The 112,513-nt window shown below is 40.4% G+C and overlaps 3 protein-coding genes across 6 annotated transcripts; 2 read left to right on the top strand and 1 right to left on the bottom strand.

The window, feature by feature from the left end:
* Positions 1–8,070: 8,070 nt before the first annotated feature.
* Positions 8,071–89,199, bottom strand: LOC117496977 (protein FAM219B-like). 4 transcript variants are annotated; one of them, XR_004557334.1, is made up of 8 exons: positions 89,013–89,199; positions 87,751–87,859; positions 86,541–86,634; positions 84,769–84,846; positions 82,170–82,221; positions 79,523–79,639; positions 78,148–78,269; positions 72,545–72,683 (listed from the first exon to the last, which is right to left on the bottom strand). XR_004557334.1 is itself a non-coding variant. In XM_034148860.1 (7 exons), the coding sequence occupies exons 1-6, from the start codon at positions 89,073–89,075 to the stop codon at positions 79,568–79,570; spliced, it is 468 nt and encodes a 155-aa protein (XP_034004751.1). In that variant the 5' UTR covers positions 89,076–89,199; the 3' UTR covers positions 8,071–8,146; positions 79,523–79,567. The 4 variants fall into 4 exon arrangements, 2 of the variants coding, with proteins under 2 accessions (XP_034004751.1, XP_034004750.1); XR_004557335.1 differs by lacking the exon at positions 72,545–72,683 and adding an exon at positions 76,672–76,769; XM_034148860.1 differs by lacking the exons at positions 72,545–72,683; positions 78,148–78,269 and adding an exon at positions 8,071–8,146.
* Positions 26,759–71,236, top strand: LOC117496971 (protein NLRC3-like). Its single transcript, XM_034148843.1, has 18 exons — positions 26,759–26,909; positions 27,367–27,471; positions 40,927–40,994; positions 41,142–42,608; positions 42,663–42,987; positions 43,771–43,944; positions 46,337–46,510; positions 48,641–48,814; positions 63,974–64,147; positions 64,559–64,732; positions 65,235–65,275; positions 65,405–65,445; positions 65,524–65,570; positions 65,965–66,182; positions 66,994–67,253; positions 68,720–68,836; positions 68,956–69,097; positions 69,594–71,236. The coding sequence occupies exons 1-18, from the start codon at positions 26,785–26,787 to the stop codon at positions 70,067–70,069; spliced, it is 4,302 nt and encodes a 1,433-aa protein (XP_034004734.1). The 5' UTR covers positions 26,759–26,784; the 3' UTR covers positions 70,070–71,236.
* Positions 89,200–107,652: 18,453 nt separating the features above from the next.
* LOC117497006 (NLR family CARD domain-containing protein 3-like) lies at positions 107,653–111,866 on the top strand. Its single transcript, XM_034148890.1, has 5 exons — positions 107,653–107,895; positions 108,004–108,326; positions 109,093–109,266; positions 111,471–111,562; positions 111,847–111,866. Exons 1-5 carry the CDS (start codon positions 107,797–107,799, stop codon positions 111,864–111,866), a joined length of 708 nt encoding a protein of 235 aa, XP_034004781.1. The 5' UTR covers positions 107,653–107,796.
* Positions 111,867–112,513: the final 647 nt, after the last annotated feature.

Raw genomic sequence — 112,513 nt, 5'->3', positions numbered from 1 at the left:
CATTTCAAGAAAACACACAGCATTTCAGAAAACACAACAGCATTTCAGAAAACACCACAGCATTTCAGAAAACACAACAGCATTTCAGAAAACACCACAGCATTTCAGAAAACACCACAGCATTTCAGAAAACCCAACAGCATTTCAGAAAACACCACAGCATTTCAGAAAACACAACAGCATTTCAGAAAACACAACAGCATTTCACAAAACACCACAGCATTTCAGAAAACACAACAGCATTTCACAAAACACCACAGCATTTCAGAAAACACAACAGCATTTCAGAAAACACAACAGCATTTCAGAAAACACAACAGCATTTCACAAAACACCACAGCATTTCAGAAAACACCACAGCATTTCAGAAAACACAACAGCATTTCACAAAACACCACAGCATTTCAGAAAACACAACAGCATTTCACATTGGACGGAAAGGGTTATTCCTTTAGGAGAACACTTCTTGTTTGTGATTGGACAGAGCCAGCCAGAGAAGCACTGCTGTGATTGGTTGTTTTTGCTGCCAGTCAATAAATGACGCTTCGTGATTGGTCAGCACCCGACAGCGCAACATGTCCCAACACATCAACCGTTAGCTGTTAGCACACACTCAGAGCTCACAGCTCCTCATATCTGTTCAGAAAACTGGACAAAAGTTAAACAAGTACAAACCACAGACTGTCTATGTCATGGCGAATACAGTCGCTGCTTTATTTATGTCTGTATGACGCTGTTGTGAGTGTGGATGGAGCAGCTACAGGTTAGGTTTAGCCTGATGGATCCGCCCCCCTCTCCAGCACGTCTTGTTTGAATGACAGGAGTAAACACTGACAGCTGCGGTGAAACTCGAGCGATTTAGAGCGATGCGAAAAAACCATGAATTAATGCTTTATTAATTCATGGTTTTTAAGGGGCTTATCTCCATGTAAATACTATGGTAGACCACCCAATATTCGCATCGCTCTAATCGCTCGAGTTTCACCGCGGCTGTCAGCTGTGTTTACTCCTGTCATTCAAACAAGACGCACTGGAGAGGGGGCGGGGCGTATCTCCATGTAAATCCTATGGGAGATACCAACGAACATATTGGCCGTGATTTAATTGCAATACACGTTTCAAAGTGATGCCGAAGTAACTACATACTGATACCGGTTAGTAAAAACCATGAATTAATGCTTTGACAAGTCTGCAGACAAGACGGCAGGCGAAAAGCTTTTAAAATGCGTGTTTTCTGAATGGAATCGGATCCATCAGGCTAAACTAACCTGTAGCTGCTCCGTCCACACTCACAACAGCGTCATACAGACATAAATAAAGCAGCGACTGTATTTGCCATGACATAGACAGTCTGTGGTTTGTACTTGTTTAACTTTTGTCCAGTTTCTAAACAGATATGAGGAACTGTGAGCTCTGAGTGTGTGCTAACAGCTATATGTCCCAACACATCAGCCGTTAGCACAAAAGTTAAACAAGTACAAACCACAGACTGTCTATGTCATGGCGAATACAGTCGCTGCTTTATTTATGTCTGTATGACGCTGTTGTGAGTGTGAACAGAGCAGCTACAGGTTAGTTTAGCCTGATGGATCCGATTTCATTCAGAAAACACGCATTTTAAAAGCTTTTCGCCTGCCGTCTTGTCTGCAGACTTGTCAAAGCATTAATTCATGGTTTTTACTAACCGGTATCAGTATGTAGTTACTTCGGCATCACTTTGAAACGTGTATTACAATTAAATCACGGCCAATATGTTCGTTGGTATCTCCCATAGGATTTACATGGAGATACGCCCCGCCCCCTCTCCAGTGCGTCTTGTTTGAATGACAGGAGTAACACAGCTGACAGCCGCGGTGAAACTCGAGCGATTAGAGCGATGCGAATATTGGGTAGTCTACCATAGTATTTACATGGAGATAAGCCCCTTAAAAACCATGAATTAATAAAGCATTAATTCATGGTTTTTTCGCATCGCTCTAATCGCTCGAGTTTCACCGCAGCTGTCAGTGTTTACTCCTGTCATTCAAACAAGACGTGCTGGAGAGGGGGCGGATCGATCAGGCTAAACTAACCTGTAGCTGCTCCGTCCACACTCACAACAGCGTCATACAGACATAAATAAAGCAGCGACTGTATTCGCCATGACATAGACAGTCTGTGGTTTGTACTTGTTTAACTTTTGTCCAGTTTCTAAACAGATATGAGGAGCTGTGAGCTCTGAGTGTGTGCTAACAGCTAACGGTTGATGTGTTGGGACATGTTGCGCTGTCGGGTGCTGACCAATCACAAAGCGTCATTTCTTGACTGGCAGCAAAAACAACCAATCACAGCAGTGCTTCTCTGGCTGGCTCTGTCCAATCACAAACAAGAAGTGTTCTCCCTAAAGGAATACCCTTTCCGTATAAGTTTAAATGATGTGGTGTTTTGTGAAATGCTGTGGTGTTTTCTGAAATGCTGTTGTGTTTTCTGAAATGCTGTTGTATTTTGTGAAATGCTGTTGTGTTTTCTGAAATGCTGTGGTGTTTTCTGAAATGCTGTTGTGTTTTCTGAAATGCTGTAGTGTTTTCTGAAATGCTGTAGTGTTTTCTGAAATGCTGTTGTGTTTTCTGAAATGCTGTTGTGTTTTCTGAAATGCTGTGGTGTTTTCTGAAATGCTGTAGTGTTTTCTGAAATGCTGTGGTGTTTTCTGAAATGCTGTAGTGTTTTCTGAAATGCTGTGGTGTTTTCTGAAATGCTGTAGTGTTTTCTGAAATGCTGTAGTGTTTTGTGAAATGCTGTAGTGTTTTCTGAAATGCTGTAGTGTTTTCTGAAATGCTGTGGTGTTTTCTGAAATGCTGTAGTGTTTTCTGAAATGCTGTTGTGTTTTCTGAAATGCTGTTGTGTTTTCTGAAATGCTGTTGTGTTTTGTGAAATGCTGTGGTGTCTTGCACTTCCGGGCCACCGTAGGTGTAGGAGTTTTTATACATTTTAATGAGGAAATGTTACATATTATAACTTTAAGTGAACAGAAATCCCCCTCTGGGAATGTCGAGTAATTTTTAAGAGATCTGTTTAATTGGATTGTTGGTTAACAAAAGTATTTCCCTGTTTATCTTCCAGTTCCAAGGCAGGATTTGTTCCGGAGAAATGTCCCAGAGAGCAGAGTCCGAGCAGAGAGCAGAGTCCGAGCAGAGAGCAGAGTCCCAGCAGAGAGCAGAGTCCCAGCAGAGAGCAGAGTCCCAGCAGAGAGCAGAGTCCCAGCAGAGAGCAGAATCCCAGCAGAGAGCAGAGTCCCAGCAGACCAGAGGCTGCTCACAGTTCGGACAGAGTTCATTCGAAGAGTGACTCCAACTGTCCTGAACGACCTTCTGGATAAACTCTTTGACTCTGAAGTGATCAGTGAATCTGAAATGACGTCGGCCAGAGCAAAACCCCAAAATGACGGAGCACGAGAGATGGTGGACGCGGTGCGAAGAAAAGGAGCTGCAGCCAGCAGGGTTCTGATCAATGCTCTCCGTGAGCTGGACCCGTATCTTTGCGAAGAGCTCAACTTGAGCTGAGGAAAAACCTTGTGGAGTGTGTGTGACAGTTGAAGTCCTAGTCCTCTGTTTTGTTTCCTGCACATTTTTCCACTTGTCCTTGAAGGTAACACAGATTCTGAGCGAAGGCCACTTTCCTTCTCTCTTTTCTCCTGGACTCCCTCCTGAGAGCATCTACCCGTATCGGCCTTCCTTTGGTGTTATCTTGAGTTTTTTTCAAGTACATGTTTACTTTATTACATACAATACTTTAATTTACCACCATCCATTTCGTCCTTTCACATTTTTGTCAGGCATAGGAGCCGGGTTATGACAAAAATAAGGGCTTGTTCTTATTTTACCAATTGGTACTGACTGCTGGGTAAGATTTGGGATTTTGGGGCATTTGGTACCTAGGCATGCGATTTGGAGTTTTATTTGTTTTGTATTATCAAACTGTAAAAACCTGTACCTGTTTGTGCTGGTGAATGTAAATATAATATACTTAGGTAGTGAATTAAACCCAGTGGTGTTCAGTAACTAAGTACATTTACTCAAATACTGTACTTAAGTACAATTCTGAAGTACTTATACTTTACTTGAGTATCTCAATATTTTTGCTACTTTGTACTTCTACCCAGTGGCGGCTGGCCCATAGGGGGCGATAGGGCGCCGCCCTCCCTAAACCCAAGCCCCCAGGAAGTGCTCCGGACTCTGTGCCCAAAATGTGTTGTGTCCAAACGGCGGTACTGCACCTTCCGTATCAGTCCGTGACGTCACCCGGCCCGAAAATACCTTTTTCCCATTGACTAACATTGGGAAAAAGACGTCTGTAAATCGGTGGATATTTTTTTTTTAACTCAATAAACTACCCAGTATGAACTATTTTATAGCCCTTATTAGAATCATTCGGTCCTTAAAGTTGTAAAATGCACTAAAAGCTGAATCTAGATTTATATTCTCTCCATTCATTCTAGTGAGCCGAGAGTGGACGCTCGGGGGGCGGGGCTTAAGGGGCGCATGCTCTGTGAGCGCACATACGGGTTCTTCTGCTCTGACAGCCAGGCATGATGGGTAATCTGTGACGTTTCGCTCTCTCAAAAGTTGGGCCATTTTGCCTTCATGCGCCAATGAGCAGTTCTCATAGGAAAGAATGAGACCCGGCCTCCCACGCTGTTTCCAGTTCCTATTATACATCCATGCCTAAACCACACACACAAGGAAATGCTTTTCTATTTTAAAGTTTTTTTAATTGCTTTTCCTATACTGTGGCTGCTTCTCAATGTCAAGGAAGGATCCTTCAGAGCCTCCAAATAAATAATTAAAATGAACCTTGTTTGGACATTGCCTCTTTTCTTGATATTTGTGGTTTATGCTACAATGTGCACCAAGATGTGTAAAAGAGGTTTGCAGACATCAAGTATGATATATGAATACACATTGTATTATTGATTGGTGATGGTGATTTTATGATTTTCTTATGGCTGCTTATCCTCCAGGACTTTTTCAAGGCTGCAGACAGAAGGAGAACGTGTTATGTTAGTTTAGTGGTTCTCTCCTGGAGAGATGATCCTTTTACAAAATACAGTTACTCAAGTACATCTTCGATCTTCACAAATCAGTTATGAGTCTTCAAACAAATCGCGCTCAATTTAAGGCGGGGCCTCTCATATGACGCACACCTGCACACTTGCTAGCCTGTTCCATTCTTCGTTCTCCGAATGCTGGGAAGGATTCTTGCCTAGCCTCTGAAGGACCTGACTCGGAAGGACATGTCCTACCAAGGAAGCGTCCTCGACTTTGAGAAACAGCCCCTGTATGAGTATGACTGAAGCAAAGCCCTATAAAGAGACCACCACGAGACGATCAAGCATTTTGGACTTCCGCTGTCGCAACTCTTTCAGTTATAGGGCTTTGGTACAACTTACTGCTTATGAGAAAGAAACAGATATCCAGGCTCCTGTCGCCATCTGGTGGTGAAGAGAAGAGCAAAGAGGGGCAAACACCTGTCTGCAAGGTTTCTATTTCATATTCAGAAGCAAATCATTGTGTTGTTTTATTGCAGTGTATAAAAGGTTAAACAATAACAAAGCACTTATATGTAAATACTGATTAGAACAACGACTGGACTTTATACTTGGTTTGTGTATATGTGAATCTGCAACAATAATTCAAATGTGTACTTTAGTCGTGTTAACAAATACAACACAACTCAAATATGCACTCACTGCAGTTCTTATAGAATACATATGGATTTAAAGTCTTGTTTCTTATGTATATTGTTTCCAAAGAACAGGGGTATATCATAACTATGCAATATGTCACGAGTAATTATGGATAAGGAAATACTTTTTTAATTACAGTGTATATTTAGTCAAATATATTTAGCCACCAATGCGTTTTTTGCTCATTGCAGAGAGCAGAATTAAAATCCTTCAGCGTAGAAATGTACCCAAGTACAGAAATAAAAACAAAGCAAGTCCTGGTGACCTGAAGCTCATCAAACCAAAAGGTACAAACTGGTTCATCAACACTTTGACCAAGATAGAGAAAACTATGTTTTAATCTTGTATTCATGAGTTTATTTGATCAACTTGGAAAAACATGATGCATTTATATACAAAACTAAAAGAACAACACACGTTCTTAAATGATTGGTTTCTTTATTATTAGGTCCACCATTTTGTACACAACAGGAAAGCATGGATTTGATCAACAATATATAGACATATTTAAAGTGGGGAATCAGAAGAGCTCATCGTCATCTCGTTATACATCCAAGGACCTGAGGAGAGAGGAGAAGGAGACATGTTCAGATGAGAGGAAGTCAATATCCTTCATGAGCTGCTGCACATTTTAACACGCATTAACTTCCTAAATTCAGAATCAAGTTTATCACCAGGTACACACAGAGGGATTAGCTCTGGTGTATTGTGGTGCAAACATAAACAACTTCAGACCATAAGTTGCAAAAAGAGGTCAAAAATATACATTTAAATACAAAAGAACCCAAAAAACATAAAAACTAAAAGACTTGGAACACTGAATATATGTCAGACTACTGTGTGGTATATTTTAAGATAAGATCAGATAAGAAGAACTTTATTGATCCCAATGTGGGAAATGTTTGCGTTGCAGCAGCATGAAAAGACAAGGCATTGAACATTAGAGAAATTAAAAGACTAGATATATACTTTAATTTAGCCAGGACTGGATTATTAAATATGAGATTGAATATAAATGTGAAATGTACAGTGTGAGTTTGAGTCCAGTTATCAAGAGAAGGCTGTGCAGACGTTCAAACTCTAAGGTTTTATTGTCATATGCACAAAGCTACAGTGTAGACATGGCAATGAAATTCTTCTGACCTGAGCTCCTCCAACAATGCAACATATATAATGAAGTAGTGGCTGTTTCCTTAACGATGAATCAAGTATTCAGATAATTGTCTGTATTTTGACTTGACTTCTCCCAACACACATTGCGTTCAGATATCTGTCCTGTGGTGCTGTGTACCTATTATTACCGTATACCGGTCCTTCTCTTCTGTTGTGAGACTGTAGAAAAAAAAGCTCCTTTACCTGTCTTTGAAGACACGCTTGACCTAGAAGTCTCTCAGTGGGCACCTTGCTTCCCTTGTTGCCTCCTTAAGGAAACACTGGACCATCCTTTACGAAAGATAAGTGTTTATGTATATATATATTCCATAGAGTATTATTTATTCAAAGCCGTTATATACAATGATACTAAATGGCTTTCATGCAACCAATTAGCTTCACACATTTATGAAACCCTCAAGAAACAACATGCTATGCACGGACTCAAGTATCTAGATGTGCTTTTAGTGGCTTTGTAGTTTCCCCACAACAGAGGCACATCCAAAACACCCTCCGTCTCATCATAACGTCTCCCAGTGTCCTGATGAATTCTCCTTCACTACTTCCTTTAATCCCAGATCATTATGTTATTATACCAGAACAGTTTCATCCCACAGGCCATCAGACTGTTGAACACCTGAGCTTTGGAAAGAACATCCAGAACATTCATCTGTTTGCATCTTATAGACTATTCTTGCACTAGTTCTATTATATTCTATTGTATTTGTATTTACTTGCACTCTTTACTACTTTTGAATCCAGGCTGAAGACTTTTCTTTTTGCCGCTGCTTTTAATTGAACTATTCACATCTTAACTTTTATTCATGTACCTGTGTTATTCAAGTTTTAATATCTTTTTAATGTTCTAATGTGTTTAATGCTCTTAATGTCTTTCATGTTTGTAAAGCACTTTGTATTCCCTTGTGTTGAATGGTGCTATATAAATAAACTTGCCTTGCACTATTTGATCTGTTTTACTGTGTTTCGCTGTTGGAGGAGCCTCAGATTTCCATTGACATATCTAAACTGTAGCTATGTACACATGACAATAAAAGCCTTGAATCTTGAACATTCTCATGGACATTAAGTAAGAGTGGTTAGGAAGAGACATAGGGCCTCATTTCTTCCACAATTCGATAAGTGATCTCACCTTAACGGCCTCCAGGATACGGATGGCGCTGGCCATGTCGTTCAGTCTCCGGCACGCTCTGAGCGCCGAGTCCACGATCTTAGCCTCGGGCACCAGGTCGTACCCGATCAGGGTGTTCATGCCTTCAGGGTTACATTCATTACAAAAACAAATGTATTACTTCAAAGAATTAGCAATCATTAGCAAGAGTCGTCTGAATTTAAGGTTCATGAAAAATACTTGAGGAGAAGATATTCGTCAGCTTTATTGTAGAGACTCAAGATCAATTTTCAAAAGATATACACTTCAATATAAATTAAAAAAGGCAGTTATACCAATGTTTCCACAGAGGTGACTGGTATCGTACTGAGACGAGGATTTGACAGCAGCACAATGACACATTCATAATATTGCCACAAGCCATTACAAAACATGAAATGGGACAATAAATATAATATGCATATCGTATGTGTGTGTCTTTGGTTCTTGAGTGCATTGGACCGTCAACCTAGTTATTTAAAAATGTTGAAGGGATCCTTTTTCAGAGTGTGGTGCGTTCAGGGACCCTCAGTAACTTTGACTATATCTGTGTGTAGTTCAGAGTGTGGTGCGTTCAGGGACACTCAGTAACTTTGACTATATGTGTGTGTAGTTCAGAGTGTGGTGCGTTCAGGTACCCTCAGTAACTTTGCTTATATCTGTGTGTAGTTCAGAGTGTGGTGTGTTCAGGGACCCTCAGTAACACAGTTGTGTGTGTGTGTGTGTAGTTCAGAGTGTGGTGCGTTCAGGGACCCTCAGTAACTTTGAGTATATGTGTGTGTAGTTCAGAGTGTGGTGCATTCAGGGACCCTCAGTCACTTTGATTATATCTGTGTGTAGTTCAGAGTGTGGCGCGTTCAGACCATGGATGTATCATAAGAACTGGATACAGCGTGGGAGGCGGGGCCTCATTCATTCCTATGAGAGTTGCTCATTCGCGGATGATGATAAAATGGCCCAACTTTTGAGAGAGCGAAACGTCACAGATTACCCGGCATGCCTGAGAAGTACCCGTATGTGCGCCCATAGCGCATGCGCAACTTTAACCATGCCCCCCAAAATGCTCGTTCACATCAAGCACGTCAATTTGCATACACGTAACAGCACCGCACGTTCATGACAGCATGGTAATGGTTTGTTATTATGATAGATTTGATATTAACGAGGCGGCAGTTAGCAGCTAGCGGTTAGCTAGTAATTATGCTAATTTACACATCAATCGTTATGTACTTTTATATTACGCTGTAACAGGATCTAGTGATATCCAAGCAACAGAGCTTCATTTAGCATGAAATAATTATTGCACTGTATATATATATATATATATATATATATATATATGTATGTATATATATATACAGTGCAATAAGCTTCTTAGTGCAATAAGAAGCTACAGGGACGTTAATGTACGTCGGTAATATTAACTTTATTTAATACAACATTTACGGTACAAGATTTAATCATACAGCCCATGTAGTATAATATTTTACAAATGATGAATTACAGCAAACATGTGCAATATATCCATTATTACAGCTCCGTGGGCTGGCAGTAAGGCGATATGGGTCCGTTCTTATTGTGCATCCATGGGTAAAGATAAACGCATGTAGTGCTGAACACGTCACATGAACGTGCCGGGCGGCGCGGTCCCGTGGGTTAGATGCGCGTTCATAATGCAGAGGGAAATAACTCTCAGAATAACGTTATTAGCACATTTTTACAACTTGAGGAACGAATGTTTTTAATCAGGGCTATACAAGTGTTCATACTGGGTAGTTTATTTAGTTTAAAAAAAATATCCAACGATTTACAGACCACTCTTTCCCCATGTAAGTCAATGGGAAAAAGTGTTTCCGGGCCTGGCAACCAAAAGGAAGTGTAGTACCGCCGTTTGGCCAGCACGAATATTTTCATCTGAGTCCGGCGCACTTGCTGGGGGCTTGGTGTGTGTGTGTAGTTCAGAGTGTGGTGTGTTCAGAGAGCCTCAGTAACTTGGACTATATCTGTGTGTAGTTCAGAGTGTGGTGCGTTCAGGGACCCTCAGTAACTTGGACTATATCTGTGTGTAGTTCAGAGTGTGGTGCGTTAGGGATCCTTTTAGTTTTGTTTTGGGTTATTTATTTAATATTATTCATATATTTTATTTAGCTTGACCTGGTGTTCTCATCTAAATGTCCTGCTGTGTCCTTTATTTGCATCTCTTGCCTGTACTATATTTAGAATAAGCAATAATAAGAAGAGCAACCATTATATTGCACCATTTTATCCAAACAATACACACAGTTTTGTTAAAAGTGGGAATAAAACCCAACTCCTAGAAACATTGGGGCTTATAACAACCAGAACACTTTTCCAGATTGACTGAAAATAGGTCTAACTTTTGACAGAATGTATTCTTTTGTCCACACTTTTCAATGAAACCCCAACTATAACCATAACATGAACCACACTATTAACAACAGAACAGAACTCCTCGTCCGTCTCCACCCGGCCGTGGGACTAACATCTGGAGGCCAATGGAGCTGAAAACATGACATACAGAGGTTCATATACAATGTTTTAAAATAATACAAGAGACACAAATATTAGAGTCATTGCGTGCCTATTGATTTGAACACCACCACAGAAGGACAGAAGAGTACTCTAAAGAAACACAGTAAAGAGAGAAGAGTACTCTAAAGAAACACAGTATAGAGAGAAGAGTACTCTAAAGAAACACAGTATAGAGAGAAGAGTACTCTAAAGAAACACAGTATAGACAGAAGAGTACTCTAAAGAAACACAGTAAAGAGAGAAGAGTACTCTAAAGAAACACAGTATAGACAGAAGAGTACTCTAAAGAAACACAGTAAAGAGAGAAGAGTACTCTAAAGAAACACAGTATAGACAGAAGAGTACTCTAAAGAAACACAGTATAGACTGAAGAGTACTCTAAAGAAACACAGTAAAGACTGAAGAGTACTCTAAAGAAACACAGTATAGAGAAAAGAGTACTCTAAAGAAACACAGTAAAGACAGAAGAGTACTCTAAAGAAACACAGTATAGAGAAAAGAGTACTCTAAAGAAACACAGTAAAGACAGAAGAGTACTCTAAAGAAACACAGTATAGAGAAAAGAGTACTCTAAAGAAACACAGTATAGAGAAAAGAGTACTCTAAAGAAACACAGTATAGACTGAAGAGTACTCTAAAGAAACACAGTATAGACTGAAGAGTACTCTAAAGAAACACAGTATAGAGAAAAGAGTACTCTAAAGAAACACAGTATAGAGAGAAGAGTACTCTAAAGAAACACAGTATAGAGAAAAGAGTACTCTAAAGAAACACAGTATAGAGAAAAGAGTACTCTAAAGAAACACAGTATAGACTGAAGAGTACTCTAAAGAAACACAGTATAGAGAAAAGAGTACTCTAAAGAAACACAGTATAGACTGAAGAGTACTCTAAAGAAACACAGTATAGACTGAAGAGTACTCTAAAGAAACACAGTAAAGACTGAAGAGTACTCTAAAGAAACACAGTAAAGACTGAAGAGTACTCTAAAGAAACACAGTATAGAGAGAAGAGTACTCTAAAGAAACACAGTATAGACAGAAGAGTACTCTAAAGAAACACAGTAAAGACTGAAGAGTACTCTAAAGAAACACAGTATAGACAGAAGAGTACTCTAAAGAAACACAGTATAGAGAAAAGAGTACTCTAAAGAAACACAGTAAAGACTGAAGAGTACTCTAAAGAAACACAGTATAGACAGAAGAGTACTCTAAAGAAACACAGTATAGAGAAAAGAGTACTCTAAAGAAACACAGTAAAGACTGAAGAGTACTCTAAAGAAACACAGTATAGACAGAAGAGTACTCTAAAGAAACACAGTAAAGACTGAAGAGTACTCTAAAGAAACACAGTATAGACAGAAGAGTACTCTAAAGAAACACAGTATAGAGAAAAGAGTACTCTAAAGAAACACAGTAAAGACTGAAGAGTACTCTAAAGAAACACAGTAAAGACTGAAGAGTACTCTAAAGAAACACAGTAAAGTTACACTTTCTCACACACACATAAATACAGCAGTAACCCTTTGTTTACATTTGAGATGTTCCCGCATGACTGTGGTGCTCCCGTGCCATTCAAGTTCGACTTTACACAGTTTGCAGGTAACACACTTTTTACTGTTGTGAAAGTGAAGTGCTCCCACGCTGTTGGAGATTTTAGTCTGACCGTGCTTCTCTACGCCTCCGCCATTTTTCAAATATTTTTTTTTGTGCCTGTTTTATCTTGTTTCAAGTTTCAAGTCTTTATTGTCATTGCACATTAGCTACATTGTAGCTATGGCAATGACAAACTGAAGTCACAGGCTCCTCCAACAGTGCAACATTTATACAGGACATAAAACAAATAAAACAGATAAAACAGTGCAAGAGAATGTTTTGAGATGTGCAAGTAAATACAAATAAAATAGAATAGAATAGAAATAGTGTAAGATGTTATGCAGCATGTTGATTATTCTCTCAGAGCTAAATACATGGTACTGGGGGAGAGATCTTCAGAGTTGGTCGGCAACCTCTGTGTCACCTCGTGTCTGCAGCACATGTTTTTGTCAATTCTCCGACCGTAACTTCATAATAAACCTTCAGTGTTTGCCATCAAGCTCCAGCTCTCCCATGTTTCACTCATGGATGTTTAATAAGAACTGGATACAGCGTTGGAGCCTCGTTCATTGTTATGAGAGCTGTTCATTGGCGCATGAGGTCAAAATGGCCTGACATTATCAAGAGCAAAACGTTACAAATTACCCATCATGCCTTTCTGTCGAGAGCATAGAGCATGCGCGGTTGAGTTTTCCCTTAAGCCCCGCCTCCAAACTCCCTCACTCGGCTCAGTAGAATGAATGGAGAGAGAAAATAAACCTGGATTCAGGTTTTAGCACATTTTACAACTTTAATACCTAATGATTCAAACAAGGGCTATACAAGTTTTATTAGTGAGTAGTTTATTTAGTTAAAATATTTACAGACATCTCATTCCCAATGTAGAACGTTGCTGTATTTACTTTGGTTAAAACGTTACTGTATTACTGCATCAAATATATTACAAATATGAAACACAAACAGTTATATTAGTAAAATAAGTATTTTGTTAACTGAAGGTTTGTATTAAGCAAGTTTTTATTGTGTTAACTGTATATGTTATCATGATTTTCAGATTTACTTTCTCTCTTTCTCTGTCCGTCTGTTTTAGAAACCGAAAGGAAGAGAGAGACGTCACAGCTGTCAGCAATGTGACAAATCCTTTACAAAACCTGGAAATGCACAGCTCCACCTGCGTATTCATACTGGAGAAAAACCGTACAACTGTGAAGAGTGTGGGAAAACATTCACTACGTCAGCTCATCTCAAAAGACATCACCATATTCACACTGGAGAGAAACCGTATAGCTGTGAAGAGTAAGGGAAAACTTTCACTCAATCAGGTGCTCTCAAAACACATCAACATATTCATACTGGAGAGAAACTGCACAGCTGTGAAGAGTGTGAGAAAACGTTCAATACAGCAGGTGAACTCAAAAGACATCATCGTATTCACACTGGAGAAAAACCGTACAGCTGTGAAGAATGTGGGAAAACTTTCACTCAATCAGGTGCTCTCAAAACACATCAACATATTCATACTGGAGAGAAACTGCACAGCTGTGAAGAGGGTGGGAAAACGTTCACTCAATCAGGTAATATCAAATCACATCAACTTATTCACACAGGAGAGAAACGGTACAGCTGTGAAGAGTTTGGGAGAACGTTCACTACATCAAGTGCTCTCAAAACACATCAACGTATTCATACTGGAGAAAAAACATATTGGTGTGAAGAGTGTGGGAAAACATTTACTCAATCAGGTGCTCTCAAATCACATTACCGTATTCACACTGGAGAGAAACCATAGTGGTGTGAAGAGTGTGGGAAAACGTTTTCTCAAAGTATTCACCTTAAACTCACCCCATAGTTTTGAACAACCATGAGAGCCAAGCTACCTGTTTTCTCCTCCTGATGTCCTGAGAGCTGTATTGTTATATTTTAAGAGTCTCTCTGAATTGAAGTCTGACTAACAGGACATTTGTAAACGCCTTCTAAAGACACATCTTTTTAGATTAGCTTTTTATTAGCAACCCCCGACTTTAAATGGTCTTTTAGTCTTTAATATTTACCTACACAGCAAATACCAAAGTGTTAAAATCCCAGAGTACTGATGACCAGAGTAGAAATGTTTACACTTTGGAGTAGAATGGACATAAAGTACACTTCTCAGAGTGCTCCAGAACCTCTCTTTGGTGTTGTTTCTTTGTGTGGTGTTGGTGTTGACTTGTGTAGTGTTTATTCTGGGATGATGGACTCCCTCAGAGTATATCTTTGCATTGAGTCTGTCTGGTCCGCATCGATCTTAGGTTTCGATTCGTCATCAGATAGGCCAAGCCTTCTCATTGGTTTAATGCAGCCTTGTGACCCTCGGCTTTTTGAAAATATTGTCCAGGAAAAGCGCGACCGTGACTGTTTCAGATTGATGCAAGAGTTATACATCCATGGATCGAACCCGGCAACATTTCTCCGCAGGACTGTAACGTTAGGTAAGTAGACACCAAGTGAATAATTCTGAATATTCATATTTGTCTTCTTGTTTTAATTTGTATAACTAAACAACTAAACACGATAACGTTAGCAAGTAGAATATTTGTGACGTTATTGTAGTGGTAATGTTAGCCGTAGTCAATCAGATTAATGTTATTCCGACAACGAAAGATGTATTTCTTTGCTATTTTAGCTGCCGCTCCCGTGTTAATTGTTAGGCTTCATTCACACTGACTCAGGGGGAAAACCGCTCCTCTTTCCAATCATTCGACAGGGGGTAACGTTACGGAAGTGCCGCAGCGGCCTTGAATAAATGTTTTTTGAATCCATAATCAACTCTAGTCTGCAGGCACCGTTTGAAATAATGAGACCGTTAACGTTAGCAGCTGTTAGCTTAGCTACCGCCAATTTACGTTACTCATGTAGAATGAATGATTTCGAAGCTCTCTAACTTCGCACTACATTTGGTATTGTACATGTGCAATAGACCAATTCCAGTTGTGGAGGAAGTTTCATATGATTTAAGTTAAGTAAAAGTACAAATACCACCCTGTGAATATACTATAAGTAAAAGGCCTGCACTTAAAACCTGACTTAAGTAAAAGTTTGCGAGTATAATCAGCTAAATGTACTTTAAGTATAAGTAAAAGCACTCATTGTGCAGTGAAATTGTCCCTGTCAGTGTTTTACTATTTTTGGGATGCTTTTAGGTTTTATATTACTGCTGCATTAATGTGTATGTTGCATTTGACTTCTGTTCATGGTAAATGGCCGAACTGATTTGATTTGCTATCAAAGGTTTTTGTCAGTGTCTGACCCATCCATCAAAATTCAGTCAGTTTTGATGACCTTTTTAAAGCACATTATGTGTTTGGGATCTCCTATGACCAGGCCTTAAACGGCATGTACACATTTTGCAGACCACCATCTACAACATTGATGTAAACTGGTTGCCATGTACATTTTTAGATGTTGATCATCCTGCTCGGTGATTGTTAGTCTTTCAAAACACTATTTTTGTCAGTTTACTTTGCACATTAGCACTAGTGTATGGTATTCCACGTTGTCCATTTGTTGTAACAGGATTTTGGAATGATGATCTCTAAAGTGTTTCCCTAGGCTAAAGAGGTCTAATGAGCAAATGTACACATATTTCCACCTGACCAATGTATTTTGTGGGTTGTTTGATGTTGCTACTGATTAGATGTTATATTTAAAACACATCAAAATCAAATTTTTGAAAATAAAGGTATTTTTTTTTTTAAAGAATCTGATGTGTACTTTATTTCCTGAAATGTTAATGATTCACCCCAAAATTGTTTGTTTGGTGTACATCAGCTAAAGACCACTGAAACAGTGTGAAAAATGACCATGGAGTACATGTTCTCTCTCAAAGTGTTGAATAATCAGCTCTGCACAGTGACACTAAAAGACTGACTAAGAGTACATTTTTAACTCTCTGAGGGTTCTAGGTATACACTGCACGTGTTGGAAAAAAACAGTGTCAAAAAAGTACCAGTTATAGTGTATATTTTGACTCCCAAAGTGTTCAAATCTAACTCTTTATTTGGAGTTTATATTTTACTCTTTTGACAGTGTTCAGAGAACACCAAACTCTTGGACCTATATACACCCCGAGACATGGTGTTAAATGTACTCTTATAGAGTACAATGTACATTGTGGTTTTTGCTGTGTACTTTTATATTGTTTCATTTATGTTATAGGTTTTAAAGGATTTTATCTTATATTAGTCATTTAACAGTTTCAATAGCAACATTTCTTTGTACGTTTTAAAAAATATTTTAATCGTTTAACCTTTATTAGAATTATGATGTTTTTATTGCTATTCATTTTAATTTGTATTTCTGTTGTACCTATATGTTCACTTTATTTTATAGGGTTTTATATTGTTGCATCTATTCATTGAGTCTTGTGTCTTTTCTTTTCGACAGAAATCATTTATTGTTTTTAGTGTATTTCATTTGTTATTATCATACCTTTTACCTCCTTGTTTATCTTAACCTGTTACAATGTTATATTTGTTATAAAATGTTAGTCTTTTCTTTAGATCTTTGATGCAAGAATGGTGAAAAGGAAAAATTGATTTGCCTGAGTATTTCACTTTATCCTTTGTGTGTGTCTCTATGGGTGGAGATAAAGGGTGTTTGCTTTTCAAATGGCCCCTGTTAAAGTAATTTGTCAAGTTGGGTTTATTCCAAATAGCTTGCATGATGCCATGTAGGCTAACATTTTATTTCAGGGCTGCTAGAAATGATATGCCTCATGGCCACATCTTTGTTTGCGGTCGCTCAGCAGGCTGGAGCCAGCTGACATGCTGCCCAGTTCTGCGGCAGTTTTCATGGACTCCACCATGACGTGGAACTGGGGTCCGAACAGCCCTGATTGGAGCATCCAGCAGCACTTTCCTCTATCTCCTCCGAAGCCTCTGAGGGCATGGAGGGCTGCTCTGATAGTCTCACTATGGAGTGAGCAGTGGCGAGACGTGAGCTTTATACCTAGGCCCTCTGACCCCCACCAATTCCCTCGAAAAAAAGGAAAAAAAATAGTTATTACGTCACAGCGTATACTTCAGCGGAATACCAAAACAACGGCCCAGGGTGCAAAACGCATCAATGACAGCGACCCTCTACCACACAAAACAACACCTGTCAACCCAATTTGTGTTCTTTGACATTGAAAATGATATTGCATTGTGTTTGTTACTTTCGTTGCAGTTGTATGTCTTAAGTGTAATTTGGCATGCTTTTATTTTGAAGGCGAGTTCACGCTGTTGACAGGAAGTTGTTGTTGCTATGGAAACAAGAAAAGTTTCACAGCGGGCGGAACTTGTCATAAAGTCCGCGATAATAAAACCCACCCATTTAGAGGGAAGATATGATTGGTCAATTGTACTGTCATTTGACATTACTCTCTCGTTCAGTTACTACTCTGTGAATCGCAGAGAGGGCCAGACGAGCTTCTTTCATGTAACCCTTCACATTCAACAGAGACTGAACAGGCAGATTCGAAGGATTTATTTCTTTGGAAATGTTATTTTAAATACAATTAAATCAAGTTTTTTTTCGGTAAAACTAATGAAAAATATAACAAAAATAATATTAAAAAAATATATATATTTTTTAAATGTTTTTAAATATTATTTCTTAGAATATCTTAGGCCCTCACAGAGGGCCTAGAGGGCCCTGACGGCTCGCCACTGGGAGTGAGACTATCAAAAAGCAAGGGACGCCGTGCGGCGACCGTGCTGGCCTGCTTCACCCCAAACAATGCCGTCAGGTTCGGCTCCAGGGGAGGCGCGGTCGGAAAACCAACATCCGTCAACTATGGAGCCAAAATTGGGTCAATATTACATATTAGATAAATAATTTCTAAATTGCAGCCAGATTAATGTTGTGGATGTTGTTTCAAAAGTTCCGGTGTTTAACAGTCTTATTGCCTGTGGGATGAAACTGTCCCTGAGTCTGGTGGCTTTAGTCCGGATGCTGCGGTACCGCCTGCCAGACGGCACCAGACAGAACAGTTTGTGGCTGGGTGATGGGGGTCTTTTGTAATACTGAGTGCTTTCTTCCTGAGCCACTGGGAGTAAAGATCCTCCATGGATGGCAGCTCCGTCCTGGTGATGTGTTGTGCAGTTATCACCACTCTCTGTAAAGCCTTACGATTGAGGGCGGTGCAGCTGCCGTACCAGGCCGTGATGCTGCCAGTCAGGATACTCTCTATGATGCACCTGAGGACATGCAAATATGTTTGTTGTCTACTACAAAGATCACCAATGATCTTAAAACTAAATATATATATATATATTTAGTTTTACATTGTGATGCAAAACACCCTGTTTGTGTATTAATTCATTGCTTTACAGTTTTTCTCGATTGCTAATGTTACGGGTCCCCGATATGAGGACCACAGTAACAGTTATGATACCTGTAATGAGCAGGTGAGACAGGAGCAATGAGGACACGGGTTATTTGGTTTCCTTCCAGATTGCTTCTACTGGTAGTTTTATTACACAAACATATTTAAACATCTTAATTCTCTTATGCATTTCAGTGTATTTACTTAATCATTCACTTTTCTGACAGCTCCATCAACACACATCCACTGTCAATAACCCCTTCTGTGACAAACACACATTTAAGCTGAACTTTACATTCACTAATCTTTTGTACCTTTCATACATCTTGTTTTACAGTATTAAACCTGTATTAAATATCCCTTGAAACTGTAATTTCGACTATTACCCTTCTGCCATTCATTGCAGGTCACTAAAATGCATTTAAACTAGAGAATCATAATGCTACAAACACTACAGCATACTTGTGTAACAAACATTCAGTATAACACTACCTAAACTATACCTTTCATAAGGTGCATATTTATTCATAACTTCATTCATAACTACACATGTATGGAAATATTTAGTGGGCGGGAGCCTTCAGACACACTGGGTGTTTCTCAATCGCGAGTAAAGCTGCTGCAGAGCCACTATTTCAAGCATACTTCGTCATCGAGTGCCGCCGAAGTACTGTTCCAATCTCCAGTATACTAGGAAATCTACCGAGCCCGGCGTACTTCGTTAGGAGAAATTTCGAGGCTGCCCATGTGTAGACTCCGTGGTCTTAAAATCCCCACAATGCTTTGCGCACGGACCAATTTCCCCAAATCTGTGGCGGAAAATGTAAGGCGGGGCCTCTAATATGACGCACACCTGCACACTTGCTGTTCCACTCTTTGTTTTCCGAATGCCAGGAAGTATTCTTGCCTCGCTTCTGAAGCAAGATGCTCGGCAGACATGTGCTACCAAGCAAGTGTACTCGCGATTGAGAAACACCCAGAATCTCACTCGCACCATCTCCGTGTCAGACCACGTTATCCCCAACATGGCGCCGCACGGGGAAAGCTAAGCTAATACGCACACACATTCATACTCTTTTAAACATGTAAACAGCGCTACAAATACTCCACACTCCAATTGATCTCATTCTAACTAATGTTCCCTATAAATACCCATCTGTGGGAGTATTTGCAAATGATGTGAGTGACCACTGTGTTGTAGCCACAATTAGGGACACTAAGGTCCAAAAGGTTAAACCTCGTATTATTATTATGAGACACATAACACATTTTGTGGATCAGGGTTTTGTTCATGATCTGTTTGGGTTTGATTGGGGACAAATCGATCTGTGTGCTGATGTAGAAACTGCATGGTCTTATTTTTATCTTGGTTTTATGGAAATTATAGATAGACATGCACCCCTACGTACATTTAGAGTAAAGGGACGAGACAATCCTTGGTTTTCTGCTGAACTGTCCAGTCTCCTGCATGAGAGAAACAAGGCCTGGGCAAAGGCTAGGAAATCAGGCTCAGAGGTAGAATGGCTGCGTTTTAGGCAGCTAAGAAATAGCTTCACTTCACAGGTCAAAAGTGCTAAGTCAAAGTACTATTTGTCAGTTACTACAGAAAACCTAAATAATCCCAGGAAATTTTGGAAAGCCATAAAATCGATATCCACCGGTGAGATCCGAAATGAGCTACCTCCGTGCATTACCACAGCATCTGGCTCTATATCGGACAGGGCTACTATGTTAAATTGTTTTAATGAGCATTTTGTGTCCTGCGGTTCTATGTTTGATTCTGTGACTAACTCTGCTTCTGTGAACACCACAGTCTGTGACTCTGAACAATGTGGTCTGGAAAACCCTTTCAGTTTTACTCCTTTTACTGTAAATGTTGTTCATGAAGCATTATCTAAGTTAGATCCTAAGAAACCAGCTGGCCCGGACAACGTAGAACCTTTCTTTTTAAAGATAGCTGCAGATTTTATTGCTCCACCTCTTACTTCTCTTTTTAACCTCTCCCTCAGCACAAACACAATTCCTAAAGTATGGAAGTCAGCGTATGTCCTGCCACTACTAAAAGGAGGGGAGGCAACTGTTTTAAATAATTATAGGCCAATCTCTAAATTGTCAGTTCTGGCTAAGGTTCTTGAACGCCTAGTGAGTGAACAGGTAAAGGAGTTTTTATGTAAAAATAATATCCTGTCTAAACATAAGTCAGGCTTCAGAAAGCAACATAGCACCATCACTGCGACAATGAAAGTGGTGAATGACATTACAAGTATTTTAGATAAAAAGCAGAGTTGTGCAGCTCTATTTATTGACCTTTCCAAAGCGTTTGACACCGTCGATCATCGCATCTTAAAGCAGAGGCTACTCAGTATTGGCTTATCCAGCCATGCAATGGGGTGGTTTGTGAACTACCTCTCTGAAAGGTCCCAATGTGTTCACTTTGATGGGAGGTCTTCTGAGGGGTTGAACATTGCTAATGGTGTTCCTCAGGGTTCTGTTTTAGGTCCACTTTTATTCTCCATCTACATCAATAGTTTAGGTGAAAATGTGGATGAAGCTACTTTACATTTTTATGCGGATGATACCGTGATGTACTGTGCAGGTCCCTCCATTAAGGAGGCGGTTGTTAAATTACAGGCTGTTTTTAACATTATTCAGACTCAGCTCTCTGAACTAAAGCTTATTTTAAATGTTGAGAAAACCAAGGTAATGCTCTTTTCTAAAGCTAAAAAGACTCCAGAGACTGCTTTGGATATTGTTACTATGCAAGGACAAGTACTCCAAGTGGTTAGCTGTTATAAATATCTTGGTATCTGGCTTGATGATTGTCTTACTTTAAAACTTCAGGTCACTAATCTGCTTAAAAAGCTGAGGGTCAGACTAGGTTTCTTTTTCAGAAACAAGTCCTGTTTCTCTTTTGAAGCCAGAAAAAGGCTAGTCACTGTGACCTTTTTACCTGTGCTAGACTATGGTGATTTGATCTATATGAATGCACCTGCCAATTGCCTGGAAAGGTTAGATGCCGCCTATCACAGTGCTCTGAGATTTGTTACTAACTGTAAAGCACTTACTCATCACTGTACCCTGTATGCCAAGGCAGGTCTGCCTTCACTTACTGTTCGGAGGCTCAGTCATTGGTACATATTCATATATAAAGCCATGCTGGGTAAACTACCGACTTATATCTGCTCTTTGATCTCACGGAGAGTGGCAAGTAGCTATTGCCTGAGATCCCAGGATGTGTTCTTATTACATGTGCCAAGTGCTAGGACTGTTCTAGGTACTAAAGCTTTTATGTGCGCTGCTCCTCTAGCTTGGAACACTATGCAAAAAACATTGAAACTGAGCATTTTGATTCCCTTGCATCGTTTTAAAGCACGGCTGGATGAAATGTTATTGAATACCTGTCACTGTAAATAGGTTGCTAATGTATACCCCTGTAATTATGTTGTGATGTCCTTTTGTTTTCTGTTGTTTTTATGTGTAACTAATGTACCGCAGGTCTCCCTTGAAAAAGAGATCGTTGATCTCAATGGGATTTTTTAACCTGGTTAAATAAAGGCTACAAACAAACAAACTTTAGTGGGCCGTCACACCATATACGCGAACATTATGGGGGGGTTCATATGATTTTTGCACCTTTTACCAACCTGTAATGAGCAGGTGAGACAGGAGCAATGAGGACACGGGTTATTTGGGCCCAATCCCAAACCACCCCCTACACCCTACCCCTACACACTACCCTTCCATTTGCGCGTTCGCGCGGAGGGTCCGCCACATTAAGTGCTGTTCCAAACCAACGAGTGTGGAGCGGTGTGGAGAGGGAGTGGGCTATCAAGCCCTCAAACAGCGAGTCTGCAGCGGTGCTGACTTGAGATCGGTCTCTACCTGACCGGAGTCACGCTGTGTGTGTCCATCAGGAAACACGCTGTTAAAAAGTAGTTCCAGCAAACATCCACTGATAAACTGCGATGTTAACAACCTCATGATAACCTCATATTTTTTTAACTTAGGATCGTACATGTGGTTAGTCTAGAAAAAGGTAAATGTGTGCATTTTATTATAAAGTTGTGTAAATATACAGACTGTTGCAAAAACTAAGAAGCTTATAAACATCAGGTTTAAAACTAAAAGAGCTTTACAAAAAAGTAACACAATTAAAGATGTTTGGAGTTTTATTTGAGTTATTAATTTACATTTTTTGTCTAAGAGATGCTGATTTGAAACCGTTATTACATACAGTTACGGCATTTCCTGTTTCTGCCGGAGAAAGGGGAGGCCGTCCCAAAGCTTGCCGCTGTATTTACTCCCTCCATCCGACAGGAGGGAGCCTCGTTGAGCTGCGAGTGTGGCTACAGACGGAGTTCACTCCGTCACGGAGGGGTAGGGTCGAGGGAGTGGTTTGGGATTGGGCCGTGGTTTCCTTCCAGATTGCTTCTGAGGAAACACCGGAAGTCCGTCCCTCTAACCAGTCCCCGGAACACAAACGTTCCGCCATACTACTAAATGCATTGCTCAACCCCGTTAATTAAATGAAAATAGACAGATGTACAAAGTAAAGGCATATTCTAACTCTAAATAATAATAATAATTATATTAATGTGGTCACACATCCCAGGGGTGCCACACTAACACACTCAAATTATACATAAAGCACAATTATTTTAAGTGACACTCAAAGAGCAAAACATCAGCTCAAATCTCCAAAACTCTAAACACGTTTTCAGCTTTTCACACAATTTGCAAATCAACATGGCACTTTTTGCAAACCACTGCACACATTTCTCCACGTAAGACACAGGAATCTGACATAAAGTCACGTGTTAGCTGGTTTCAAACACTGATATTCAAAATGCCTCACACATGGACCAATGATCAAGAAACACGTTCCACCTGACCAAACACCTGATAGCATAATTGTTGGCTCATCAATCAGGATGTTAGCACTATAAAAAGACCACAGGTGAGAACTTTCTTACAGCAACAATGGAAGCCAACATGGAAGCAAGAGCAAGAGGAAGAGGAATAGCTGGGCTGAGAGTGAGAGGAGGAGGAAGAGGTGGGTGAGAGTGAGAGGAGGAAGAATGAGAGGTAGAGGTAGAGCTGGAGGGAGAGGACGTGGACAAAGAAGAATACTCCTAATGAAATGAAATGTTGTCAACCATGGTTTGACGATGAGAGAGGCTGGACAGAGGTTTCAGCCTAATCTAAGCCGATGTACTGTTGCCTCTGTAATCTGGACACTTAGACTTGAACACAGGTTAGTTACCAGTAGCTCTGCATAATTCATGATATATCAGTGCTTATATCTGTTTTGTGAAACGTATTTATTTCATTACTGTAATTGAATTGTTGGCATGTTGCATACTATAACTGTACAAAAATCCTGCACAATTTACTGTGGTAAACTTACTTTTATGGAACACACACACTGACCAACCACGATGTCTTTGTTGTTTATCTGAAGGACTGAGAAAAAAAGAGGTGCAGGAGGAACGCTAAGGATTTTCAGAGAGGCACAGGAAGCAGCAGTTACAAACTGGGTTTTGGCAAACAATGCCATCACACTTAGAGAGATCCGAAGCATAGTAAATATGTGCTGAGATGCATGTTGCACAATGTTATTTTTGAATAAAATATGATTTTTTTCAACAACTCATTTGTATTTCTTCATTTTCTGTGTTTCTGTATACTCAAGCAATCTTTCTCTGCAGAAACCTCTATGTACAGAGCATAGCCCATACAAGATGAAAGTGCTTTAGATTACGCTCAGCAGTGTGTAGTTCGGTGTTCAAACAATCTAGTATTATGAATGAAGTGTGTTATATTTGGTGAAAAAGTTTGCATTTGGTAAGTGTTTATGTAGTTTTGAGTGCAGTTCTTCATTTAGCAGGAGAAATTAGGTGTTTTGCACTTTTCTTTTAACAACTTTTTTTTCTCAGTTTTTCACAAATACAGTATGTCCAACATTTCTGACAAAAAGTTGCAAACCCCCCAAATCCCACCCCCGTCCTCCTCCAGGTGGTTTTCCCCAGTGAATAAACAAACATACGACAAAAATAAATGAATGGTCATAGAAATAAAATATAAAAAATATATAAATACAAGTAAAATAAATGAAAAAAATAGAAATAGACCAAAATAAACACATACAACAAAAATAATGACGATAATAGACAGTATACGAGTAAATAATCAGATATAATAAAACATTGCACACATAACCCAAACAAACATTTTAGTTTATGCTATTCTTATTGCCAGCCTTCTAAACCCTTAGTGTGACAAGGTACGTAACAACTTCAAGCCCACAATTAAGGACCCCAGAGTGCCCAGGTCGGGTGTTTTGCACTTTTGGTGTGTGGATTTGTGAATTGTGTTTAGTGTTCTGAGAAACTGAGCAATTACAAAAGAAATGTGTGTTAGCAATTGAGAAAAACTGTAAACTTTTTTTTCTTTCTTTCATTTAAATTCGGCACCCGATTCAGAGAATCACCCAACTAATGTTTGCTAGCTAAATAGCTGACTCAACAGCACACTGACAGGGTAATCATAAAACGGCCTCTAGGTTAACTTGTTTTCTACATGTTAACACTGTGGACATTCATTTTCTTCAGCAGACAGTAGCTAGCAGTTTTCGACAGATACAGCCCACTCAAAAATATATTGTTTCATATCAAATTAATTGATATATATATATTGATTGTACACTTTACTAATATAATAGTTTTTTATGGACAACTTTATCATTAAATCTCGTCCAACTAATCTTGCTGCTGTCACTCCTCGGCTCTTGGTAGTTCAGGTAATGATCAAACCTGGCAACTCCGGGCTTCCTGGCAGCTGTCAATCAAAGTCCAGTGGCTCCGCCCCAAAGTGTCAGAAGCTTTTCACGCGCGCGCAGACAGACTCCGCAGGCTGAGGAGGTTCAATATGGACTCCAGGATACTCTGCAACTTCTACAGGTGCACCATAGAGAGTATCCTGACTGGCTGCATCACGGCCTGGTACGGCAGCTGCACCGCCCTCAATCGTAAGGCTTTACAGAGGGTGGTGAAAACTGCAGAAAACATCACCAGGACGGAGCTGCCATCCATGGAGGACCTTTACTCCCAGCGGCTCAGGAAGAAAGCCCAGGCCATAAGACTATTAAACACCTGAACTTGAAACAACATCATAACATAATATAATCATTCCAATCACTTGCACTATTTCACTATTTCACTTTTTAACTATTTTTCCTTTTGTATTTACTATTTACTTGCACTATTTTTTTCTGTTTATCTGTTTTATTGTGTTGCACTGTTGGAGGAGCCTGTGACCTAAGATTTTCATCGTCATAACTACACTGTAGCTATGCACGTATGACCAATAAAAGCCTTGAACCTTGAACCTTGAGTACTTCTCCCAGTGCTGCTGATGAACAGAGGGAGGGGCTGCAGACAGGGAGGGACAGGTGATAGTGATGAAGCCAGACTCCATTTTACAATTCGACAGAGCAGGAGCAACAGGGTGAGTGTTGGTCACTCTATTATTACTCTGTTATACTGTAGGCCTATGTAAAAAAAAAACAGTTTTTACAGACTTGATAAAAAATCAGCAACTTAGAGTCAAGTGTGACTTTTTCAATATGCCTGCACTTCACCTCCAAGGTGCGCAATAAATTATTGCGCAATCTATGCCTGTGAGCGTGCTGTGCGAGCCGAGATGATGTGTTATTATGTGGTGTGCGTAGTTGAACCGTTTCATATTTAAGTTTGTAGCAAGTAGAGGGCTGCTGCTGTGTGTGTGGTGTGTGTGTGTGTGTGTGTGCGTGCGTGCGTGCGTGCGTGTGTGTGTGTGTGTGTGTGTGTGTGTGTGTGTGTGTGTGTGTGTGTGTGTGTGTGTGTGTGTGTGTGCTTGCACGCATATGCTCGTGCATTAGTTTTTAAGACCCCCATAAAGCTCAGATTATAACTCGAACCTTGGACTGCAGTAATCAGAAGTTCAGCGCACTCCCTCACTGAGCCACGGCCTCCTATGATAGTTACATGAGCAACCTGTGAGAAGTCTGACTTATGTGTTGTATTGAAACCAAGGTTTGTCATTATGATGTTTTTTATTCAATTGTAATGCAAAATTGTGTGTGTGTGTGTGTGTGTGTGTGTGTGTGTGTGTGTGTGTGTGTGTGTGTGTGTGTGTGTGTGTGTGTGTGTGTGTGTGTGTGTGTGTGTGTGTCTGCAGTGTTACTGGTGCATCTGTCAGACTGGAGAAGATGAGTGATTCAAAAGATGAGGAGGAGGACACATCTTCCGTCTCCAGCTCTCTGTCTCTGAAGAGTGACGGGTCTATTGACTTACCTCCAGCATTCAGTAATCAACCACAGCCCTCAGACCAGAAGTAAGAGTCTGTTTCTCCTTCAAACTGACCTGAACTCTCTTGATACGTTTTGCATGGTGGTTTGAGCCTGGCACAAGAATGAAGGGAGTACTCTAAAGAAACACAGTAAAGTACAGAAGAGTACTCTAAAGAAACACAGTAAAGTACACTAAAGAAATGCATTAGAGAAAAGTAAAGAAGATCTTCTTCCTTGGTTCCTTGGCTTCATCAGCGACAGAAAATAAACTACTTTAGTGAAATCCTTCTGACACTCGGAATGTAGGACTTTGTGTTAAGTTAAGTGAATAAAATACAAACATGTCAAACTATTGATCCTCACAAATGAATTGTAAAGACTGAAACCTGCAAGCATGACTCAAAAACAGAAAGTTCAGAGCAAGTCCAAAAATCTTTAATCAGGTTCAGCTGCTCTTTTCAAAATCCAATGATGTGTGTAAAACATTTTCTGTTTCTGCAGACGGAGAGCAGAGTCTCCAGTCCCCAGCTGTCTGTCTCTGAAGAGTGACCGGTCTACAGACAGACTTCTGGACTTCAGGGATCAACCTGGACCCTCAGAAACAAAGTAAGAGTCTGTTTCTCCTAGGGGTGCATACCAGTACCCGGTATTACTGAAATACCGGTTACTGGCGGCTACGGTATACCGTACCAAAATCAGATCAGGTTTTCGATACTCTAATTAATCTTTACATTTTTTAATAAAGTGAGGTTAAATATCCTTAAACTTGCGCCCAAACCGTCGAAAACGACGATCTCAATTTTGCCGTGAAACTCCACAAATGAGTCACTGTGGAGTGTGGGCCGTGCCATATTGTTGAGATTGCGCGTCTTGCAACGACTTCGCTGATTGCCGTGATTGCCAAGCAACGGTCTTCACCTTCCTCCCGAACGTCTGAGCCTTTCAGTTGGCTTTCGTTTTTACATTAGCTCGATGTCGGCACGAAAATCTAAAGTGTGGCTGCATATGACTGCCACTCTGAATGGTGGGGTCTGTAACCACTGCAAGAAGTTTATTTCTGGGAAAGGCGGCAACACATCCAACCTCTCAAAACATTTGCTACTGTCATATAAAATTAGAGTACAGGAATGTACAGTCTTCAAGCCCGTGTTGTCAAACGTGTTTTTCATTGTTTGTTCAGTACTAAAAGGTTGAAGACCCACAATTGAATGTAATATTCATTTGACATGTTAACTATATCATAAAGCGCTTCATGGGAGTAATTGCGGGATGATTCAATTTTTCCCTTATCAAACATGAAAGTCTCACGATATGTATCGGTCGAGTATCGGTATCGTTCAGTGGTAGCGGTATCAGTATCGGTATCTTAAAAGCATCAATGATATGCAACCCTAGTCTTCCCCCCCCCGCTAACCATAGCTCTGTCTGAGCGGTAGCATGTTAGCCGGTCGAGCTGGATGGCAGAGTCCGGGATGTTATCACTTAGCCATGTTTCTGTGAAAACGTACACACAGCATTCTCTCAACTCACTCTGGGTCGACCAGAGAAGTCTTATGTTGTCCATTTTATTGTTCAGAGAGCGTACATTTGCCATGTGAATGCTCGGAATAGCGGGCCTGTGTAGCCTAGCCTCCGCGCTTACCCCTCTTCTGCTTCCTCTCACACCGCCTGCGGTGTCTCCTTTTCAGCTTGGGGGTAGCGCTCCACGGCGTGGTCGGGCAGAGTATTCCGAGGCCGCTAAGTTCCTCTGCAAGCGTAGCGTTTGGTTTGTTGTTATTTTCTTGACCAGCAAGAACTCGCGACTGTACTGTATACTCCTGACTGTGCTGTCGGTCTGGGTGGTTGACTGACCTGAAGAGGATTCAGTGTTTATGTTATCTGATCATCTAAACTGTTATTTCGTAATTACATGAGCGCAGTACAGAAATAAAGAGGAAGAAAGTTAACCAGTTGAGCCCTGAGCCTGTTTTTCAGGCCTCAGGTTCGAAAATGACATTCCCAGAACAATTGACTATATCTTCACTTCTAAAAGGGCTAAATGAATAATCTTTTTTCTCAAAGCAATGATAAACCTGTGAGTTGGATGTAGAAAAGTCAGAATCAATATAGATGTTTTTTATATTTTAAAGTAAATTCAGATTGAACATAATAAAACATTTAAACTATAGTGTCCGTCCATTACTTATAGTGAAAACCACCCTTGAATGATGGGATAGTAGACTAAAAGCTTTCGGAATCCAAACTACAGTGGCAAGCCGTCGGGGCCCTCTCGGCCCTCTCTGAAAATAAAACAATTATAGTTATATTTTTCATTAGTTTTAACAAAATAACTTGATTTAATTGTATTTAAAATGATATTTCCAAATAAATAAATCCTTAGAATCTGCCTGTTCAGTTTCTGTTAGAATGTGAAGGGTTAAATGAAAGAAGCTCGTCTCTGCGAGTTACTGTGAAGATAGGAGCTGATTGGTGGTCCAGCTGTAAATTCACAGAGGGCCCGTTATAGTAACCCAACGAGAGAGTATTATCAAATGACAGTATAATTGACAAATCATATCTTCCCTCTAAATGGGTGGGCTTTATTTTCGTGGACGTGATGACAAGTTCCGCCCGCTGTGAAGTTGATGCATGTGTGTTATAGTGGTGCAGTGATGCGTCCTAAAACCCGGAAGTAAGCTGCGCATGGGTTCCCTCGACAAAAAAGCAATGGGATTTGTCCATAGGATTTTGGAAAATAGCTCGAAATAAGGTCTGTGGAAAATGAACCTGTTAGATAAATGCACGTTTTGTTCAGCCGGATAATATCCACATGTCTACCCTACTTTTATATTTTTTTATTAGCATAAGTTTGTTCATGATGGCTTATGATAGTGATGACATCGTTGCGAAATTATTAACCGAGTCATTTTCAAGATTGAGTTACAATGATAAACTGGAGTGGCAAAGGATCAGCTGCATGACCCCGCCATCAAGTGCTTCATCCAAAAGGACAGGAGGATGGACTTTGTGTTTAAGTGATTTGATCATCAAAGGTAGGCCTAAGCAATTTTCAATGTGGGCCGCCGTGCCGACTTAATTCATTTTTAATTGTTACTTGGCTGTGGTTGCCCTGTCAAGATAGGTGTTTATATAAATGGTGTTGTTTTGTGTGATAGAGGGTCGCTGTCATTAGCCGCGTTCACACCAAGTACTTTGCCGTACTAAGTGCCGGCACTCAGTGCCCCGGCACTTATTACCCCAGGGCACTTAGTACAGATCGCATTCACACCGGAATAAATTCCCTGAGGGAAGATTACGCAAATGAGCCGCTGATGTCACTTCGTCTTCTTCTGATTTGGGTTTACTGGCAGGCCGCAAACAACTTCACGGCGTATACTGCCACCCGGAGTCCCCGGCCGGAAGTCCCCGGAGTCGGGGACTGGCTTCAGTAGAAGCTGCTGGGACTCCCAGCAGCTTCTACTGAAGCCTTCTGAGTAAATCGCCAGAACGCCGACACCTCCTCATCTCCACCGCTCCCATGTTTTATTTTTTGTTGCCATAAGTTAGTCTCTCTGCGTTTGTGCGCTGGGTGAATGCTAATGCTAATAATGCTAATGCGAGGATAATAAAATGGCGGCTCTACAAGGAAAGTACCATCTCTCAGCAGGCACTAAAAATGGGGGTAAAAGTTCCCGGGATTTAGTGCTCTTTTTGGTGTGAACGCGACATAAGGGGTACTAACGGAACTAAACGCGAAAAGTACGGTGAAAAGTACTCCGGTGTGAACGCGGCTATTGATGCGTTTTTTTTTTTTTTTCGAGGGAAGGGACAAAAGTCACGGCTCACCACTGCCAAACTATAACATATCATAAGTACCCTGTATCAAGATTTATGCAAAATAAGTTACATTTGATATTTTTTGAGAGATTTAGAAGAAAAAAAACACTTCTGGGGTCATTTGGGTGCATTTTCCATATCTCTGGACCCCGTTGGTCGATTTTGATGATTGACACCTCTTTTTAACCGTTAGAGCCAATAGAATCGAGGGGAAGTTCCTAAAATCCATGTAAACATTACCCATTGGTGAATGAGTGATGCGTAAAGAAATGTGTGTTAGCAATTGAGAAAAACTGTAAACTTTTTTTTAATCCTTTCATTTAAAATCGGCACCCGATTCAGAGAATCACCCAACTAATGTTTGCTAGCTAAATAGCTGACTCAACAGCACACTGACAGGGTAATCATAAAACGGCCTCTAAGTTAACTTGTTTTCTACATGTTAACACTGTGGACCAGGGGCGTCGCCTGGACCTGAAAACATTCAGGGCTTAGCCCACAGTGGCGGCGGCACGACAGTGGCATTTTTCACTGCAACACTCCCCACACAGTACACCCGCGACTGTTACAATGAAGGCTCGATAATCAGCTCACGGCATATAAGCAGGGGTAAAGTGGTATTTTTTATGAGTGGGGGACTCACCTCCTCTAGGGGGGTCCGGGGGGATGCTCCCCCGGGAAGATTTTTTTTTAAATATTGAAGTTAAATGCATCAATCTGGTGCACTTTGAGAGCAAAATGAAGAGATCTATGGATACCTCTCTCAACACCCATATGAAGCAGAACTGTAAACAGATGTACTTTTTCTTTATGGATATTTTACTAATCACTCCCCTTTTAAACTCTATTCTTGTTTTACTGCCATATAGTATTTCATAACTGTTTCTCCTTTATTCTCTTATTTTTTTTATAACTTTAATGATCATATGAAGGTGTGCCGCGTAAATAATCTTTTGAATAATTTGTGACCAAACCGTTTGAGACCCACTGAGATAACTTAGACTAAAGTTAAGTGTCTAAACACTCAGAGAGTCCTTTAGCTCACCTGAGTCTCTCAGTCTGAGAGGAGAGGACTCTCCTCCAGCTTCTTGTGGAACAAACAGCTCCTTATGTCCGTTAGTGCAGCTAGCTAACCAGATGCTAACAACACGGTCCATGCTGACACCGGACCCTCCCTCCCCCTCTCTCTCTCTCTCTCTCTCTCTCTCCCCCTCTCTCTCTCTATCACACTAAATGCGCTATTGCCACACACACACAGAGCCGAGCTTGAATGACACAAGCACACATTTATTTCCATGCAACTCTCTGATTGGTCTGGTGTCATCAAGCCCCCAGGAAGTGCGCCGGACTCTGATGAAAATATTCGTGCTGGCCAAACGGCGGTACTACACTTCCTTTTGGTTGCCAGGCCCGGAAACACTTTTTCCCATTGACTTACATGGGGAAAGAGTGGTCTGTAAATCGTTGGATAATTTTTTTTAAACTAAATAAACTACCCAGTATGAACACTTATTAAAAACATTCGTTCCTCAAGTTGTAAAATGTGCTAATAACGTTATTCTGAGAGTTATTTCCCTCTGCATTATGAACGCGCATCTAACCCACGGGACCGCGCCGCCCGGCACGTTCATGTTACGTGTTCAGCACTACATGCGTTTATCTTTACCCATGGATGCACAATAAGAACGGACCCATATCGCCTTACTGCCAGCCCACGGAGCTGTAATAATGGATATATTGCACATGTTTGCTGTAATTCATCATTTGTAAAATATTATACTACATGGGCTGTATGATTAAATCTTGTACCGTAAATGTTGTATTAAATAAAGTTAATATTACCGACGTAGATTAACGTCCCTGTAGCTTCTTATTGCACTAAGAAGCTTATTGCACTGTGTATATATATATATATATACACAGCAATAATTCTTTCCTGCTAAATGAAGCTCTGTTGCTTGGATATCACTAGATCCTGTTACAGCGTAATATAAAAGTACATAACGATTGATGTGTAAATTAGCATAATTACTAGCTAACCGCTAACTGCCGCCTCGTTAATATCAAATCTATCATAACAAACATTACCATGCTGTCATGAACGTGCGGTGCTGTTACGTGTACGCAAATTGACGTGCTTGATGTGAACGAGCATTTTGGGGGGCATGGTTAAAGTTGCGCATGCGCTATGAGCGCACATACGGGTACTTCTCAGGCATGCCGGGTAATCTGTGACGTTTCGCTCTCTCAAAAGTTGGGCCATTTTATCATCATGCGCGAATGAGCAACTCTCACAGGAATTAATGAGGCCCCGCCTCCCACGCTGTATCCAGTTCTTATTATACATCCATGAGCTAGACCCTTCTCGACTGGAGACCAAGCCCCCAGGAAGTGCGCCGGACTCTGATGAAAATATTCGTGCTGGCCAAACGGCAGTACTACACTTCCTTTTGGTTGCCAGGCCCGGAAACACTTTTTCCCATTGACTTACATGGGGAAAGAGTGGTCTGTAAATCGTTGGATAATTTTTTTTAAACTAAATAAACTACCCAGTATGAACACTTGTATAGCCCTTATTAAAAACATTCGTTCCTCAAGTTGTAAAAATGTGCTAATAACGTTATTCTGAGAGTTATTTCCCTCTGCATTATGAACGCGCATCTAACCCACGGGACCGCGCCGCCCGGCACGTTCATGTTACGTGTTCAGCACTAGTACATGCGTTTATCTTTACCCATGGATGTACAATAAGAACGGACCCGTCCCATATCGCCTTACTGCCAGCCCACGGAGCTGTAATAATGAATATATTGCACATGTTTGCTGTAATTCATCATTTGTAAAATATTATACTACATGGGCTGTATGATTAAATCTTGTACCGTAAATGTTGTATTAAATAAAGTTAATATTACCGACGTAGATTAACGTCACTGTAGCTTCTTATTGCACTAAGAAGCTTATTGCACTGTATATATATATACATATATATATATATATATATACAGTGCAATAATTCTTTCATGCTAAATGAAGCTCTGTTGCTTGGATATCACTAGATCCTGTTACAGCGTAATATAAAAGTACATAACGATTGATGTGTAAATTAAATTAGCATAATTACTAGCTAACCGCTAGCTGCTAACTGCCGCCTCGTTAATATCAAATCTATCATAATAACAAACCATTACCATGCTGTCATGAACGTGTGGTGCTGTTACGTGTACGCGAATTGACGTGCTTGATGTGAACGAGCATTTTGGGGGGCATGGTTAAAGTTGCGCATGCGCTATGAGCGCACATACGGGTACTTCTCAGGCATGCCGGGTAATCTGTGACGTTTCGCTCTCTCAAAAGTTGGGCCATTTTATCATCATGCGCGAATGAGCAACTCTCATAGGAATGAATGAGGCCCCGCCTCCCACGCTGTATCCAGTTCTTATTATACATCCATGGGTGTCATGCCTCTGTTGCATTCACTGAACACGGGAAATGACAGTGCTGCCGTCCTCTCTTGTGTCATGATGAGGTTCACGTACGTAAAGCACTGTTAATGTATTATATTATTGAGGGAGAATTGTCCGGGGCTACAGAAAAAACATTAGGGGCTAAAGCCCCGGATGCCCAGGCCAGGCGACGCCACTGCTGTGGACATTCATTTTCTTCAGCAGACAGTAGCTAGCAGTTTTCGACAGATACAGCCCACTCAAAAATATATTGTTTCATATCAAATTAATTGATATATATATATTGATTGTACACTTTACTAATATAATAGTTTTTTATGGACAACTTTATCATTAAATCTCGTCCAACTAATCTTGCTGCTGTCACTCCTCGGCTCTTGGTAGTTCAGGTAATGATCAAACCTGGCAACTCCGGGCTTCCTGGCAGCTGTCAATCAAAGTCCAGTGGCTCCGCCCCAAAGTGTCAGAAACTTTTCACGCGCGCGCAGACAGACTCCTCAGGCTGAGGAGGTTCAATATGGACTCCAGGATACTCTGCAACTTCTACAGGTGCACCATAGAGAGTATCCTGACTGGCTGCATCACGGCCTGGTACGGCAGCTGCACCGCCCTCAATCGTAAGGCTTTACAGAGGGTGGTGAAAACTGCAGAAAACATCACCAGGACGGAGCTGCCATCCATGGAGGACCTTTACTCCCAGCGGCTCAGGAAGAAAGCCCAGGCCATAAGACTATTAAACACCTGAACTTGAAACAACATCATAACATAATATAATCATTCCAATCACTTGCACTATTTCACTATTTCACTTTTTAACTATTTTTCCTTTTGTATTTACTATTTACTTGCACTATTTTTTTCTGTTTATCTGTTTTATTGTGTTGCACTGTTGGAGGAGCCTGTGACCTAAGATTTTCATCATCATAACTACACTGTAGCTATGCACGTATGACCAATAAAAGCCTTGAACCTTGAACCTTGAGTACTTCTGCCAGTGCTGCTGATAAACAGAGGGAGGGGCTGCAGACAGGGAGGGACAGGTGATAGTGATGAAGCCAGACTCCATTTTACAATTCGACAGAGCAGGAGCAACAGGGTGAGTGTTGGTCACTCTATTATTACTCTGTTATACTGTAGGCTTGGATTTCTGTAGACTTACAGACTTGATCAAAAAAATCAGCAACTTAAAGTCAAGTGTGACTTTTTCAATATGCCTGCACTTCACCTCCAAGGTGCTCAATAAATTATTGCGCAATCTATGCCTGTGAGCGTGCTGTGCGAGCCGAGATGATGTGTTATTATGTGTGTGTGCGTAGTTGAACCTTTTCATATTTAAGTTTGTAGCAAGTAGAGGGCTGCTGCTGTGTGTGTGTGTGTGTGTGTGTGTGTGTGTGTGTGTGTGTGTGTGTGTGTGTGTGTGTGTGTGTGTGTGTGTGTGTGTGTGTGTGTGTGTGTGTGTGTGTGCTTGCGCGCATATGCTCGTGCATTCGTTTTTAAGACCCCCATAAAGCTCAGATTGTAACTCGAACCTTGGACTGCAGTAATCAGAAGTTCAGCGCGTGTGTGTGTGTGTGTGTCAACTTTTGTAAGGTAACCATATCAATTTTGACATATTTTAGTGTCAGAGCACTTACTGAACATATTTAGATAACTTGATGCACAAAAAAAGTTTTAACAAGGGTGTAATTATTTTTTGGAAAATATGCTCAACCAATCGGTCAAATTGGCTTTAGTGCTGATGCTCCGGCACCGTTTTTGCGTGCTCAAATCAACTGTTGTGAACGTCCTTTGTTGAAAGTAGTTTAACTTTGGAGCAGCAACGCACACCGCTTGTGAAGTGACGACAAACACTGAATCATGTTGCCGTTGTTCAGCATGGAAACATTCATTAGCTAACACTGACATTATTGTTCTATTAATATAAAGGGAGGTCAGGTACTCTTTAAAACAGCTGGTAGTTATGGGTACTTTTGACTTAGGTAGATTTCAAAGCCCATACTTCTTTACTTTTACTTGAGTAAAGAAGTTTAGTCAGTACTTCTACTTTTACCAGAGTATTTTTAAACACGAGTATCTGTACTTCTACTTGAGTAAAGGTGTGTGTACTCTTGCTCTCTCTGCTTTTATCCAGAGCGACAGGATGTGGGCAAACCCACAACATGCTGACTGCAGTAATCAGAAGTTCAGCGCACTCCCTCACTGAGCCACAGCCTCCTATGATAGTTACATGAGCAAGCTGTGAGAAGTCTGACTTATGTGTTGTATTGAAACCAAGGTTTGTCATTATGATATTTTTTATAAACCTGTTAAGCCCTGAGCCTGTTTTTCAGGTCTCAGGCTCGAAAAGGACATTCCCAGAACAAATTACGATATCTTCACTTTTAAAAAGGTTAAATTAATAATCTTCTTTCTCAAAGCAATGATAAACCTGTGAGTTGGATGTAGAAAAGTCAGAATCAATATAGAATTTTTTTATTTTAAAGTAAATTCAGATTGAACATATTAAAAAAATGTAAATTATAGTGTCCGTCCAAAAAACAATAACATTACTTAGTGAAAACCACCCTTGAAAGACGGGATCGTAGAATAAAAGCTTTAGGAATCCAAACTATAACATATAATAAGTACCCTGTATCAAGATTGATGCAAAACAAGTAACATTTTATCTTTTCAGAGAGGTTTAGAAGAAAAAAAAATTGGGTGGATTTGACCTATCTCTGGCCCCCCTCGGTTGATTTTGATGATTGACATCTCTTTTTAACCGTTAGAGCCAATAGCATCGAGGGGAAGTTCCTAAAATCCATCTAAACATCACCCATTGGTCAATAGAGTGATACGTATCCAGAATGCCCCGGAACAGGAAGCTGTCATACACTCTGGTTGCTATCATTAGCAGCTAATATGAAAAGTCAGTTTTTAACATAAAAATGGAATGACTGATTATCAGTAATCATTTCTAAGTGACACAGACACATTGGATTAACCTATGGATTAACCTTCAGACGCGTTTTTATCGTTTTAATGCTATTGAACACGACTTTTGATCAGAAAACAACACAGGTAAGAAGTTTTTAGCGGTTTTGGCTACCTAAAGCTAATTTTGTTGCTGTTGTTTGTTGTCGTTTCGCCGCGAGTTCTGATCGCTCAGTGATGAGACTTATATGTCTGGAATCTGTGGAATCTCAGCTTGCTAATCATTGTCTTGTATTTGCATATACGATCAGTAATAAGGGTATTTTTACCGAGTTCTGTGCTATGTGCGTTTGCTCAGGGCTAATTCAGAGGCTCGGCATTAGACTTGTGCTTTGTTTCGGTTAAAATGGTTCATATCTTCAGTTAGCTGAGTTTCTAACGGTTACGTGAGTATGACACATTAATAGGTTTTTAAATATTAAGAAGCCCTGAGACACAGTGTCGTGAAAGAACACCCCGCAGGCCCCCGATTAGGGTCCTTTCGGGCTTAACAAGTTAAATTGTAATGTCAAATTATGTGTATTTTTAAACACGAGTATCTGTACTTCTACTTGAGTAAAGGATGTGTGTACTTTTGCAATCTCTGCTTTTATCCAAAGCGACAGTATGTGGGCAAACCCACGACATGCTGACTGCAGTAATCAGAAGTTCAGCGCACTCCCTCACTGAGCCACAGCCTCCTATGATAGTTACATGAGCAACCTGTGAGAAGTCTGACTTATGTGTTGTATTGAAACCAAGGTTTGTCATTAATGTTTTTTATTAAATTGAATGTAAAATGTGTGTGGTGTGGTGTGGGTGTATGTGTGTGTGTGTGTGTGTGTGTGTGTGTGTGTGTGTGTGTTGTGTGTGTGGTGTGTGTTGTCTGCAGTGTTACTGGTGTATCTGTCGGACTGGAGAAGATGGTGATTCAAAAGATGAGAAGGAGGACACTCTTCCGTCCCCAGCTCTCTGTCTCTGAAGAGTGACGGGTCCTAAAGGCAGACTTCTGGACTTCAGGGATCGACCTGGACCCTCAGAAACAAAGTGAGAGTCTGTTTCTCCTGTGAACTGACCTGAAGAGGATTCAGTGTTTATGTTATCTGATCATCTAAACTGTTATTTCGTAACTACATGAGAGCAGTACAGAAACAAGAAGAAGAAAAGTTAACCCTCGTGGCGTGGTCAGAAACATCTTTTTGAATAGATTTTTTTCAGATGGAAAATAACAAGAGTAAGAACTTGGTGGGCAGGATGTTGTTAACCCTTTAACTGCCAGCGCCACCATTTGGTAGAGCACATTTTGTGTCTTGATATCTTGTTGAAAAAAAAAAAAAGAAGTGTAACTCCATCTGATTCAGCCAGCTCTACCTTCTGGTTGACGTGTTATGCACAAAACAACCTCTAGATGTCACTGTGGTTTGAACAGAAAGCCCTTTCAGCTAGCTTCCACTGAGGAAGTTGGCATGCTAAAAATCACTGCTGAATAAATCACTCTTTTTGGTCAACTTTTGTAAGGTAACCATATCAATTTTGACATATTTTAGTGTGAGAGCACTTACTGAACACATTTAGATAACTTGATGCACAAAAAAAGTTTTAACAAGGGTGTAATTATTTTTTGGAAAATATGCTCAACCAATCGGTGGAATTGGCTTTTTATGGTAAACTAGCAATATTACTTTTTCAGAGTTTCAGAGATGTTTTCCAATAAAAGATGGTAAATAAATGGCTAGATTCATGGTAATATTACTAAATCTAGTACTGCCTTATGAGTCTCAGAGTGAAAGAGTGATAATAATTTATATAGCACCTTTCATGCATGGCATTCAGCCCAAAGTTGCACACAGATGAGCAAGTTAGGCCAACACAGGATGTAGACATTTGCTGTTAAGCCAGTGGTTTCTTATTAGGCCAATTCAGCATATACAGTAAGATGAGCAAGTCTTTCTTTTATTATGAAAAACCCTTAACATTACTTTTTTCCATTTTTTTTTTTTTACAATTATAATTTATTATCTTTTATGAATATATCTGGTTGTATATATTGCTCATTTTCCATAAAAGAAACAAATGTATTTCAGTTTGTGTTTTATTTGAGTTTGATGCATACAAATACTGTACTGTATATGATGATTGTTGAAAATGCACTTTTACCATAAAAGGCCAGCTCGACCAGTTGGTAGAGGCTCATAAAAACAAAACTGTGTGGTCAGTCAACAAAATAAAAATTGTTTGTGGCCCATTTGATAGAAAAATGCAAACAAATAATCTTTCCATATCTTTTTTCTTGGTCCGGCAGTTAAAGGGTTTTAATGGTGTCCAATAAGTTTGAGATCACTGAGACTGATGTAAACTATCTAAACACTCAGGGAGAAGCGTACAGTAAAGAAACGCAGTAGAGGACAGAAGAGTACAGTAAAGAAAGGCAGTAGAGTACAGAAGAGTACACTAAAGAAACACAGAAGAGAAAAGTAAAGAAGATCTTCTTCCTTGGTTCCTTGGCTTCATCAGCGTAGTAGTTGATCCTTCAACTTGGCCTCAGGAAATGCAAAGACTTCACAGTTTTGCCAACAAGTTTTGGAGAATGCAAATCTGAGGCTTAAACAGGGACAGGGAGGTGCATCTGCAGCATCTTCATCATCTACCATGCAAGAAGAGGAACTAGAGGACAGTGAAGGAGACACTGAAGAGGATAGTGAGGAAGACTGCACTTATTAAAACCACGCTCCGTGTGGGGTGAGTACCAAACGCTGTCTCCTGGTACTCATCTGAGTCACTCACTAAAAATGTGATGTGCACGCCTGGATATCCAGTCTGGATGCTAACAACAATCCCTGTAACCAGTGCCCTCTCTCTGTCTCGCTCGCTCACACAAAATGTGCTGTGCCACACGCACACAGAGCCGAGGACGGAGACAACATTTTGAAATTCTTTTTTTCTTCCCACCTTATTTGCGGGTGGATTCGCCTATACTGCCTATGCTACGAGCCGGCCCTGTACCCGCGTATAGCCGCAACTTGAAAATGTCAACTTGATCGAGATATTTGTGTGACGCTCTGACGCACAAACCTGCCAGTGTTGAGATTCTGCTACTGTCGTGCTGACGTGCTGACGTGCTGACGTGCTGACGTGCTGTCGTCACTGACGTGCTGTCGTCACTGACGTGCTGACGTGCTGACGTGCTGACGTTGAATCAGTAAAGGAAAACATCAGCAGCCAGAGCTTTACAGTACCTCATATTAATTCAGTGTTTTTAATGTATGTGTATGAACCATAGACTCTGTATGGAACACACAACAGACCTCACTGCTTCCCCTAGTGGGCTGTCCTCTACAGTCTATGGCTGTCCTTTGCGTCCGCAAACACCCTCACCCGTCTTTACCTCCGAGCCCGTCTGGTTCAGCATTATTCCCGAGGAGGAGCAGGGCTTTGTGGACCAGACTGAGCGAGTATTTGTGTGGCTGCTGTGTTTGGTGTTTTGAAAGTTCCGACGTGATCCACGATGTACAATAGATGAAGACGAGATGCAAATGATCATGAATAGCCCTTAATGTCTTAATGTAACAATCCTCATACTGGTGTGTTGGGTATGGAACGGGATTTCTAAATATCTCAATTTATATTGTGTATCACGATACAGGTTAAAAATATTGCAATATTATTTTTAGGCCATATCGCCCAGCCCTAATTTTGATGACGTGTGAGTTGCTATATATGATGAACTTGCTGTGTCCAACTTTGAATTATGTTATGAATCCAGACAGGAAGATGTTTTTATTATGTACATATACCTGCGCTATAAAGGATGTGTTCATCTCAACAGAGGGAAGAGGAACACATCCAGAACAAGAGCTGGAGTGCAGAGAGACAGTGAGACCAGCACTGTACAAAGTAAGTCTAAATATCTGTCTGCTGGGGTCTTCATGTCTGAAAACAGGATTCTTCCTGGTTCATTTGTTACAGCAAAGACACATTCATTCTGAACCCTTTTATTTATTTGTTTTATTTGTATTACTCACATGTTTCCTTCTCCTTCAGCAGATAGTGGTCTGCAGGAGGTTTTAGATGAACATCGGATCAGTCTGGGGAGGAGATGTGAACATGTGACTGAAGGAACTGATACAAGTGAAACCCTCCTGAACAGGATCTTCACTGAGCTCTACATCACACAAGGCCTGAGTGAAGAGGTTAATACCCAACATGAGGTGAGGCAGCTGGAGACAGCTTCCCAGAAGAAGCCCCTCCATGAAACTCCAATCAAGTGCCAGGACATCTTTAAAGCCTTACCTGACCAACCTCTCATCAGAGCGGTCCTGACCAACGGAGTCGCTGGAGTTGGAAAAACCTTCTCAGTGCAGAAGTTCACTCTGGACTGGGCCGAGGGTTTGGAAAACCAAGATGTCAGTCTGGTGATCCCGCTCTCCTTCAGGGAGCTGAACCTGATCAAAGGTGAGCAGTACAGTCTTCTCAGGCTGCTCCATGATTTCCATCCAACCTTACAGAAGGTCACAGCAGAGCAGCTGGCTGTCTGCAAAGTGCTGCTCATCTTTGACGGCCTGGATGAAAGCAGACTTTCTCTGGACTTCAGAAACAATGAGGTTGTGTCTGATGTCTCACAGCAGTCCTCAGTCAACGTGCTGCTGACAAACCTCATCAGGGGGAAGCTGCTTCCCTCGGCTCTCGTCTGGATAACTTCCAGACCTGCAGCGTCCAATCAGATCCCTCCTGAGTGTGTGGACCGGGTAACAGAAGTACGAGGCTTCACTGACGCCCAGAAGGAGGAGTACTTCAGGAGGAGATCGAGTGATGAAGACCTGTCCAGCAGAATCATCTCTCACATCAAGAGCTCCAGGAGCCTCCACATCATGTGTCTGACCCCAGTCTTCTGCTGGATCACTGCTGCAGTTCTGGACCACATGTTGACTACAGACCAGCGAGGACAGCTGCCCAAGACCCTCACTGACATGTACTCACACTTCCTGCTGGTCCTGACAAAGAGGAAGAAGCAGAAGTATGGTGAGGGACATGAGACGAGTCCACAGCAGCTGACGAAGGCTGACAGGGAGGTTCTTCTGAAGCTGGGGAGGCTGGCGTTTGAACATCTGGAGAAAGGAGACATCATGTTCTACCAAGAAGACCTGGAGCGCTGTGGTCTTGATGTCACAGAGGCCTTGGTGCACTCAGGAGTTTGTACACAGATCTTCAAAAGAGAGAGAGTGATCTTCAAGCAAACAGTCTACTGCTTTGTTCATCTGAGCATTCAGGAGTTCCTGGCTGCAGTCTACATGCTGCACTGTTACACCAACAGGAACACAGAGGTACTGAAGGACTTCCTGCAGGGAGACTATAGCAACAGGTATAACAGGTATCAGGATTACCCATCCCTGGATGTCTTCCTGGAGGGAGCCATGAAGAAATCCCTCAGAAGTGAAAATGGCCACCTGGACCTGTTTTTCCGCTTTCTCCACGGCCTCTCTTTGGAGTCCAACCAGAGACTCTTAGGAGGCCTGCTGGGTCGCACAGACAACAGACCAGAAACCATCCAGAGAGCCATCAGAGGCCTGCTGGGTCGCACAGACAACCGTCCAGAAACCATCCAGAGAGCCATCAACAACCTGAAGGAGATGCACAGTGATGAAATCTCTCTTGACAGGAGCATCAACATCTTCCACTGTCTGACAGAGATGAAGGACCACTCAGTCCATCAGGAGATCACAGATGTACTGAAGTCAGAGAACCCATCAGAGATCTACTTGTCTTCTCTGGCCTACATGCTGCAGATGTCAGAGGAGGTTCTGGATGAGTTGGACCACGAGAAGTACGGAACATCAGAGGAGGGACGACAGAGAGTGATTCCAGATTTGATGAACTGCAGCAAGGCTATGTGAGTCCAGATGTGATTAACTTTATAAACTAATGTAGATATTAAGTTTAGTTTTCGAATAAACACTATTCAACTTTTTGCTGTTTCAAATACTGTGAAAGATAAATGTAATTATTCTAATCATTAAAAATGTTTCAGTTTTTTCTTTTCTTTATTTTTCTGAAGGACTTATGATTTATCACAGCAACATGTGATCACAACATACAGCAGTATTTCACAGATATCAGTGAATGCAGTAAAGTTATTATTACATTACTGCAGTTTCTTAATAGTTAAATCAGACAGAGAGTAATATCTGATTTATGTTGACTCTTTTTAAACAAGACCTACATAATCCCACCAAGAACAGAGGTCAGATTGTGTTTTAACGCTGATACACAGATAACATCTTTTTCATGGTGTTTTGTTGAAAATAATGTAAACTTATTGGTTTGTTCAATATGTTTGTGTGCATTATACATTCTTAGATGCTTTGAGAAGCCAACACATTATGCATTCAGTGTCATGCACATCCAAATATATTAACTTTTCATTATGTACATCTCTTATATTGTCGATTTGTTTAATTTCTGTTCACTAACAGCAGAAGGTAGGTCCGACGGGACAAACATGTGATCAGATCACACTGAAAATGCTTACAGCAAACTCAATAAAATATTAATTACTAACATCAGAGTTATTCAAAACATTATATTCAAAATATTTTTTCAACAAATGCATGAAGTAAATGTAATGTTTCCCCTTGTTTTATAATAACATGCTTTAATATATGTGTCATTGCAGATTTCCTAACTGTGGAATCTCAGACTCTGACTGTGAAGTCGTGGCCTCCGCTCTGAAGTGCGACCCCTCCCAACTGAGAAAGCTGGACCTGAGAGGCAACAAGCTGCAGGATTCAGGAGTGGAGATGCTGAGTTCTGGACTAAAGAGTCCAAACTGTAAACTGGAGACTCTCAGGTCAGATCACTGGCTGTAGTTCATGTGGATTTCTATTTATTTATCATTTATATTATTTCTAATTCCAGAGTTTAGTACTAAGAGTTCAAAGACATTTAAATTATTTTATATTTCTTTCTAAATGGCTGAGTATTTTAAAGAACAACAAAAAGCAGAGAAAGTAAATGTGTGACTCTGAAGTCCAACCGCTCTCATGTGAGATATCCTTTCAGCCTTCACTCTCACTGTGCTCCATGAGTCAGTGAAGATGCTGTCAGTACTGATGAGCTGTGAGGGAGATGAAGGAGGTCAAAGATGTTGCTGAGAAAAACTGCTGCAGAGAGTTTGAGCTTATCAATTGTTTTGAATCTACATCCTTTGAAGAATATGGAGGGTGGTGAGGGTGCTTGGTTCAAGGACTAAACAGTCAACGCAGTGGATTTAAAGATGAGCACATGGAGGCAGGAGTTCCAGATCATTGTTTTCATTGTAATTTGTTGATTCTTGTTTGTCTTAATTGTTGTCTGGTTGATCTGGTAGGAAAGTACAACACATCTTAGTTAGTTCAAACATAACATTCATACTTCAAATGATACTCCAGCAAAGCAGTTATCTTTCTACATTATTATATGTAATGTAGAAATAAAGTAACCAAATCTAAACGGTACAGAAAATAGGGAGGTAAACTACTGGAGCTGCTATGAACATACAATACAAAGGAAAGGAACACGTACTGATTATTTACTCAAACGATTGGTTCTCAGGAGTTGCATGAGGCCAGCCAGCTTCTTTGTTCATGGGGGAAAGGATTTCCCACAGGTGAGCTGGAGGAGGGAGCAGGTAGAGGGAGGCCGGAGTGGGAGAGGGGTTTTCCACATCATTGCTGACATTAAAACCATTTTGAGCTCTGAACCGATTATTAAACCTTAGAGATATTATTTATTATTATGAAATGATTCTGATTGTATATAACATAAATTAAATATATGATTGTAGGCATTATCCAGGTATCTGCCGAAACATTGGCGTGTCATTATAAAGTTCAAACAAGAGAAACGTGGATTTAGGCAACACAAAAAAAAGATAATGCACTTGATAACTATATAGAGACAGTCTACATTATCTCGTCACTTCTGCCCAGAAGCATCAGCAAACTTGGAGATTGATTTCTCACAATCTTCGTCCAAACAGCCCTGAATGTTCCCTGCAGCAAAATGCACTGTGTCTAAACTGTGAGCTATTTTTATTCACATTTCTCATGATCAATGAAATCTGTATACATACTGTAATTGCATCTTCTTATCACCGATTATTAAACCTTAGAGAACCTTATGGCGCAGTTCCACTGCAGCGCGGAGCTCGCTTTAAGCGTGCCGTGTCGTGCCGTCCCCTTTTTTGGTTGTGCTTCCACTAGGCCTAGTTCCGGCGCGGCACGGCGCGGGGCCACTTTTTTCACCTCTTTTCTGGCCCTAGAAAATTGTGGTTCTATCGGGGCCAACAAACAGGGCTGAGTCGGGCTGAGTATGCTAAACTAGAGAGAGGAGCGCTGGCAAGAGGGCTAGAACTACAACAAGATGGACATATTTGACCGTGATTTAATTGTAATACACGTTTCAAAATGATGCCGAAGTAACAACATACTGATACCGGTTAGTAAAAACCATGAATTAATGCTTTGTCAAGTCTGCAGACAGACGGCAGGCGAAAAACCTTTTAAAATTCGTGTTTTTCTAGATGGAGATTGGCTAAGCTAACGCAGTATATGCCCCGACCGTCCACACTCACAACAACGGCCTATACAGACGTAAATAAAGCAGCGACTGTATTCACCATGACACAGGCAGTCTGTGGTGTGTACTTGTTTAACTTTTGTCGAGTTTCTGAACATATATAAGGAGCTGTGAGCTCTGAGTGCTAACAGCTAACGGCTGTGTTGTGTTTCTGGATTTCTCATTGAAGATGACGTCACGGCTCCGCCTACACTGCGTTACTATAGTAACTACCCCAGTTCCTAAACTGTAATGGAAGCGCAGCATGAAGTGAGTCGGCCCTGTTAAGGCCCAACGCGGCCAAGCCGTACCGAGCCGTACCGAGTGTGGCCGAGGCCGACCGTGTAGTGGAAATGCGGCATTATTATCTCCTTGGATGTCCGGTGGGTCTGCTGCAGGCTTCATCTGAAACTGAGATTTCTGAGTTTCTTTTACTGTCCTTTTTTCTGTAGAGGAAGTAAAGAAACTGTAACTCTGGATTTATTTGTTGTTTGAGGTGCAGTATATGACTCAGCAGCTTTAAGACATGAAGACACTATTATTTTACACTTCGCTCTAATGAAAGTAGGCGGGGCCAGAAATGACTTTAGCGCCCTTTCTAGGAACTTTGTTTTCTAAAGTTACATCATGTTTTCTTTATTCAGACTGAGAGGCTGCAGGTTGTCAGAGATCAGCTGTTCTGCTCTGATCTCAGCTCTGAAGTCCAACCCTTCACATCTGAGAGTTCTGAACCTGAGTTACAACAAGCTGCAGGATTCAGGAGTGGAGCTGCTGAGAGATCTTCTGGAGAGTCCAGACTGCAGACTGGTGGTTCTCAGGTCAGTAAGGGGTCGACTCTCTGCTGGTTCAGCAGTATTGTATTAAACACAGGGAGGTGGAGGGGTTCCTCTCGCTGGGGAATCTCTCCAGTTCCAGGCGTAGCCTAGCTTAGCACAACAAATCATGGATGTTACCATTTGTCTGCAGTTTCTCCTTTTGTTCATCTTGTGTTTCTTTTCTTTCATTCTCCCAAGAACAATATAATGCAAGCTGACAATGCAAAGCCACATGTTAGTCAGTGCAACTTGTTACCAGACATATGGGATTCTACAGAACATGTGTTGACTGTGGCAGACTAATGTTGAGCTTTACATTAAAATATAACAAGAAAATCCTACACTTCATAATTCAATCTGAACATTTAAACACCTGGAGTTCATTTTATATTCTCTATCAGGTTTCTTTTATAAATGATATAATAAACAGTTTATTACAATTAATACATATTTCTATCAAAACTATTAAACACTAACAAATAATGTCAGGTTTAGCTGTTTCTCACATTTGTATGAAGCTACATGATGCTCATACTGACTGAGGAGTTTAAACTGAAGATGCTTTGGATGTATGGCTCCACTATTCCTAAATAAATATTTTCTATTTATTTTTTATCACATTTCTTCTAAATTCATTCCGACATATTTGTCATATTTGTAAACTGTGTGATCTTGAGTTGAATCAGTTTCAGTGGGTTTGTATTAGTCTGGCTGCACATCATGAGTTAGTGTAGATGGAGCAGAGGTTCAGATGTGAAGTCTCCACTTTTTATTGAAGGTGAAGCACGTTGTCTTTCATATTAATGAGAGCTCTTTTCTCTTTCTGGATCTTACAGTTTTTAACCTGTTTCACGCCTTCCCCCCGGTACCGGGCGGATAAACGCGTCATTTGCAGGAAACAACGTCTAAGGAATCTTAATATTGAATAAAACTATGAATGTGTTATATCCATGTAACGGGAAGAAACTCAGCTAACTGATCTTTTTAATTTTTTTTGAAAAAAAAAACCCACAATGCTAGCACTCAGCCTCTGAATTAGCCTCGATCGAAAAAACGGGACCGACAAAGGCACATAAACTCACTCAGAACTCCCTTATTACTTATCCTAGATGCACAACCAAACACTATTTTTTGGTGTCCTGGAGACACTGAATCTAACGGTGCCCACCTCAACACTCAGTGATAAACATTCGCGACGCTATCAACGAAAGCGTACATCATCACATGTGGAGCCAAGAAGCTAAACATGTAAATATGGCTCACCTTGGTCAAAAGTGGTCTTCAATGGCATTAAAACGATAAAAAAACGATGCTGCAGTTAATCCATAGGTTCATCCTATGTGTCTGTGCCTTCTTTGAAATTATTTCTGATAATCCATAAGCAATACAACTGCGTTTTAGTTTCCAAACTCCAGAAGGAGACATTCCTCCAGTTTAGTTTCGCTTTCCACACGCGAAGCGGCAACATTTTTTCTTTACAATGTGTGTCTATGTGAGTCTCCTCCTTCGATTCTATTGGCTCTAACGGTCACAAGGGTATGTCAACCAACCAGATCGAGCAAGGGGGGCCAGAGATAGGTCAAATCCACCCAAATGACCCCAGATGGCCCAGTTTTTGGCTAAATCTCTCTAAAAAGGTCAAATTTCACTTGTTTTGCATCAATCTTGATACAGGGTACTTATTATATGTTGTACTTTGGATTCCTAAAGCTTTTAGTCTACTAACCCATCATCCAAGGGTAGTTTTCACTATCTGTAAAAAATAATTTTTGGACGGACACTATAATTTACAGTTTTTTACTATGTAAAATCTGAATTTTCTTTAAAATAAAAAACATTTATATTGATTCTGACACTTCTACATCCAACTCACAGGTTTATCATTACTTTGAGAAAAGATTATTAATTTAACCCTTTTAGAAGGGAAGATATGGTCATTTGTTCTGGGAATGTCATTTTCGAGCCTGAGACCTGAAAAACAGGCTCAGAGTGGAACAGGTTAACCTGTCAGGATGTCCACTTTATAAACTCCTACATTCTCTACTTCTCCAGCTATAAACAGATTATTGAACCTTGAATATTTTAAGCTGAAACTTTGTTTTTCTAAACTTACATCATGTTTTCTTTATTCAGTCTGATGAGCTGCAGTTTGTCAGAGATCAGCTGTTCTGGTCTGATCTCAGCTCTGAAGTCCAACCCATCCCATCTGAGAGGTCTGGACCTGAGTCTCAACGCTCTGCAGGATTCAGGAGTGGAGCTGCTGAGAGATCTTCTGGAGAGTCCAGACTGCAGACTGAAGACTCTCAGGTCAGTTCTCCATCTTTAACTTCTGTGCTGAGATGAATATGTGAGAGTTGTGTTGACTCTGAGCTGCAGACATCAGGCTGATATGATCCTGATCCCCCCATGCGCTCCTCTCTCTCTCCCCCATGCGTTCCTCTCTCTCTCCCCCATTCGTTCCTCTCTCTCTCTCCCCCCCTTCGCTGCTCTCTCTCTCCCCCCCTCTTCGCTCCTCTCTCTCTCCCCCCCTTCGCTCCTCTCTCTCCCCCCATGCGTTCCTCTCGCTCTCCCCCATTCGTTCCTCTCTCTCTCCCCCCCATGCGTTCCTCTCTCTCTCCCCCCCTTCGCTCCTCTCTCTCTCTCCCCCTTCGCTGCTCTCTCTCTCCCCCTCTTCGTTCCTCTCTCTCCCCCCCTTCACTGCTCTCTCTCTCCCCCCCTTCGCTGCCTCTCTCTCTCTCCCCATTCGTTCCTCTCTCTCTCCCCCCCATGCGTTCCTCTCTCTCTCTCCCCCCTTCGCTCCTCTCTCTCTCTCCCCCATTCGTTCCTCTCTCTCTCTCCCCCCATGCGTTTCCTCTCTCTCTCCCCCCTTCGCTCCTCTCTCTCTCTCCCCCTTCGTTCCTCTCTCTCTCCCCCCCTTCGTTCCTCTCTCTCTCCCCCCTTCGCTGCTCTCTCTCTCCCCCCCTTCGCTCCTCTCTCTCTCCCCCCCTTCGCTGCTCTCTCTCTCCCCATTCGTTCCTCTCTCTCTCCCCCCCCATGCGTTCCTCTCTCTCTCCCCTTCGTTCCTCTCTCTCTCCCCCCCTTCGCTGCTCTCTCTCTCCTCCCCCCTTCGCTGCTCTCTCTCTCCCCCCTTCGTTCCTCTCTCTCTCCCCCCCTTCGTTCCTCTCTCTCTCCCCCCCTTCGTTCCTCTCTCTCCTCCCCCCCCTCCGTTCCTCTCTCTCTCCCCTCCTTCGCTCCTCTCTCTCTCCCCCCCCTCCGTTCCTCTCTCTCTCCCCCCTTCGCTCCTCTCTCTCTCCCCCCCCTTCGTTCCTCTCTCTCTCTCCCCCCCTTCGTTCCTCTCTCTCTCCCCCCTTCGTTCCTCTCTCTCTCCCCCTTCGTTCCTCTCTCTCTCCCCCCCTCCGTTCCTCTCTCTCTCCCCTCCTTCGCTCCTCTCTCTCTCCCCCCCTTCACTCCTCTCTCTCCCCCCCTTCGCTCCTATCTCTCTCCCCCCTTCGCTCCTCTCTTTCCCCTCCGGTACACAGCACCGTCAGACGTAGTGTGGAGTTGCATTAGGTAACGCGAGATACGGCTGATACTTGCGCATTAGTTTCTGTCATGGATCAGTATCAACAGTCCTGCCAGTAACGTTTCTATATGATCAATACTACTTTAGTTATAGCCTGATATATGATAGCTAACTTTACAATGTTGTGATGTGACCGACGTTAGCTAACATGAACTGTAGCTAACGCCGGTCACTCACCAAGACAGCTGCCCTGTTCTCCACTGGTTCTCCTCACACCACAGCTCCATTTCTCTCCGATGGCCGTTATTCCTTCTAATCCTTGGCTGCTCCTGGTCTCTTGAACGCCTAGCAGGCTCATCATTATAAGGTTGTGAGTAGTAGTACATATCCCGCTTCAATCTCATTAGTATGCATAAAAAAGTGACAGGTCACACCTTCTAAGTCCCGCCCCCTAATTATGTTAATGACCCCCCTTTGATATGCTAATGAGCCCCTTTGTTCGAGGTGTTATCGCGTACAGGTGTTACATCCTCACCGGTAGCCCCCACCCCCCTCAGCCCACCCCCCCTCCCCCTCACATACAGGTGTTACATCCTCTCAGGTAGCCCCCCACCCCGCTCAGCCCCCACCCCTCTCAACCCACCCCCTCCTTACAGCAGGTTTCACATCCTCCCTGTCGCCCCCCATCCCCTCCTCAGCCCCCACCCCTCTCAACCCCCTCCTCCTCCCCCCTCCTGTCCGGTCGGCATGTTCGTTACAGTTTAAATCTTCCGTGGCAAAATTAGAAAAGTGCCGGCTAAAGGTCTTCTATGTTATTTAATGAGCTTTGAAACAAACTGATATGATTCGATATTAAACCAACTAGTTATAGTAGATTAATTAACTATTCAAAACGTGTACAGTAATTTACAATAACACGGGAATAATAAACGGACTGCTCTCCCCCCCTCCTGACAACACGCCAGTATCATGCAGCTCGCGGGTCCAATAATGAGTGACTCGACAGTAAAACTAAAACAAACTTTAACTAGTTTAGGTAGTTTGAGAGGTAATTAAAATAGCTACGTGTGTTATCTACGAGTGTGTTTTGTTCCGCTCACCGCATGCAGAGATGCATGTCGAATAGTCCGCAGCACCGGGGTCTCCCTCCGTCAGCAACAGCGGGTATCCCCCGTCAGATTAGACGTTACTAGCGTTTATGTCCATGCATAATCAGCCCCTATAGGACATCTTTTGTCTGTCACACACTATTCTTGTATGTCACATAAGAGGTGCAACTGATGCTCTCCTAACCCGCCTTTTTTTTTTTTTTAAATAAGAGTTGGGTTAATAACTAAGGAGGCTCTCTTGAAGTGTACGGATGGTGAACTAATGTTTAATTACTATACTAACTATAAGGGCCTCTCTTTGTTGAAAGGAGGGGTAATCTGGTAATAAATGCAACAAAGTCTCTCTGAAGAGGTTGGCAATAAATTAAAGATCTTAATGACCCCATGGCGTTTGGTTTTTTTCTTTATGTTTAATTACATCAAATCCACTAATAAAATAATCCCTATATGAAGTTATATGTGTCATCTTTCCTGAAACCGAAGTGCTGTCCGTTTTACAAACAAGTTATCTTTCTGCTTCTTCACCCCTGAATTTTCCTCCCCCGTCCCTATTACTTCAGCCATCACATCAAGTCAGATCTGTGAAATTAAACACCTCTTCTCAAAGCGTGACTTCCCTATTGGGGGAGTGGGGCAGTAGGGCCTAACCCGATTTGGCCAAATATACTAACATGCAGAACATATGGTATGTTTTGAAAAAAGACTAACCATCTATCCAGTTCAAGCTGTCTTTAAGATGTGACATTGCGCTCTGACTTTTTCCCGTAAAATCGTGACAAACTATTACTTATTAAATTTGACCTCATACTGCTTGGTTGAAAATGATAGATGAGCATTTTACCAACAGATCAACGCGCAATCAACCCATACAGGACATCTCTTTCTACACATTATGTGTTATCACTATAATATCATGTCATTATTTAATGTTGTTTTGTTTGTGTGTGTGTGTGTACAACGAAGTCTCTTTGAGAGGAAAATTATAATTTAAAGATCTTATTACCCCCTTATTGTTTAACTACTTCACACAACTATTAAAGAATCCCTATATGAAGTTACATGAGGCTACATTTACTGGTGTGCTTCCCTAGATGATGTAAATAGTCTAAGTGTCATGTTAGGGGGGCATTACGGACCTCAGGAGTCCGCCCTTGGAGGCTTGGAGAGCGGATAAAGAGAGGTGTAGAACTAACAAAAAATAATTAAGTATTTGCAATGCATAAACATAGAAGTTATCACTGTCATATTATGATCACTTAATGTAAGTAAGTTTAAGTAAAACTAACACAAGTCAATATTATTCACCTAGGCATTAGTGGGCTTGAGGGTCTCAGGGAGCGTGAACAAAGTGACTTGTCTCTGTATTTGAGGATTCTCAGTGCAGGCACTAACAGGAAGCTGCTGTGCATTAGTGGAGAGTCCTCTGAAGGCAGCTGTTATTTCATTCACACACTCATCTGTTACCTGCTGACTCCTCATAGTAAGTCTAGCCAAGTCAGCTGTTAAGTTGTCCATACCATCGCTTGATAACTGGTAACTTTTGATTGACAGTCCAGCCATGGCAGCTGCCAACTCGTCCATATAATTCTTAAGAACGTGGTGACAATACTACAAAAAAGTATATATATTAGGTCAGTTAACCTTGAAGAGCTAAACAGTTCAAGTGGTAAGTAACTAAGTATTTGCAATGAATAAACATAGAAATGATCACTGTCATATTATATAATCACTTAATATGGAGATAAGTAAAACTGACACAGACAGTTTAAACTGCTTGTTAAAACGCTATTGCTTATTGTGTTTTCTCAGCACACTAACATAAATAAGGATGTATAATATAAAAAACTAGAAAACGATATAGTATTTTCAAGTCTTACTTTAGTATGGTAAAATTAAGAATAAGTCACATTAAAGTGTGTCATGATTTTCCGTAAAAAAGTCAAGTATAGTTTGTCAAAAGAATATGAAAAAATCATTTTGTAGAGTAGTATGTTGAAAATCTCAGTGTTTAACTGAACACACCTACATGTGATAACGCCTCGAACAAAGGGGTAATTAGCATACAAAGGGGGGTCACTAGCATCAGTGGGGGAAAGGTGCTACGGGAATGAACTTTGAGGAGGGGGAACTTGTAAGAATTTCCAGCTTTTGAAGACAATTATGTGGTACCCGTCCTTACAGCTAAACAAATCCTATGCCAGGTATTCAACAGACCACAAGAAGCACAAGAAGCCCCAGAAAGGATTACATTCAGAGCTAATAATGGTGAAACCGAAGAAGAAGCAAAGCAGATTATAATCGTTGCGGGTGAAAGGATAGAGAATTTGCAAGTGATGTTAATGCACTTATCTGATATAAAAAATGCATTCATTTACTTCCAAGAGACCCCTAAACATCTAGTTGGGCAATGTGAATTGAACGATAAACCGATCACTGTAAATGAAACGCGGAGAGAGGCAGCAGTGCAAATCGTTAAGTCTATTACCTTGTATGCACTACGACATTAACTTGGTCAAATGTAATATGTCTTTCCGAAGATGTGGCGAATGGTGTGTTTTTCAATTAAACAACCATAACAAATGAAAATGTGTTTTATTTTTGCTTTCATATATAGTAATAGTATTAACTCCTCTGACTAGACTGTGCTAAAATAAGACGTTTCACTGTTAAATAAAAATGGAAGTAGAAAATCGAGATAATGATGAGGCTCGTTATGTATCCAGTAACTATGAACAGCAGTTTGAAAATGTTATTTAACCCTTTAACTCTAATTGACAAATCTAAAATAGCTTCTAGCTTATCTATAAGTTTGTGATTTTAACACTTATTCACTGACACAAGGCAGATTATGGCTTTTTTCTCTTGCCAAGATACTTTTAGACACACTCTGAGGTATGCAAAACCTTGAAACTAGAAAATGAAGTACATTGTCTGATTAGATTTTTTCGTAAAGACTGTTTCTCTAAAAGGCAAGTTTGTGATTTTTAACACTTATTTACTGACACAAGGCAGATTTTGACTTTTTTTTCTCTTTTCATGTGTTACCAAGATACTTTTTAGATACACTTTTATGTATGCAACACTTAACAAAGGGGTATAATATGAAGTACTTTGTAAGGGAATGGGGGTTTCTTTAATACCCCTTTTTTTTATTTCTAAAAAACACTTGTACAGTTAAATAATGTAGGTTTTCTCTGATATTCTAGTTATTTTCAGCTACCAAGATATTTTTGTTGATACACTTTTATGTAGGAACATTTGGCAACTGGTAGAATGTCAATTATTTTGTAACAAAAATGTATTTTCTTAAAGACTGTGACTCTAAAAGGGAAGTTGGTGATTTTAACACTTCTATTTTCCCCCCGTTGTCTTTCACTTACTGTTTTGATACAGTTTTATGTATGACAACTTTACAACTGGTAGAAAGTTAAGTACTTTTTCTTTCATATTATTTTAACACAACATTACTTTTTTCATATTTTTCAACATACTGTGATATATATATATATATATATATTTTTTTCCTCTCCATTATATTTTTGAATATACAGCAAACTCCTGGACTACTATCGTCACCACCATTGTGGACACCCACATATTGCAGTACTACTGCTGCTGATGTTACTCCTGGGGCCAAGACGTCTCTGTTTCTGAACATAGTGAAATCGGAGTTGGTTGATATTCTGGAGAGGGTGCTGCATCGGTACAGAGAAGAAATCTGCAATGGATGTCGAGTCAGCCACCCCAGCCAGAGGCAACACGATTGTCTGAATGACATTCCAGAATATGTCTTCAGAAACAATTACAACGCGTTAATGAAAAGACTTTGGCTCGCCGACTTCATTACTGTGATTGACCAGAGGCTTAATGATAAAAACATTTACACGGCTGAATGGAGGATCCAAGGCGCTTCGGAGGCTTTTATGCACAATCTCAAAAACTGCAGACGCCTCAAGGAGAGACTTGAAAAGATCCATGCCGAGCTGGATGGAGAAGAAGAAGACTAATAACCAGCGGTTGATTGAAGCCAGGGATTTTTTTTTTTTTTTTTTTTTCGATACTTTGACTTTTCTTTAAAGTAAAAAAAAAAAAAAAAAAAAAAGGGATAACTACTATGGAAAACAATCTGTATATATTTATCAGAATGCAGTCAATACCTGTTTAATAAGTGTGTTGTTGATGACGATTGAAAACAGAATGAGTAGTGACCCCCGTGTAAACAGAATGGCTGAAGTTTGTAAACTAGAAGACATTTTGGATATCGTTCATTCTGGCAGTACTATTCCGGGTCATGGGGAAACGATTACAAACGAAACATTTAAAGTGGTACTGGAATCTTCATTTTCCGAAACATTCTGTAACATTAGTCAAGTCATAGTATAGTTTGACAAAAAGATCAAGATCTTAGAAGTGGCTATAACATTTGATGCAATTCTAAAAGATAGTCAGATTCCTAAAAAGTTACAAACGGATGCTGGAAAATAATTATTTGTTTCTTCAGCAAGGCTTCAAAAATCTTGTTAAATAATTATTTTCCAGCATCCGTTTGTAACTTTTTAGGAATCTGACTATCTTTTAGAATTGCATCAAATGTTATAGCCACTTCTAAGATACGTTTTTTTTTTTTTTTAAATGTTTTTCTCTCATCCTGCTATATTCCTTCCAGGGGAGGATCCCTGGGGATTGATCAGAGCAAAGAAAGGCTGTAAACACTGACACTCTGACACACAAAACACTGAAACACTGAAACACTGAAGCACAAAAACACTGAAACACTGAAACACTGAAACACAAAAACACTGAAAACACTGAAACACATAAACACTGAAACACTGAAACACTGACACTGAAATACTGACACACAAAACACTGAAACACTGCAACACTGACACACTGACACCCAAAACACTGAAACACTGCAACACTGAAACACTGAAACACTGAAACACTGACACACTGAAACACTGAAACACAAAACACTGAAAACACTGAAACACTGCAACACTGAAACACTGACACACTGAAAACACTGACACACAAAAAACACTGAAACACAAAAAACACTGAAACACTGAAACACAAAACACTGAAAACACTGAAACACTGTAACACAAAAACACAGAAACACAGAAACACAGAAACACAAAAACACAAAAACACTGAAACACTGAAACACAAAACACTGAAAACACTGAAACACAAACACACTGAAACACTGAGACACTGACACACTGAAACACTGAAACACAAAACACTGAAAACACTGAAACACTGAAACACTGACACACTGAAATACTGACACACAAAACACTGAAACACTGCAACACTGCAACACTGACACACTGACACCCAAAACACTGAAACACTGCAACACTGAAACACAGAACACTGAAACACTGAAACACTGAAACAATGCAACACTGACACACTGACACACAAAACACAGAACACAGAAAACTATTAAACAGCCCTGCTATATACTATGACCATTCTTTACTTATTTATAATATGGTTCAAATGGAGTAATTTCAGTTGTCTGATGCACTTGATACAATTTTACTTTTTTAAATACTGATGTGTTTATTCAAAACCATTTCAACACACAATGTCATGACTTTTTCAAGATCTTTTTGTCAAACTATACTATGACTTGACTAATGTTACAGAATGTTTCGGAAAATGAAGATTCCAGTACCACTTTAAATGTTTCGTTTGTAATCATTTCCCCATGACCCGGAATAGTACTGCCAGAATGAACGATATCCAAAATGTCTTCTAGTTTACAAACTTCAGCCATTCTGTTTACACGGGGGTCACTACTCATTCTGTTTTCAATCGTCATCAACAACACACTTATTAAACAGGTATTGACTGCATTCTGATAAATATATACAGATTGTTTTCCATAGTAGTTATCCCTTTTTTTTTTTTTTTATTTTACTTTAAAGAAAAGTCAAAGTATCGAAAAAAAATAAAAATAAAAATCCCTGGCTTCAATCAACCGCTGGTTATTAGTCTTCTTCTTCTCCATCCAGCTCGGCATGGATCTTTTCAAGTCTCTCCTTGAGGCGTCTGCAGTTTTTGAGATTGTGCATAAAAGCCTCCGAAGCGCCTTGGATCCTCCATTCAGCCGTGTAAATGTTTTTATCATTAAGCCTCTGGTCAATCACAGTAATGAAGTCGGCGAGCCAAAGTCTTTTCATTAACGCGTTGTAATTGTTTCTGAAGACATATTCTGGAATGTCATTCAGACAATCGTGTTGCCTCTGGCTGGGGTGGCTGACTCGACATCCATTGCAGATTTCTTCTCTGTACCGATGCAGCACCCTCTCCAGAATATCAACCAACTCCGATTTCACTATGTTCAGAAACAGAGACGTCTTGGCCCCAGGAGTAACATCAGCAGCAGTAGTACTGCAATATGTGGGTGTCCACAATGGTGGTGACGATAGTAGTCCAGGAGTTTGCTGTATATTCAAAAATATAATGGAGAGGAAAAAAAATATATATATATATATATATCACAGTATGTTGAAAAATATGAAAAAAGTAATGTTGTGTTAAAATAATATGAAAGAAAAAGTACTTAACTTTCTACCAGTTGTAAAGTTGTCATACATAAAACTGTATCAAAACAGTAAGTGAAAGACAACGGGGGAAAAATAGAAGTGTTAAAATCACCAACTTCCCTTTTAGAGTCACAGTCTTTAAGAAAATACATTTTTGTTACAAAATAATTGACATTCTACCAGTTGCCAAATGTTCCTACATAAAAGTGTATCAACAAAAATATCTTGGTAGCTGAAAATAACTAGAATATCAGAGAAAACCTACATTATTTAACTGTACAAGTGTTTTTTAGAAATAAAAAAAAGGGGTATTAAAGAAACCCCCATTCCCTTACAAAGTACTTCATATTATACCCCTTTGTTAAGTGTTGCATACATAAAAGTGTATCTAAAAAGTATCTTGGTAACACATGAAAAGAGAAAAAAAAGTCAAAATCTGCCTTGTGTCAGTAAATAAGTGTTAAAAATCACAAACTTGCCTTTTAGAGAAACAGTCTTTACGAAAAAATCTAATCAGACAATGTACTTCATTTTCTAGTTTTAAGGTTTTGCATACCTCAGAGTGTGTCTAAAAGTATCTTGGCAAGAGAAAAAAGCCATAATGTGCCTTGTGTCAGTGAATAAGTGTTAAAATCACCAACTTCCCTTTTAGAGTCACAGTCTTTAAGAAAATACATTTTTGTTACAAAATAATTGACATTCTACCAGTTGCGAAATGTTCCTACATAAAAGTGTATCAACAAAAGTATCTTGGTAGCTGAAAATAACTAGAATATCAGAGAAAAACCTACATTATTTAACTGTACAAGTGTTTTTTAGAAATAAAAAAAGGGGTATTAAAGAAACCCCCATTCCCTTACAAAGTACTTCAAATTATACCCCTTTGTTAAGTGTTGCATACATAAAAGTGTATCTAAAAAGTATCTTGGTAACACATGAAAAGAGAAAAAAGTCAAAATCTGCCTTGTGTCAGTAAATAAGTGTTAAAAATCACAAACTTGCCTTTTAGAGAAACAGTCTTTACGAAAAAATCTAATCAGACAATGTACTTCATTTTCTAGTTTTAAGGTTTTGCATACCTCAGAGTGTGTCTAAAAGTATCTTGGCAAGAGAAAAAAGCCATAATGTGCCTTGTGTCAGTGAATAAGTGTTAAAATCACCAACTTCCCTTTTAGAGTCACAGTCTTTAAGAAAATACATTTTTGTTACAAAATAATTGACATTCTACCAGTTGCCAAATGTTCCTACATAAAAGTGTATCAACAAAAGTATCTTGGTAGCTGAAAATAACTAGAATATCAGAGAAAAACCTACATTATTTAACTGTACAAGTGTTTTTTAGAAATAAAAAAAGGGGTATTAAAGAAACCCCCATTCCCTTACAAAGTACTTCATATTATACCCCTTTGTTAAGTGTTGCATACATAAAAGTGTATCTAAAAAGTATCTTGGTAACACATGAAAAGAGAAAAAAGTCAAAATCTGCCTTGTGTCAGTAAATAAGTGTTAAAAATCACAAACTTGCCTTTTAGAGAAACAGTCTTTACGAAAAAATCTAATCAGACAATGTACTTCATTTTCTAGTTTTAAGGTTTTGCATACCTCAGAGTGTGTCTAAAAGTATCTTGGCAAGAGAAAAAAGCCATAATCTGCCTTGTGTCAGTGAATAAGTGTTAAAATCACAAATTTATAGATAAGCTAGAGGCTATTTTAGATTTGTCAATTAGAGTTAAAGGGTTAAATAACATTTTCAAACTGCTGTTCATAGTTACTGGATACATAACGAGCCTCATCATTATCTCGATTTTCTACTTCCATTTTTATTTAACAGTGAAACGTCTTATTTTAGCACAGTCTAGTCAGAGGAGTTAATACTATTACTATATATGAAAGCAAAAATAAAACACATTTTAATTTGTTATGGTTGTTTAATTGAAAAACACACCATTCGCCACATCTTCGGAAAGACATATTACATTTGACCAAGTTAATGTCGTAGTGCATACAAGGTAATAGACTTAACGATTTGCACTGCTGCCTCTCTCCGCGTTTCATTTACAGTGATCGGTTTATCGTTCAATTCACATTGCCCAACTAGATGTTTAGGGGTCTCTTGGAAGTAAATGAATGCATTTTTTATATCAGATAAGTGCATTAACATCACTTGCAAATTCTCTATCCTTTCACCCGCAACGATTATAATCTGCTTTGCTTCTTCTTCGGTTTCACCATTATTAGCTCTGAATGTAATCCTTTCTGGGGCTTCTTGTGCTTCTTGTGGTCTGTTGAATACCTGGCATAGGATTTGTTTAGCTGTAAGGACGGGTACCACATAATTGTCTTCAAAAGCTGGAAATTCTTACAAGTTCCCCCTCCTCAAAGTTCATTCCCGTAGCACCTTTCCCCCACTGATGCTAGTGACCCCCCTTTGTATGCTAATTACCCCTTTGTTCGAGGCGTTATCACATGTAGGTGTGTTCAGTTAAACACTGAGATTTTCAACATACTACTCTACAAAATGATTTTTTCATATTCTTTTGACAAACTATACTTGACTTTTTTACGGAAAATCATGACACACTTTAATGTGACTTGTTCTTAATTTTACCATACTAAAGTAAGACTTGAAAATACTATATCGTTTTCTAGTTTTTTATATTATACATCCTTATTTATGTTAGTGTGCTGAGAAAACACAATAAGCAATAGCGTTTTAACAAGCAGTTTAAACTGTCTGTGTCAGTTTTACTTATCTCCATATTAAGTGATTATATAATATGACAGTGATCATTTCTATGTTTATTCATTGCAAATACTTAGTTACTTACCACTTGAACTGTTTAGCTCTTCAAGGTTAACTGACCTAATATATATACTTTTTTGTAGTATTGTCACCACGTTCTTAAGAATTATATGGACGAGTTGGCAGCTGCCATGGCTGGACTGTCAATCAAAAGTTACCAGTTATCAAGCGATGGTATGGACAACTTAACAGCTGACTTGGCTAGACTTACTATGAGGAGTCAGCAGGTAACAGATGAGTGTGTGAATGAAATAACAGCTGCCTTCAGAGGACTCTCCACTAATGCACAGCAGCTTCCTGTTAGTGCCTGCACTGAGAATCCTCAAATACAGAGACAAGTCACTTTGTTCACGCTCCCTGAGACCCTCAAGCCCACTAATGCCTAGGTGAATAATATTGACTTGTGTTAGTTTTACTTAAACTTACTTACATTAAGTGATCATAATATGACAGTGATAACTTCTATGTTTATGCATTGCAAATACTTAATTATTTTTTGTTAGTTCTACACCTCTCTTTATCCGCTCTCCAAGCCTCCAAGGGCGGACTCCTGAGGTCCGTAATGCCCCCCTAACATGACACTTAGACTATTTACATCATCTAGGGAAGCACACCAGTAAATGTAGCCTCATGTAACTTCATATAGGGATTCTTTAATAGTTGTGTGAAGTAGTTAAACAATAAGGGGGTAATAAGATCTTTAAATTATAATTTTCCTCTCAAAGAGACTTCGTTGTACACACACACACACAAACAAAACAACATTAAATAATGACATGATATTATAGTGATAACACATAATGTGTAGAAAGAGATGTCCTGTATGGGTTGATTGCGCGTTGATCTGTTGGTAAAATGCTCATCTATCATTTTCAACCAAGCAGTATGAGGTCAAATTTAATAAGTAATAGTTTGTCACGATTTTACGGGAAAAAGTCAGAGCGCAATGTCACATCTTAAAGACAGCTTGAACTGGATAGATGGTTAGTCTTTTTTCAAAACATACCATATGTTCTGCATGTTAGTATATTTGGCCAAATCGGGTTAGGCCCTACTGCCCCACTCCCCCAATAGGGAAGTCACGCTTTGAGAAGAGGTGTTTAATTTCACAGATCTGACTTGATGTGATGGCTGAAGTAATAGGGACGGGGGAGGAAAATTCAGGGGTGAAGAAGCAGAAAGATAACTTGTTTGTAAAACGGACAGCACTTCGGTTTCAGGAAAGATGACACATATAACTTCATATAGGGATTATTTTATTAGTGGATTTGATGTAATTAAACATAAAGAAAAAAACCAAACGCCATGGGGTCATTAAGATCTTTAATTTATTGCCAACCTCTTCAGAGAGACTTTGTTGCATTTATTACCAGATTACCCCTCCTTTCAACAAAGAGAGGCCCTTATAGTTAGTATAGTAATTAAACATTAGTTCACCATCCGTACACTTCAAGAGAGCCTCCTTAGTTATTAACCCAACTCTTATTTTTAAAAAAAAAGGCGGGGTAGGAGGGGAATACGGGTATGGGTGTGTGTGTGTGTGTGTGTGTGTGTGTGTGTGTGTGTGTGTGTGTGTGTGTGTGTGTGTGTGTGTGTGTGTGTGTGTGTGGATGGAAATCTCTCCGGCCAGAATGATATCCCCTTTAGCGCAATACCGCATCAGTTGCACCTCTTATGTGACATACAAGAATAGTGTGTGACAGACAAAAGATGTCCTATAGGGGCTGATTATGCATGGACATAAACGCTAGTAACGTCTAATCTGACGGGGGATACCCGCTGTTGCTGACGGAGGGAGACCCCGGTGCTGCGGACTATTCGACATGCATCTCTGCATGCGGTGAGCGGAACAAAACACACTCATAGATAACACACGTAGCTATTTTAATTACCTCTCAAACTACCTAAACTAGTTAAAGTTTGTTTTAGTTTTACTGTCGAGTCACTCATTATTGGACCCGCGAGCTGCATGATACTGGCGTGTTGTCAGGAGGGGGGAGAGCAGTCCGTTTATTATTCCCGTGTTATTGTAAATTACTGTACACGTTTTGAATAGTTAATTAATCTACTATAACTAGTTGGTTTAATATCGAATCATATCAGTTTGTTTCAAAGCTCATTAAATAACATAGAAGACCTTTAGCCGGCACTTTTCTAATTTTGCCACGGAAGATTTAAACTGTAACGAACATGCCGACCGGACAGGAGGGGGGAGGAGGAGGGGGTTGAGAGGGGTGGGGGCTGAGGAGGGGATGGGGGGCGACAGGGAGGATGTGAAACCTGCTGTAAGGAGGGGGTGGGTTGAGAGGGGTGGGGGCTGAGCGGGGTGGGGGGCTACCTGAGAGGATGTAACACCTGTATGTGAGGGGGAGGGGGGGTGGGCTGAGGGGGGTGGGGGCTACCGGTGAGGATGTAACACCTGTACGCGATAACACCTCGAACAAAGGGGCTCATTAGCATATCAAAGGGGGTCATTAACATAATTAGGGGGCGGGACTTAGAAGGTGTGACCTGTCACTTTTTTATGCATACTAATGAGATTGAAGCGGGATATGTACTACTACTGTTGTGGTCCATCATATGCATTCGAATATACATTTTCAACCACTTCTGTGTCAAAAGTAGCATTGTGATCCATGTTTATTAATACGTTAGACCGGCCGCTCTCCCTCATGTGACGTCACACGCGGGTGGTCTTTTTTTATGCGGAAGTAAAAATGTCTCACAAAAACCACGCCAGATGTCACTGTAGTGTTTATTTATGTATATTCTTTTGAAAATCTAGTGTATACATCATTTTCCTACACATTCATTCACTGGGGTCTCTAACCTGCAAGTTGCTCTTTAAGGAAAAATCTAACTGCATAATTCCCTCTGAACCTCCTAAAAACCTCAAATTCATCTTATATTCTCCATCATGTGTTTTAAATAAATGACATTATAAACACATGAATACAATAATTAAATATTTATATTAAAACTATCAAACACTGACAAATATGTTCAGTTTTAGCTGTTTCTCACATTTGTATGAAGCTACATGATGCTCATACTGACTGAGGAGTTTAAACTGAAGATGCTTTGGATGTATGGCTCCACTATTCCTAAATAAATATTCTCTATTTATTTTTTATCACATTTCTAAATTCATCCCGACATATTTGTCATATTTGTAAACTGTGATCTTGAGTTGAATCAGTTTCAGTGGGTTTGTATTAGTCTGGCTGCACATCATGAGTTAGTGTAGATGGAGCAGAGGTTCAGATGTGAAGTCTCCACTTTTTATTGAAGGTGAAGCACGTTGTCTTTCATATTAATGAGAGCTCTTTTCTCTTTCTGGATCTTACAGTTTTTAACCTGTCAGGATGTCCACATAAACTCCTACATTCTCTGCTTCTCCAGCTATAAACAGATTATTGAACCTTGAATATTTTAAGCTGAAACTTTGTTTTTCTAAACTTACATCATGTTTTCTTTATTCAGTCTGCAGGGCTGCAGTTTGTCAGAGATCAGCTGTTCTGCTCTGATCTCAGCTCTGAAGTCCAACCCATCCCATCTGAGAGATCTGTACCTGAGTCAGAACGCTCTGCAGGATTCAGGAGTGGAGCTGCTGAGAGATCTTCTGGAGAGTCCAGACTGCAGACTGGAGACTCTCAGGTCAGTTCTCCATCTTTAACTTCTGTGCTGAGATGAATATGTGAGAGTTGTGTTGACTCGGAGCTGCAGACATCAGGCTGATATGATCCTGATCCTCACTGAGTATCTTGATGCTAAAGTCTATTTTCTTCTTCTGTGGTTTCTTTCCCTGACAGTGGCAGAGCAATATTCAGCTTTAAATGTAAATATTATAATAAGAATTATACTCTGCATAATTCAAACTGAACCTCCATCAAGCTTTATTTCACTACATTATATAAAAGACAAATTAGTACAATTAATAAGTATTTCCAATCAAACACAAAACATATATTCAGTATTTGCTTCTTCCAACATTTTTATAAAGCTAAAAGATGCTTATACTGACTGAATAGTTTAAACTGACCATGTGATCATGTGTTCTTTATTCAGACTGAGAGACTGCAGGTTGTCAGAGATCAGCTGTTCTGCTCTGGCCTCAGCTCTGAAGTCCAACCCCTCCTACCTGAGAGATCTGGACCTGAGTAAGAACGCTCTGCAGGATTCAGGAGTGGAGCTGCTGATAGATCTTCTGGAGAATCCAGACTGCAGACTGGAGACTCTCTGGTCAGTAAGGGTTCGACTCTCTGCTGGTTCCGCAGTATTGTATTAAACAGAGGGAGGTGGAGGGGTTCCTCTCACTGGGGAATCTCTCCAGTTCCACCTTCCAGGCGTAGCCTAGCTTAGCACAACAAATCATGGATGTTACCATTTGTCTGCAGTTTCTCCTTTTGTTCATCTTGTGTTTCTTTACTTTCATTATTATCAAGCAATATAATACAAGCTGACAATGCAATGCCACATTTCAGTCAGGTGCAACTCATTAACAGACGAATGGGATGTTACAGTTAAAAAGGAAGTCTGTTTGTTTTTCTATGTTCCTGGACTAATGCCTAGTGAATTCTCTAATGCAGCTGAGAGCTGTGGGCAGTCAGTCGTAGTGTTTGCAGAGAAGATATGATGTGATGTAAAGCATTGGATCAGTCAGGACTCTGAAGCTGACTAACTCAAAGAACTAACTATTATTTTAACTTGATCTCAAACTGTTGGATTGTGTTCATCCCTGCAGGATAAATGACGAGCCAATCAGAGCCAAGATACAGAAGAACTGTGAGTACTGAACCATACCCTCCATTCATCAATATATTGTACAATACATCTGATCTTAAAAGGTATTTATAGTACAAGAATGATATAGTTTTATTCTTATTGTTCTCCGTCACCTCTTCTCTCCATCAGGTGACTCCGATGTGGAACAGGAAGTGAAGACAGACAGAAAGGTGAGAGAGGAGCAGTTGAGAGTTGAAGCTAGAACTTAACTTGATTTCTAATAAAATAAATAACTTTGTTTGTTCCAGGCTCCTGAATCCTTCTCACCTGAACACACAACTGAGTCTTCATACAGGTAATCCTATAACATGACCAAATATTATTTTAAACACATTGAAAATATATATTTATTTAATTGTGTTTCATTTCAAGTCTTTCACCTTGAGGTATTGCATCCAATCTCTTTCCAGCAGACATCAATAAGATAATGCCTCTGTGTGTAGGATTGTTTTCTTGTACCAGTCTAGATCCTCGCTGGACTAGACATTTTGTTAATTTAATGAAAATGTGTTAACACACATTCTGATGCATGTGGACACATCTTCAGTGATGCTCCTGTAATCATCAGGTGTTTCAGATCTTTCAACAAACCCTCCTCCAGGTCAGACTCCAGCTGGATGAACACCTGTCAGTCAGAACACAGGCCAGTGAAGGCTTGTTGTAGTAACTTGTCTCTTGTGTGTCTACAGGTTCAGGTGTCCTGGTCCAGGTATGTTCCAGTGTGCTTCGACTGGCCTGGTGTTCGTCATGGCTCAGGAGGCGGAGCTTCTGTACAGGGCGGCCACTTGGGATGAGAACCTCCTCCAATCAGCTGGCAAGCAGGCAGCAGGGCCGCTGTTCGACGTGAAGTGTTCTGATGAAGCTGCCGTCTGCCAGCTCCACCTGCCACACAGTGAGACAGAGGATGGTAAAGACATCTGCAGTGTTAACAAATACACTTATATAATGTTTAGCACCTTATACCATCCACTACTTTTCAAAAGTTAACTAGTTTAACAAAGACAATAAGACTGTTAACCACCAGAACTGTTGAAGCAAAATCTGTTAAACACCTGAACAGTTGAAACAACATCCCTAATATTCATCTGGCTGCTACTTAAACAAATATTTAAAAATTATTTATCTATTTACCTATATATCCTATTTCAATAACTTGCATATAGACTCTTATTGCACTATTTCACTATTTGACTTTTTTAAAACTATTTCTTTTTGTATTACTATTTACTATTTACTTGCACTATATTTTTCTGTGTATCTGTGTTTTGTGTTTCTCTGTTGGAGAAGCCTGTGACACAAGATTTTCATTGTCAGTCTGGCTGAAGCATGTACAAAACAAAACAACAGACAACAACATTTATAAGTTAGACTTACTACGCCCTAAAAGCTTTAGAGAACTCTTCACACATCTAGAGAATCACTCAGACATGAGACCGGACACAGTCAAGCTGCTCTGGCTGCAGATTACAAACATTTCAGCAGTCTTGTAAATTAGAAAATAATTACGCACGCTCACATCCAGAAAGATCACAGGGGGACGGAACAATAATTAAACATTACAAATAAAAGGTGAAGGATATAAACTGGTACATCCCAGTGAGGCTCCGAAGTGAATGACATTAGATGAACATTAGCTCTGAGCTAAAGTGGTGTGACATTGAAGATGATGAAGCTGTGTTAGCAGCAATGCAACAGATGACCAGCTCTTTGCTCCACAGCGCTGCTCCTGGACGGCCTGTTGTCTGTCGTCCACATCACTGATGAAGGCCTGAGCATCTTGGAGCCGCTGGAGGTCACACACACTCACGTGGTGGTGAAGGTGCTTCACCTCTCTCTCTTTGGCCTTATCATCGATACATTGAAAAGGCTTCTGAAGTGGCGAATAAAGGGCCAAATTCTGCTGTTCCTACGACCCCCGGGCCGAGAGGAACAAATACTGGATGTATTTCTGCTGCAGAACAACGTCCTTGAGGAGGAGGTAATGTGCTCACCATCAGCCTAAATGCTTGTTTTAAACCACAGCTGTTTCCACAGAGAAGTTGTGGCCCCAGGCTCCCTACTGAATAGAATAGAATTGGAGGGATGAAACGTTGGGTTACGTATTGTAACCCTTGTTATATTAGCACAGGCGGAGCCCTCTACTGGACCCTATGGGTACTACCCTCTATGCAAGCATTCACCTACTGAGATTTCTATAGACGTAGCCGGCCTTGGGGCGGGCCTACCTGAATGCGCACGCATCACACCGTATAAAAGGAGGCCTCGCCTCCTGACTATCATCCTACACCTCTCTTCAGCGAGCGATATAGGACAGACAGTGCCCTGAGTAGAGGGCTCCGCCTGTGCTAATATAACAAGGGTTACAATACGTAACCCAACGTTATATCTCTCACAGGCTCCGCCCTCTACTGGACTCTATGGGTACAGTGGGTGGAGCCCTGATGTATACGCGCAACAACATCATTCCACCCTACTGCCCCTGACCGGCTTTTCTGGTCAGCAGCTGCTGCCCCACATTCTCCTTTAACCCGGTTGTGACCGAGGAGAAATCTGGGCTGCGGCTGACAGAGCACACCCTGCTGCGCTTACCTCGCAGAAAGTGTGCTCAAAAAACAGTGCCGGGGGATCCCCCCCCGCCCATAGACGGATGGGGAGAGCCCACGCAGATTTAATAATGAATTCTTAATTATTTACGTGGAGTGCCACACTCTACTTTGGTTATCAAACTCGAAGTTTACCTTGATACTTTAAAATACGTAAAAAGAAACGTTAAGAAGTTGTGTCCCCAAGCTCCCTACTGAGAGAGATGATATGAGAACACGATTAGTCTCATCTTCTGTGAATCTGAGTTTACTCTGTGAACATAGGCTGATTTACTTCACACACAAAACACATACAATGGTTCTTTATAAATGAAATAATCATGAACTGCTAAGAATATATAAACTACAGAATAACATAAGTATTAAATCAATAATGTGATGATGAATGTATGAATGGCAGGTTACATAATTAACATCGACAGCAAATCAGATGGTTAGCAAATACTGAAAGGCTCAGTTGAAACACTCAACAACTGAAAGATTGAAGGGAAGTATTTTGGGAGTCCAACCCTAATCGAAGCCTTAAAGGTCCCCTATTATACTGTTTTTCATCAATACTTATAGGTCTCAGATATAGACAAAACATGTCTCTGAAGTGTATCGTGCGCACAAGATACTTCATGAGCCTTTAGGGGCTCCGTAAACAACCCTAATACATATATAAAAAAATGTGTTGGAGAATTGGAATCTCATCCAAAAATATCTAACCTATACACTTTAATTAATCTACTCACATATGTCCTCATGATGTTATTCTTAATTGATTGTAATTCTTATATCTCTGTAGAGCAGGTCTGTCAACATGTTGTTTTAAATTGATCAAAATGTCCTGTTTCTGAAGGTTGTTAAAAAACACAGTCGTGCTGTGAACATCCCAATCTCCTCCGACTGTGAGCTGGACATTGATCACAGTTACAGTGTGCACTGTGAACCTGAGGGCTTCTTCATTCAGCCTCAGGTGAGTCACTGATACTCCTCTAAAGAAACACAATGATCATTAACACACATTTATCTGCATGTGGATTCACAATCAGGAAAGATCCAGATAAACATGTAACTTCTGCTTCTGGTTTCCAGAGTAAAAGATTTGATTCCAGGTTTGGACCAAACTACCACCCGGCATTTCTAGTTTCCCTGACGACGAGCACAGAGAGAGTGGTTTTGAAGGTCAAGGACCAAGGTGGAAATGAAGTCTTGAAATGTCGCGTGTCACTGGAAGGTAAAGACTCCACCTGAGCTCAGACCCAGTGATAGACTGGATAACTCTAAAGCTCCATCTCATAGCATTCTCTATTAAGGCTCCATGGCAGCGCATCATTACTACATTAAACACACAACCTGTTATATTCTAAAACTATAAAAACTAGTGTTGTGCAGTGGTGAAACAGCGTGGCATTATGGGAGTTGTAGTCTTCAGCTTCTCATGCTTAAGTGGATACGCCGCCATTACAGGAGACCGTGATGAACGTACTGTTACCTTGATTAAAATTACACATCTCTCTGAACCATTTGCAATAATGTTTGTACACAACTCAACAAAATATAAATAATACAGTTGTAGGAGTTTTTATACATTTTAATGAGGAAATGTTACATATTATAACTTTAAGTGAACAGGAATCCACCTCTGGGAATGTCGAGTTACTTTAATTTTTAAGAGATCTGTTTAATGTGATTGTTGGTTAACAAAAGTATTTTCCCTGTTTATCTTCCAGTTCCAAGGAAGGAATTGTTCCGGAGAAATGTCCCAGAGAGCAGAGTCCCAGCAGTGAGCAGAGTCCCAGCAGAGAGCAGAGTCCCAGCAGAGAGCAGAGTCCCAGCAGAGAGCAGAGTCCCAGCAGAGAGCAGAGTCCCAGCAGAGAGCAGAGACCCAGCAGAGAGCAGAGTCCCAGCAGAGAGCAGAGTCCCAGCAGAGAGCAGAGTCCCAGCAAACCAGAGGCTGCGCTCAGTTCGGACAGAGTTCATTCAAAGAGTGACTCCAACTCTCCTGAACGACCTTCTGGATAAACTCTTTGACTCTGAAGTGATCAGTGAATCTGAAATGACGTCGGCCAGAGCAAAACCCCAAAATGACGGAGCACGAGAGGTGGTGGACGCGGTGCGAAGAAAAGGAGCTGCAGCCAGCAGGGTTCTGATCAATGTTCTCCGTGAGCTGGACCCGTATCTTTGCGAAGAGCTCAACTTGAGCTGAGGAAAAACCTTGTGGAGTGTGTGTGACAGTTGAAGTCTAGTCCTCTGTTTTGTTACCTGTACATGTTTCCACTTGTCCTTGAAGGTAACACAGATTCTGAGCGAAGGCCACTTTCCTTCTCTCTTTTCTCCTGGACTCCCTCCTGAGAGCATCTACCCGTATCGGCCTTCCTTTGGTGTTATCTTGAGTTTTTTTCAAGTACATGTTTACTTTATTACATACAATACTTTAATTTACCAGCATCCATTTCATCCTTTCACATTTTTGTCAGGCATAGGAGCCGGGTCATGACAAAAATAAGGGCTTGTTCTTATTTTACCAATTGGTACTGACTTCTGGGTAAGATTTGGGATTTTGGGGCATTTGGTACCTAGGCATGCGATTTGGAGTTTTATTTGTTTTGTATAATCAAACTGCAAAAACCTGTACCTGTTGGTGCTGGTGAATGTAAATACAATATACTTAGGTAGTGAATTAAACCCAGTGGTGTTCAGTAACTAAGTACATTTACTCAAGTATTGTACTTAAGTACAATTCTGAAGTACTTATACTTTACTTGAGTATCTCAATATCTTTGCTACTTTGTACTTCTACCCAGTGGCGGCTGGCCCATAGGGGGCGATAGGGCGCCGCCCTCCCTAAACCCAAGCCCCCAGGAAGTGCGCCGGACTCTGTGCCCAATATTCCTTGTGTCCAAATGGCGGTACTGCAACTTCCGTATCAGTCCGTGACGTTACCCGGCCCAAACATTTTTTTTCCCATTGTGTAACATGGGGAAAGAGACGTCTGTAAATCGGTGGATACTTTTTTATTAGAATCATTCGGTTGTTAAAGTTATAAAATGCACTAAAAGCCAAATCTAGATTTATTTTTTCTCTCAATTCATTCTAGTGAGCCAGGCATGATGGGTAATCTGTGACGTTTCGCTCTCTCAAAAGTTGGGCCATTTTGTCTTCATGCGCCAATGAGCAGCTCTCATAGGAAAGAACGAGACCCCGCCTCCGACGCTGTTTCCAGTTCCTATTATACATCCATGACTAAACCACACACACAAGGAAATGCTTTTCTATTTTTAAACTTATTTTAAATTGCTTGTCCTATACTGTGGCTGCTTCTCAATGTCAAGGAAGGATGCTTCAGAGCCTCCAAATAAATAATTAAAATGAACCTTGTTTTGACTTTGCCTCTTTTCTTGATATTTGTGGTTTATGCTACAATGTGCACCAAGATGTGTAAAAGAGGTTTGCAGACATCAAGTATGATATATGAATACACATTGTATTATTGATTGGTGATGGTGATTTTATGATTTTCTTATGGCTGCTTATCCTCCAGGACTTTTTCAAGGCTGCAAACAGAAGGAGAACGTGTTATGTTAGTTTAGTGGTTCTGTCCTGGAGAGATGATCCTTTTACAAAATACAGTTACTCAAGTACATCTTCGATCTTCGCAAATCAGTTATGAGTCTTCAAACAAATCGCGCTCAATTTAAGGCGGGGCCTCTCATATGACGCACACCTGCACACCTGCTAGCCTGTTCCATTCTTCGTTCTCCGAATGCTAGGAAGGATTCTTGCCTCTGAAGGACCTGACTCGGAAGGACATGTCCTACGAAGGAAGCGTCCTCGACTTTGAGAAACAGCCCCTGTATGAGTATGACTGAAGCAAAGCCCTATAAAGAGACCACCACGTGACGATCAAGCATTTTGGACTTCCGCTGTCGCAACTCTTTCAGTTCTAGGGCTTTGGTACAACTTACTGCTTATGAGAAAGAAACAGATATCCAGGCTCCTGTCGCCATCTGGTGGTGAAGAGAAGAGCAAAGAGGGGCAAACACCTGTCTGCAAGGTTTCTATTTCATGTTCAGAAGCAAATCATTGTGTTGTTTTATTGCAATGTATAAAAGGTTAAACAATAACAAAGCACTTATATGTAAATACTGATTAGAACAACGACTGGACTTTATACTTGGTTTGTGTATATGTGAATCGACAACAATAATTAAAATGTGTACTTTAGTCGTGTTAACAAATACAACACAACTCAAATATGCACTCACTGCAGTTCTTATAGTATACATATGGATTTAAAGTCTTGTTTCTTATGTATATTGTTTCCAAAGAACAGGGGTATATCATAACTATGCAATATGTCACGAGTAATTATGGATAAGGAAATACTTTTTTAATTACAGTGTATATTTAGTCAAATATATTTAGCCACCAATGCGTTTTTTGCTCATTGCAGAGAGCAGAATTAAAATCCTTCAGCGTAGAAATGTACCCAAGTACAGAAATAAAAACAAAGCAAGTCCTGGTGACCTGAAGCTCATCAAACCAAAAGGTACAAACTGGTTCATCAACACTTTGACCAAGATAGAGAAACTATGTTTTAATCTTGTATTCATGAGTTTATTTGATCAACTTGGAAAACATGATGCATTTATATACAAAACTAAAAGAACAACACACGTTCTTAAATGATTGGTTTCTTTATTATTAGGTCCACCATTTTGTACACAACAGGAAAGCATGGATTTGATCAACAATATATAGACATATTTAAAGTGGGGAATCAGAAGAGCTCATCGTCATCTCGTTATACATCCAAGGACCTGAGGAGAGAGGAGAAGGAGACATGTTCAGATGAGAGGAAGTCAATATCCTTCATGAGCTGCTGCACATTTTAACACGCATTAACTTCCTAAATTCAGAATCAAGTTTATCACCAGGTACACACAGAGGGATTAGCTCTGGTGTATTGTGGTGCAAACATAAATAACTTCAGACCATAAGTTGCAAAAAGAGGTCAAAAATATACATTTAAATACAAAAGAACCTAAAAAACATAAAAACTAAAAGACTTGGAACACTGAATATATGTCAGACTACTGTGTGGTATATTTTAAGATAAGATCAGATAAGAAGAACTTTATTGATCCCAATGTGGGAAATGTTTGCGTTGCAGCAGCATGAAAAGACAAGGCATTGAACATTAGAGAAATTAAAAGACTAGATATATACTTTAATTTAGCCAGGACTGGATTATTAAATATGAGATTGAATATAAATGTGAAATGTACAGTGTGAGTTTGAGTCCAGTTATCAAGAGAAGGCTGTGCAGACGTTCAAACTCTAAGGTTTTATTGTCATATGCACAAAGCTACAGTGTAGACATGGCAATGAAATTCTTCTGACCTGAGCTCCTCCAACAATGCAACATATATAATGAAGTAGTGGCTATTTCCTTAACGATGAATCAAGTATTCAGATAATTGTCTGTATTTTGACTTGACTTCTCCCAACACACATTGCGTTCAGATATCTGTCCTGTGGTGCTGTGTACCTATTATTACCGTATACCGGTCCTTCTCTTCTGTTGTGAGACTGTAGAAAGAAAAGCTCCTTTACCTGTCTTTGAAGACACGCTTTATTTTTCTCAGGAGTGCAAAACCCTTTTCTTTTGGATAATTTGTTTTCTCCTGTTTTTACGTTAGAGTAGGTAAGAAGCCTGTACGTTTATTTTTCTCATTCGTTAGGTAAGAGTTTTGTGTTAAAAGGTTTGTTTGTTTTGTGGTTTTGTTACTCCTCTTTGTAATCATTTTGGTAATTACATTTACCAAACGACATTCTCTGTCTCGGCCTCCATGTTCTTGGGAGTGGGAAAAGTGGGGACAGTGCAACTTTATGCTGCGCCTAGGTTCCCCTAGACCTGGGCGTAACATAATTAAACTGGGATCGATTGTCTACTATCGATCCCAGTTTCTCAAATTCTCTCAAAATGTGGATTTCTCAGACTAAAACCCAAAGATATTCACTGTGATCTGATATAACACCCAGTGAACAGCACGTTGTTTAGATTTTAGAGACTTCAAATAGCAGTTTCCTTAACGATTAATCAATTATCAAGATGTTTGTCGGTATTTTTTTGCCTAGCGTCGATCCCAGTTTCTCTATTTCTCTTGAAATGTGGATTTCTAAAGAAAAAAAATGAATGAAATTCTTCTGACCTGAGCTCCTCCAACAATGCAACATATACAATAACATACAAAATAGAGCAAGAAGTCTATATACATGTAAATAGAATATGTACAAGAACAGAATATGAAATGAAATAATGTACATTAAGACCAAATTAAATACGGTTTATTGCGGTGATAACTATTTATATAAATAAGTAGATTGCAAGATGACAGATGAATGTTATGGATGTTCTTCACAGAGCTCAGGTGTTTAACAGTCTTACTGCCTGTGGGATGAAACTGCCTGAGGTATTTGAAAGTATGTGAGTCTATGTAAAACATGTGTGGACATGTCGATCATCAAATCCATAATGGTGGTGTCTTTAAACGTGTCGTCGTATCAGTCCAAAACCCAATGATATTAACTTTGATGTGATATAAAACAGAGCACATGCATTCATTCTATCTGTTCAGACTGTCTGGATGCACCAATCTGACTTTCCTTTGCAACTAATGCTTATGTTTCATTATTTATTAATCGTTTGGTCTGTAACAGGGATGTCCAAACTACGGCCCGGGGGCCAAATGCAAAAAGTATAATGGCATGCGGCCCACAAAATGAAACTTGAGCTTGTCTTGTATTGTACTTCTTAAATATATCTGTAAACATATGTTACACAGTAGTGTTCATGTGTTAATGAGCCCACTTTCAGTCAATTACAAATATGTTCTAACAAATCTAAGTTGATAAGAGCCCAATAACTTATTGAAATAACGACCCTTCCTATTTCCTCTTATGATGAGCAATCTGAGGCTTCTCTTTTAAGGAATGAGCTGCTAACAAAATGAATGAAACCCTATGGAAAGCTGTCATGTAGGCTGCAGCATCATTTACTGACATTTGATTGGTTTAGCTAACTTATAACTTCACTTATGAGCCAATAAACCTCTAGTGAGCGGCCCAGCCCTTCGAATATTTTTCTGTATGTGGCCCTCAGAGAAAAAAGTTTGGACACCCCTGCTCTATAACACACTGAATATATGACAGACTACCTTGTGTTATATTTTAAATTGGAGGGCTGTGCAGAGACGTGTGCAGAGATGTGCTAAATACATGTTTTAATGAGTGGATTCTCAGATATTTCTTTTTGAGTAACTGGTTCGTGCTTTTTGAAGAAAGACATGTGTGTTCAGTGGCGACTCGTCCTCAGGGGCAGCCCCACCTAGTGTCAGCAGAAAGTCATGAAAATAATAATAATTCCAAAAATATGCAAAAAGAATATATGTTCAAATATATGTTAAGATCATGTTTAATCATCTGATTCGTCTGTGCATTGCTGTTTTAGTCTGCGTTCTTCTACTTAGTGTCTACAGTGTGCCTATTGAGCCGTTTTGAGCGATGTGGGTCAAGCCCCGATCTAGCCCCTCTCTCTCTCTGTCAAAGTGAATGGGTTCTGTAAAAACTACACTGCGCATGCTCAGAGTCTTTTTCTATTCAATGTGTGCGGCAACAAAATAATCACCGGTGGGGCATAGTGCTGGCAACCCCACCAAACGTCATCTCATACTTCAGAGCTGATTGGCTGTAAGTACGTGTGCCGCGAAAAGTGTAGTTGTGAAGAGGGGACGAGAGAGAGCAGCGTATAGCGATTACAATCAGTAACAAGGAAAGAAAATGAATGAAGTTGACCCTCTACTTCAGCTTTGGTAAGTTCATTTGATGTCATATCTTTTGTTGATCTTCTGTGTTTTGCCTGTAGGCTATTGCTCTGCTGGATCCATTGATATTGTGACCTCGTGATGAGTGTCTGTGTTCCCCCCCCCCCCTCTCTCTCTATCAGAACCACGGATAGCCTACAGCTATTTGTTTACGTGTTTAAAAAAGCACCAGAAGCTATACACATCTAAGTTGTTCGTGCCCCTCCACTTTTGCACATATAAAAACGCCACTGTGTGTGTTTCAAAATGTCAAAGGCAGACATTTAAAGGGCAGATTTCAGTAACCGTGGGAAACTGACTCCAACACATTGATTGAAACCGATTTAAAAAGTGAGTTACAAAGAAGAGTAATTAGTAAATAGAGCAGGGGGTGGCCAAACCTTTTTCACCGAGGGCCACATACAGAAAAATATACGAAGGGCTGGGCCCCTCAGTAGAGGTTCATTGCCTCATAAGTTCATTTATAAGTTAGCAAAACCAATCAAATGTAGGTAAGTGATGCTCGTGAGTGTTGGCAGCTCATCCCTTAAAACAGAAGCTTCAGATTGATTAAAATAAGGAGGAATAGGAACGGTGTGTTTCAAGCTTGTTATGGAAATAAGTCATTGGGCTTTTTCTTATCAACTAAGATTTGTTAGAAAATGCTTCCAGCTTTATTAGAAAAGTGGTCTCATTAACACATGAATACTACTGTGTAATATATTTGTACATATGTATTTAAGAAGTACAATATAAGACGAGCACAAGTTTCATTTGTGGGCCGTATTCCATTATACTTTCTTTATCTGCTGAGGTTTGGAGACCCCTGATGTAGAGTCATTTCTGGGGTGAAACTGTCCCTGAGACACGTGTGCAGAGATGTGCTAAAAACACATGTTGTAATGAGAGCATCGTCACCTGGAGGGTCTATAACTTGTCCATGCCGAGCTGTTCTGGAGTGGAGATGCCGAGCTCTGACAGCGTGGGCTGCAGCTCCTGGATCAGGTACGGGTAGATCTCTTTGTGGGGGCCGGCTTTGTCCTGAAAGACACAGAGGAAATAACAAATGAAGAGGATGTTGTTATGGAGAACACAGCGTACACTACTTACAGCGATCAGCAATACATATGGACTGAAGCCCTCCTTTAGGATTGGTTTAAACAACAATTAGCATCTAGTCATCAAATAAACAACAAGTCTTTCCATACACAACACATGGGAATACTACGGTGATAATATTGTTCTCTACTTCAATCCATTATATTGCACCATGAGATTATTAAACACCTGCACTTTCTAAAGAACATCCATAAACATTCACCTGTTTGCATCTTGCTAATTATTTATCTAATATATCAGATTCCATGTACTTGTATATAGACTCTTCTTGCACTATCTCTATTCTATTTGTATTTACTTGCACATCTCAAATCATTCTCTCGCACTATTTTATTCATCTTTCACTCAGAAATGTTCCTAACAGAGTGAATTGACCTAGAAGCCTCTCAGTGGGCACCTTGCTTCCCTTGTTGCCTCCTTAAGGAAACACTGGACCATCCTTTACGAAAGATAAGTGTTTATGTATATATATATTCCATAGAGTATTATTTATTCAAAGCCGTTATATACAATGATACTAAATGGCTTTCATGCAACCAATTAGCTTCACACATTTATGAAACCCTCAAGAAACAACATGCTATGCACGGACTCAAGTATCTAGATGTGCTTTTAGTGGCTTTGTAGTTTCCCCACAACAGAGGCACATCCAAAACACCCTCCGTCTCATCATAACGTCTCCCAGTGTCCTGATGAATTCTCCTTCACTACTTCCTTTAATCCCAGATCATTATGTTATTATACCAGAACAGTTTCATCCCACAGGCCATCAGACTGTTGAACACCTGAGCTTTGGAAAGAACATCCAGAACATTCATCTGTTTGCATCTTATAGACTATTCTTGCACTAGTTCTATTATATTCTATTGTATTTGTATTTACTTGCACTCTTTACTACTTTTGAATCCAGGCTGAAGACTTTTCTTTTTGCCGCTGCTTTTAATTGAACTTTTCACATCTTACCTTTTATTCATGTCCCTGTGTTATTCATGTTTTAATATCTTTTTAATGTTTCTACTGTGTTTAATGCTCTTAATGTCTTTCATGTTTGTAAAGCACTTTGTATTCCCTTGTGTTGAATGGTGCTATATAAATAAACTTGCCTTGCACTATTTGATCTGTTTTACTGTGTTTCGCTGTTGGAGGAGCCTCAGATTTCCATTGACATATCTAAACTGTAGCTATGTACACAATGACAATAAAAGCCTTGAATCTTGAACATTCTCATGGACATTAAGTAAGAGTGGTTAGGAAGAGACATAGGGCCTCATTTCTTCCACAATTCGATAAGTGATCTCACCTTAACGGCCTCCAGGATACGGATGGCGCTGGCCATGTCGTTCAGTCTCCGGCACGCTCTGAGCGCCGAGTCCACGGTCTTAGCCTCGGGCACCAGGTCGTACCCGATCAGGGTGTTCATGCCTTCAGGGTTACATTCATTACAAAAACAAATGTATTACTTCAAAGAATTAGCAATCATTAGCAAGAGTCGTCTGAATTTAAGGTTCATGAAAAATACTTTAAGACAATTTCTTGTGGAGAAGATATTCGTCAGCTTTATTGAAGAGACTCAAGATCAATTTTTAAAAGACATACACTTCAATATAAATTAAAAAAGGCAGTTATACCAATGTTTCCACAGAGGTGACTGGTATCGTACTGAGACGAGGATTTGACAGCAGCATTATGACACATTCATAATATTGCCACAAGCCATTACAAAACATGAAATGGGACAATAAATATAATATGCATATCGTATGTGTGTGTCTTTGGTTCTTGAGTGCATTGGACCGTCAACCTAGTTATTTAAAAATGTTGAAGGGATCCTTTTTCAGAGTGTGGTGCGTTCAGGGACCCTCAGTAACTTTGAATATATCTGTGTGTAGTTCAGAGTGTGGTGCATTCAGGGACCCTCTGTAACCCAGCTGTGTGTGTGTGTGTGTGTGTGTAGTTCAGAGTGTGGTGCATTCAGGGACCCTCAGTAACTTTGATTATATGTGTGTGTAGTTCAGAGTGTGGTGCATTCAGGGACCCTCAGTCACTTTGATTATATCTGTGTGTAGTTCAGAGTGTGGTGCATTCAGGGACCCTCTGTAACCCAGCTGTGTGTGTGTGTTTGTAGTTCAGAGTGTGGTGCATTCAGGGACCCTCAGTAACTTTGATTATATGTGTGTGTAGTTCAGAGTGTGGTGCATTCAGGGACCCTCAGTAACTTGGACTATATCTGTGTGTAGTTCAGAGTGTGATGCGTTAGGGATCCTTTTAGTTTTGTTTTGGGTTATTTATTTAATATTATTCATATATTTTATTTAGCTTGACCTGGTGTTCTCATCTAAATGTCCTGCTGTGTCCTTTATTTGCATCTCTTGCCTGTACTATATTTAGAATAAGCAATAAGAAGAAGAGCAACCATTATATTGCACCATTTCATCCAAACAATACACACAGTTTTGTTAAAAGTGGGAATAAAACCCAACTCCTAGAAACATTGGGGCTTATAACAACCAGAACACTTTTCCAGATTGACTGAAAATAGGTCTAACTTTTGACAGAATGTATTCTTTTGTCCACACTTTTCAATGAAACCCCAACTATAACCATAACATGAACCACACTATTAACAACAGAGCGAGGACACATCATCAGAAGATATTTAAAAAGCACAAAGGTACCTTTCCTCAGCTCCCAGGCATCGATGTCAGGTTTGCTGAAGTACGTCACCCAGCCGGCGTCAAACTCCTCGTCCGTCTCCACCCGGCCGTGGGAGTAACATCTGGAGGCCAATGGAGCTGAAAACATGACATACAGAGGTTCATTTACAATGTTTTTAAATAATACAAGAGACACAAATATTAGAGTTATTGCGTGCCTATTGATTTGAACACGATCCGTGTATCCATCATTTCCTGGTCTTCTCTAGAGACCCACAGTGAGGGGACAGAGAAGAACGGAGGTCGTTCTCCCAGGAGCTGGGGAAAACCAGGGTGTCCTCACAGATTGTGAGAAGAAAGCCCCCCGTGGTGGTGGATGGTGGGCCGGACCCTCAGTGTCCTCTCCACTTTCAGATGAAGGGTCAGAGGAACTCAAAGAAATGCTGGACTCCAGAGAGCATTCAGTGTCAGACCCCCCCTCGAACCTTGTGTCTTCTTCAGATGAGTCCTGCAGCTCGCTGGCAGAAGAAGGCTTCAAGATTATTTCTGAAGTCTCTTCTGCACTGAAATGCTTCTTCATTTGAGTTCCTTCTCTTTGCTCCAGGTCTTTCTCCTTCTCTGCTCACTAATGAAATAAGCCCTTGGTCAAACTGCATGTTTATCTTTGGCAGCCAGGTGCATAAACACACTAACAGTTGTTTTTGAGTAATCAAGCAGCTCTTCAAAGACACATCAAACACATCCCTCAAAAGATGGCCTTTTTTTCCCATGAAATGATCTGTGCATGCTTACAGATTCTCACACACACACACGGAGAGGGAGGAGAGGTGTGTGCTGTTTGTGCACAGGCCTAAAAAACTGTTGTTCTATCACCTGAGAGCACCAGGTCACATGCTGCAGGACCTGCTAGTCTGCTGCTGGAAATGACACACACACACACACGCGCATATACACACACACACGCACACACATATACATACACACACACACCACTCTCGGGGCCCCCTGGTAGTCACACGGCTCCATAATATAACTGGCAAAAATGTAAGAATGTCATGCATCGGCCTACAGTGGGAAAATGGTGGAATCTGTTGGAATAGAGTAGAAATATCAAATATCACTACTTTTCTTCTAAATGAAATGCTGACATTACAAAATGCATGGTTTTATACTGCAATGGCAGTGAGATCAACAAATGTGGTCTGAATGGAAGTCAATGAGGCATTTTTGAGAGAAATGAAATAATTAAAACAATGAAACAGGCATTTAAAGGGTTAAAATCCTGCCAATGATTGAATGTTTGGTAGTTTGGAGTACGTGAGAAGTTGTTTATGTGATTCATGAAAAAAAAGTAGAAAAAGATATTGATGTATGATGATTTAATAGAAGTTGTTTTGGGCGTGTACATTTTTGCCACGAAGGTGTCCAGAGGTAGTATCTGACACTACGTAAAAATTAATAATGCAGTCAAATCAATTTTGTTGCTAATCTTTGACACATCCCAGACTCTAATAACCACCAAAGTTTCATCCCTCTACTAATTATTATTATATTGAAAGAAATTCATTTTTTGTCTTTTTTTTTTAAAGAGAAATTAAATAATTCAAATAATGAAACAGGCATTTAAAGGGTTAAAATCCTGAAAATTATTGGATGTTTGGTAGTTTTGAGCACGTTAGAAGTTGTTCAAGTGATTCATGGAAAAAAAAGTTTAATAAAATATTGATGTATGATGATTTAATAGCAGTTTCTATGAGCGTGTACATTTTTGCCACGAAGGGGTCCAGAGGGTGCAAAATGCATCACGAGAGTATACAAAACATGTAAGAGTAAACGACATTGGATTTCAAAAATTTGACTCAAAAGAAGACTTCTTGCAAAAATCCATGCCAAAAGCTGTAACACAGCTGATATGAACCCCAAATCAAAGAAAAAAAGTCAGGAAAAATGTACAAAAATGCCCGAGGAGGGCACAAGGGTTAAGTACACATTCTAGTTACTTCTACAGTAATGTGAGGAAACAAGAAAGACTGATTTCTGCTAAACGGCCGGGAAAACCACCCGACTCCATATCTGAGCAGGGTGTGTGTGTGTGTGTGTGTGTGTGTGTGTGTGTGTGTGTGTGTGTGTGTGTGACTGGTTTCATGCACAGTGGTGATATGTTATGATGCAGTACTGCACTTCTAATCGACACAGTGTTTTTTTAATTGACTCAACATTGATAACACTTTCCCCTAAATTGCTCCTGTGGGGATTGTACTCCACAGTATTGAGTGTATGTAAGTCGCTTTGGATAACAGTAAAAATTCATAAAAACAACACACTTTAAATATATAAAAGTCTAACAAGTGACATCTAATGTACTTTTTAAATATAATTAGTTATACTTTTACTTCAGTAAAGGATCTAAATACTTTTTTATATATGTATAATGTGGTGTTGCGACTGTCAGACAAAAACAATCTTAAAATAATGAACCAGTTTTACACCGTGCAGAAACCGTGTGCTGACAAAGGGATGGATTGCACAGAAGTCACAAAGATGCAAATAGAGAAATGAAGCCCATCTTTGAACATATTAGCATGAACAGGAAACACACTCATAGTCACTTGGCCAGTTCGACTGCATCGTGAGGGAAATATGTGAAAGCATCTGAAGGAGAACTCACCTCGGCTGAAGAGTATCCCGAAGAGTACTGCTCAAAATCTATCTCCTCGTCACTGTGAAGACAAGCAGGAAGTTCTTTAAATCCGTCTTCAAACACACTGATGTACTTCAAATTATTCCAATATAATAATAATAATAATAATAATAATAATAATCCTTATATTTATTAAAGCGCTTTATCAATGACTCAAAGCGCTTTACAAATACACATTACACATACAGATCATACATGTAATGGTCTACTGTGGACAATACCCACAGGAGCAAGTTCAGGTGAAGTGTCTTGCCCAAGGACACAATATGACATTGTTTTTTAAATGGAGGATTTTCTGATAAAATGCAGGTTTTTAGGAGCTTTTTGTTTTGGGTTATTATGTTTTAATCTCAAAAACACAGAGAACTCAATCAAACAGTGTTCCTACATCAAAACTCTCCCAAAAGGAAGTCACACTGCCTCAAATGTAAACAAAAAAAAGCACCTTACAGTCTTAATAACTCAAGGATTATATATATATTAAATACAAAATCAAATACGGGAGGGCGTCAAAAGAATTAGGAATGTATGGAAAGACTCTCTTAATGTATCAAAGTGTTGTCTGATTAAAGTGGATTTAAATCCCTCTTTTCTCCAATAAAGAACTAAACAAACACTACATCTCTCAAACATGTGGAATAAAATGTGAGTTAAGGTGATTTCTAATCCCTTAGGGTTCCTCTATCAGCCCAAAAAGACCAAGAAAGTCTTTATGTTTGTTTAGAAAAACATTTAAGGAGTATCCTTTGAGTGCAAAATGCAATTTGGAGTCGCCTGTTTACAGCCAGCTCTTTGCATGGTACAACAAAACCAAATGAAAGCTCAGCGCAAGTTCAATCAGGAAGACCAAGCTCTTCATTCATATTACATGTCATTTCAATCCTCTCTCCTCCCTCATTAAGTGATCGGGTGTCACTCCCCAGCTAACCAATCTCTCCTCTCTCCATTCTCACAAGCCTATCATAGCTCCCGCTAATCCCTTTATATCTGCTCTTCCCTCTGTCAGCTGTCATTTCAGGTGACAATACGCAACCCTCCTCCACCCATTTCGCCTCCCGTCTCCTTCAGGACCAAGCTAAGGCTGCTTTTACACGGGAACGTTTGCGTTTATGCACAGTATGCGTTTTCAAAAAAGTCTTCCGTTCACATGCATTCGTTTCATTTAACGTGTCTGTTCAAACGAGACCGCTGGACACGCTGTAGTACATATGCTGGGACTGTAAGTGGCGCTGTAACTTCCGCCACAAAATACACCAAAAGCAGCGAAGAAGACCCCGGAGCAATGTTGCCATGGCTACCCTTCTGTTTATGCCCCGCGGTGGATTTAGCAACATGTAGTGGTTCATGTAATTCTCCATGTCCACTTGTTGCTGATGGTTGTGGTAGAGGAGCTGTAGATGTTGCACTAACATCTGTAGCATGGTCATTAGCAGTAGCACTAGCAGTAGCTACTGGCCATGCTACAGCAGTGAGCAGCAGAGGCGGGGCTATCGTTATTTTTTCTACTTCTTACATGTTGAACCCAAATACCTGTACTTTCTACTTCTTACATTTTGAACACAAATACCTGTACTTTCTACTTCTTACATGTTGAACACAAATACCTGTACTTTCTACTTCTTACATTTTGAACATAAATACCTATACTTTCTACTTCTTACATTTTGAACACAAATACCTGTACTTTCTACTTCTTACATGTTGAACACAAATACCTGTACTTTCTACTTCTTACATTTTGAACACAAATACCTGTACTTTCTACTTCTTACATGTTGAACACTAATACCTGTACTTTCTACTTCTTACATGTTGAACACAAATACCTGTACTTTCTACTTCTTACATTTTGAACACAAATACCTGTACTTTCTACTTCTTACATGTTGAACACTAATACCTGTACTTTCTACTTCTTACATGTTGAACACAAATACCTGTACTTTCTACTTCTTACATGTTGAACACTAATACCTGTACTTTCTACTTCTTACATGTTGAACACAAATACCTGTACTTTCTACTTCTTACATTTTGAACACAAATACCTGTACTTTCTACTTCTCACATGTTGAACCCAAATACCTGTACTTTCTACTTCTCACATTTCCCAAACAGGCTGGTTCCTTTAGTTTGAATGTGTGTTTGGTGGCGTGATCATTATTATTTAGAGTCATTGCGTGCCTATTGATTTGAACACGATCCGTGTATCCATCATTTCCTGGTCTTCTCTAAAGAAGAGGGACCAATGAAAACGTTGTCATGTTGCCGTTGTTCAGCATGGAAACATTCATTAGCTAACAATGACATTATTGTTCTATTAATATAAAGGGAGGTCAGGTACTCTTTAAAACAGCTGCTAGTTATGGGTACTTTTTACTGAAGTACATTTCAAAGCCCATCTTTACTTTTACTTGAGTAAAGAAGTTTAGTCAGTACTTCTACTTTCACCAGAGTGTTTTTAAACACGAGTATCTGTACTTCTACTTGAGTAAAGGATGTGTACTTCGCCCTCTCTGGGTTCAGGTGACTGCCTTCAGTAGGAATTGAACCCAGTGAACCTCACCTGTCTGAGTCCAGAGCCACTAAACTGTCCTCAGCATGTTGACTCAGAGCAGCGTAGCCCTTGTTATACTTCACCGTCCTGGAAGAAGAAACCAGAAAATGTTTTAAAAATCGTGCAAAACAAACATCGTTAACCCTCTGAGACCCACGGTCCCAAATATCACGTCATCTTCAAAGCATAACTCATGAACAGAAGAAGTTAGAAGCTTCTAATCACTTCTGGCACAATCCCAACAACTGTGTGCAATTTTCTGTGTTGGATGTTTTTTTTCAATATTATGGTTCGAAGTTCTGTTTAAGTTACAAATTCAAGCTCCGTTTTTAGTCGTTTTTTTGTTTTATGGGCAAATATCCCCTATTATAGTGTATAGAAGTCTTTAATGAGTAACATATAACATTACCTGAGGTTGTGCTGATTTCTGCGATGTGTAAAACTTGATTATCATTGTAGCCATGCCTCAGACTGCTCATACCCCTCTATTACAGCCCTGTTCCAAACAGACTGATTCTGCTTTAAAGTGGACCTATCATGCTATATTTGATACATATATTGTCGGGCCATACCTATATAAAACATGTCTGTGAAGTTTTTTTTCAAAATACCAAACAGATCATGCATTTTAGCCATGCCTCATTTCGCTCTATTTGCTCTTTTTCAGCCCTGTTTTTGCAAGGGCTGATTCTGTGGCAAATGAGCTGCAGCTGACCACGCCCCCCTGCAGAAGAGGGGGGCGTGGCACGGCCCCGGCACGAGCGTCATGTTACCATGCTTGCTGTGAATACGAGAGGACGATAACGGTCGTATCCGCTACAGTTCTCTATCAGATAGACGGTTCGGCCACACGAGGCCGACATGGAAACGCAGAAAACGATAACGATAACGATAACGGGTCCCTAGGTGGGTAGATCTGGGGAGGCAACGCTCTGGGGGAGCAAACGGCTCCGTGTCTACGCCTATACGATCATGTCCTGATAACGAAGAAATAGCCCCGCCTCTCCCCGCCTCTCCTGCTCAGATATCAGCTGCTGGGCTGTCAGAAGAGGGGGAGGAAAAGAGACGCTCCGTTTCGTATTCTTATATTATTATATAGAGTCGTTATCAATTTGTTTTAAAGCTCAATAAATAACAAAGAAGACCTCTGACCGGCACTTTTCTAATTTTGTCCGGAAGATTTAAACTTTAACGGACATGTTGACCGGCGAAAAATCTAACTGAAACTCTGCTGCACGGTCCTCTCGTCCCTTGGAAGAGGCGGAGAGGTGGGTGTTTGTCATCTGCTGGTGGACTACCGGAGAGAATTACAGCCGGAGCAAACGCTTGCCTCGGGGAGGGAGAAAAAGAGCCAGAGCGTCCACAGCGGAGAATAAACAGAAGGGCAACCATGCGCGGGAAGTCTACTTCGCTGCTTTTGTCGCAGACTACAGCGCCACTTACAGGCCCGGCATATGTACTACAGCGTTTTGTTTTTTGACACTTGGTGAGTTCCCTGACACACCGGGGACACATATTTATGTAAAAAAGACATAAAAAAGTGCATTTTGCATAATAGGTCCCCTTTAACTTCTGTACGTACCACTTCGAAAAGCATTTGGATTGAAGTGATGCTAATGCAGTAGCTTTTAATCTGGTTAGGGTTATAGACAGGAAGTGTATCTGCAGGACTCTTGCTTTTTGAGTTGGTCTCTTCACGGTTGAATGCACTTATTGTCAGTTGCTTTGGATAAAAGTGTCAGCTAAATGAAATGTAATGTAATCTTCAAACGTCTCCTCACCTCTTGGCTCCTTGTCGGGGCTGATGCACCACAGGGGGTCCTGGAGAAAGAGCTTTCTTCTTCAGGGCTTTCCTCGCCATCTCCCTGTGTTTCTCTGTGGAAAATAAACAGACGTGTGTTTTTAGTCTAGTTTAGAGTCCTGTTGTGAACCCAGAAATGTTGAGTACCCCATTTTTTAAGATAGAAATGTAAAGTACGGGTTTCCAGCACATAGAAAACAATTTAGGAGTGCTTTGGGGGGTTATTGAGGATGTTGAATCCAATTCTGACATTTTCAGGATCATAAGTGGCACTTTTAACCTGAAAGAGGCCATATTTGTAGTCCTTAAGGCAGGGGTGGGGAACCTTTTTCCTCTCAAGGGCCATTTCAATTTTTTCAACATCCTCCGAGGGCCGTACAAATTATTGACCTCTGCTTAAAAATACAAAAATCACAGCCCATTCATTTGGCCTTTCTTTCATGCTGTGCAAAGAAAAAGCAACCTCTTAATCCAGATATCTTACCATGACTCGCGCATGCATTCACGTGCACGGTGTGGCATGACCACCAAAACAGAAAGATATGGACACAAGATGTGTGCAAATGTATTTAGTTTCCTATCCATGTAAACATGATTTAAGTGGGGGGTGGACCTAACCTGCTCTAGGGGGGTCCGGGGTGCATGCTCCCCCGGGAAGATTTGTTTTTAAATGTTGAAGTTAAAAGCATCAATCTGGTGCACTTTGAGAGCAACATTAGGAGATCTATGGATACATATCTCAACACCCATATGAAACAGAACTGTAAACAGATTTTATTTTTCTTTATGGATATTTACAAATCACTCCCCTTTCAAACTGTATTCTTGTTTATTAATAACAACTTTATTTTACTGTCATATAGTATTTTATACCTGTTTACTTCATTCTCTTATTTTTTTATAACTATAATGATCATATAAAGATGTGCCTTTACCTCACTGGTTGTAGAAAAAGCTTCTTATATTCGTTAGCATAGCTAGCTAACCAGATGCTAATAACAACAAAGTTATTGACTGTATGATCAGTATGACAGATGAACAGATCGCCACTGGGCTTTCAACTAAAGAAAGCTCTCCTCGTGTCTCTCCGAGTCCTGTTTCCAATTGCTTCAGAAGTTTCCCCCACAATAACAACCATTATAATCTGACCAACACACAGGCGTTATATAATAGTTAATAGAGTTACTCACGTAGTTTGAGGTGTATTGCTGGAGCTCTCGACATGATGTAAGGTCCTCTTTTCTCCACTGGCCGGATGCCTCCGTCAGCTGTTTTAGGTCTGGTGCCATTACTGGGTCCCTGAGGACGGAGGAATTGAGAACAATCTGTACATTAATATATGTTTGGCAGCTAAATAATCATAATAATAAAGCATTATTTATATAGCACTTTTCATACAACACGTGCAGCTCAAAGTGCTTTTTACAAAATGAATCTGAAGCCAGTCCCCAACTCCGGGGACTTCCGTCCGGGGACTCCGGGTGGCAATATACGCCGTGAAGTTGTTTGCGGCCTGCCAGTAAACCCAAATCAGAAGTAGAAGAAGTGACGTCAGCGGCTTCATTTGCCTAATCCTTCCCCAGGAACTTATTCCGGTGTGAACGCGATCTGTACTTAGTTCATGAGAACTAAAGAGAACTAAGTTCTCATGAACCTTTGTGGGAAAAGTACTGCGGTGTGAATGCGCCTACAGTATACAAGTACTTTTAGTACTTAATTTGGAGGCAATACTTTTTTAATTCAGGACTTTTACTTATAACATAGCATGTTTTCTATTAAGCTACTTTTACTTAAGTTAGAAATCCAATTAGTTCTTCCACTTCTACATAAGTTACTCCATAACTGTCTCTAAATAAAGTGAAAACTCCTCCAGATGTCCCCAGCAGTTCTGTTTATGGAATAAGAAACGATAACACTGTAGGTGTTTATGGGCCAACTATATAATGTCACTTAATGTCAATCAAACTCAATCTTAGCATTGTTTTACGAAAAAGAGAAACACTTCATTTTGTAAACACGACTAATATAAACAACTGTCAAAATCCCAGGCTAAGCTAATCAGCTAGCAGCTAGCCTATGGATGTATAAAGAGACAGAGGCGTTCATTCCTATGAGAGTTGCTCAGTGGCGCTTGAAGCCAAAAATAGAGCGAGTGTAGGTTCAGAAAGTACCCGGATATAAGCCCAAGGCGCATGCGCAGTCTGAGTTTTATTATAAACTTTAGCTTTTGTGTCGTTGTTCCACATAACTTGCCAGGATTTAATTATTCATCGTGCTTTATTAATTATTATACTTCAGTTTGCTGCTGTAATATAGCTGTTTTTATACCAGTGACATCCTTGAAGTTGTAGTACTGCCATTTGGCCACTACGCCCATTCATAAAAACCGTCTTCAACTAGCCTCCCAGTTTCTATGTACAAGTTAGCGTTAGCTATCTTTAGCAGACATTACCGGGAAGACTTGCGGCTCCAGCAGGGTGTCCTTCTCCGGTTCCTCTATGATGTCGTTCATCATCTTGTCGGTAGTTGTCACAATTTATTCCACAAAACAGCCATGGTGGGACTTTGTTGCTCTTCTCCTCGGGAGCAGGGAGGCACTTCTGTCAGCTAATGCATGAGTGAAAAGGTTCCATACTACTTCCGGGAGAAGTTTTTCAAAATAAAACATGAGAATAACTGACGTAGCAGGGAATTGTAAGGAGGATTATTTCAACCAATCAGAGGTGGAATAAGTACTCAGATCTTGTACTTGAGTCAAAGTAGAAGTACCACAGTGTATGAATACTCTGTTAGAAGTAAAAGTCCTGCATTCATACTTTTACTCCACTACAAGTTACAAGTAAATGGTGTACTTTTACTCCACTACATGTATTTAATACCTTTAGTGACTTTACAGATGTGGATGAATGATGTGAAATATAATCAAGTGTTAAATCAGACTTTAGTTCCACCTGGAGTAAATTCACAAGCTACCCTGCAGTATACAAAGTCATTCAAACTAGCTGCACCTTTACCAGCTTTGAGAACACTTTAATGATCAATCATTATAAAACATATCATATATATTATTCTGAAATGGACCAATCTGCACAATCACTACTTTTACTGTCGCTACTTTAACTATATTTTGATGATAATACTTTTCTACTTTTACTTGAGGAACATTTTGAATGCAGGACTTTTACTGTAACAGAATATTCCTATACTCTGGTACTTCTACTTTTACTCAAGTAACAATATCTGAGTACTTCTCCTTTTACTCAAGTACAATATCTGAGTACTTCTCCTTTTACTCAAGTACAAGATCTGAGTACTTCTACTTTTACTCAAGAACAAGATCTGAGTACTTCTACTTTTACTCGAGAACAAGATCTGAGTACTTCTCCTTTTACTGAAGTACAAGATCTGAGTACGTCTACTTTTACTCAAGTACAAGATCTGAGTACTTCTACTTTTACTCAAGTACAATATCTGAGTACTTCTCCTTTTAATCAAGATCAGTGTACTTCACCTCTGCTGATAAACAGAGGGAGGAGCTGCAGACAGGGAAGTGGAAGTGATGAAGCCAGACTCCATTTTACACTTCGACAGAGCACGAGCAACAGGGTGAGTGTTGATTAAAACCAGGCTCTGCTGGGTTTTTAATACATTATTATTACTCTGTTATACTGTAGGCATATGTCACAAAAAACATTTTTTACAGACTTGATCAAAAATCAGCAACGTAGAGTCAAGTGTGACTTTTTCAAATGTATTTCACTTTTTCATTTCCTGCCTGGACCGACAATATATTCACGGACCAGCCTTCAAAGTATGGGGGGATAAAGGACTGTAGTGCTGATGCTCCGGCACCGTTTTTGCGTGCTCAAATCAACTGTTGTGAACGTCCTTTGTTGAAAGTAGTTTAACTTTGGAGCAGCAACGCGCATCACTTGTGAAGTGACGACAAACAGAATCACAGAACGGCCGGCAGGCACCGCCCTTCCTTGTTTACGTTTTGAAACGACATCATTGAAGTTGCGCTGACAGGCGACAGAGGTCCACCGTTTCCTCGCAGCGAGGCTCCCCCCGTTTTGCAAAGATAGCAGCAGAAATGTCATTGCTACATGTGCAGGGATATTTAGACTTTAAAATGCTGCTTGGTCATTAATTTTGGTCTCGGCAAACAATATTATGAAAGGTATGGGATTAGTTTCGTGTCATTAAGATAAAGCAACACTTCCTCAGAATCAAGCAAAACTAAGAGTTTAAGAGAAAAAACCAGAGTCAAGCTAAATAAATGTAATTTAAAAAATAAAACTATAAGTTGCAAACAAATCATTTGTGTAATCATGTAAACTACAAGTCTTTTTTTCTTTGTTTTAACATATCTTTTTGTTTGCAGTTCTCTTTGCTTCTTTCTCAATGATCAGACTTTTGCTCTCGCTGCAGCTATTCTCCTTTGCACTCCTTCATTTTTTGTTTGCGATTCTGACACAAACGTCCCAGGTGGGCGGGACTTTCAGGGGTGCGTCCCCATTGGCTACTCAGTTTTTGAGTGACAGCCCACTACACCACAGATCATACAGTGCAACTCATGCAGCAAACTCCGGAGTCCACTCGGCCACGTTTGTGTTGGTGCCTCCTGGGGAGTTTTCATGAAAATATCAGACTTATCTTATGGATTGCTGTGCATTATACTTGTGTTGTGTAGTTTATACTTTATTCCAACTTTAAATATTTTAATACCTGAACACACTGCTGCTGTAACAAAATAATTTCCCAATTTGGGATTGATAAAGTGTCCGTCTATCTATTTATTTTATGCTAAAGGTGATACACAATATAAACTGTATACTGTTCTTTTTTCAAAGACATGTTACATTTCAAAAGCATACATTGCTATGTTTAGGACAAACAATTAAAGACTGCTTTAATAATAATAAAACAAATTCTACAATATAAAAGTGGCAGATTTGCTTTATTAAACAGACCAGACCTAGGTTGCATACCAACACAATTAGGAACATGCTCACATCTTACTATGTTGGTCTGAAGAGCTGAAGCATTCATACACAATGGATAAAAACTGTGTTGTCTCATTCTATATCCTGTGAGAAAATGATATACATTTAGCATTAAAAACTCAACATACTATTCCTATCCTGAGGAAGATATGAATAATCAACAGATTTGAATGGAATCTCTAACATTTTCATGTAGAATAAAGACAAAAGAGTGATTATACACATTACATTTATTGAAATTTGAACCAGAAGATGAAGTCTCAAAGAATGTTTTAAATAAAAGGACATAAAACAAAAAGGTAGATAATAATAAAATCTATTAAATGTATATGTAAAGACATTTGGTCAAATGAAATGACACTGAGCAAGCGATAACAGCAACGCCCAGCGTGGATGAAGATGGTTCAGGTCTTTCTTCATGCCCCCCCCCCCCCTTCGTGCTGTCCCCTCACAGGAAGTGGGAAATGGGAGAAGACCTCTGGACACCACGCTGTCTCAATGATCCACACTGTTAATATGAGAGGAACATAATTGTTTTAGGAAATGAAAAATATGAAGTGAACTATCAACAGGTCTCCATATAGAAAAAAACAACTTAATTGTGCCATTAATTCAACATTTTTTTTTAAATAGAATTGGAAATGAATAGGAAGAGAGCTCAAATCTGATACTCAGAACGAGTAGCCCATGTATAGCATTTTGCAATGCATAGAAGAGAAGCCAAAGCTCAACATTTGTATGACAAATAAAACTCAGCTCAGGGGCATCATGGACGGTAGGTTTTCCTACAGAGAGAAGAAGTAAACTCAGCCTCCATTGATTTTCATATCAATTGAGCGTGTTAATAAAATAAGCTATCATGGCTTATACTTGCATGTCTAAACAGAATCATGAAAGCATGTTGGTAGAGTCAGGCACACGAGTCTGTTTGTGTGTGTGTGTGCCGGTGTCTGAGCGCTCACGCACTGGTAGCTAAGTAGCTAACCCTGCTGTTAGGCTACTTAGCTAGCATTGTTATGGATCTCAAGTTAGCAAAAGCTAACTTTCATAGCACAGCTCTTCTTTACTTCTCACTTAACACAATAAAGAAACAGACCGTATAGTACAGCACAAACAACACAAATGATCAATACTTACATATATTTTCACTTGTAGTATTATAATAATTGAGATGCTGGTTCTTCTGGGGGTCTTCTGTCCATGCTCAGCTACCGCAGTTGCACTGTACAATCGCCGGTGGACTGGGCTGTCACTCAAAAACTGAGTAGCCAATGGGGACGCACCCCTGAAAGTCCCGCCCCCCTCGGATGTTTGTGTCAGAAGGGATGTCCCGATCACCTTTTTTTGCTCCCGATCCGATTCCGATCATTTGATTTTGACAATCTGCCGATACCGATTTTTCCCGATCCGATCTTTATGCAATGCATTAAGAGGAAAAAAAAGGTAACAGATAACGGCTGGTCATCCAACGCGATGAATTCAGCTATCTTGGCTGTTATTTTTTTGGCCTTTTCACTGTTCTGGGGTAGTTTCTCTTTCCTTTTAAAAGTCTCTGAAAGTGTCGGTTGTTTCAGTGCCGTTACCTGAGTGGCCGCTGTGTACTCGTCGTGTTGTTGTTGGGGTGTTTGTATTAGATTGGTCAGTGTTGAACGTAGCTCTGTTCTTTCCACCACGCGGAACCTCCGCCTTGCAAACATTGCATCTGGCTGTTACACTGCCTTCGCTTTCAATTTTATAATACTTCCAAACTCCTGACATTTTCTCTGTCCCGACTCCCGAGTCACCAGCTGAACGTGAAAATCACGTGATCGGCTCCGATCCCCGATCACGTGATCGGATCGGGACATCCCTAGTCAGAATCGAAAACAAAAAATGAAGGAGCGCAAACTAGTGATGGGAATTATGTCTCTTTGAAGAGATCCGGATCTTATGGCTCCGTTCCTTTCAAAGAGCCGTTCAAAAGAGCCGTTTTTTTAAAGGGGGCGGGGTTACTAGGTTTATAATAATCACCAGGATAATGATTGACTGTATTGCCAGACCTAATGTCAATAATCTGCATTGTAAACATGACACAGGGTGGCGCCATATCCATGTCATTCATGTCAGTGAATGTACTACTTTGAATTTACCCTATGTATGTGTTAAGTAAATACATTTGCCTTGCCTTGCATGAAATTCACGCAACTCTTAATATTAGAACACTCTGCTTTATCACTGCCTGGGTTTTGGTTGAAGTGCATCCAAATGCTGCTGCGTTTTCGCGTTTGGCTCATTTTCCATCCGAAAAACACGTCGTCTACCTGTCCTTTAGGCCAGGGCCGGCCCTAGACTTTTGGGGGCCCTAAGCGAGCTTTGGCTTGGGGCCCCCCCCTCACTCTAGTGCTCCTGTCTTATGATGTTAGCATAAGCACACATATTGTATAAATAAGCATGTAAACATCCTCTAGGGGATCCTCACCTCCTCTAGGGGGGTCCGGGGGCATGCTCCCCCGGGAAGATTTGTTTTTAAATATTGAAGTTAAAAGCATCAATCTGGTGCACTTTGAGAGCAAAATTAGGAGATCTATGGATACATCTCTCAACACCCATATGAAACAGAACTGTAAACAGATTTTTCTTTATGGATATTTTACAAATCACTCCCCTTTTAAACTGTATTCTTGTTTTGTCATATAGTATTTCATAACTGTTTTTCATTTATTCTCTCTGGCTGTCCATCTCATAATGTTCACATAAAAACTAGCTGTCAATAGGAATATCATTCAGAAGAATTATAATTTCATGCAAGAATCTGTCACAAAAAGAGGTTGCACATTTACATTCAGGTGTTGTTATGGCAACGTCAGTGGCCAAACAGCCACATTTACTGCTGCAAATACGTTCAATCATGCTGTCGACACGTAAAGCAGTGGCAACTATGCCACCATTTCAGCTGACTTTTTCTCAGAAATACTGTCACATAACATCCATATATTTCAGTGCTAGGTTGATGCTTAGCTAAGCTAACTATGAAACACTTTAACTGACAGGACTCAGGATCAACTGTGTACTGTAAGGTAGCTTCTAGCTTCATGTCGAACAGTAAGTCAACATTTCCCAGAGAGCTTTCTTTGAAATCACCAGGTAATGCTAATAAACATTACATTTAGATTGAATGACAAAGTGTTTATTTAATATATCTGGCTAGCTATAGCTACTTGCTAACGGTTTAGCTTACCCCCGCAATTCAAAGTAACGTCAACGTAGCTGTAATTTCTCCTGGCTCAAGTGCTGGCTCTGCGGTTGTTGTGTGAACCACCACTTGAGAATTGTCGTCTTTTTTAAGAAATGTTTTTCTTATGTCCATCTTCAAAAACTCTGAGTCTAAGACTGACAGTTTATTTTAAACATTGTCACAGCTCACAGGATAGGTACCTGTCAGCCAATAAGACAGATGTTTATTTCCATTCAACTCTCTGGTTGGTCTGGTGCCTTGCCTCTGTTGCATTCACTGAACACGGGAAATTACAATCCTGCCGTTCTCTCATGATGAGGTTCAGGTAAAGCACGGTTAATGTATTATATGATTGGCTCAATAATATAATACATGACTTTGAGAGTAGGCAATCTAGGCATATTAACAAGATTAATTAAACATACTTATCACGGCGACGGTGTACTGAGATAAAAAAATAAATAATTCATTTTCTTTTTCATTTATTTTTTGCTAGGGGGCCCTTAGTGGCCGCTTATGTCACTTAATGGGTCGGGCCGGCTCTGCTTTAGGCTACCACTTGTTATGACTTCTCTCTCTCGCGTATTCCCTTAAGACCCACCCCATCTCACTCCTCGTGCTGAAACCTACCAATCAGAGTAGGGGCGGGTCTTCACAGAATACGTTTGAGGAACAAAATCAAGCTTTTTAAAAGGCGAGTGAATTTTGACAGGCAGTGAGTGCGGACCAACGATTGAACGATAAAAAGAACGGCTCTCACCAAGTACGACTCGGTTCCCTTCGTTCGTACAAAGAGCCGTTCAAAATAATCGGCTCGTTCGCGACCGACACATCACTAGCGCAAACGAGAGAGCTGCAGCGAGAGCAAAGGTCTGATCATTGAGAAAGAAGGAAAGAGAACTGCAAACAAAAATATGTTAAAACAAAGAAGAAAGACATATAGTTGACATGATTACACAAATGATTTGTTTTCAACTTATAGTTTTATTGTTTTAATTTCTTTTGCTTGACTCGGTTGTTTTTTCTCTTAAACTCTTAGTTTTGCTTGATTCTGAGAAAGTGTTGCTTTATCTTTATGACACAAAACTAATCCAATCCAATCCTCTATTCAAAAATATAATTCAGTGTCCATCGAAATGAAAATAACTAAAAAGTTCATGTGAGCGAATTTATGTATACTTTAAGCCATATAATATAAATATTATAGTAGGCATTTGCTTATAAATAGTATACTGACTGAGGTCTGTATCAAGCCTCATTAAGACCCACCGAGATCAGATATCCTAGTTTATCAGCCTGCCAGTCCACATTATGTTGTGATAAGTGGTCATTTTACATATAAATGTATTCCAGTGCACACATTAAGTTCAAATATGCAAATCAGGCCATGTGTTTCGTTATGTAGTTATAATCATCACCGACAGATGGAAAGACAACAATAACAAGGAATTAATATGAATATTACCAAGTTACACAGAAATAGATCAAACATATGAGAACAAAGACCACAAAGATAAAAGCATAACACATGTTCACAACAGTGTGAAAAAGTGATTTGTGTTTCTAGTTCTCAACGTATGTGAGTACCCTTGTCATTTGGTGTCGCTGTATCGATGCATAACAAAAGTTAACCAAGTAAACAGTCACATCTTATCTGGAAAAGTGCTGCAAAGTGCAGAATACCATTTTGATAAGGGATACATGTGTGTAGTCTTTAATATTAAACATGATCGCTGGTAGATAGCCACAGAAGTCGTATCACAGTTTAACCTGAGCGGATCACAGCTCCACAGCTGAAGACTTCTCCACGCTGCTTTCAAACTGTGAGTAAACTGTGCGTGCTTCACTTGGAGGCTGTCTGAAGGTGTACACAGGTCTCAGATTATTTTTCTGACGACTTTTTACTTTGACTTCTTACATGTTGAACACAAATACCTGTACTTTCTACTTCTTACATGTTGAACCCAAATACCTGTACTTTCTACTTCTCACATTTCCCAAACAGGCTGGTTCCTTTAGTTTGAATGTGTGTTTGGTGGCGTGATCATTATTATTTAGAGTCATTGCGTGCCTATTGATTTGAACACGATCCGTGTATCCATCATTTCCTGGTCTTCTCTAAAGAAGAGGGACCAATGAAAACGTTGTCATGTTGCCGTTGTTCAGCATGGAAACATTCATTAGCTAACAATGACATTATTGTTCTATTAATATAAAGGGAGGTCAGGTACTCTTTAAAACAGCTGCTAGTTATGGGTACTTTTTACTGAAGTACATTTCAAAGCCCTTACTTCTTTACTTTTACTTGAGTAAGCATATTGTGCCTCCTATGTACAAGGTTAACATTGAAAGTGACGATGATATGTCCCAATGCGTCTCAATGTACATGTTACTCCAGCTGCCTATCAGTTTACTCCACTCAAATGGCGCACAACTCGCGTTCCATGGACAGACGTGTAATACACTCAAATTACAATAGATGGAGCTCTAGACTAATTTATAAAATTTGTAAAAAATGTTGTTAACACTCTGGGTGTGTGAGACGAGTGAACCAAAACGTAAAACCTCCGCAATTAAAACAGTTTCATCGAGTTTGAGCACTAATATACCCATGTTTTGAACACTTTAGCGGGGTAAATGTGTTATCTTTTCACCCTGGTCCTGAATTAAAACAGTTCCCCCGACTTTAAACACTAATGTGCCCATGATTCAGACACTTATTCATGGGTCAATGTGTTATCTTTTCACCCTGGTCCTGAATTAAAACAGTTCCCCCGACTTTAAACACTAATGTGCCCATGATTCAGACACTTATTCATGGGTCAATGTGTTCACTTTTCCCCCCTGGGTGTGTGTGTGAGACAAGTGAACTGTGTCAGCCTGCAAACAAGCAGCAGTCTGCTGTCATTTGAAACATGTTCCCCGACCTTTTAACACACTTTTACCCACGTTTTGAGCACTTATTCCTGGGTCAATGTGTTCTCTTTCCCCCCCTGGGTGTGTGTATGTCTGCCTGGACGTGTGATATGCTGCTTAAAGCAGTGATTCTGCTGTTTTTAGTTTATTGTACATTTAATAAATTAAATATGATTAATATGTACATTGTTCTGTCTATACTGACACGTTTATGTCCATAACTCCGTATGTTTATGTCGTCCAATGTACACTGTCTAAAAACGACAATAACGAGTTAATTAAAACATTTTGGCCGCTCATAGGCGGCCTGCCATGCGCACCTTGAGTCCCCGGGCCCCCTGACTTAAGCACACTGCCTTGGACAAAACCCCATGTGCATAACTGCCAGACAAGCGTGGGACTGGTAACCTACAAATATGAAAAGTGTCTGAGTGTCAGGAGTCCGCAGTTGGATGCTTAAGGGCGGACGGTAGACCACCACAAAATCCACCCCTTGTTAGTCTTACCAGGGGCACGAGATTCTGGAGGGTGTGAATATCTGGGTTTAGTCCGTGGGGGAGTGCTTAACTGCGGGGGCCCGGGGACTCATGGTGTGCAAGGTTATGGAGGAGTGCCACTGTTAGGGACTCATGCTGGAGGTCTCCTGCATTTAAACAGATTCACCAGTTTATAACATTACTTTAGCCCTGATCAGAGCCCTGTTTTCTGGGTAAGACAGCGAGGTACTGTACCCTGGGTCTCTGGGTCTATGGGTCTCTGAGACCCTGCTAAAAGCAGTGAGTCTGCTGCCTGCATTTAAACAGATTCACCAGTTTATAACATTACTTTAGCCCTGATCAGAGCCCTGTTTTCTGGGTAAGACAGCGAGGTGCTGTACCCTGGGTCTCTGGGTCAATGGGTCTCTGAGACCCTGCTAAAAGCAGTGACTCTGCTGCCTGCATTTAAACAGATTCACCAGTTTATAACATTACTTTAGCCCTGATCAGAGCCCTGTTTTCTGGGTAAGCAGTGTGCGAAAAAGCACACGTCCCACCGTCCGGGACGTGTTATTTACAATATCGGACAAGTAGATCTTTCAATTGACTTGTCCGGTGGACAAGTGACGTTTTTCGCCCTCATTTATTAACAAATTATAGATAAATTCAGTTTTCAAAAGGCAGAACTCGTTCGCAAATTGTCCGTGTCCGCCATTGTTCGTTTAGAAATGTTAGTTTCGGTTCTGCTTGTCGATTCCTAAGGAAATGCATCTCGCCGCTTTCTGTACTGTTAGACGGGGGCGGGGGGGGGGGGGGGGGCGGGAAGTGTAGCACAGTGGCAGGGTTGGGAAGCAAAACTCGGTTCCGAGTAGGAACAAATAACAATTGTCCGGTACCGTGATTAATAAGAGTTGTGAGGACAGGAGGCGGAGCCCCGCGGACCGCAGCTCTCTCTCTCTATGCTCCGGATCATCTGATCGCTGCACGGTGCAGTTCAGTGTCTCTCTCTCTCTCTTTCTACTCACAGCGGACCCGCTGCCCGTTTAACAGCCTCATATTTGTCAAACTTTCTTATGTTCTTTCTCTAACACGTAATGAAGGTTATTAAGCGTTTTAGCTCCTATGTTGTTAATATTGACGCCATTTCCTTTATGAAGTAAAGCAGCCTCCCTGTCTGTGTCCTCGCGCTGTCCTCACATCCCCGGACCCCCAGACTCGAGGAGCACAGGGATGTCAGTATTGTTTATGAAGCAGGGTATAGAAAGTACATTATTGAAATGAAAATACTATTTATTTACTTTTGCAAACAGTGAGCAGCTGCAGCATGTGTATTGCAGAACATGTGTAAGCATGCAAGCGTCTTTGAGTTGTAGAAAAGCGCTAGGCCTATAGGCTATAAATATAATGTATCATTATTATTAGGCCTATGTGTTGGACATGTGTGGTTGGACTCTGTCTCACAGGCAGGTTGCAGTGTAACATCAGAGGAGACTGGGCCAATTGTACATTCTCAAACTGCACCACTTAGAACTAACTAAACAATGCAGAGATTATTTTTATATAATTTTATTCAATAACCGTAACGAAATTCAACAGTATGAAGTGATTTGTAAATAGGAATACAGATTTGACTTAATGTTTTCATAAATATATTTTTCTCCCAGTTTGTCATGGGACTTATTTTTACCCTCTCAAAGAACCGGAATCGAGAACCGAAAATAACCGGAATCGAAAAGCAGAACCGTAATCGTTCAAATCCAAACGATACCCAACCCTATGTGTGATGCAGTCAAATCTTACCGCTCACTTACGTTAGCGGTGTCGTAAAAACCGTGGGAAAATGTAAAATACGATGGCGAAGAAGAAGATTCCAGTGGCCCCAATTTTTGTCCATTCTGGACAAGTGAAAAATGTATTCGGACAAGTAAATTGCCAAACTCACTTGTCCATGGACAAGTACTCTCTAAAAACTTTTTCTCACACTGGTAAGACAGCGAGGTACTGTACCCTGGGTCTCTGGGTCTATGGGTCTCTGAGACCCTGCTAAAAGCAGTGAGTCTGCTGCCTGCATTTAAACAGATTCACCAGTTTATAACATTACTTTAGCCCTGATCAGAGCCCTGTTTTCTGGGTAAGACAGTGAGGTGCTGTACCCTGGGTCTCTGGGTCAATGGGTCTCTGAGACCCTGCTAAAAGCAGTGACTCTGCTGCCTGCATTTAAACAGATTCACCAGTTTACAACATTACTTTAGCCCTGATCAGAGCCCTGTTTTCTGGGTAAGGTAGTGAGGTGCTGTACCCTGGGTCTCTGGGTCTATGGGTCTCTGAGACCCTACTAACAGCAGTGATTCTGCTGTTTTTAGCTCATTGTACATTTAACTAATTAAATATTATTAATATGTACATTATCCCGTCTATACTGACACATTTATGTCCATAACTCTGTATGTTTATTGAGTCCAATGTACACCGTCTAAAAACGACAATTGTGACTGAATTAAAACAGTTTGACAGCATTTTAACACTCATGTAGCCATGTTTGCAGCCCTGTTCCCTGGGTAACAATTGAATTACCCTCTCCTGTTGAATTAAAACATTTCCCACGGCTTTAAACACTAATATACCCATGATTCAGACAATTATTTCTGGGTAAATGTGTTATCTTTTCACCGTGGTCCTGAATTAAAACAGTTCCCCCGACTTTAAACACTAATGTACCCATATTTTGCCCACTTATTACTGGGTTAATATATCATCTTTTCCCCCTGGGTGTGTGTGGCACCATCTGGTGGAACATTTGTGAATTACACTAAAATCCAAAACTTTAATGTTTTTTATCTTAGCGAAATAATGGTTTAATGACCCCAATGTAATGATCATTTATGATTCTGCAGATGTTGTCTACACGTGTATCACAACGGCTTATTTTTAGAGTGATTTGGAAAACTCGGTTAGCGAGGTTTATTTTTGTCAATATGAGATGCACTGTTTTCATGTCCCATGTACATATCTGTACATATGGCCTCACGCACTACCAACATATACTAACGGGGAGTAAAGAAGTTTAGTCAGTACTTCTACTTTTACCAGAGTATTTTTAAACACGAGTATCTGTACTTCCACTTGAGTAAAGGTGTGTGTACTTTTGCAATCTCTGCTTTTATCCAAAGTGACAGTATGTGGGCAAACCCACAACATGCTGACTGCAGTAATCAGAAGTTCAGCGCACTCCCTCACTGAGCCACAGCCTCCTATGATAGTTACATGAGCAACCTGTGAGAAGTCTGACTTATGTGTTGTATTGAAACCAAGGTTTGTCATTATGATGTTTTTTATTCAATTGAAGTGTGTGTGTGTGTGTGTGTGTGTGTGTGTGTGTGTGTGTGTGTGTGTGTGTGTGTGTGTGTGTGTGTGTGTGTGTGTGTGTGTGTGTGTGTGTGTGTGTGTGTGTGTGTGTGTGTGTGTGTGTGTGTGTGTGTGTGTGTGTGTGTGTGTGTGTGTGTGTGTGTGTGTGTGTGTGTGTGTGTGTGTGTGTGTGTGTGTGTGTGTGTGTGTGTGTGTGTGTGTGTGTGTGTGTGTGTGTGTGTGTGTGTGTGTGTGTGTGTGTGTGTGTGTGTTGTGTGTGTGTGTGTGTGTGTGTGTGTGTGTGTGTGTGTGTGTGTGCAGTGTTACTGGTGTATCTGTCAGACTGGAGAAGATGAGTGATTCAAAAGATGAGAAGGAGGACACATCTTCCGTCCCCAGCTCTCTGTCTCTGAAGAGTGACGGGTCTAAAGGCACATTTCTGGACTTCAGGGATCGACCTGGACCCTCAGAAACAAAGTGAGAGTCTGTTTCTCCTGTGAACTGACCTGAAGAGGATTCAGTGTTTATGTTATCTGATCATCTAAACTGTTATTTCGTAACTACATGAGCGCAGTACAGAAACAAAGAAGAAGAAAGTTAAACCCTCGTGGCGTGGGTCAGAAACATCTTTTTGAATAGATTTTTTTCAGATGGAAAATAACAAGAGTAAGAACTTGGTGGGCAGGATGTTGTTAACCCTTTAACTGCCAGCGCCACCATTTGGTAGAGCACATTTTGTATCTTCATATCTTGTTGAAAAAAAAAAAAAAGAAGTGTAACTCCATCTGATTCAGCCAGCTCTACCTTCTGGTTGACGTGTTATGCACAAAACAACCTCTAGATGTCATTGTGGTTTGAACAGAAAGCCCTTCAGCTAGCTTCCACTGAGGAAGTTGGCATGCTAAAAATCACTGCTGAAGAAATCACTCTTTTTGGTCAACTTTTGTAAGGTAACCATATCAATTTTGACATATTTTAGTGTCAGAGCACTTACTGAACATATTTAGATAACTTGATGCACAAAAAAAGTTTTAACAAGGGTGTAATTATTTTTTGGAAAATATGCTCAACCAACCAGTCAAATTAGCTTTTTATGGTAAACTAGCAATATTACTTTTTACAGAGTTTCAGAGATGTTTTCCAATAAAAGATGGTAAATAAATGGCTAGATTCATGGTAATATTACTAAATCTAGTACTGCCTTATGAGTCTCAGAGTGAAAGAGTGATAATAATTGATATAGCACCTTTCATGCATGGCATTCAGCCCAAAGTTGCACACAGATGAGCAAGTTAGGCCAACACAGGATGTAGACATTTGCTGTTAAGCCAGTGGTTAGGCCAATTCAGCATATACAGTAAGATGAGCAAGTCTTTCTTTTATTATGAAAAACCTTTAACATTACTTTTTTCCATTTCTTTTTTTTTACAATTATAATTTATTATCTTTTATGAATATATCTGGTTGTATATATTGCTCATTTTCCATAAAAGAAACAAATGTATTTGAGTTTGTGTTTTATTTGAGTTTGATGCATACAAATACTGTACTGTATATGATGATTGTTGAAAATGCACTTTTACCATAAAAGGCCAGCTTGACCAGTTGGTAGAGGCTCATAAAAACAAAACTGTGTGGTCAGTAAAAAAAATTAAAATTGTTTGTGGCCCATTTGATAGAAAAATGCAAACAAATAATCTTTCCATAGCTTTTTTCTTGGTCCGGCAGTTAAAGGGTTTTAATGGTGTCCAATAAGTTTGAGATCACTGAGACTGATGTAAACTATCTAAACACTCAGGGAGAAGCATACAGTAAAGAAACACAGTAGAGTACAGTAAAGAAGATCTTCTTCCTTGGTTCCTTGGCTTCATCAGCGACAGAAAATAAACTACTTTAGTGAAATCACACTCGGAATGTAGGACTTTGTGTTAAGTTAAGTGAATAAAATACAAACATGTCAAACTATTGATCCTCACAAATGAATTGTAAAGACTGAAACCTGCAAGCATGACTCAAAAACAGAAAGTTCAGAGCAAGTCCAAAAATCTTTAATCAGGTTCAGCTGCTCTTTTCAAAATCCAATGATGTGTGTAAAACATTTTCTGTTTCTGCAGACGGAGAGCAGAGTCTCCAGTCCCCAGCTGTCTGTCTCTGAAGAGTGACCGGTCTACAGACAGACCTCTGGACTTCAGGGATCAACCTGGACCCTCAGAAACAAAGTGAGAGTCTGTTTCTCCTGTGAACTCAAACTCAACTTTATGTTTGACCCAGTTTGTGTGTACAGAGAGATCGAAATACCGTTTCCCACAATCCCGAATATAAAAACAAATATATAAAAATATGTATGCAAATATGTATATTTAAGCAATAGCTCACGACAGGCCGTGGTATATGCTCATTATATCACAGCTAAGGGGCGTGGTTCAGCCCAACTGTATACTGTTTATCTCAGACGCGGAGGGATACTGACTTGTTGTGAAAAGTAACTTACAATTCTACCCGTGGTATACGCTCAGTATACCACGGCTAAGAACCAATCAGATTGCTTGATTTTACTTGTCCGTTTTATAAACCTATATATATATATATATATATATATATATATATATATATATATATATACACACAATCAAAAGACACATGTATACATATGCACACATTAAGACCTAAATAAAAACCCAACAATCAATATATACAAGATAACAGTCACTTCAATATCTTTGGGAAATGTACATTAGTGCAAAATTGTCCATAGCAGTGTAAAAAAGAAAGTGTCTGGTGCTGGATTTGAGTGTCTGTGTGTGTGGGACTTATAGTCCAGTGGGGGCAGGGGGGAGAGGGGGGAGAGTTCAGCCTCCTGACAGCCTGGTGGGAAGAAACGTGTTTTAGTCGGGTGGTGCTCGACCTCAGGCTGCGGAGCATCCTCCCTGAAGGAAGGAGGGTGAAGAGGCAGGTGGAGGGATGGGTGGGGTCACCAGCAATGCTGAGTGCTTTGCGGGCGAGGAGGGTGTTGTAGATGTCCAGGAGGGATGGGAGTGAGGCATCAATGTTCCTCTCAGCTGTGTTCACGATGCGCTGCAGGGTCTTGCGGTTCGATGCTGTGCAGCTTCCGAGTTCTGAATTGACTCCAGGTGTAACTAAAGTCTGATTTAAGACTTGATTATATTTCACATCATTAATCCAGATCTGTCAAGTAACTAAAGGTATTACATAAATGTGGTGGAGTAGAAGTACAAAGTAGCATAAAATAGAAATACTCAAATAAAGTACAAGTATCTCAAAATTGTACCAAAGTACAGTACTTGAATAAGTGTACTTAGTTACTTCCCACATCTGAAATCAGATATGACTTCAAGTCATGTGCTCATTTCTTAGTAGTTGATCCTTCAACTTGGCCTCAGGAAATGCAAGGACTCACAGTTTTGCCAACAAGTTTTGGAGAATGCAAATCTGAGGCTTAAACAGGGACAGGGAGGTGCATCTGCAGCATCTTCATCATCTACCATGCAAGAAGAGGAACTAGAGGACAGTGAAGGAGACACTGAGGAGGATAGTGAGGAAGACTGCACTTATTAAAACCACGCTACATGTGGGGTGAGTACCAAACGCTGTCTCCTGGTACTCATCTGAGTCACTCACTAAAAAAGTGATGTGCACCCCTGGATATCCAGTCTATGGATGCTAACAACAATCCCTGTAACCAGTGCCCTCTCTCTGTCTCGCTCGCTCGCACAAAATGTGCTGTGCCACCCGCACACAGAGCCGAGGATGGAGACAACATTTTGAAATTCTTTTTTTCTTCCCACCTTATTTGCGGGTAGATTCGCCTATACTGCCTATGCCACGAGCCGGCCCTGTACCCGCGTATAGCCGCAACTTGAAAATGTCAACTTGATCGAGATATTTGTGTGACGCTCTGACGCACAAACCTGTCAGTGTTGAGATTCTGCTACTGTCGTCACTGACGTGCTGACGTGCTGACGTGCTGACGTGCTGTCGTGCTGACGTCACTGACGTGCTGTCGTCACTGACGTGCTGACGTGCTGACGTGCTGACGTTGAATCAGTAAAGGAAAACATCAGCAGCCAGAGCTTTACAGTACCTCATATTAATTCAGTGTTTTGAATGTATGTGTATGAACCATAGACTCTGTATGGTACACACAACAGACCTCACTGCTTCCCCTAGCGGGCTGTCCTCTACAGTCTATGGCTGTCCTTTGCGTCCGCAAACACCCTCACCCGTCTTTACCTCCGAGCCCGTCTGGTTCAGCATTATTCCCGAGGAGGAGCAGGGCTTTGTGGACCAGACTGAGCGAGTATTTGTGTGGCTACTGTGTTTGGTGTTTTGAAAGTTCCGACGTGATCCACGATGTACAATAGATGAAGACGAGATGCAAATGATCATGAATAGCCCTTAATGTCTTAATGTAACAATCCTCATACTGGTGTGTTGGGTATGGAACGGGATTTCTAAATATCGCAATTTATATTGTGTATCGCGATACAGGTTAAAAATATTGCAATATTATTTTTAGGCCATATCGCCCAGCCCTAATTTTGATGACGTGTGAGTTGCTATATACGATGAACTTGCTGTGTCCAACTTTGAATTATGTTATGAATCCAGACAGGAAGATGTTTTTATTATGTACATATACCTGCGCTATAAAGGATGTGTTCATCTCAACAGAGGGAAGAGGAACACATCCAGAACAAGAGCTGGAGTGCAGAGAGACAGTGAGACCAGCACTGTACGAAGTAAGTCTAAATATCTGTCTGCTGGGGTCTTCATGTCTGAAAACAGGATTCTTCCTGGTTCATTTGTTACAGCAAAGACATTCATTCTGAACCCTTTTATTTATTTGTTTTATTTGTATTACTCACACGTTTCCTTCTCCTTCAGCAGATAGTGGTCTGCAGGAGGTTTTAGATGAACATCGGATCAGTCTGAGGAGGAGATGTGAACATGTGACTGAAGGAACTGATACAAGTGAAACCCTCCTCAACAGGATCTTCACTGAGCTCTACATCACACAAGGCCTGAGTGAAGAGGTTAATACCCAACATGAGGTGAGGCAGCTGGAGACAGCTTCCCAGAAAAAGCCCCTCCATGAAACTCCAATCAAGTGCCAGGACATCTTTAAAGCCTTACCTGACCAACAGACTCTCATCAGAGCGGTCCTGACCAACGGAGTCGCTGGAGTTGGAAAAACCTTCTCAGTGCAGAAGTTCACTCTGGACTGGGCCGAGGGTTTGGAAAACCAAGATGTCAGTCTGGTGATCCCGCTCTCCTTCAGGGAGCTGAACCTGATCAAAGGTGAGCAGTACAGTCTTCTCAGGCTGCTCCATGTTTTCCATCCAACCTTACAGAAGGTCACAGCAGAGCAGCTGGCTGTCTGCAAAGTGCTGCTCATCTTTGACGGCCTGGATGAAAGCAGACTTTCTCTGGACTTCAGAAACAATGAGGTTGTGTCTGATGTCTCTCAGCAGTCCTCAGTCAACGTGCTGCTGACAAACCTCATCAGGGGGAAGCTGCTTCCCTCGGCTCTCGTCTGGATAACTTCCCGACCTGCAGCGTCCAATCAGATCCCTCCTGAGTGTGTGGACCGGGTAACAGAAGTACGAGGCTTCACTGACGCCCAGAAGGAGGAGTACTTCAGGAGGAGATCGAGTGATGAAGACCTGTCCAGCAGAATCATCTCTCACATCAAGAGCTCCAGGAGTCTCCACATCATGTGTCTGATCCCAGTCTTCTGCTGGATCACTGCTGCAGTTCTGGACCACATGTGGACTACAGACCAGAGAGGAGAGCTGCCCAAGACCCTCACTGACATGTACTCACACTTCCTGCTGGTCCTGACCAAGAGGAAGAAGCAGAAGTATGGTGCGGGACATGAGACGAGTCCACAGAAGCTGACGAAGGCTGACAGGGAGCTTCTTCTGAAGCTGGGGAGGCTGGCGTTTGAACATCTGGAGAAAGGAGACATCATGTTCTACCAAGAAGACCTGCAGCGCTGTGGTCTTGATGTCACTGAGGCCTTGGTGCACTCAGGAGTTTGTACACAGATCTTCAAAAGAGAGAGAGTGATCTTCAAGCAAACAGTCTACTGCTTTGTTCATCTGAGCATTCAGGAGTTCCTGGCTGCAGTCTACATGCTGCACTGTTACACCAACAGGAAACACAGAGGTACTGAAGGACTTCCTGCAGGGAGACTATAGCAACAGGTATAACAGTGATCAGGATTACCCATCCCTGGATGTCTTCCTGGAGGGAGCCATGAAGAAATCCCTCAGAAGTGAAAATGGCCACCTGGACCTGTTTGTCCGCTTTCTCCACGGCCTCTCTTTGGAGTCCAACCAGAGACTGTTAGGAGGCCTGCTGGGTCGCACAGACAACAGACCAACATTCATCCAGAGAGCCATCAGAGGCCTGCTGGGTCGCACAGACAACAGACCAACATTCATCCAGAGAGCCATCAGAGGCCTGCTGGGTCGCACAGACAACCGTCCAGAAACCATCCAGAGAGCCATCAACAACCTGAAGGAGATGCACAGTAATACAATCTCTCTTGACAGGAGCATCAACATCTTCCACTGTCTGACAGAGATGAAGGACCACTCAGTCCATCAGGAGATCACAGATTTACTGAAGTCAGAGAACACATCACAGATCTACGTGTCTTCTCTGGCCTACATGCTGCAGATGTCAGAGGAGGTTCTGGATGAGTTGGACCACGAGAAGTACGAAACATCAGAGGAGGGACGACAGAGAGTGATTCCAGATTTGATGAACTGCAGCGAGGCTGTGTGAGTCCAGATGTGATTAACTTTATAAACTAATGTAGATATTAAGTTTAGTTTTCGAATAAACACTATTCAACTTTTTGCTGTTTCAAATTATTATTATTCTAATAATTAAAAATGTTTCAGTTTTTTCTTTTCTTCATTTTTCTGAAGGACTTATGATTTATCACAGCAACATGTGATCACAACATACAGCAGTATTTCACAGATATCAGTGAATGCAGTAAAGTTATTATTACATTACTGCAGTTTCTTAATAGTTAAATCAGACAGAGTAATATCTGATTTATGTTGACTCTTTTTAAACAAGACCTACATAATCCCACCAAGAACAGAGGTCAGATTGTGTTTTAACGCTGATACACAGATAACATATTTTTCATGGTGTTTTGTTGAAAATAATGTAAACGTATTGGTTTGTTCAATATGTTTGTGTGCATTATACATTCTTAGACGCTTTGAGAAGCCAACACATGATGCATTCAGTGTCATGCACATCCAAATATATTAACTTTTCATTATGTACATCTCTTATATTGTCGATTTGTTTAATTTCTGTTCACTGACAGCAGAAGGTAGGTCCGACGGGACAAACATGGGATCAGATCACACTGAAAAGGCTTACAGCAAACTCAATAAAATATTAATTACTAACATCAGAGTTATTCAAAACATTATATTCCAAATGTTTTTTCAACAAATGCATGAAGTAAATGTAATGTTTCCCCTTGTTTTATAATAACATGCTGTAATATATGTGTCATTGCAGATTTCCTAACTGTGGAATCTCAGACTCTGACTGTGAAGTCGTGGCCTCCGCTCTGAAGTGCGACCCCTCCCACCTGAGAGAGCTGGACCTGAGAGGCAACAAGCTGCAGGATTCAGGAGTGGAGATGCTGAGTTCTGGACTAAAGAGTCCAAACTGTAAACTGGAGTCTCTCAGGTCAGATCACTGGCTGTAGTTCATGTGGATTTCTATTTATTTAACATTTATATTATTTCTAATTCCAGAGTTTAGTACTAAGAGTTCAAAGACATTTACATTATTTTATGTTTCTTTCTAAATGGCTGAGTATTTTAAAGACCAACAAAAAGCAGAGAAAGTAAATGTGTGACTCTGAAGTCCAACCGCTCTCATGTGAGATATCCTTTCAGCCTTCACTCTCACTGTGCTCCATGAGTCAGTGAAGATGCTGTCAGTACTGATGAGCTGTGAGGGAGATGAAGGAGGTCAAAGATGTTGCTGAGAAAAACTGCTGCAGAGAGTTTGAGCTTATCAATTGTTTTGAATCTACATCCTTTGAAGAATATGGAGGGTGGTGAGGGTGGTTGGTTCAAGGACTAAACAGTCAACGCAGTGGATTTAAAGATGAGCACATGGAGGCAGGAGTTCCAGATCATTGTTTTATTGTAATTTGTTGATTCTTGTTTGTCTTAATTGTTGTCTGGTTGATCTGGTAGGAAAGTACAACACATCTTAGTTAGTTCAAACATAACATTCATACTTCAAATGATACTCCAGCAAAGCAGTTATCTTTCTACATTATTATATGTAATGTAGAAATAAAGTAACCAAATCTAAACGGTACAGAAAATAGGGAGGTAAACTACTGGAGCTGCTATGAACATACAATACAAAGGAAAGGAACACGTACTGATTATTTACTCAAACGATTGGTTCTCAGGAGTTGCATGAGGCCAGCCAGCTTCTTTGTTCATGGGGGAAAGGATTTCCCACAGGTGAGCTGGAGGAGGGAGCAGGTAGAGGGAGGCCGGAGTGGGAGAGGGGTTTTCCACATCATTGCTGACATTAAAACCATTTTGAGCTCTGAACCGATTATTAAACCTTAGAGATATTATTTATTATTATGAAATGATTCTGATTGTATATAACATAAATTAAATATATGATTGTAGGCATTATCCAGGTATCTGCCGAAACATTGGCGTGTCATTATAAAGTTCAAACAAGAGAAACGTGGATTTAGGCAACACAAAAAAAAGATAATGCACTTGATAACTATATAGAGACAGTCTACATTATCTCGTCACTTCTGCCCAGAAGCATCAGCAAACTTGGAGATTGATTTCTCACAATCTTCGTCCAAACAGCCCCGAATGTTCCCTGCAGCAAAATGCATTTAGGGCAGCATGGAGCGCCCTCAATACCCTGAGAAGACAGACCATCAGACAAAACATTACGAGGGCAACTTGCTCCAGAGGACAGCACTCTCCCCTCAGGAGGCCATACCTCAAAAATAGCCAGCTCCACTCAATCACAGTTACTTCTGTCTGTTACAGAACATCGGTTGGCTGCTTCGAGTAGTTATTGGGGAATCCATCTTTGATTCAAATGCATTTAACTTATGCTCCAAGCAAGGAAACAACTGATCTTTTTCCTCAAAGCATGTTTTAGAAATATATTTTGTTCCCGTATGATTACTGTAACAAAGAGAAGAGTGCAAATGTACAGAAGCCAGTGAGTGGGCGGCAAACTATCCATGTGAAGCTTTTGCTGGACTCAGTTGAAGGCTGATTGACTGGAAGCAGAGTGCAGTGTTGAGAGTGAATTGCTACAAGGATTATTTTAACTATACCAACTGTGGCTTGCTGAAAGCGATGACCTTTACACGACAAGTTATTGTGAGTGACCTGAATAGTTGGATGCCGCCTGAACCAAGTTCACATTGTTCCTTTCATGTTATTTGTAATGATGTATTGTTTTATGGGATTTATTTACAGATAATGCAATCCTTATTTTGAAATCTAAACAATCTAAACTGTGAGCTATTTTTATTCACATTTCTCATGATCAATGAAATCTGTATACATACTGTAATTGCATCTTCTTATCACCGATTATCACCGATTATTAAACCTTAGAGAACCTTATTATCTCCTTGGATGTCCGGTGGGTCTGCAGCAGGCTTCATCTGAAACTGAGATTTCTGAGTTTCTTTCACTGTCCTTTTTTCTGTAGAGGAAGTAAAGAAACTGTAACTCTGGATGTATTTGTTGTTTGAGGTGCAGTATATGACTCAGCAGCTTTAAGACATGAAGACACTATTATTTTAATGAATGAAATGACTTTCGCGCCCTTTCTAGGAACTTTGCTTTCTAAAGTTACATCATGTTTTCTTTATTCAGTCTGAGGCGCTGCAGGTTGTCAGAGATCAGCTGTTCTGCTCTGATCTCAGCTCTGAAGTCCAACCCTTCACATCTGAGATATCTGGACCTGAGTCACAACAAGCTGCAGGATTCAGGAGTGGAGCTGCTGAGAGATCTTCTGGAGAGTCCAGACTGCAGACTGGAGGGTCTCAGGTCAGTAAGGGGTCGACTCTCTGCTGGTTCAGCAGTATTGTATTAAACACAGGGAGGTGGAGGTGTTCCTCTCACTGGGGAATCTCTCCAGGTCCACCTTCCAGGCGTAGCCTAGCTTAGCACAACAAATCATGGATGTTACCATTTGTCTGCAGTTTCTCCTTTTGTTCATCTTGTGTTTCTTTTCTTTCATTCTCCCAAGAACAATATAATGCAAGCTGACAATGCAAAGCCACATGTTAGTCAGTGCAGCTTGTTACCAGACATATGGGATTCTACAGAACATGTGTTGACTGTGGCAGACTAATGTTGAGCTTTACATTAAAATACAACAAGAAAATCCTACACTTCATAATTCACTCTGAACATTGAAACACCTGGAGTTCATTTTATATTCTCTATCAGGTTTCTTTTATAAATGATATAATAAACAGTTTATTACAGTTAATACATATTTCTATCAAAACTATTAAACATTTACAAATAATGTCAGTTTAGCTGTTTCTCACATTTGTATGAAGCTACATGATGCTCATACTGACTGAGGAGTTTAAACTGAAGATGCTTTGGATGTATGGCTCCACTATTCCTGAAATAAATATTCTCTATTTATTTTTGATCACATTTCTTCTAAATTCATCCCGACATATTTGTCATATTTGTAAAGTGTGTGATCTTGAGTTGAATCAGTTTCAGTGGGTTTGTATTAGTCTGGCTGCACATCATGAGTTAGTGTAGATGGAGCAGAGGTTCAGATGTGAAGTCTCCACTTTTTATTGAAGGTGAAGCACGTTGTCTTTCATATTAATGAGAGCTCTTTTCTCTTTCTGGATCTTACAGTTTTTAACCTGTCAGGATGTCCACTTTAT

This window comes from Trematomus bernacchii, unplaced genomic scaffold (genome assembly GCF_902827165.1).
Source record: "Trematomus bernacchii unplaced genomic scaffold, fTreBer1.1, whole genome shotgun sequence".
NCBI classification, from domain to species: Eukaryota; Metazoa; Chordata; class Actinopteri; order Perciformes; family Nototheniidae; genus Trematomus; species Trematomus bernacchii.
This window is presented reverse-complemented; position numbering and strand designations above follow the sequence as displayed.

Bases quoted from the DNA above. Each gene is read 5' to 3' on its own strand.
- LOC117496971 (XM_034148843.1), top strand. From the start codon at position 26,785: ATGAGTGATTCAAAAGATGAGGAGGAGGACACATCTTCCGTCTCCAGC. The intron at 64,148-64,558 runs GTCAGTTCTCCA...TTCTTTATTCAG, and splicing joins TGCAGACTGGAGACTCTCAG to ACTGAGAGACTGCAGGTTGT. The intron at 69,098-69,593 runs GTAAAGACTCCA...TTTATCTTCCAG, and splicing joins ATGTCGCGTGTCACTGGAAG to TTCCAAGGAAGGAATTGTTC.
- LOC117496977 (XM_034148859.1), bottom strand. From the start codon at position 89,075: ATGATGAACGACATCATAGAGGAACCGGAGAAGGACACCCTGCTGGAG. The intron at 86,635-87,750 runs GTGAGTAACTCT...TATTTTCCACAG, and splicing joins AGCAATACACCTCAAACTAC to AGAAACACAGGGAGATGGCG. The intron at 84,847-86,540 runs GTGAGGAGACGT...TTCTTCTTCCAG, and splicing joins CCCCGACAAGGAGCCAAGAG to GACGGTGAAGTATAACAAGG.
- LOC117497006 (XM_034148890.1), top strand. From the start codon at position 107,797: ATGAAGAAATCCCTCAGAAGTGAAAATGGCCACCTGGACCTGTTTGTC. The intron at 107,896-108,003 runs CTGCTGGGTCGC...GCCATCAGAGGC, and splicing joins ACCAGAGACTGTTAGGAGGC to CTGCTGGGTCGCACAGACAA. The intron at 109,267-111,470 runs GTCAGATCACTG...TTCTTTATTCAG, and splicing joins TGTAAACTGGAGTCTCTCAG to TCTGAGGCGCTGCAGGTTGT.